Source organism: Lichenostomus cassidix, chromosome 4 (genome assembly GCF_008360975.1).
Source record: "Lichenostomus cassidix isolate B80296 chromosome 4, HeHo_3.0, whole genome shotgun sequence".
NCBI lineage: Eukaryota > Metazoa > Chordata > Aves > Passeriformes > Meliphagidae > Lichenostomus > Lichenostomus cassidix.
The window spans coordinates 47122230-47266408 of NC_139484.1; the positions used below are offsets into that span (position 1 = coordinate 47122230).

General features: G+C 37.3%; 1 protein-coding gene across 1 annotated transcript; it reads left to right on the forward strand.

The window, feature by feature from the left end:
• Positions 1-8093: 8093 nt before the first annotated feature.
• KCTD8 (potassium channel tetramerization domain containing 8) lies at positions 8094-99065 on the forward strand. Its single transcript, XM_085059057.1, has 2 exons — positions 8094-9018; positions 97754-99065. The coding sequence occupies exons 1-2, from the start codon at positions 8175-8177 to the stop codon at positions 98209-98211; spliced, it is 1302 nt and encodes a 433-aa protein (XP_084915183.1). The 5' UTR covers positions 8094-8174; the 3' UTR covers positions 98212-99065.
• Positions 99066-144179: the final 45114 nt, after the last annotated feature.

Sequence of the window (144179 nt, forward strand, 5' to 3'; positions counted from 1 at the left end):
AGGAGACAGACAAGAGCTCATGGGTCAGGATGAAATAAAGGGCAGGGACAGGAGACTTCATAGTGGGAGTCTGCAACAGCCCACCTGGGCCAAGCTGGCTGCACAGGCAGAGGGTGAAAGTAAGGATGGGTAACCTTGGAGGGACACAGAGAGACTCCTACCAGCCAGCGATGAGGTTAGGAAAGATAATGCCCTGAGAGAATTAAATATGACCAGGGACATCAAGGGCAACAAAAAAACTTTCTATAGATATGTCAGTGTTAAAAGGAAGACTAGAGATCTGTCACTACAATGGTCTTAGGCACTGTTCCAGCCCTGACACTTCTTCCTTGTTCTTACATCCAGGACAGCATCACCCCAGGCTGGTCCTTCCAGCACCTGGGTTGTCCCTGACACCCTTCAGAAAACTCCCCAGTGCCCTTCCCTTTGCAGCAGGTGCCAGGAGAACTGGTGCCAGTGACCAGGAACTCAGCTGTGCCAGGAACACTGTGGTTCTGTATCCACATATGGTGCTCTAGTTCAAAGGTAGAAACCAGGAATATGAGACAGGGCTAGCAGATCAAATATATTACTTATTTCCTAGAAACACCTTGAAATTAAGGCTGCTTTGTCCAGGTTGCTGTTTGGTTAAGGATTTTCTTTTTTTTTTTTTGTCCTTTTGACTGTAGCAATAAAGTATGAGGGTCAGAACCCCCCCTCTTCTGGAACTGACCTTCCTCTCACCAGCATAAATGCATCTGGGATCAGTTTCAACTTATTTGGCCTTGGGCCAGCTTGGCCATTCAGGATTTCAGAACTCATGCTGTCGTCATGTACAGTAATTGTACTCCTCTCAGCTTTCATTTTGTGAGACCAAGTATGCCAAGCTTCTGTAGTTCTGATTTCTTTCCTTTTAGGATACATTTCTACCTTTAAAAGTACCCCAATTACAACAGAGAATAGTTACAAATGATCAACATGACAGTAAGGGGAAATAATGTGGTACAGCATTTGAATCAAAATGTCTTTAACTGTGTTATGTGTCTGGTTTTTTGTCTATTTTCCTGACTTTTTTTCATTGTCTCCTAATGTGTGGGAGGCAGACACCTCTAAATCCTTTTAGGCAGCCATCACTATGAATTTTACTTTATTATTTTTTCCTTATGGCTTAATACTATTTTGATAGTGATAACAATTTGGTTGGTTGCAAAATCAAATGCACATTGTTATTAGAACTACTGACTTTTTCATTCTCATGTGTTAATTTATTGTGCTATTCTTTGGAGCTTTGTAATTTCCATACTTTTTTCTTTTAAAACTATCATTAATTTATCATTATAACACCTTCTGCAGCTTTCTTTTGTGAATGCAGCCCCCTGCATGACAAAGAAATTGTATCTTTGTATTCTGATTTGGTTTTGCAGTGAAACATCAGGAAGAAAATATCAAGTGCACAAAGAAAGAAGAAAAATATATGGAAATTACAAACAAATAATCATATTTCATTATGCTATTTTATCTCTTGTGAATTACATTAATAGACTGTAAGCTCTAAAGCACGATGAATTATTGTTTTATGCTTTATAGAAATATTATTTTATACTAAAGAAACAGTAGTATAACTGACACAGGAGGAAAGACTTAGTATAATCTCCCATCCTGCACTGCATGTGAATACCCTTACATTAATCAGTACTCATCATAAACAATAGGGCTCTTCAGATATTGCAAAAATGTTTATATGTCCAGTGCCAAAATAGTACCATGTGTTTAGCACTTCAGTCATATTAAATGCTGTGAATCGGGATATGCTTTCAAATATTCTATTATAAATCTGGCCTTAAGTTTTGCAGAATCAGAGCCATGCCCAACACGTCTCCTTCCTTTTTCACTTAGACAACAGAAACATTGACCTACAATATGGCAAATTAGGATATTACCAGAATAATGACATTTTTTGGTTTCGTGCATTTAGAAACTCAAGCGTAGTCTTCAGCTGGAAAAGCATTGTGTATTATATTTCCTTTGAAATTTTCCTCCTTAATGAAGAAGGAAAAGATTGTTATGATCAGCTGTTCCAAAATTAGATAACCTAGAGCAAACAGGAAAAATCTATACTGAGTTTAAAGAGGCCATAATTTGCACTACTGTAGGGAGTTCCTGAAATAAACACGCTGCATTCATTTCTCTGCGCTAGACTGTAGATTCATACCCACTCAGACACTAAGTGCCTACTTGTCAGAACTCCTGAACACTGCAAACACAAGCTGAAACCAAAAGGAGCTGTGATTGTGCAGACTCTATCAAAACACAGGAAAATTAAAATCTTTACTCACAGAACAGTTAGAGTCAGACTGTAGCTGCTCCAGCACAAGTGTGTACCACTACACCTATGTCCTATCAGTGCCTGAGGTATCTACATTTCATTCAACTTGGTTTGATAAAGAAGTGGCAGTGAGAGAATATGATATTCTTTGTTCTGATGACAGCAAAAAGGTGTGTAAAACCTGTGTTACATAAAAATTGTTGCTATAGCAAGTGACCATATTATATGTCCTAATATTGAGGAGCTGAGTATTAATGAAATATAGCCTGACTTCACTGCAAGGAAACCATATGATGCCAGATATATATGTTTGTTCTGTCAAGCTGTTCATTTTAGCAGGCTCTGGGAAATTGCTGCTTGAGAATAAGAAAGAAATGAGCAGCTGAGCAGAACATCAATAAGCAGTACTTCTATGGAGATGACTTCACATTGATCAACATTTAAAAGATGTTTTTTTAAAAAGATAAATGAATGAAGAAGGAAAAAAATAGTACATTCAAATGCTAAATACAGCCTACACTGAGAAAAGTGAGAAAAATGTCATTGTCATACTTGGAATACACTTGCATAACTGTTCAGGATATTAGGCCTAATTAACAGCATGTGAACAGATTCTTGCTACGGGGGTGTTTATAGGCAGAATATGTTAAATGTAGCATTTGATACATTGAAGTTAGAATTCAGTTAGATTTAGGCTAGTGTAAATTTACATAGAAGATATATTTCTGCTCTGAGAAGGAACTATGAACTAAGTACTTTTTGAATGGTAATTCTGAGTGCTAATCTTAATAATGAAAAACAAATGGTGTACTTTTCATGGAATAAATCCAAAAATATAAAATATCAAATTATTCTCAAGTGTGTTTGGGTAAAAAAATACTATTGAAATATTCTAACAATGCCAGACTGGTTTATAATTCTTTCTTTTTGTTTTGCTTAAACATAGTACAGGGAATACTCCAAACTGCTACAGTATGAAAGCACAGGCATCATCTTAACTTTCATAAGTGAAAAGTGACTCTGGACCCAAAGGGCTTGTCAGGTAAAGCTAATGCAGCTGTTGACATGAATAATTCAAACAAATCACCCCAGCCACAGTATGACTGAGCTGACTTCACAGTGGTAATCTCCATAAATGCTGCCAGAAAACAGATATGTTAACTGCTAGTGACTGAAACTTCCAGTCCTTGGGAAGCAAAAGTTGCTGAATTCTTTCTTGATTAACCTGACTAACAAAACTTCTCACCAGGGCTTTTTTTCCTGAGAATGCATCCTTTTTGAAACCTTAATAACTACTTTCTATGTTTCAAATGCTATTTAAATTAGACCCATGAGTTACTATGGACTTTAAAGAAAGTTCCCAAATTCCCAAAATCAAGTGTGCAGGCTAATTTCCTCTGATTAAAGTCCCTGTAATGCAACTAAATAATCCTTAGTCCTAATCTACATGTATACAATACTGTTTAGGACCTGAATGTACAAATTCCCACAGCACTTTTCCATATATGAGTGCTTCTCTTTAACTGTGAGAATTAATTATACAAACACAAACATTTCTAAATTCTTGTAGGATAGAATTCCAATAATTTTGGAATAATGAAATGTTACATATAAATACATAAGGTTTAAGAAAGATGAATTTTAGGACTGAAAGGAAAATGTGCCAAATGAGCTAATAAGGAACAAACGTAACATGTATATTGAAGTGTTCACTGGTAGGTGGAGGGAAAATAGACAAGTTCAAAGTCTTTAGAAAAATCATTACTTTGGAATGATGCTTTGCTGCCGACAGAGAAAAAGATGTAAAGGAACAAGTAAGATCTAAGAATCTTTAACAGGAAGATATTAGTAACTATGAAAATGACAGAAATGACAACCAAAAGCAAAGAAGGAATTGTGAAAGTGGCCAGGACTTCTAGGGTTACTGAACCACAGTACAGCCACGTTAGAAACATGATTCTTCTGGCATTTTGTTACACTCTTGTCTACAATTTTAATATAATTTTTTGGGTTGATGACTGTTTGAAAGACAACATAATGATCTTAAATGCTTATTAGATGATTCCGGTAATTATTGTGGACCTGCTCATAGTAATCATCTGGAACTTCTTCTTCATGATGAACTACTCTTCCTGCCTGATCCTGCAACTCACAACAAAGGACAAAGTCCCTTTGACCTCACTGGGAGTCTACCAGAATAATTTTCTCCTTACTAAAAAATTTCACCTGATTTATTCCCTTGCTAGGACTACAGAACTTTTTTATAATTCTCTCTCTAGGAAAGTATTTGTTCTTTTATTACACACTATCCTCCACTTGATTGTTCATTTTCATAGAGAAATAAGATTTTTTTTTGCAATTTAATTTTAGAAGTGCTTATGTCTCCTTAATTTCATGTTATCCACAGAATCCCAGAATCCCAGAATCAGAGAATTAACTAGGTTGGAAAAGACCTTTGACATCATCGAGTCCAACTTATGACCAAACACCACCCAATCACATTGTATTGAATAATTTTTTCCTTTTATTTATTTTTTAAATAATACTCAAGTGTGTCTTTAAAATTAGTCTATGGTGAAGAAAACTCTCACTTTCATCGCTCTCCTTCTCAGAAACGCTAAATATTTTATTTAAAAATTTTACGAAACACAGTTTCACAACAGATTTCTGTAACATTTTTATATGTAAAACAGTTACCTTTACTTGGGTAAATAATTTCAAAACCTGATTGAGCAATAAGCCAAGTAAATGTATTAATTCCTGATATCTTAATTTCCATTTCAGGACTGTCTGAACAGCAGTAAATGCATACTTTTCTCTACATGAATGTTTAATTAGGATGACCTCTTTGATCTACATGATGTGGTCCAGATGATTTTCCTGACCCTCTTTTCCCTCTCTCTCAGCATGATCCTCTCAGGTAAGTGGAGATTTATCATGTAGACTGGTCAAACCAGCACACCAACTGACTGCAGGGCAGGAAAGACTACAGTGAAAAGAAGTTTTTTATCTGAGGAACTTGTCCTGCCTGTGTCCCTCCAGGCTACTTCCAAAAGGGTGTCTGTTTTTGCTGCCTGATACTTGCACCAGTGTGCCTACCTAAGGGAATTTCCAAAAGAAATTCTCAGTAGCATGAATTCTTCAGCCTTATCTCAAAACACTCCTAACAGATAAGGAAACAGATCATGACATATTTTCACCTGCATTTTTTTTTCTTTGCTTAAAGCATCAGAAACCCTCACATATTTGAAGCTTAAGAATATTTACTTATGTATGTTAAGATTTACTTCTTTTCCATTCTACTGCCCTTAGATTTCACTCAAGTAGCATTGCAGGATGCTGCTGCAATACACAATGTAAACCTGTAAGAAGATGGCTCTTACTCCACAAAGCACAAATATGTTCTCCCTGTCCATTTTCATAAAAAATTACCTTTGGAGTTTACATGGGCTATTTTCATCAACTCAAGCAAAGACTTTGTTAGGCCTAGCATATACTTATTCACAGAGGAAACCATGAGCTGACCAAATAATAGGCAGCATACAGGAGCTTAGTACAGAAGTGACTGTAAGCATTTGGTATGAGGATTTTTCAAGTGTCACAGTGCTTGTCAGTCGGGCACTGCAGTGTCACAGCCATGCAATGCTCTGGCATAAGTTGTCTTATACATGGGCAAGCTATTACTCTGTATTACACAAAAGACAATGGACATGAGATCTGTCCTCTTTGAAATCAGCAGAAACATTTAATCTGAGTCCTAAGGAGGAACAATTTCCCTACAGAAATGAACAAGAAAATGAAAACTGTCTCCTCTCATATCCTAAGGAATTGAACCTAAAGAAACATATGACAAAATCATCAATAAACAATGATGCCCTGCTTTCTTGCCCAGCAGTTTGAATGTTTATTCTGGCCTTTAAGACCATTTCAAACAAAATAAACATGGAAAGAGACAGAATTTTATTAGTTTCTTACAGTTATTTTTTTTGAAACTATTAATTGGTTTCAGTAAGTGGTTAAGTGGTCAAGGAGGGGCACTGCAGAAATCTTTCCTGAAATCTGTCCTCCACATTTGTTTGCATGCCCCGTAACTTCCACAAAATTCTTAGGTTTGAAGCACAACACGTCTAGTTTTCCAGAAGACTTTTCTCAGTCTGGCCAAAACTCTCCATCTAACAGGTGGGTGGTGGATGTGCCTCCCCTAGCACTAGCCATGTAAAAACTAAATGATTTCCATCTAAATACAGACTTAGGGTTAGCCTATAGGAAATGGAGTGATGAAAGTAGCACCATGGACAGACCCATTCCCCCTTCAAAGGCGTCTAAAACAGGTCAGATGAAGTGCTGTGTATGTTACTGCTTTAAAGCAGAGAAGTCTTCACTGGTGGTTTTAAGAGCCTGACCAAGCTTTGGATGACTGGTCATCTTGATCACAGCACACTAGCGAGGAAGTGACAGACTGCAGCTATCTACCTACAAACTGATGATTTTTACCCCCAGGCCTGAAGTCACTCTTTTTCAAATGAAGAATGAGTTGGGCTCCTGCCTACACGGCACAATTAATGGTTGAACCCTTAACATTTAAGGGGTTATAAAAAACCAAAGCTAAAATGTTCCTATGTATGAACCACACAGCTTAACAGTCACACATAGACTTGGCACTGGTAGTCAGAGAAATGCAGCCAGGTTTAGGCCTCGGTTTTTGCTGGCAAATGCAATTGTACGTGTCTCATCCAACACATGAGCACAAATCTGGGCTCTAATATACTCCAGCAGCACAGCCTGGAAATACATGCACCAGAAATCTGGATGCAGGTGAGCTGCAGCTCTGGCTAGAAACAAATAAATAAAAATTAAAAACTCTACTGCTTAAATACAGGACAAATTGGGGTGCTTCACAGCCAAGAATCCAGATTCTAAAGTGCTCCAAATCGGTGTCTGTCACCTGGGTCCTAAAGGCAGCTGACTTTTTTTCTGCTCTGAATCACCCCAATTCCATCGTCAAGCCAGAGAGCATGTTTAGCATCTCTGAAAATCAAGATCCCAGTATGCCTTGCCAGTGAAGCCTCACAACATCAAATACAGCATTTGTGTCCCACCAGGACCTGTTAGATTTGTGCCGCCAGCACAGCCGAGCGCTGGTTTCTTTTGTGCCCTCAATTAAATGCCCTCTTCACTCATAGTAAAGGCATGCCGATAGAGGGAAGATGAGGGAAAATGCTGTCATATGCATCCTGCTGGATGCTACTCTTGGAAGGACGACCATCATTCTATCACTGCAAGTGTAGACCGAAGTGACAGTGTAAGAGAGGCAGAGGCATTTGGCGGAGGCTGGGAGATTTTCAAGGGGGGGAAAAATAATTTCAAAGCGAAGCCAGCCAGCCGAAGCGAGGGGAGGAGCCGGGCAGGGGCTTGGCTCTTCCCTGGGCCGAGCCTGGCAGCGCGGCAGCGCTTTGCCAAGTGGCAGCCGGCTCCGGCAGCAGCTCAGCTCGAGGCCAGCGCGGCTGCGGCTCCGCGCCCCGCCGGGCGGAGCACCCAGCGCCGGGGGCGCTCGGGTCGGGTCGGGGGGCGCCGGGCCAGCCCAGCCCAGCCCAGCCCAGCCCAGCCCAGCCCAACCCACCCGTCCCGCGGCCGGGGCAGCAGGGAACTCCCGGGCCGGGGTCCTGCCGCGCCGGAGGGTAGCGGAGCAGCGGCTCCGTCCAGGCGCTTCCGGGCGCGCCGGGCGGCGGGGGAAGGAGGAGAAAGAGGAGGAGGAGGAGGAGGAGGAGGAAGGGAGGTGTGGGTGGAGGGGAGGAGAGGGAAGGAGGGGTGGAGGGAGGCCGGCTTTTTTAGGAGGGAGACCCTCCTTCGCGGCCGCCCGCTCGCAGCCATGGCTTTGAAGGAGGCGGGCGGCAGCATCCTGCCCATCAGCGACATGGTATCGGGGCCGTCGGGCTCGCCGTTCCCCGAGGTGGTGGAGCTGAACGTGGGGGGCCAGGTGTACGTGACGAGGCACTCCACGCTGCTCAGCGTCCCGGACAGCACGCTGGCCACCATGTTCTCCCCGTGCCGGGGCGGCCCGGCGGCTGCCCGCCAGCTGCCCAGGGACAGCCGGGCGCGCTTCTTCATCGACCGCGACGGCTTCCTCTTCAGGTACGTGCTGGATTACCTGCGGGACAAGCAGCTGGCGCTGCCCGAGCACTTCCCCGAGAAGGAGCGGCTCCTGCGGGAGGCCGAGTACTTCCAGCTGGGCGACCTGGTGAAGCTGCTGTCGCCCAAGGTCACCAAGCAGAGCTCGCTCAACGACGAGGGCTGCCAGAGCGACCTGGAGGATAGCAACTCGCAGGGCAGCAGCGACCGGCTTCAGCGGGCGGCGCTGGACAAGCGCTCGGGCTTCCTCACCGTGGGCTACCGCGGCTCCTACACCACGGTGCGGGACAACCAGGCGGACGCCAAGTTCCGCCGCGTCGCCCGCATCATGGTGTGCGGTAGGATCGCCCTGGCCAAGGAGGTGTTCGGAGAGACCCTCAACGAGAGCCGTGACCCCGACCGCCCCCCCGAGAAGTACACCTCCCGCTTCTACCTCAAATTCACCTACCTGGAACAAGCTTTCGACCGGCTCTCCGAGGCGGGCTTCCACATGGTGGCTTGCAACTCCACCGGCACCGCCGCCTTCATCAACCAGTACAGAGACGACAAGATCTGGAGCAGCTACACCGAGTACATCTTCTTCAGTAAGTGCTGCCCGCGCCCCGTGCTGTCCCCCTCGCCCCGTGCCCGGCGGGTGCGTGGCGCTGTGCGCTGAAAAGTGTAGCTGCACCCCGCAGCCCTCGCTGTCCCAAAGCAACGTGAAGCTGGAGAGAGATGGGGGCTGCCCCCTCTCCCCTGGCACTCTGCTCTGTCACCGCCTTAGTTCCAATTCCGTTTTGTGCGGTGTGGGGGCGGCACAGGACTGCCTAAAATGCCCCGTCCGGAGCGCGGCATGGGAGCGCTTTGCCCCACACACTCCGTGGGGCAGCCTGGGCTGCTCCCACCTTTCAGTACCGCGGGCAGAGCCAGCCCTCATGTGTCGGGGTCTCCCGGGGGAAGTGTCGCTGGTTACGGATCGGGGGGCTACGGCCTCGGGGGGTGTCGCTGCCCCGCTGGGCGGGCGCGGTGCGCGGTGCGCGGTGCGGGGCGGGCGCGGCTCCGGCTCCGGCTCCGGCTCCGGCTCGGAGGGTTGCGGTGCTCCCCGCCAGCGAGGCGGCGCAGAGATCCCCGAGCAAGGAAGGGTTTTAATATTTTATCGCTGCGTTTCCTTCAAGTGAACGCACTGCGCCTGGGCACGGTCCCCGTGAGGGAAGGGGCAGAGAGGGCACAGCCAACTTCCCAAGGAGAAAGAAAGAGTCTGGCCCCAAGGTGCACGAAAAGAGAAAAGAGAAAATAAATCCCTCCATAGCCAGTACACAGCTCGTAAGCAACTTTGCTGGTTGGCTGTGGGTAGCCTTAAAGGTTTTGGGTCACTCGCAGATAGGAAAACCGAGCGATGACGAATGAGTTTCAATCTGGCAAAGTATGTAGTGCTATGTAGGGCACTGGCTGAGCAGCGGGTTCGGGTCATGAAACCGCAGCTGGATGGAGAACACCAACCCCCTGGCAGAGATTTGTCTTTGAAAGGCAGAGGCAGCCTTAAACATTACAGATGTGTTTGAGAGCCGAGCGAGCCGAACCGAAGAGAGAAGTGTTCTGCATTCAGTTCTTTCTCCTCCTGCCTCTGTGTGGTCTCACGCTCCCTGAGCAAGGAAGGGAGGATGAATTGGCAGAGCATCTGCCTGCCTCTGTGGTGAGGTGGGGGGAGATGCAGCCTGTAACTAACTTCACTAGTATGGCAGCTGAACAGAAGCAACCTGTTTGCCCTGTAAAACTGGGCTTAGGCACAGTATTTGATAGAGGTGGGAAATGTGAATGGTTTTCTACTGGGAGCAGAAATTAGTTTACATTGCTGTATGTTGTATATGTGATGATTACCCTTTGCTGAGCAGACTTGAGAACTCAGATCAATCTTCGAAACGGGATTAAAACAGTTTTTGAAGATTCATTGCATCATTTATCACTGGTCATATTTCAATAGGATATGTGAAAACTGAGCTGTAGAGGAGCTTCACATTCTCCTGGGTGGAGTTCTATTGAATTATAATTATTAAATCTCCTTTCTCAGAAAATTTTACATAATTATTTTCTAAATAGTAAATATTCCTTATTGAAATAGTCTGTGCTGTTTGCTTAGAAATAGATTTGTAGGTGAATATTTTTTGTGTGCATTTGTGATGCTCATTATATTTTTGTTATTCTTTTGTGTGTATGTTATGATGAGGTTGCTGTATAGAACAGTCCTCTAATTCACATCAGTGTTCCAAATTAATCCCCAGTGTATTACCACTGATTTATGTGGAATAATGCCAGGGATGAACTGGAGGTTGTACATCATGATTTTTATTTTGGTTTTTAGTCTTCCAGCTTCTGATGTTGTGAAAAGTAAAACAGTTACCTACTTAAATTGATACAGTCAACTGAAAATTGATAACAAAGGAGAAGAGCAGTCACTTTTCAGTGTATTCCTTATCAAACGTCCCCATGACCCCCAAAAAGGAAGCAGTTTTGGTTGGGAAGTTGCTGCTTTCAAGAACTATCATGTCCAACAGTGGACTGTGTCTTACAGGCAAAAAAATATAATGACAAAAGACTTTAGCAAGCCTATTCCAGTTTTGGACAGCGCCTGAGACTTAATTTGGAGCTAATGAAGAAGAAACCTAATTTTATATCCCACTGGAAAAAGCTGTACCTGTGTTTGCATTTGTTATTCACAGTGTGAGCATCTGCAACCAACAGCAACTGTATTGTTGGTCTGTAAGTCCATAGCAGACATAAACTTCTTTTTCACCATTTATCCTGCGGACTGTGGACAAATCTGTTTCCTAGTAATGGTGGATAGCAAAGTGATTGGAAACATACATGGGGATATATACATTCTGTCCATTTCCTTAGGTCATAGGTAGCTGAATGAATTTCTCCCCAAGAGCTGCTAAGGAATATTTGAAGGCCAAAGGTTTAATCTGTGGTTTGTGGAATGTATTTCAGGTCTGTTTCTAGTATCCTTCAAACTTTGGTAGGGTTTTTGAATTAAAATGATCATCTATCACTTTTCTAAAAAAAAATGGAAATTGTATTCTTAAACATTCTGGAAGATCAAATTCACCTGGGATACTGCATATATATTTAACTAATTTATGATCTGCTTAAAATCTAGGGATGGATGAGTTGTTGCAGACTAATTCTGATTGAAGAACCAGAGGTTGTTTGAAACTGCTTACCAGGAAATAACACTTCAGCCTTTGGCAACATGTAATGAAAAATACAAAAACAGACTTTCCTTCTTAGTATGTATAAATCCTATAAAAAAAATTAAGTTCTTTGCCCCTAGTGGTGTTCAAGCTGTCATGTATGCAATGACAACTTCATTTGTCTACGCAGTTAGTACATGGCCAGAATTTAGCCTGTACCTTGCATTGGTGGCTTAGTTCTGAAAAGTGCTCATAGATCTGATCCATGTGTCCATGACTAATCCTGTCTTATAATGGTCAATTAAAGGAGTAAACTTATACGTGGTAGTTCCAAGGCTCTTTCAGAGAGTACCACCTTTTTTTTGCTTATTTGTTTGGGTTTTGTGGTTTGGCTTTTCTGTTTGGGTTTTTTTTTGTTGTTGTTTTTTGTTTGTTTGTTTTGTTTTCTTTTCCCCCCCAATAGCTTGGCTCTGTGCTATTAACACTTGCATCTTAGTACACATGAGGATGACTTGGATCAAATTAGTCTAACATGAAATGCATATGCAGTTCGGGAAGGAGGATCAAGCTCTTCTGCTGCTTAGCTCCACACTGTCATGGAGGATGACAGATTAATTAATTGCTTGTTGATATGCAATAGGTTATGGCCTTAACAAAAGTTGCTTCTAACTGGAGACAGAGGACCTTGCTTCTTCCTGTGACTGCAGGCACTGTAACATATCTTCTGTTAGGTGACCTTTTGTGAGAAAAGGCTGCAATTTACATGTTTCATGGTTTTTGGGGAATTTTTTTTTGTTGTTTTGTTTTGTTTTGTAGTTCGCTGTATCTCTCAGCACTTCTTGTGCAATGCAACATTGCCTGTGCATGCTATTACTATTTTTTTCTTCTGTAGAATCTAATTGGTCCTAATGGATTTTACATTTAACATCTGCTATGCAATCTGACTTAGGGGTGTTGAGAGTATTGTGCTCAGCTGAAAGCTTTCTGTGCAGAACTGACATCTTTATTATAAGAAGAATACAATTATATCTTCTGAAAACTTTGACATGCTTTCTATGTTGACACCTCTGTTTCACATATGACAGTTTCTGTTTTCTGTGCCTCTTGGTTTTGTTTTGTAACAGGTGACGTTAGCATGGATTTATGGTTCCTATTTTCCACTTGAAGTCACAGCACTCTGAGATTATATTGGTTGCTGTGGAAATTGTCATAAACAAGTGATAATAATTTTGTAATCAGTGGGGAATAAGCAGTTACAAGCGATGAAATTTTAGGAAGCAATATGGTATTTTGAAAAAACAAAACGCCAAACTCAAACAAAATGATACTAGAAACCCCCCAAAAAGCCCCACACAAGAACAGCAGCAAAACCTAACCAACACTGTTTGTGTCATTGCATGTAAAATACTTTGAGGTATTTGCTTTGTAAGTGCCAAATCCAGTTCAGCATCCCACTGGGATAGTGAGGGGTTGGTGGGTCAGCAGATAACCCTAAACTGCTCTCTTGAGGACAGAGTGGTGTGAGACCCATCCTGCAAGTAATTACTGTGACCATGTCATGTTGTTCTCCATCCATCACTGCTTCTTTGGGGGAGTTTTTAATATGTGGAGTTTATCTGTGCTTTTTTTTTAATCTGGAATAAATGTATGTAAGACATTGAGGAGAAGAAGGAGACCAAGACACAAAAGAGAAGAGTATCATTTCTCCTTGACACATGGAGATAAATTTGGACAATTTGCTTGGAACTTGGATGATTTACTCAAAGATTAGAGTACAAATTTTTGGTGGGGCAGGGTAATGTGAAGGATTAAATCAGTATCACAAACACAGTGCAGAAAAGCTTCAGATTTCTAACAGTATCAAGATCTAGAAATGTTGTTTCTGACAGGACTATTGAATGAAGCCCTTTAAAGAGAGATTGTGTAGGCAGTCCTATGACTTTGGAAAACAGACACAGAACTTCAGGATATTCTGTTTTATGATTCTAGCTCATCTCTTAATACAGCTTAAAAATAAATAAATAATAGGCTACTCCTTATCTTTTCATTCTTGCAAAATATACGTTCCTGAGTGCAAAGAGATTAATCAAAGTGCACAGTCATAATTACTAATGTAAGAACTAATATCACTCTTATGCTGCCACTTGATATAATGTGTCATAATGTAGTCTAATGAAACTGGTATTCTGGTGTTAGTCATAATTTCAACCAATAGACTTTATTTCAGAATTATTTTAAAATGTGAGATTAAAAAGAACTTTGAAATAATTTGACTTTGCATTAAATAATGATAATAACCTGTGTTCCTCTACAGCTAGTGTAAAGACACTGTTGCAATGTAAAACTATGCCACGAACCTCTTGGTTTTTCTTACACTTCAATCAAAATATGCATAACTCAACACAATTTGTGATTGCATTTTATCAATTATCTACAGTTTCTGGTCTTACTACAGTGAAGTCATACTTTTAAGTACTGTGGAGCCTTTTTAATATTTAGAGCTTAGTATCAAAACTGTTGTGTGGTATTTTGAAAATAAAATTAGGGATTAACGAAGCAAATCAACTATCCTGGATATTATGTACCAGGATCAATGCCAGATAAGGAATAATCAAGAATTGATGCAAGCAGATGTTATTTCTGATGTCGGGAAATGGAAACACACTGGTTTTGATATTAACTCAGGCTGGTACTTCTTGTGGATTACTTGGAGAAAAAAGTGACAATGTTAGAAAGGCTGGATCTGTAATATTTTGCAGGAAAACCACTTCTTCGTGTCAGATAATTTCATAGATTTTCAAGGATTTATGACAGTAGTTGCAGGGAAATGTTTATTTTTCCACAGTAAGATGAGCAAATCATATTTTATTTTTTCTTTAGTGTCAACATGAAATTCTAGTTATCTACTGTTCAAGCACAGAAGTTGTGCATTCAAAAGCTTTCCTTTTAATAGTGTTCCAGGCAGATGATTTAAAATAAAACATTACTGCTAATAAAACACATGTTGCAATATGTTTGCTTTCTCAGTATGACATGACCAGTATTTCACTATGGCTAGTCTTCTCCTTTGCTGCAGATACCACATTCATTATACTGTGCTGAGAATTTGTGTGGCAAACAAATACTTGCTAAGATTTGCACCAAGAGGGAGTTCATTGATTGTCACATTATCCCCTTTCCTGCCATAGTTCCACATTTAAACACAAGTATCCAGATATGAAAACTGCACAGGCAGCTCTCTTGGAGGTCAAAAGGAAGATTCTGTGGGTGCAACAAGTGTGGAAGAGGAAATGCCCTCTTGGTCCAACTGAACACCAGCATGGCCTGGACAAAGTGACCAGAAGTAATGGGGGATTTTCTGGTGTGTTACCAGTTTCAGGATGAGCTCAGAATACCCAGATGGGTAAAGAAATAAAGTGCACAGGGTGCTGTGCATCCATCTGACCCCTCTGGGATGCTGAGCAGCTCAGGACTGCTGTGGTGCTCAGTGGAGCTTGCAGCCAGCTCAGCACTGCCCTGCACTGTCTCAGCAACTCAGCAGATCCTGGGTGTCACACACTGCAGGAGAGGTGAATGGTGCAGCCAAGCTCTGCATTTGCTCTCAGATTTTCTGTCTCCAGTTTTGGAGTACTTTACAGCTCGAGTCATGGAAGAAGCCTGTTACAGAGTTCAGTTGGCCAGGGTCATGTTTGCAGGGCTTTTTCACACTACAGACTGGTTATTTGGTTGGTGGTTGTTTGACTATGATTGAAAAAAGCTGGAGGCACTATACCAGCTAAGATTCTAACCTAACAAACTGATGCTATTTTTATATCCAAGGATGATTTTATTTCATTTCTCCTTACAATACCTTTATTTCTTAAAGGATGTGGAGTACTAATGCAACTCAAATCATGGCTCTTTTATAAACCAAGGCACTGGAAGTCCAGTGGAAAATCCTTAAAAAAATTACTAGGCAAATTTCTTTTTGGTTTAGCAAATCAAATGCTTCATGATGGATTTCCTGGGGAGGTTGTTCACTCCAGCTTGATCAAACTGCATGCTCTTTTTCAGAAGAAGTAATTTATATTCTACTTAAAATTCATATATTGAATAAATGTTAGGAGAAAAAGTACTATGTCTAAAATATCATTCTCAGCAGAGATGAAGTACTTTCATTTAAATGCTTCTTATTATTTTTTTTTTATTTTTAAGCCAGTAATGGCCATTGCACATTTAGCTTCCATTTCATATAAATTCAGGCATATTCAGTGAATTAATTTTTTTTTTCTTTGACCTAAATGGGATTAATCATAAATATAAGGACTAACAGTGTGTGAAACTCAGAATCAAGTTCCATTGAAAACTGCAACTTCACTGGGACTGAAGCAACAAGTAGTCTTGTGCTATTCCCTCACATAAAAGTGAAATTCAAACTACACAAGTGGTTTCGTAACTTTTGGTTTCGTAACTGTTTTCAATACAAAAAATCCTGTAAGGAGTTAAGCAATGATGACTTTTCATTTTTATGGCAACTTTAGAAACTAATGCCATTTCATTTTGGTAGCATTTTATCAGATAGTTGTAGCTAAAATGGTTGTGTTTGTTACATTTTGACAGTGTAGCTTGTCAAGACATTTAAATTAAAGAGTGTACCTTGCTGCAAGGTACAGCTCTGTTCATATCATCACATCTCTAAATAATTTGGGGACTTCACCAGTAAAGATCACAGTGGTGCTAATGAGCTTCATGTTTCTAGCACCAGGTTGAATACAAGGTTTTAAAAACTTTTTTGCAAATATTATTCCTTTATGAAATTACTTGTACCTTGTCTTTTCCAGAGTTGCTCCAAAGAGGATCCAATGATACAGATCAGTGTGTTTGCCCATTCTTTGCACTGTGGGCTCTGGCTGGCTGTAAGCAAGGTCAGGATGGCTTTCAGTTACAGCTGCTGCAGTGATTCCTTCATCAACATCTTGCAGCTGAGTTTAGTTGGCTCAATATATAGGTGTGCTCTTGCTCGTTGTTGCCAATGTGCCTGAGCCCTGTGGCAGAGGCTCTGAGCAAAGGAGGTGCAGATAGGAGAGCTCCTGCTTCTGGGGACTGCCACTGCCTCTGGGTTGGCTTTGTACTGCTCCACTCATGTACCCTGAACCTGACCTGTTTTCTGTCCCAATGACATGCACTTAGCAGACAGAGAAAACCAGAGTAGCTTATAGAATAAAATATAACAGTGCTTCCTTTAGAAGGGAACGGTACAACACTTTTAAAAAAAAAGTACTGTGAATAACTCAATCCAGAGACAACAATTCAATCACAAGTGCAACTACACATGACAACCAGTGCACTGAAATAGGTATTCTGCACATCTCTTCAGGGGCAGAAGATGTGGGCTGGGAAACTAAGGGGAAAAATCCACATAATCATTGACCTTTATAAATGAAAGTAAATATTCCAAGTCTTCACTAAGCATACATTCAGTTGTATTCTATTTAATACTTATGGAGATGTTGTCTTTGCATTAGCAGAAAGATAGGATTCAGAGATTAAATCTATCAGTGTATTATAATTTTTTTTATATAAGCAAACAACAATAACCTTCAGATGCATTTGTATCTTTTCTCTTTCATCCTTATTGGGTTTTACCCTTTAGTATTAACAAATATTCCCAAAGAGAGAAGTGTTAGTGCGCAGGGACCTCTTGTCACATTTTGTTGTAAACATTCTCCTGCAACTTAAGGTAATAGTGAAATTGTTCTATATTTTATTGAATGTAGATATTTAGAGGTTCTTTCAAGGATTATAACTATGTCGGTGTATTCCGCAGAAGTTATTAAAAGTGTACTATCATTCCAAAAGCTTTGTATCAGTGAATATTTTATATATTTCACAGGGATCTGTGAGGTTCTTTATTTAGTGATAGGATCAAAAAAGCCCAGAATTGCATATATTCATGATTATATAAATAAATTTTTTGCAAAAAGGTTAATTTCATAACCTCTTACTAACAGTTCAATTAAATTATATCCCCCCTCTTTTGTTATTCAAATCACTGTTAAAACCACCATACCTGCAAAACTTTGAGAGTAATGATAAATGTCCATTTTGTGTGTACAGAAGTATTCTCTAACACTCTGGTTCTTAATCCAAGTGTTTTCATTCTCATTGAAACTCATGAATATAAAATAATATGAAAATCAGCTACAGAAGGGCTGGAAGGCAGATAAAATAAATCAGTAAAATTGAGTGCCAACAATTTAATCAGTGTAATGTGTAGATAATACAGTGGAGGAAGATTAAAACTAAACAACACTTTTTGCTAGTTTTTCTTAGTAAACACATTTTCTTTCCCTTTCTTCTCACAGTCACCCTTTTGTAGGCAGTCACTTCTCAGTATTGTTCTCTTCAGACAGCTGTTACTATTTCTGTTGTTAATGCCTATTGTGGCTTTTGAGCAGATCTGAAACAAAGCAGAGGCATGGCTACTCCTGCCTTTCTATCTATTTTTGTCCCTTTCCAGTGCTTGGTAATATAAATATCACTCATTCTGTCCTTCTAAAGATATCATTATACAGCTTTATAAAACTGTAATCAATATTGCTGAAGCTACATGGACGTCAGGGGGAAAAAAGAAAGAACAAAATAATTTGGCTATTTATGATGCAAGATAGAATGGGACTGTTGTTCAAGCAACATTGTTTTTGTCCTCTTTTAATTTCAAAATTTTGGCATCAAATCCCACACCTGCCTTTCCGCATGACTTACCCATTTGAAGTACCCCTTCTTTGGAGCAGGAATTGTCAGCATCTGTATGTGTAATTAAGCCTTACCATATTTAAAGAATAAAAAAAAACTCTTTAAGGAATGTAGCTAAGACCACTGTAATTAGCAATCCTGCTTGGAATTTTTACTTTCCCAGGACCCATAGACTTTAATTTTCAATGCTAGCAATCCCTCAGAAAGCTGTGCTTGTTTACCTATGCTAATGTTGTCATAGCTTGCAAATACAAATTTCTCATCTTCACACTGTCAGTTTGTTTCTGGGGATGCAGGAAATGAATGTAACTTCTCTTAATCTTACAGACAGAGATAGACACAGTCTGTGTGGTTTTGCTCCCCCAGAAACATATGGAGTAGCAGATAATGATATCCTTTGGCTTCAAAATAACCCTGTAATTCTTTAGAATAGAAGAGACAAACTTTTCAGAAATGTTTATTTAGATACTTGAAGATTATTGGAATTTTTGAAGTTTTTCCTCATAACCTGCTAAGTTTATATCTTCATATGACTTTTAGCTGTCTAGTAGTTCAGCCTCCAGCCATAACAACACTCACATTTTCATTCCTCTCCAGTGAGTATTTATTTTTTCCACCTGTAGCTGAAGTTATTTGGTGTCTAAATTGGTGGAATTATGCCCCTAAATAATTGCATCTGTGATCACATTTGATTACAGGAAGCAGAATGTGCTCATGGCAGAGGAGATTAGGTTAAATGCTTCTGTCTAATCAGATCCCCAGCGACTGTCTCCTGGCAGTGCTTCCTTCCTAAATCTCATTTCTAGGGATGCCATGAATAAAAGCTGCATGGCCTGTGCAAGTCCATGTCTTCAGAAGATGTTTTTGCTTTTCTGATTTGAGAGTTCTGACATGGACATAGGAGCAGGGCTGAACATTGGTCACCCTTGCCAAAAGTGCATGTGGGACTCATGGTGCTTTTGGGTAGGCTTGGCAAGGTGGGTGTTGAGGCTGTGGGGAACTGGAGAGGGGAGCTGGAGAGTGTCTGTGCTGCTGCCTTGGGCTCTGCCATCCTGCGGGGGGACAGGTGGGATGGATTCTGAGCGGGTCTGCCAGGGCTAGTGCAGCCCTGGGGTGTCCCCTGGGGGTCTGGCACTGCGGGGGCCATGTCTGCCCTCTGGGAATACCAGCAAATAAGCCAAGAGCTGCATCCTCCAGGGACCCTAATCACTGGTCTGCTTCAGTGCTTCAGAATGCCAGAGCAATGAAGCAGGGTGGGATGTTCCACAGTTTCAAAAAGTTATAGCGCAAAATACGCAAGAAATAACTCATTGAGTAATTTTTATGCAAGAAAACCAAAAGGTTCTTGGTCAAAGACACCAGTAAGACAAGAGTTGCATCTAACTAATATTTATGCAGTGGTATGGGGTACTGTTTGTGTTTCTGCAAACATGCTGCTGAAACAGCTTAAATTCAATAGTAACCTCAAATTTGATACAGTTAATCTAAATATTCTACACATTTGGCAAAGTATGGAGGGACAAAAGCAGCTGTTAGAAGCAATTGGTAACTTGGAATAAAAAAACATTGGGGAAAAAAATTTGCTTTTTACACTCTGGCAAAATGTTTCATTTATAATTAATATTAATGATGTATGCAAGACTTTTTATGTTGTCACACATGATGCATAAAGGAATGAAGGAAATTGGGGCAGTCAGATGCATTTTTTGAACACAGTAAAAACATTCTGAGCTTTGAGAAGATAAACTTTGTTTTTTAAAATGTTTTAATATATGGTTTTTGGAATCAGGATTATTTTCTGTCATCATAGTGAAGCTACTAGTAAAAATAGTTATCCTTTTCAATGAACCATATAATGAATCACATTTGTGAATAATACGAGTCTTAAATTGACCTCCATATCAATGCTTTCAATCTTGAATGTATTTTCAGAAAATCCAGTCAAGTTCAGTGAAAATTTCCATCTGCACTTTGGGCACCAGGCAAGCAGCAGGGATAGACAAATTTGAATTTAGACTGCTGGTTTGGAAAATTTAGTTTTTCTCATCACCTCTGTGGCTGGCAATAAACTACACTTATTTCGTTCCTTCCTTATCCTGTGGTTATAGCGTAGGTTTAGCAATCCAGAAATTGACATTTTACTGAAGTTCACCTGGATTTCTAGCTGTGGTTAGCTCTAATTCATTAATTTGCTCAATGAATTCAGTTTATAACAGTGAAAACAATACCAGTAAAAACTATTTCTTATCAAGCAGTCATATAGGTAGAATATTGCAAGTTACTAGGTAATTACTGCTGGTCCAGAGCATGTTGCCATAATTTCTGTTTGAAAAGCTGTATGGTGCTAGACTGTGGATCAGGAAATTAAGAGTGTTAAATGTTACATGTGGTAAGCACATAACACTCAGCTTTCAAACTTCTTAATAGACTTAAAAGTTCCTTGATAAAAGGCAAAACGTTTCCTCCATTAAGGCAGTTGGGTGCTGGAGCAGGCTGTGCAGTGATGCTGTGCATGTTGTGCATCCTTTGAGGCTTTCAGGGCTCATTGGGATCAAGCCCTGATAACCTGGCCCAACCTCTTCACTGACCGTGCTTTGAGCAGGAGGTTGCGCTGCTCCTGTTATCCTGTGGTTCTCTTCTCTGATGTGATTTACATTGACATTGCCTGTTTGAAAAGACTTCTCAGGAAAGGAGAAGTGAACTGCTGTGGGTAAATTAAGCAGATGCTAGAAAGCTATGAATTCTGATCATTCTGAAAGTCAAAAACTTCAAAGCTTTAGCTTTATGTTGTGTTTTCATTTACATCTGTGTGTCCTATCAGAGTTGAAACAACTGCTTCACGATGAAGTTTTTTATAGGACTTTCTGGTCCAAATTCCACAGAAGGTTAAATAGGCCACAGTTAAGAAAGTATCTGAAAAAAAGAATCAAATGGCATATTGGATAGCACTGTGCTTGTTGGTCAAATGTTGCGTGACAAAAAGAACTCTCACAAATTTAGCAAATCACCCCTGTTTAAACCTTTAATATTTTTATTGTCATGCTTTAGAGAGATTCTGGTGCTCTCTCTGACAAAGGTGACAGACTGCCTTGGATTTCTTTGGATTTCTCTCCATTTTGACGGTTTTAATCAGTGTTGAGATCCTTTATTGTGACATATTTTTTTCCTGCTGTTTTTCAGCCTCTGTATTTTTACCCTAGCATAGCTTGAATCAATTTGTATAGCAGCTGCAAAAGTGCTGAAGAGGATTATTTTGGTAGCCTGGAAAACTTAAAAAAATAAAGCAAATATGAACAGAATGGAGTTACTTTTTAGTAATACATTGCTAAATGGATGCATAGTATAAATACAAGGTAGTTAATTATTAGGATATTCCTACAATTTGAATTTTTTCCTTCTTGAAATTTTAATGTAAGAATAGAACATGAGGCACTAGTAAGTACAATTATACAGAAAAAAATGTTGGATATTCCTCTTGCTTTTCCCACATTACTGAAAAGATTGCTGAAGTGCTGTATCTGGAAGTTCTTTGTGCTGTTAAAAATTCCCTTATGACAACAAACTAAAAGAGAGGTATTGCTTGCTTTGATTGACACCTAACAGATAAATGTAGATACATGGTCATAGAGAAGCAACATAGTAAAAAGATCTTAAGAAAGTTCTTGTGTCAGTTGTAGATTGTCAAAACACTTTCAATATTAATGATATTGTGTCAGTTATGCCTAGGAATATGTGTTCTTCTCAAAAGTTATTCTCCTAGGCAGGGTGTATGATGTTAAGGTATAGTGTATTTCCACCACTCTTTATTGTGATGTGGGGACTGGTACAGATACCCTTGTGACAAGCTCACCTTCATCCACTTAAAGAACATTTTGATGTCTTGGTGGTGTCAGCCAGTCTGTCCCTCTATGTCCACATTAAATATAAATCAAAACTTAAGTGACGCAGTATTTAAAACCCTTTGGCTTGGCTGTATTTTGCTTGGTGGAGTTGGCTTCCCTCGAGAGGGGAAGAAGGGATCCTGAGGATGAGCAGCCACAGGGTTTCAGTATGTCCCTTCTCTTCCTGATTGGTGTGGTGGCCTGTAGGCAGTGGATTGTGCAGCTTCGTCCCTCAGTGATTTTCATGGGCAGCCTCATTATTTCAGGACTTTTCAGGTTCCTCTTTAGACTTTAATTGGTCTCTTTACTTTGCTTATGTCTCTGTCACAAGCTACAAGCTTTTCATCACAACCTTGAGGGCTAGATAATTGCTTTATATTTTTAAAGTCTGAAACTCATATATGCTCATATGAATCAGTAGCTTAATATCTATTTTGTTACATTTCACTATCTTTTCAGTGCCCTCTTTCCACCCTCATTTGTAGACTAATACTGGAACTATGATAGTAATGTAGCAATACAGTATTCCCAGATATTTCTTAAATCTAATATATCAATCTTAAATCTATGCATCCCATATAATATATAAATTCATCCATCTGTATTTAACAGTCTAAATATTTAAAGAAAAGACAGCTTGATTGTGACATCCTGGCTCTATTGTAACTGAGTCATATGATGGAGGCTTGGGAGACATATAACTAAGATCTTTGTGGAAAGTATTTTTTCTTATTATGTTATTGACAGGCTTTGAATAACTGGCAGGATACCTTATTTCTTTTTACAACCTGTATGAAATAGAAGGTTTTACCAGTATAGTTCAGAATCACACTGGCATATCATATGAAATTGTTGTTAGTTTGTACATTTTACAAAGGTTAAACAAATACCTCCTTGATCCTTGGTAATTATTAGAATAATTACAGTGTTGCAATGTTTGTTTTACAGTATGGCTTTGTATATGAAAGATTTCCTAAATTATTGTGCATAAACTTGTGTGAATTTTCAGTCATTGATAGAGCTTGTGTTCTAAAGAGGGTTTTGTTGAGGATCCTACAGAGTATCTGCACCAGCCAAATAGTATATTACATTCTCTTGCTACAGTGCTGGAAAGAAGTACACACACAACAGTGTTAATCAGAGTTTAAAATTCTTAATCATCACAGTGTAATATAGAGATTACAACAAGTTGTAGAAATACTAAATAATAGAAAGGTGTTTATAATGACTGATCTTTATGAAGGCTCTGCAACTTTTGTAAATTTATCCTATCTATGCTCCATTGGCTCGTGTCATATGTACTTAACTTCATCTGTACAAAGCTGGTCCAAGCGAAACAGGTCAATGCTTTGTATGTTCATTGAACAATTGTAGGTAATTCCACAGGACACAAAACAAAGGAAACTAGGGCCACATGGACAGGAATGTATGGAAGGTGAGAGAAGATCTTCAGCTAGTACACAAAGTGGCAGAATCCAAAAATTTCTGATTTTCTGATCTTGCAGATTGCTATGTTGCAATGCTTTACATATAACATGATCTAGAGAATCAAATTTTGAAACTGTAAATTTGCAATAAAATATGTGGCAATTAAGAAAAAGCTCTTTTCTACCCAGAGATTCCTACCGTTGAATACTGTAGAATTTTAGTTTCACAGAGTTACACCAAATGAAGCTACTGGGACTAAGGGCTCTGCTGAGCTTGTCTGACGTGATGCAGTACAAGCTAATGGAATCCATCTCAGCCTATCAAGTCAGGGATTTTCCATAAAAGGGGAGGCTTATGTGCTTTTCTATAAAGTGGAATGGCCAGTGTTACAAATATCATGTGGGGGTATTCAAAACTGATGGAAGCCTATAGACTTTCACCTGCCTTTTTGTAAATGCTCTTTACTTTTTTTTTTCTTTATATTTTTCCTCTTTCTTTGTTGTATTGATTTTCCACACTAGATGGCAGTGCCTTAGCACTAGTGCATGACAGGGGAATTGATTTAATTTGTCCAGGGGAGAAGAAATCCTTCTGTTTCATGTTTCCTTCCACATAGCTTAAAGAATTGCAGGTAGGAGACTGGATTTTGATGAGCCACATGTGGATGGGCAAAGAAAAATGCAAAGTTTTTTCCCTTTTTTCTTTGTACAAATGGAAGTCTATTCAAGCTGATTGAATCAGGCTTGCATTGGCTGGATGTGAGATGAACTGGGGCTGTCTTTCAGTGCTGTCCCCAAGGAATTGCATTCATAGAAACTCCAAGTGAAAAGCTGTATTGAGTTAGAGCTGACAGTGCAGCCAGACTCCGAGCAGATTGCCTCACAGTTTTGAGCCATATGTTGTCTATACTGAGAAGTCAGTGAGAGAAAACACAGCTTCCTTCTCTTTCCAAGAAAACCAAGTGCTGGAGAGGTGGTGGTAGAGAGCTGAGAGGTGCTGGGGTGCACCTAGATATTGCTATTTTAGTGCTGGAATACAGCCGGGGCTCACACATCCACCTATGTGCTGGGATGCAATCCTGGATTGCATGTTAGTTGAAAGACTGGAAGTTTGCCAACTTGAAGTATTTTAACTGAAAGGTCTGTGGAATGAGGACTGAGGGGAGACCATGATTAGGAAAAAAATGGGCTCTGGAAATGTAAATGTGGCAGTAAAATGTGAAAACTAAAAGCTGGAAGTTTGTAATTGGAATTCAACTTGAAATTAGGAAACAGTGTTTAAAATTTATGGATGAGGTCCTTGAAAACAGAGGGTTATTAAAGCAAGCAGGTGTCTCTATTGTTCATAATTTTAACCTTCTTGAAAGAAAACCTCCAGCTAATCCTCTGAAAGGAGGAGACAAGAGTCAGAAAAGCAATAAATACCAATAGATTCTGTAGTGAAGACAAAAGAAATAGAGATATCATTATGGGGAGAAATTAAATACCTTAAAATACAGGTAATACTAGGTGGAAAAAAATAGAGACCAGACATAGGAATGACTGACTGCATGAGAAATGAAAGAAAGAAAGAAAGAAGGTATAAAATGAATGAAAGAAAGAAGGTATAAAAAGAATGAAAGAAAGAAGGTATAAAAGCACCAAAAAAAAAAACCCCAAAACCAACAAAAAATCAAGAGTTGACAAAGACATTTTCTCTTTGTGGAATTCCTCAAGAGTCTTCTCATTTTTATGGTTTGTTCAAAAATACGATAGTTTCAAGTTTCCGTCCAACTTATACTTCACAAAGGTAAATTTGATGCAATACCTTCACCTTTTTCATTGGAGTTAAATATTTAAGAATGTTGAAGGCTCTTGCCCGAGGCTGGGAAGCATACTGCCACAAATACATTTTCTTAAAGAAAATTTAACTTATCTCTGTGTCTTCTGGGACCTCACTGCATGCAGCTTCTGCCTTATTTATTCAGTTTTATTTTTTACTACATCCCTACTGAATGAGCTGGACAAAACTAAATTGAAATACAGGAGAACAAATTTTCTCTCACTTTTTGACTGGATCTGCCATAGTAGCTGAAATTTCATTAATACTGCTGGAAGGAAGGCAGCACAAATAAAGGTTTATCTCTGTTCTACTGTAGCATTCACAGAAACTGAATATTTTTTCAAAATATGCGGCTGTTATTTGCCGTCATTTTTTGCATGTCACAGAAAATGATAGTCCTGGCTATAATTTATTATATAACTCTGCCAGAGCAGAAGATGCAGATGGCTTACTATAAAAATGCAATTCGAATTATGTTTGATAGTACCGCTTAGTTGATTACTTATTAGTTAGGGGAAGTAACAAATGGTGCTAAGTCTGAATTTGGTGCTGGAAAATGAGCCTCAGTCTTGGGGCAGTTATGTGGGAGGTGGAAATTGCCAGTTCTTTAAATCAGAGAGAGTGAATGATTGAATGTAGACTTCCCACCTTTCAGATGAGTTTTCTAATTTCCAGATTAGATTGTCAAGGGATGTACCTATTCATTTTGCAACACAGATTTTTTTCTTTCTGAATTTGAATATAAATATCTTCCCTCAGAGATTTTCATAAAACAGAAACTTGCCTTCCAATTAGGCTTCTTCACAGCAGTAGAAAGAAGGACACAGAGTTGTTTGAGAACAGATTATTTGTATGGATAATATTATGTAGAAATTTGAACTTGGGGATGTTACTTGTTGATTGTTTTTGTGTTATGTTGTGGTTTGTTCTCTTTCATCTTGTGGTGGACAGAAAAATTGGAATTTTCCCTTTATACAAGGAGTTTCAGTCTTCCAGAGCACTCAGTTTCCCAGACTGGAATGTAGAGAGTGTTCAGAGATACGGGGGCTGATTGGATTGGATACCTGTAGCCATCTTGTAGCCCTTTTCATGTCTTCTTTTTTTTTTTTTTTTGTTTTTTTTTTAAACATCCATGCCCAGCACTTTGCAAAGCAAAAGGAAGGAACCCTCTTCTTTTTTCTTTTTTTGTTCATGCAAGCTGAGAGAAGTTCACTCTAACAGAAGATTTTGATCCTGCTCATGTGACAGTTCGGATTGAATCTGAAGAACAAATGAATGCCAGGATACTTCACACCACCCAAATTATTTGTCTTTACTCATATACATGATTTAATTGGGAGCAGGAGGTTTGTCTTCAAGAACTGGATTTTGTAAGCATAAGGATTACCCTTGTTTGTTAAAGATAAACAGTTCTAATTCAAACTTCTATTTCTTATAAAAATCATTGTCCTCACCCAGATTATTTTCTCGGGTTTACTCTGGCTGTGCTCCTGAAAAACAAGCCCAACAAAGTGCCAAGTCTTTCCACTCTGATAGTCTGGCATTTATGAAGAAAATATTCAGGGTGTTCTCTTTAGCTAGTGTTGCTGCTTCCCCTCCCCACTATTTTGTTGGCCTCCTTCTGGTTCTAAAAATGTAACTTCACCACAGGAGCAAGAGAGGTGCCACTCTTGCCAAATTAATGTTAGCACTCCTCCTTGTAGCTTTTATGCCATCTTCTTGGTCAAGTTTTGTGGATTGCACTGGAATTACTCTAACTGTTGCCTGGAGGATATCCTTCTGACTCCAGTACTGGACTTAAGAAAAGCATCTTAGTCATAAGTTCAATTTTGAATGGCTTTTCTTGTCTGATACTCTTGCAAAATATGAAGTACTCCTGCTCTCTTCCTGATATTCTCAAGCAGTCAAAACAAAAAAAACCCCTTTACTGGCAACTTAGAAAATCAGAGAACTTTGGCAAAAGCTTTTGAGCAGCATTCACTCAATTTAAAATATTCCACAAAGTATTAGATTAGCCCATTCAATTTAACAAACTCCAAGCCCATCCAACTTTATGTTTCTCAAAATATTACTCAAAATTCTGAAAAGAAGGACTTAGAATAAGAAAGAGAGAAAAATGGAAAATATATGGACAGGAACAAACATAACTACCACTCCTTGTTCCAGTGGTGTTCAGCCAACAGAAGTTCCAAGAGGAGGGAGGCTTAAAATGTGCTTCTTGGCCATTTCCTTCTTGTCTGGGGACCCCAGAGCTGGATGCAGTGTTCCAGGTGGCATCTCACAACGGCAGGGTAGAAGGGGAAAATCCCCTCCCTCAGTCTGCTGGCTATGCTGATTTGATGCAGCCCAGGATGTGGTTGGCTTTTTGGGCGGTGAATGCACATTGCTGGGTCATGTTGGTCATATTCCTCTTCAGAGGCTTATTAATTCATTATGCTTTCCACTGTGATACTGTTTTTCTTTTACATTTCTTTTCTCTGTTTGGGTTTTTTAATGCGCATTTTGGTGGTTTTGCTACTGTTAATTAAAAAAATCTGTTTCTTCATACAATTTCTTCTAATGGAAATATATTGTTCTACCAGCAGTTGAAGACTGTGTACCCATGTGGTATTTTTACATTTAGTCCCCTCTATTTCATTTTGTTTCATTTGTAGCAAAGTTAAAACCTTTAGAAGACATCAGCTTTGGTTGTTTCTTAATTGTCTTTGTTTTCTCGTTTCCATCATGCCACACATGTGGAAAACAGCTGGTTCCCTTGTTGGCATTCCTTAACTGTTATTTCCTATGGTCACATGCTGTTCTAAATAAATGCAAGTTCTTTGAGTGGCACAATAGAGACAAGAGATTGGTATTTTCTTTATAAAATGCTATGCTTCCTTCTTTTTCTTTCAATTCTTAGCTTTTTTTAAAATAGTGGCTGAATTACATAATTTCACTGTTTATGCTTTCTTAATTTACTGCATTTATAAGTAAAATTCTTCAGCATACTCAAAAGCATTTACTACTTTTGTTTGCTGCTGTAGATACACATCCTCAGTCCAGCTAAAAAAACTGAGTTTTTTTCTGGAGGGAAGGTTCAGATGGAAATGGAGAAGTGAGAAACTCCAGCTCTAGTCTGCAGAGCTCTGTGAACACGTTCTGCTGGGTGATCTATAACAATAGCCAGATTAGCAGTTTTCACACTGTCATTTCAGCTGCCCTGGGTTATTCACAGCCAGTGCACTTGGTAGGCAACTTTTGCACATCCCTCACTGATGCATAAGGACAGTTCCTCATTGGATGCAGCCACGTCTCTAAAAAATTTAAAAGGGAGCTCATGAGCAGCAAGATGAAGTCCAAGTTCCCACCAGGTCCAGGTCAGCTCTCCAATTAATGTTTTCTACTAATAAGATGTTGGAGTCTATATTTTTGTCCTTTTTTTGTTGTTGTTGTTGGTTATTGAACTTCCTGCCTCATTTCAGAAATGCACCAGAATTTATGTAAGTGTATTGTCTCATGATAGGAGCAAAGGTAGTTATGTAGATGTCCTGCCCACTGTTAGAAGCAACAACCTGTAAAACTGAAATGTAGTAATATCTGTGCTAATCTTGCTACATCATTATGTAGTGAATTTTCTTATATATATAAAAAAGTTACTAATAAATTAAAGGGAAAATGGCCAATTTTACTCAACTTGAAAGTTATTTTATTAAAAGAAATTTTAAAAGCTGTCCTAAAAATTAAATGTCCATCGGCTATTTCTGTTGCTCATACTGTATCCTGTAGATTTGATTTTCCAGTTTTAGGTGTGTAATTTTAGCATTGCCTCATTGTCATTTTAGCTTTGTGAAATTTTATATTGAAGTGAGTGTTTATGGAAAATACTGTTCTCTACAAAGATGACAAGAGAATCATGAAGCATTAAAATTCAAGAGGAGTTGTCTGAGGGGGAAGGGAACATCATATTCAATCATGCTATTTCTTAAGAAGTCAACAACAAAAGGCCCAGGATATTTATCTGAAATGATCACAGCAGTGTATACAGACAGGAGGCAAAAACAGATCTTACATTTTAATTTAAATATCCAAAATGGCTAGTCCTGTGGAACATGGTTACCATTATTAAAATGATTCCTTTTCTTCCTTTGGAAGCTTGTTATAGTTTGGGATGCTGCATGTTGGCATCAGCTGTACAGTTCCCCACTTCTCCATTTTTGACATTTCAGTTCAATGGGTAGCCAGGGTGGTGCTCTTTCTCCTGGGGCTGGCATGGGCAGAGCAGGCTGGTGTCTGAGCAGGGGATCTGGGAGACTTCTTAGAGACAAAAAGTCAGGGCATACATAGAAGGCTGAAAACAAGAGCAGGGCAAGGTGAGAGAAAGTGTTTTCATTTTCTAAAAGGCTAAGAATGGCTTAATTCATCAACTGCTAATAGAAAACCCAGAACACAGTGGAGTCACAAGTACGTTCCTGTTGGACTTTGATGGACATGCCTAATATTTATAATTTTGGGTCTTAGTGTACTCAGTTTCCTCTTTGACATTTAAAGAATCAGTGGAATTAAATCTTGTAAAATGGAACATCCACCCTAAAACATTCTCTTCCATTAGCTTTAATCTATACCTTTTAGGATTTAATTACTTTATCAGAGATGCCAGTTAAAAATCTTTGAAACAGATAGAGAATTTTTGTTTGACACAATGAAGAGACAAAACCCCAGTTTCTCCATGTTCTTCCCAAATCACATTATAGTTTTTCCTCCATTCTTAAACCATGTATCATGTATTTTTCCTCCTTTTAATTTACATTCTTTAAACTGTTTAAGTTGGGAGTGATGTTAATTTTTATTTGAAGCATTTGCCAAAAATCCTTAGGCAAAGGTTGCTGAATTTGTACTCTGAAAATGTAATTTTCCTTTCCCTGGCTGGAGGGTGGAACTTGTTTCTGAGTATAATGGTTTTTAAGAAAAAAAAATAATGAATGTTACCTCACACCTCCTTCTAGCTTACAAAAGATTTTGAACCTTCCTGAAGGACTTGGCTCAGTGGTGGATTTGGAAGTATCAGGTTAACTTCATGATCCTTCAAGACTTCATGGTCTCTTTCAACTGAAATGATAAAGTGATTTTATGACATTGTTTGATTTTCCTGGAAATATATATGAATCTATGAAAAGAAAAAGGAAAAAAAAATAATTGCCTATTAAGTTTCCATAGTAACATGTATATAATATTTGCTAAAGTTTGATTTTATTGCATGCTTCTGTTGTCTGGTATGAATAGATCAGTTTGACATAAGGAATTTTGCTTTACATTTTACTGGGTTCTGACTCCTGATGGCAATACAGGGAGCAATCAGTGTGACATGCAGATTAAAGCAGTTTAACTTCTCATTGTCACAGAAGTTTTATTCGTCTACTGTGTTTATTTCATGGAAGAGCTTAGTGAAAAAAGCAGCAACCTTTAGCTTCATGTTGTTACAGTTCTCTTATGAAAAAGCATAATATGTAAGGTTTGAAATCCTATTTATTTTCCTTAAGTGTTGGTGTTGTATATCTTTGTGTTTCAGAATTGCTAACATTTGTTGCCCATTTGGGGACGTAAGGATGCTCCTTATTCTGTTCTCTGGAAGTGCAGTCTCTGTAAAGTAATACCTCTGGGGTTGGTACAGTTCCTGCAAATACAGCAGTGAGCCACAAACCCACATGTGCATGGTTGCTTAACTAGTTCTGCTGAGGAGGACTATGAAGGATTGGCTCCAGCTTAGATCTGCCAGGGAATCAGTCTTAGTCTGAGAGAGTCTCTCTCTCTTTAAAGCACATGTAAATTAATGGGATACAATAATAATTTTATTTCTCTGAGCTAAAATAAAATTGATCATATCATTATAATGCTGTCTGCAAAGATTAGATATTTTCAGGTCTTTCTAGTGTGGCTGTATGGAAGTGGAGTGAAAGATATTCCTCTTATCCCAGGACAGGTCTTCCTATCTGCAGGTTAGTAGTGAATCTTAATTTTATATATAATTGTGCATCTCCTTTTATAGGAAAGCAATCAGTTATCATACAGAATTGGGTGAGGTGGATTATTTCCTCTCTCAGTCCTCATTTAGGAATACATTCTGTATCTTAAGACCCTGGGTAAAGATAAACCAACAGATTTCCTCTAGTAACACACTGAGAGATCTTTAGCTTTCTGTTTTACTGTTCTCTCTGTGTGACTTCCAGCTTTACTAGTTGGCTTGTAGGAAAGTAGAATGCAAGTGTGGGAGTGATGTTCCAGATGCTAAAGAGCTAGCCTTTTGCATTAGTAAGTAAATGTACATCATCCTATATCAATTTAAATGTACATCTGCATCAATTTAGGAGCTCTCACTTTGTTCACTACCACTACTTTTGTTGGCTAGAAAACACTTTAAAATGTCCAGCCTTCGCTTTAGTCAGAGTCAATATATTCTTTTTATGTGCTGCTAATGCTTCATTTTACATTGGTCATCCATTGAGAGAACAATCAGATATCTTATCTGATTTGGTTTGCTAGGATGCAAAAGATATGATTTTGTCATTTGCCACTATTTGATTCCTCTGATCTCTAGTAGATTTCTTTTTTGCATCTGATTCTGTTTAACTGTTCATTTTCTGAAGAAAGAGAGACCTGTATAGATTACATTTAATGAGTTTTTATTTTTGCTGTGTCTTTTACACATTTTAAGATAACATTTATTATATTCACAAAACCAAATTGTGCACAAATTACTTTACCTGATTAAGACAGTCATGACTTTCACATGCCTTGTTTTCTTCAGATGAGAAATTTCTTGTCATTAGCACAGTAATGAGCTCACTTGGTTGTAGTATTACATTTCCCTCCGTTACATTTCACACTCCTTTGATTCTTTCATGATATTCTGGTCCTAGCTTATTGATTTGTCTGAACCTTCTATTGTTGGGAAGGTTTTTCTTGATCCCTTATTTTTCTGGGTGTTTTTTCTTGTCTATAAGCTATTGAGTCTTTTCACCACTATGTTGCAACCATGCTGCAACAGATACAGGACAGTGTGGTCAGAGTAAATGCAAAGCTGCTCTCTCTCTCTCTCTTTTTATAATAATATAAATTTCACAGAATCACAGAATCTTTTACACATTTAAGTTGTAGAAGACCTCCAAGATCATTGAATCCAACCTTTGACTGACCACCCTTTGTCAGCTAGACCATGGCACCAAGCATCACATAGAGTCATTTCTTGAACACTTCCAGTGGGGGTGACTCGGTCACGTTCCTGGGCAGTCTGTTCCAATCCTTAACAACCCTTCTTGTAAAGAAATTTCTCCTGATGTCCAACCTGAACCTCTCCTGGCTCAGCTTGAGGTCATGTCTTCTCATCCTGTTCCTGGCTGCCTGGGAGAAGAGACCAATCCCCATCTGGCATCAACCTCCTTTCAGCTAGTTGTAGAGAGAGATATAAATGAACTCCATTTCTCCAGGCCAAATAACCAAACACTCCCAGCTCCCTCAGCTGCTCCTCATCAGACTCATGCTCCAGATCCTTCCCCAACTCCATTGCCTTTCTCTGGACACACTCCAGAACCTCAATGTCTTTCTTGCAGCGAGGGGCCCAGAACTGGACACAGGATTTGAGATGCAGCCTCACCAGTGCTGAGTACAGGGGGGCAATCTCTGCCCTGATCCTGCTGGCCACACTGTTGCTGATCCAGGCCAGGATGCCATTGGCCTTTTTTGTCATCTGGGCACAACTGGCTCATATTCAGGAACTGTTCAGCAGCATCCCCAGGTCCTTTCCTGACAAGCAGTTTTCCATCCACTCTTCCGTCAGCCTGTAGCACTTCAGGGCCCTTGTGACCCATGTGCAGGACCCAGCATTTCCCTTTCTATAAACTTATTTTTTAACATGTGTTTTTTAGTGGCTCCTTGAGTGGGGTAGTCCAGATACTTTTTCATATTGCTTTAGATCCGCTTGTTCGTCATACTGTACAAATGTTTTGACAATCAGTGTTCATCTGGGATTTTTTGCATTATTTTTATAATATAAACCTACATTTGTCAAAAAATACAGGTTTAGTGTTGGGGAATACATATAAGAATAACTCCTGGACATTATGTATATATATATGTGTGTGTTTATATGTGTGTGTGTGTGTGTATACATATATATCTAATCTCAACACTTCCTAAGATAACAAAAAAAAAATTTAGGAGGAAGAATTCTGTGAAAGGCAGTAGAAAATCACTGACTGGGATTTTTTGGGTGTGCAACAAAACATCAGTATGTTATAACACAGGCTTTACTTTCAGTGTTGTATTTATTCCATCAGCATATAGCACTGACAGGTGGGACAGCTGACATTCTCATTAATCTCACTTTATCTTATGTAGAATTAAAAGGAAATGTAGATAAGAGCTGCTGACTGTGGAATTTCAGAAGTTTCTCTTTGACTGTTCGGGTGCATAAACTGCTGAGTACTCTAGCTATAAAATCTTACTCTTTGAAATTGCCAAAGCTACTATAGGAGCAATGTAAAAGACACTTAACAAGAAACAAACCAAACAACTAAATACTGTAAAAAAGATTCCTTAGAATGTGATTGTGATAAACATCAAACACAAAATCAATATTTTTCAAATTTTGAGTGCAGTTTTATTTTTTCTTGGGAAACATAGTTTTCTATTTTTGATTTTTTTTTCATTAGACTAAACCCCTAATCTTGTATCACAAGTGTTAGCAGAAGGTAAGAGAAGCCATGATAAATGACAAAATGAACTGTGGGTAAAATTCAGCTAAAGATAAGGAACACTTACTGTCATTTATCACAATTTGCTTTTTTTTTTTTTTCCAGAGAATTCCTTGGTTATACAATTTAGAATAATCTTATAACAGAGGAGAGTGGCCTGGTATGCATCTGTGTTACATTTGATTTTTAGTCTGTTACCAAATAATGTGTTTTTTATCGAAAAGAAAGCCTCTCATCTTGGTGCATACTTAAAGTGTGGAGTGGTTATGTTGGGATCAGTGGTGTTCACAGTGGAAGGAATAGCTGTGTCAGGCGTTTGCCCTTTTCTAATCAAAACAGTTTCTTATGTTCTAAGAATATGGAAAGTGCTTAATATTGTCACTGATACTTTTTTAAAACAGAAGTCTCTTTCCTTAAAAAAAAAAAAAAAAGGTAGGTTATAGAATCATAGAATAGTTAGGGTTGGAAAGGATATTTTGAAGGTCATGTTCTCCTGCAATGACAGGGACATCTTCAACCAAATCACACTGCTCAGATCCAGCCTGACCTTGAGTGTTTACAGGGGACTTGGCATCCACCACCTCTCTGGGCAACCTGTTCCAGTATTTTACTGTCCTCATTGTAAAAATCCTCTTTCTTACATTTAATCTAATTGGACCCTTCTTCAGTGTAAAACAGCTATCCCTTGTCCTATCGCAACAGGCCCTGCTAAAAGTTTATCTATGACACCATAATAAATCATGCAGATTGGCTTGGAATCTCAGCACAACCTGAACACATACACAAGAGTTTCCTCAGGTATATGGGGGTTTTTTTATTATTTTTATATGCTTATTTTTCTATTGCTGGTAACCAAGAATGCTTTAATCATACCATTAAAGTGTGTCTTGAATAATTTGTTACATTCATGCTTTTGATGATTTAATATCTGCTGCTCTGTGGATTATTTTGTCCCTTAGTTTAATGTGAAATTACTTTAATTATATCTTGAACTCTACATGTTCCTCCTACTTGATGCTAAAGATACCCATTAGAAAGGAATGCTACAATTCCGACAAAAATTAAGCAACAAATTTGATACCTGCTGTGAGTGTTCAGAGAACTGCTCCCAGCTGTGATATTAATATTGCATTGTTTATCAGGAAGGTAACTTGCAGAGTTATTTCAAGTTAAAGGCCAGGGTTATCTCCCACTGAGGTAATAGCAGCATATTTCTGTGTACAAAATTACTGGTCCAGTTATGTTTTTAATTGTGCTTTTAACTATGGTGTTTATAAATTTTTACATAGTAGCTTGTTGCCTTGGTTTTGGATATTGTTGTTACTCAGCTTTAATGTAGTGATTCAAGAAAATTAGCTGCATAGAATTCTTGAACATTTGAATGTTTTAAAAGCAAAGTATGCTTTTTTGGTGAGTTAAAGAATGGTACTAATTATATTATTTTTTAAACAGTAATTTGGAAGAGGAGTTACGAATTGAGAGAGTGAAATGAGCACTCTAGGTTGTTGAAGTCTGTCAGAATTCTACATTTCACAGGAGTCAATAAAAACAATTCTAAAAGAATATATAGTCAAATTGCCAGAAACTTCCCTAGCAGTCTTAGGGCATATTGTGAGATTCATAGAGTTTCCCAAAGTTTATAGTAAAAATGTTTCTAGGTCCTTTAACTGAAACTAAACAAGTTAGGTTGTCAGCATTGTTTGTCACCAGAGATAATGGCAGTGTCATAGTGTGAGAAGGTGAAAACCAGCAATTAGTCTTATTTCTCATGGTGTGTATTAGTAACATTATTTTTAGGCTTGTTTAGTCTCTCACAGTTAAATATTTTTAATGCACTTTAAATATGTGATTTGATGCTCATATCATCTCCAGGATGTGTGGGATCACTATTTCCTTTAAATAAAGTGTAATGCAATCAGAGAATAAAATACAAATATGCCAGGCATTTTAAGGGCTACACTAAGCATGTGAGAAAGTGGAAATTGTACTGCTTTGCAGAATCAAAACACAGATGAAGAATTACATGCATAAATTTAGGTGTTTGAAATAGAAAGAAGAGGAAGGAGGAAAAATATTTTTACTCTTTTCAGTGCAAGCTAGCTCTCCATGCCAAGCTTATGTAAAAAATTGAAAACTAACAGCAGCAAAATGACAAGCTAAAGCAACATCTGTAATACTTGGTAAAGTCATTGTGAAAAGTGCTGTCCTAGCTGAATAAGCAGCTAATGCACTGAAGATTTTGAGCATTTGAACCTCATTCAGTAAAGAGCATAAGGCAAGGAAAAGCTTCCCTTTTTGTAGCCACCGTTACAGGCGACGTGTTTAATAAATGGGCTCAGCTCATCCAGAGACAGCCAGCTTGATTATCCAAGGATAACTCATTCAGACTCAGGGTTCAGTGTGCTGTTGATACAGAGACACTGGAGCTGGCTCGGCAGGAGCTGGTTTCATTTCAGGAAGAGTGCAGGCATGCCCAGGCTGAGTGCACAATATGCTCCTGCCTGCTTGCCGGGTGCCAGCTGGGGGATTTCCCCACTCCACACTCATCAGCAACACTGCCTTTTCCCACTGCACCCTTGCAGTGTGTTCTCATTCCAAGTTTTACATGTATCTTGTATTATATTTGAGATATACCCAGGTTATCCAACCCCTTCAGAGTCTGAGTGTATAATGAAGACCTGATGGCTGCCTGTTGTTTTCACTTTACATTTTTTATATACCAATTTGCTAGGAAATTATATTAAAATTAGGAATGAAATATAAAATGCTAATTTCAGAGTTACAACTTACATGTGACTTCAAAATTAGGTTTACTGCTGTGTTTTAGTAATAGGATTCATTATCTCTTCTAGAGTCTAAAAGACATTCCTACTACTATTTACTTAGACTTTTTTTTTGCCTTGAGGTGTTGGTACACAGTGAATTTAAAGGATTCCTGCAATGTAGTTCTTCTGCACCAATTCATGGCTGTCCACTTTAGAGCTTTATGTGGCCTAGATGCACTTTGCCATAAATAGGAAGTAGTGTGAGATTTAAATTTCACATGATTTTATTTCATATCCTTTTCACAACAAATATTAAGTCCCACTTTATGATATTTCCACATCTACATTCAGAATTTTAAAATTCTCATCAGTTGCTACCATAGCATGTTGTGCATTTTGGAGTGCCAATTTTACACATATGTTCACATATGTAATTTTTGGCTATGAACTATATTTTGTTCTAACAGAAGGCATCATTGGCACTGTCAGACCAATTGATTCTCAACCACAAAGTCCAGTCTGTGTCTTATGAGTTGGCTTTCTATTTATAGACTATGGTAGACACAGTAATTTGGGAGTAGTCTAATGGAAATCGACTTATGAGAAGTACTCATGTTGCTATTAAATTAAATTGTATATTTTGCTAATAATATATAGGTTTTCAACTATTTTTTTTCTAAGGCAAACATTTCAAATGCTTAATATGGCCATTTATATTTGAGTTATAGTCCAGCATGTAAGAGCTAACCAACTTCATGTAAAAGCTTTACATCGTTTTATTACTTTCATGATGGAAATAAAGTGTATCAAAACACTCTGCAGGATGACTTTACCTACTAGCTTAAAGCTTTGGAATCTTTCATACTCTTTCTGTGAAATGCCTGTAATTGAATTCTTGGTCAATCAAAGGTATGATGTCTGTAATCATAAGATACCATTTGTTTCATCAATATCATCGACTACCTCACAGAGAAATATGAAAGTGTAATATTAACAGTAAGTGAAATCATGTGAAGTACATATCTGAAAGGTTAAAATCTACATTTTCACTATTTCTGCCAAAGAGTAGCTGAGCGAGGGAAAAAAAAAAAGGAAGAGTGAGCATTTTGAAAAGTAATCTTTTCCTCTGGCCTTTAGTTCCACACAATATGCTAAAATGATAGCTGATTTTGAAATACCAAGCACATTTTTCTTTGAAAGATTTCCAACTTTTTCATCTAATATGTAATATCAAGCTCCTGTTGAAATGGAAATGAGCTGGTATCAGTATTTTTGCTTATTAGTCCACCTGTACTTCAGCCCACCTGCATATGTCTCTCTGGACTTGGCTATAATGTGCAAGCTGGTCTTTTTGTTACAAGGCCAGGACATTTTCTTATTAATATATGTAACTGTGCTTGTGATATATTCCCAAAGGCTTTGAACAGCCTTCCTCTCTGTCTTTGAGCCAAATGGAAAATGTAATACTTCCAGAAAAATTTCAGAAGCTTTGATGTTGCTAATAACACCATAGGTAGGATTTGTTTTTGAAACATATGGCAATAAAGATAAGTAGGTGTTTCATATTTAAATCTTCAGTTTTTGGGATTCTTCATTAACAGCACACAACCACCAGTAAAGTCAGTTAAGTCTGCCCTTATAATGAACTATTTGTCTTCAATTTCCTAGACACTTCCATCACAATCTTTAGCAAATTACTATACATAAAAAGGAGAATTGAGTGAAGATAGATACTTCTGTTCTGAGAGCACTTCCCTGGTAATTCTCTCTCATACAACTGCTCAGATTTTAGACTTCTGACTCTTTGCTTCACAGCAGATCATGCTCGGTTCATTTTTCCCATGCTGCTTTAGGCTGTTGCAGTTGTGACCTATTTTCACACTTGTTTTGAGCAGCTTTAGTGTAAATAATAAGTTCACTTTAGCTGTGTGTTTAAAAAGATTGTCTCTTGCTGAGTAGCGCTCAGTTCTTGAATCATCATCCTTTCAAGCCATAACTAGCTGCCTTTCATCTATGCCCATTTGTTTAATCTGCCTTGTCTCTTCCACCTCTATTTACAGCCTGTCAGCATTAGTGACTACTGTACTGGCTTTTACTGGTTTTACTATGTTTTGCACCTTCCTGTGCTCTTCTCTCCCATTAATGTCCCTCCCTCAATTTCCGAGCAGTGTCCTCAACAGTATCCATCCAGAATGAGTATTTGCAATTTCTTGTTGCCTGTGTGTGTCTCTGTGTTGTAAGATGGGAAATTAGATGTGTAAGATGCAATTAAACTCCACGCAAGCTAAGTGCTGCATTTGATCATTATACAGCTGCTGCAGACCAGACCAGACAGGCTAATTTCACTGTACACAAGATGTACTTGAGAGACCCAGGCATCTATCTCGAGTAATACCTCCTCCCTTAGGATCACCAAAATGCAGAAGCAGCTACAAGCCTGTAAAGTGTTCATGAAACACAGAGAATGCAAGGTTGCAGGTCTCTGTTTCAGCAGTTACATAGTGAAGGTTGGACTGCATTCTCACTGATCAGCTTCACCTTAGGGACGCTGCCCTAGCAGACTGGTGAGCTCCACATGGTGAACGTGTCACCAGGAGTGTACAAAACATGGTCAAGCTGATAGGAACAGGAGAATCAGGACAGAGAAAGAGGAGGGACAAGGCAGGGTTGGAATAAGACCTCTAAGGACCCTGAACCATATTCCCAGTCTTTAGATGCAGCCCAAATGAAATTAATGGAATATAAATTTTATCAAAAGCTACCAGTAATAGCAAGGCTTGCAAACAATGACTTCTGTTCCTTATTTCTTGCACTTGCTCTCTGTAATTCCAATCTTCACTTTTAACTGCAACTCATCAAGGCTGCTACAGGGTTCTGAACAGATGACTTGATTTGCAATTGTCTGTTGTTTCAGTCTACTTAGGCATGCAATAATCCTCCGACTGCCAACAGCTGGTGAAGAGGGATGCATTCAGCTGGGATCATCCCTCCTGGCTCCGAAACTATATGGGGCTGAGAACTGTATCTCTCACCAGTGCACATTTGGCAGAGGCCCCTTACTGAAAGAAAAGTGTGTGGGACTAGGAAGAAACAACATTCCCTCCATCCTTGCCCCAAGTATTCCCACACTCAGCACGAGTACAGAAGAAGGATACAAATCATCTGGACAGTCTTTCATTCCTCTAAACCAAATCATTTGAAGAACTTATATTTCCTGAAATTGTTGCCCTTTACTCCCAGATTCTTTGAAACTTGCAGTGTACATGCTGACAGGTTTCCTGCAGTAGTGAGGATAAAACCTCCCCATCTCTAGCCTGTTTGTTTTTAGCCAGGATGTTTTCCACTGATCAGAGTGTCTCTGCAGCAGATCCACAGAGCTGTTTTACTAGAGCAACTTGATGAGTAACCCACATGCTTTGAGGCTTAAACATCTACACAGGGTAATTCCATGTTCTACACCACCACTGAGTTGGGCAGCAATTGTACAATTACTCACAACATGAAAAAAATATACATACCAGGGATGTATAACATCCGATTTCCTGCCTCTACTGCCTAGTTTATATATGAGGTTTCTGGGACAATCTTTAAATCCAGATTTTACTCTTTCATCTGTATTTGTATTATCTCCCTACATGCTGTGTAAATTTTCATTCTATTCACCAAAATTGTAGTTTCCCTTGTATATTTCTTCTCCTTATAGGAAATACTTGTCTCTACAACATGCACCTGCAGCACATATCTACATTACATCTACCTCCCTCAACTGGGCAAGTTTTTTGGAAGACTGAGTCCCCCTGTACTGCAAGCACAGCAGCACTATGTCTTTCTTGCCTAACAGGAGTGAGGAGGGTTGGGCTGCGAATCGGGAATGCTTGGTGGTGGAATAAAATCCCACACACTCAACAGAGACATAGGTGCAATCTGTGTTGTGTTGTAGCACTGCTGCTCAGAGATTGTTTTTGCCCAGCTGTGGATGTGACCTGCTGCAAGTAAGGGATCTGACAAGTTTGTTGGCTGGTCTCCCTTGACAGTTCTTTATAAGGCGCTTTTAACTGTCTTCATCATTTATTCAGCCTGATCGTTTGATGGTGTTAGCTTAAATGAGTGAGAGTTCTGGAAAAATCCTCAAATTCATTAGAAATGACAGTCTGTTGCTGGATATGACAGGACCTGGTAACTCATTAATCACACCAGACAAAGAGCAGAAACTGCTGCAGTAGTTGTTTGTGATCTTGACTCATTTCAAGTAAGAGTCTGCCACAGTCTGGGTGTTCTTTTTTGAAAAACACAGAGGCATCAATACAGATTCAGACAACAGCTTCTTGGATAGCATCTCACATGTCACGCAGAATAATCAGTCTACTGATACACTCATTTAACACTTTCTCCTGGATATGCTTTCAAACACAGAATTTTTGGGGTGTGCTGTAACATGGCCAATGTTGCTCAACAACCATCTTCAAGAATATAGTGTCATAACTTTTTCTTCTGAATAATTTTTCAAACAGTTTTTCTCTTAATGTTCAGGGAGAACGTGTTCTGGTGGTGGGTATATGGTGGTCATTTCTAGGACTTGACTGGCCAAGGAGGGAAATGAACATCCAGACTTGCTACAGGTGGGATGGCACAGTCAGGTAACATGTTGCAGTGGCACATCACGAGGATGGTGATTGAAGTGCTGCACAGATGAAGCCCAGACCCATGGCATGTGGTTGAAGAAATGGCCAATGTTGCAACTTCCAGAGATTCTTTGGAACTCAGCTGTGGAGGCAGCAGTACCCTTATCAGTTTGCTGATTTTGTGGAACTGAAATATCCTGTCATTGACAGAAATGTAACTAGCTATGCTTTTGTCTTGTATCTTGTTCTTCCATACATCAGGCGCTGTAAATGCTTGTAATGGCAAACATGGACAGTTGAAGATCAGTATGTTTTGGTTTGGGAAACAATAATTGTTTCAAAATTATTCTTGAATTCAGAGAATTCTGGAACCAAATTCCATGAGGCAGGAGCATGTTGAGTTGCTCAGTGCATCTCAGCTGTGCTGATCCAATTTCCAAGCACTCTATTTCAGTGACTGGAGCAGCTCTTCATGCTGTGGGTGCTTGCTGCATGTTCTCAGGACTGCTGCTTCCTTCTCCAGGGAGCAGTGTCACACTCCAGCTGGTTCTGCCCATTCTTCTGCAGGATTACACCCTTTCTGTCAGAGCCCCAGAGCTGTATTTGTGGAGTGGGTCATGTCTTGGCAAAGAAGTCAACAGAAAGCAAGCGTGACTTCTGCTGGTTAATAGTATGAACAAAATCACCTACACAGGGAGGAGCTGTGTGTGACAGGATTTTTTCATAGGCTAGAAACATTATTTTGCATATGCAGTAATGGCATCTCATCTATTTTATAGATATTTACATTTATACCCCATATAATTTAAGTGGACTTTTATGCATACGAAAAAATCTTCTGCCTTCTGCTTTCATTTCCATGACTGTGTAGAAGTCTGGTGTCTTTTTCAGAGAGAAAACCAACAAATCCAACATGACCACTGTTGCTATTGCCTCTTTCTTTGCATTTGTCAATATCAAGATTTTTTTAAGCTTTCCTTCTTTATTCATTGCATCTCTTTAGAAATCAGATCGACAGCCTGGCATGGCAAGTGCTGACTTAGGTTGTTATAACTCTGTCCTTTTTAACTGTTCACTTACCCAGTTGCCAGCTATTAGTCTGTCTGGTTTTGACCATATGCCTTTTCTTTGCACTTGTGGCATTTCTGTCACTGAAGAGAGAGATGGTTTGCATAGATAAATTTGCTGCTTATTAATTGCCTTCTGTAATTCTTGAAACTTTTCTGTATTTTTATATATTAATGAAAAAAAATTTAGTGTTGTTAATATTAATGACGCTTCTTTTTAAAATGCTTAGCTAACACCACCAGCAGGTCATTGCTGTAGCTGGACACATACTCTGCATGAAAAGGAACACTAAAAAATTAAACAATATACAAAATACACCTACGATAGTACACAATGTCACCTTAAGTATATCCCAAACAGTGATCCTTATCATAAGTTATGTGGATTATATAGACCTGCAATTGGTGTTTCAAAACTACACCCTGTTCCTAAATAACTATATTTTGGGAAGACATTGCACGTGCTTTGTTAAATTGTTCCTACAGAAAGCTGATAATTTCACCTGGGAATCACATATTTATGACTGTTTGGAAATGCTCTGAAATAAACTCAGTGGCTTCTTCCTTTTAGAAATCTAAAACTCAAGGTACTTCACTGATTTTACTTGTTTATATATGAAATTACAGTCCTAGTTGGAATACCTAAAGGTTTCTGTGTCCAAGAGGTCTAGAATAAATAAAAAATGTTCTTGTATGGAACATATGAGATACGCATGGATATTTGAAAAACATCAGGGCTTAGATGACTCAAAAATTAATTTAACTCATGATGTAGAAAACTGGAATACCAAGGCTGCTGTTCAATTTTATAGAAACTTCAGATTTGAGATGTAAGTTCTAGTGATAACAGTGTTCCTAGAAACCAATTTACTAAATTGTTTCAACAAGAGTTTCTGTTGCCTTCATAAACTATGTTTATAAAGATTTACATTTGTTCTATTTACTCCAATACTGTATTGTTTAGTGCTGCTGCAGCTCTCTTTTTCACTTGTGACTTTTTTTGCTATATTTTTCAAAATGTAAGAGTGTACCAGCAGAATAGGGAGAGAAATGGAAAGTACAAAGGAAATCTAAAGTTCAAAGCTTTAACGAATGCCTTAAGGTTCTTGAAGTCTTTCAAGTAGAAAAGTATGGGGAAAATTAATTACTTGCTGGTGACAAAACATAATTAAGAAATAATAAGGCATAGCACAATATACAAAATCTAAACAAAAGTCATAATATATTATTAATATCTAAAATATTTATCTAGAAGCAATTTTTCAACCACATCCCAATAATTTGTTCTTTTAGGTACACAGATACAATTTTAATGAATTGAAATAAAGGTTTCCAAGTGAAAATTTATGTCTTTGGAGGTATGATATTGTTGAATTTAGATGAAATTTCACATAATACTTTCTTCACTAGTGTTTTCAAGCCATCTCCAGTAGAGAAGGGCTTCCTCATGCATAATGGTGACTTGGGAAGAGAAAGACCATCACTCCAAACATTCCTCCTTCCTCCTTCTTTCCCCCACTTTATATACTGAGATGATGCCATATGGTCTGGAATATCCCTTTGGTCAGTTGGTGTCACCTGTCCTGGCTGTGTCTCCTCCCAGCCTCCCACACACCCCCAGCTTCCTCACCAGTGTGGCAATATGAAAAACAGAAAAGGCTTAGCCTCTGTGTAAGCCCTGCTCAGCAAAAACAAAAATGTTATCAACCCTGTGTTCAGTACAAATCCCAAACACAGCCCCATACCAGCCACTGTTAAGAAAATTAACTCTACCCAAGCCAAAACCAGCACAATCTATTTTAAGATAATGACGTGGCCTCCTTTATTGTTAACTTGATTTCATCTGGGGCTAAGTTCATGCTGTCAAAACGAAAACTTCATCTGAATAAAACTGCAGTTTTTTAATAGCTCTGAAATGTTTTTAAGAGGTGATATGAAGCTAATTATAATGTTGTAATACAAAGTGAGCTGTTTAACCTTTTATTAGAAACAGAGTTTGAAAATACCCAAATTAAGATTTGCTGGCAGAAAATGTCACATAGTAAACTGAAGTATGTGTGGTCTTAAAGATCATGCTACAGAAGAGAGAGTAATGAAGAATAGGTAAGATGACTGCCAAATAGCAAATGCTCAGGAAAGTGTATGAATACTGATGATCCTATAGAGGTACTTCCTCTACTTGTATATAAAGGTGCAAAAATATTTGGCTGTCAATATCTGAAATGTAGATGCTGCTGCACCAGAGCATGGGGCCTAAAAATAGATGTTGGGATACATTTGGGGAAATAATTTTTCAAAATATGTATTTTTCTTAGAATTTAATACACCTTGCCCAAAAGAAACTGACCAGGAATAGGTAGACAATTTTGTTGGCAAATGATAAAACTATTCATTTTAAAGTCAACATTAAAATTTACCTACCAAAAGTACTTTTGAAGTAACTATTATTCACAGATCCTTTGTAATGTCTTTATGACTTGATCATTAAATTTTAAAATATGATAATGTTTTATGTTTAAAGCGGAGGAAACTTGGAGACACCAAAGGACGTCACTTGGTGTCCTGAAAAAGAGCTGAGAAAATAATTCATAATTTATCTGCAAGATTTTATTTTTTTTTCTCTCCTTCATGAATACTTCACATAGAACATTTTCCCAGTATCAAAATTCAGGTGTTGACAATTGGGTTAGTTTTAAGTTCCTAATTTTGAGCTACTATGCTTTTTTTTGGTTAACCATTATTGAATTTACAAATACTTGACGTGTTTGTATTGATAGGATGTTTATAATCTTAGAATAAGTTTGTTTATTGGTCAATGAGAACATGAAAACTAGAAGAGAAAAAATAATACTCAAAGGATGTAGATAGAAGAGCTTTTATAGAATGCAGGAGAGATGGAATTTCCCAACCTCAAGTTTTCTTCATTTTATGAAAGATGGCCTGAGATATTTATTCTTAAAGAGCAATGGTGCTGCTTAAAGTCTTGTGGTTGTAGATAAGCATCTGACCTTGAGAATGACAAATAGTCTCAAAGTTCTAAATGACATTGTTATGTACTTCAAGTTTTAAATGGCACTAAGATGGTGAAGGACATTAACATCATCTGCATAGGAAAAAAATTGATAACCCTTTCTGCATTTGATTGTAAAAATATTTGTGAACTCTAGTCTTATATATGTCATTATGTAAACTTTATGTTTCTTTTTTTCAGACACCTATTTTACTTAGAGAACTAGGCATGTAATGTTTGCTGCTGTCATGTGTTTCCAGTAGCACCAAGTATTTCTTTCTTTACTACCAATCAAAGATTGATTTTTATTTGTTTTATTCTAAATGTTCAGGGGCAAAGTGGAAAATAATTTTATCTTGTTTCAGCTATCTGAATATCCCTGCCTTTGGGGGCAGCCCATCTGTGCTGGAAGGCTTGCCCAGACCAGTAGTTTGCCCTTTATGCTTTAAGGATGATCGCAGCAGCAGCTCTTGCAAGGTCCATTGCAACATAATCTAACCATAGAATTCTTCAATGTGTTGATCTTATAATATCAAATATGCTGTACTACTGGTGATCTGAAATAATAATGACATGAAGGGCATTTGCTCCTTTGTTGAAATGCCCTTCATTAAAAACTAAACCTATTTTGAAAAAGCCAGCTCTGGAAATAGAAGATGCATAATGGACAAAGTGACTTTTGATGAATTAGCTATATGAGGCAAATTAATAAGGTTTCCCCTCTCACAGTTTAAAAGACATTTGCCTATGAAATGTGCATACCTTGGCAACTGAATTCAAGTGAGAAGATACTAAAAGTCAGAATCATAAAATCATGGAATATTGAGGGGTTGGAATGAACCATAACGATCACTCACTTCCCACCTCCCTTGGCAGATACAGGTAAAGAAGTCAACAAGTTACTTTTGGGTAGATAGCTGAAAAAGCGGAAGCAGCTCTTTCTGCTGTTAATTCTTGTCATGGTCATGCTTATGAGAGTGTGGTGAAGATAGTACCAGTGTTTTATCCCAGCTCTGGTTATCAGCAGTTCCTTTGGGATCTTGGAGTTCTCTGTTGAGCTACAGCCTGCTGTGAAGTGGCATCATGCAAACATCAGTATGAAGGGCTGCAATTGACAGTCAGAAACATCTCTGAACTCTCATTCAGTACTGAGAGCAGTTAGTTTCACAGCTGGTTTAAATGAATAAAAGAAATAAAAACTCGTGATTGAAGTTTACAGGTTTGGTGTCTGATACTACTATAGCAGAGTATTAACCAAGTTTCTGTGTGTGTATTTGCCCTGCTATGGAAAACTTGTCTCTGAATGCTTACCTCATGAGATTTTATGCAAAAACCCCATTTATGGCTCTGATTCTTTTGTTCTTTGTACCACTGCAACTTTACATTTGGGTTGGTTGTTTCTTTGTTTGCACGTGCTGCTTAATATTTTCAGAACAATGCATTTTTTTACCCAAACCTTTTTTTTGATGTATGGGAGCAGATGTGACAGATTATTCCATCACTAAAGTAATACTCAGGATGTGAAGAAACTCAATACTTTACATGCCTTATGTTTTCAGCTGCCTGTTTCTGTTATGGCTTTGCCTGCTGTAACTAATACCATAATGTTGTCAACCTAATTATTCCATATACCTCTTTCCATTTTCTCTAATTTTTAAATTAAGGCACACAAAAACTTTGCTTTTCTAGGATTTCGTGACACCTCATTTCTTGTCCTGAGAGCCAAAGTCACACTGTGAATAAGCTTATCTGCCAATAGTAAATTGTCTGCCTGTCTATCTATCTTGACTATGTTTTCTAGCTTAATTGGTGTGAGTCAGCTGTAGGAAATTAGAAACATGCTCCATAATGAACGGAAGCTGTTTGTGAATATAGCCTTTTTCCAGTTCAGAGCCTTTGCATTATGCTTTATTTTATAGGGCCAATTTTTTTTTTCATTTTCAGAACTTAATGGATTGTCATGTGTGAGGGGTCAAAACTAGGCAGGTGTTTTAACCTGTAAATAATCAGACAAATGACCTTATATTTTGAAGTCACTGAGAATTGTAAACATGAGCTGTAATTCTGAAAGTTCTGGTTGTCTTCATGTCCAGCTTTTCCCATGTGAAGTGTTCCTTTGCAGTTTTGGAAATACTGCCTTGTTAGCCCCTGTAGTCAGAGTGAGCTTCCCAGATAAAGTTCCTATTCCAAAAATAATGAGAGCAATACATTACTTTATATGGTGACACACTGTTTTATATCACAAGGATTAAACGGATGACTCAGATGTGATCCTGAAGATTTATGCACATAATAAAGTTTAAGTATTGGAGTAAATTTAAGTTTGCACATAAGTCTTCCCAGGATTAAATCATAAAATTTAGGTGCTGATTGCCAAATATTTACACTAAATAGCGACAAAAGTGTTCTACTTGGTAAACTATGTTTAATGATATGCTACCCCTTGATTTTTTTTTCATGCTTGGGGCAAAAACAGTGATATTACCTTGAAATCATCCTTTCTTCTTTTCTCTTTTTATAATTTGCCCTTACTAAATTTTTTGGGTCTCAACAGTCAAAGCAATTAGAATTTATTTGGTGTGTTTTCACTCTGATTTAAGACCTGAAAGCTTTACATATTCAGAAGGACAATATGAATAGGAATTTATATTTAGATCAGATCTGAAGCTCACAGGAAGTGGTTTTATCAGGTGCTTATGCTAAGCATAGAAACAAGATTTTTAGGAAAAAATGGATGAGAAAATTGCATGATATTACACATAATAAGCAGCTGCATTGTGTTCAGCTTGGACATTTTATTGTCTACGAGGAAATGTAGAAATACCTCTTTTGGGATATTTTTGGGTAAGGAATATGTTTGTTGGATTTTTTAGATACAAGGTCAATACGAGGGTTTTGCTGGCTGCTCCCTTTGTCTGGTGGTTCCAGTCCTTTGTGTCCCAGTTTTTCCTCCTGTCCCAGTTTTTCCATCTGAAAAGTATCAGTACTGATTCTGATTGCTTTAATCTGTTTATGAGACGACGTCTTTGAAAGCCACATATCTTCAATACGCTATAACATACATTAATATATCTCCTTATTAAAAAAATCAAGTAATGTAACATTTTAGCTACCTTAAATTCTATGACAGTTTCCTTGATTTACCAAGACACCTGCCCTGCCCCCACTCCATTTCAGTATTCTTTCTCCAGAAATTACAACAAAACGCCTTGGTTCACCTGGTAATTAAGAATTTAGGCTTTATTCATTGGTGCTGTTGTTGTTGTTGTTGTTGTTGTTCTTCTTCTTCTTCTTCTTATTATTATTATTATTTCTATTATTGCTATTATTATATTTTAAAACGGTTACTGGCTTTTGTAAGTTAGAAAGAAATGAATTAACAAGTGGAACTTGATAGGATGAAACAAAGACAATAAATCCTTTTCCCTTCTTCCTGTCAAGACTAAAGCCAATGTTATGCTTGTAGGCTTATCTTTTGAATTTGAATGCTTGGAATTAGTATTATTTGTTTAAAAATTCTTTGTCTACCCAGAGTAGCCATTAAGCACAGTTCACCTTTGTGGACTTATGTCCCCTTATGTTTCATAAATGAGGCAGAACTTAAAAATTCAGCTATTGACTTAGTCCATCTGTTAAAATAAACTAGAATAGCTAAATCCTGTATGGACACTGCATGGAGAATTGAAATATTCCATAATGTTTTCATAATCCAAAATGGTTGAACCACCATGGAAGAACAGTAGTTATTAGGGAGTAGATACACCTTTAGGGAGAAACTCTTCAGTTTCCTAGAGCAGATGAGGGGGTGTGTGTCCAGTGATGTGTCTCATTCTGTAGAATTGGCAAACTCTGTCTTAACTTGCAACAAAGGTAGGAAAAATTTGTAGCTGTTTTCTTGTTTCTGAAAAATTGTCAGGTAATTAACCTTTATTGGTGCTACAGTTTTGTGACTTTCAGCCTCCCCCTGCTTTTTCGGCAATATAGTGAGCTGTGAGTGATACCAGCTACCTGTCACCCACTGAAAACTTTGCTGAGTTGCTTGGAAGCAACAAGAGGTAAAATTTAGCTGCAGGCGTCTTTTTCTTCTTTATGTCTCTTCCCTCTTTGCTTCTGGCTTTCCCCACTAAGGGGGTGGAGAACCTACTTGTAGCTTAGTATTTATCCAAGAGGCGTGTGTTGGAAAGTTCAAGCACTACTGCCCCAAGCTGAAACAGTAAACCCTGCTGTGAAATTTTGTAATTCCTCCTGAACTGAAAGTTACTTGAAAAACAACAATATTCATGTGACTTCTGAAACTCAGGGGTTTCAGGAAGGAATGTATGCGCATGCAAACACAACTGGATATATGTAGGGAAGAGAATGGTATTAAGAAGAGTTCTTGAAGAAGAAACCTAAAACTTAAAAAATGGCATTCCAGAAACCCTACTCAAAATCAAGGCTGCTACGCACAATCCTATAAAAGAGAACAGAGGAACTCTGTTGTTGCAGACTCCTGTGATGACTGAAAAATGCAGAAAACCCAGCAGGTTCTGAAGTCCAAATAGGACTTTTCCAAATTTATTAACATTTATTTCAGTGTTCTGTCAATGTCACAGGATCAGCTGATTTCATTCTAGAGACAGATGTGAAAATAAACCAAAATCTCAAACTGACACAGTGCAGATCCTCCCACTTTTAGCAAGGTGAATGGAACCCAGTCTCTTCTCTTTTTAATGTCAGATTCACTGCTTTGTAATCAGGTGTTATAATATGTACCCTCTTACTCCAGCTGAGGTTCAAATCAAAGCATTTACTCTTTCACTCTTTGCCATTGCCTGTGTCAAAATGTGTCCATTTGGTTCTATTGCTCTTAATTGGTTCCTTTGACCTTCAGTTGCTTGCAAGTACCACAAATTCGGCTTTTTATGGTGAATATGTGAAAGACTGAGGCATTAAAAGAAAAAGCTGTTTTCATTTGCTGGCAATTAATATAAGGTTATTCATGCATGTAATAGATTCCTCTTTTTTTCTTATTCTGACTAATTATTAAGGTCCGTTTTAGCTTCAAAGTGTGGAGCATCTTCATAGTCACAGAGTTCACATCCTCACAGGCACTGTTCAGCAGTGCTGAAGGAATGGTCTCATTCTCTCATAAGAATAAATTTTTACTAGAAAGGGAATGTATATTCAGTTACATTTCTGTGTAGGTATGTTTATAACTTGAGAACTAGTCAGCATACATCACAGCTGAGTGATGAATACATGAACAAGACATATATTACTCTGGAAAGTTTTGCAGCCTTCCAGCCTTTCTAGAAATAAAGTTCCATCTGCTGTCCACTGATAGCAGACCTTTGGGAGTTATTTCAGAATGTTATACTAACATAATATTATGTTACAAAAATACAGTGCATGTATCTAATGTATCGTAAAGAAGCATCATTCACTTCTTTAGAAAAAATATAGCAAAAGGAAATGGTTTTATTGTAAAACAATGTTAATAATAACAGTAAGTGTAGTAAGATAAAATGGGATATGAGATTTGTAATTTTTAAGTATTAATGAAATGTTTGGCTTGTGTTGAGGAACTCTGCAGTAAGTTTGCTGTCATTGGCATATTATTTTAATAGGCATGACTGGCTGGTACTATTACATATGTTTTTTTCAATTTTTTCTCAATGTGTAAGTTTTCAGCCTGCTGGTTGCTGCTAAACTTTGCACCTTACAAAGAGAACAGAAATCCTGTTCAATGGAATGATTCATGTATAGGCAAATATACATTCTTTTTTACAATCATTCTCTATTGCATACAATCATTCTCTATTGCATTGTATTTTCATGATCTGTGGAAATACTGCAAAGAACTTGTAACAACCCTAATTGAAAAAGGGCCATTTTTGTGGCCATTATAGATAGTCAAGGTATCCTATATGGCAAGCTAAGGATTTTCCTTAACAGAAATTCCCAATCGTACTACAGGTTGCAGTACAGGTAAAAACTAAATTAAATAACCTCAATTACTATTTAAAAAAGTTACCTGTAAAACCATGTATGTCATTCCTTGGCCATCACTTTTTTAGAATGCACTGCAAATACGTTTTTTGCAAGAAGCTGCAAACAATCCTGTGTGCACATACTTTTATGTCTATTCATTTCAGCAGCTGTTTCTGCATGAATGTGGAGACAATGACAATGAACCAAGAAAACATTGATTTTGCAGTTTCCATTTTGATATGGCCCACAATCATTTTATCTTTCTTCACATAGTGAGTTCACTTGTCTTTTTTAGGTTGTAGTGAATTTGTAGTGTCTTGTATTCAGAATACTTTTCCTTTACTGCACTCATGAGTACCTGCATACTCATGTCTAGCAATGAGCACTTTCTCTTCTGTTATGGATTTCTAGATATCTTGTTAGCATCCTTATATCCAAAAGATTGAAATGATTGATTTAAAAGTGGATGGGTAACTCAAAATATATGAATGGTTATGCTTTCTAAACCAATTTTGGTAGGAAACCAAATAGTTGTATTTGAAGTTAATGTCAACAATGATATTTACCTCTTATATAACATACTATAGAATATGTATTTCATACCTCCTCTACAACCTTGTAGAAGAAAACCACTGATAAATAAATTACAGGGAAGTTACAGGTGCTCAGTAGCAGTATAACTGAGGCCAGAAAGTGGTCATTTTTTGAAAGATTGCATATAATAATCTGTTCTTTTATTAGAGTACTAGAGTGTTGTAGCAGAAACTGTATCCACTTCACTGTTAACAGGATTCTCAGAACAGTAAGGCCTAAACTGGGGTTTGGAGCCATTACTCTTCAGTGCTGTAGTGGCATATTATCAGTTTAAGGCTGTTTTAGTGGCCATACAGGCATCATGCCTTCACAGCTGACAGAATACCAGTCTAACACCACATCTGTCCTTCTAACATCAGCAGTGCTGAGGGCTTTCCTATACCTCATTAGCTGTGAATAATTTAAAGTTGCTGACAGCTATCATAATTTAGAGGGATGAACCCTGTTCACACCAAAGCAAACACTGGAAGAGTAAATGAAAACCTTTCCAGATGCTCTGTCAAAGCTTAACTGAGTTTCATATATAGAATGAATGACAAAATTTTATATTTAGGATTAGCTTCATGTCATTCTGCTGTAATTATGCAAAAGCTCTTTTGTATCAAAACATCGTTCAACTTTTAATCATATATAACAAGGTGTTCAAAACAAATCATGCTAGGAATGGAAGATATTTCATCTGTATGGAAAAAAAAGATCTGTGGAGAAAGCTTGATTGGATGGGAGAACATTGTACATAGTTACAAGTTGCTTGCATGAGTAATTTTTAAGTCTGATTTCTCTATATTTTGTTGCACATCTCAGTGAATTCTGTATGAGAGCTCACGGGAGGCTTTTTGATGATAGAGTCTTCCTGTGGCAGAAGCAGCTCAGAAGTGTTTTGTACCGAGCAGTGTTGGCCTGTTGGGCAAACACTCTGATGATGTGTTTGGGCACAGCCTCTCCTGAGACTCAGCGGTTTGCTTGTAGCTGCTTCCCAGCATCTGTGGGCCCAGGGAGGATGATGAACTTATTAGGATTTTGTGAGATGGGAAAGAGGAAACATGGAAAGGATGTAATATGAAGAAATATAAATACATATGAGAACCTCCTTATCTTTTACTTTTTTGCCTCCATAGCTTCAAGTCACAGTATTTGATAACCTGCTGTGACTTTCAGCATAGATTGGAGAAATGTTGAGCTGCTGCAGGAAAGGAGACATATGCCAAGGGACATGTAAACACCTGGGCAGAGAGGAAAGTATTCAGCTGGAACCTGTCTGCTACAGTGATTGCATTTAATGGAATGTAAAACTAGCATTTCTTTATTCTGGAAAATAAAAAAATAAACCTGACTTTTAGGGACAAAGTGCACACAAAATATTTCATTTAAATGTCAGTCATAAAGTATGTTAATAGCAAAATTGCACATTAGCAGCACAGTTATAATTCCTCAGGTGCAATTAAGGGAAATTTGTCTGCTTTGTAAGTATTTGAGGCCAAGACAAATAAAACAATTTCAGTTTTAATAACTGATTTGATATTGTTAAGGAAATGTTTTTCCCCATGTTTTGATCTCCAGTGTGTTAGAGGATAAAGAGAATAGAAATAAAAAAATTAAATAGCTGTTGTTAACAGGCAGAATGGAAAAGATAAGTCAGTTGGGCTGTCTCATTCACCATTGCATTATCATGGATTTACTCCATGGGAGTAGGGGTTTTCCTGATCATAGCCACGTAGCAGTTATTCAAGTTTAGAGGTCCTTTACTAGAGCTCTTTTTTAAGAATGCATTGCAGCTTTTCAGTTCATTATCTTCTTGAGTTGACAATGGTGCTATATATTTTTGATGGTATAGAATCAACCCGTGATATAACTGACAGTGGAAATCTGTCTGGCACTGCACTGTGAATACAAACACACCAAAGCACTATGCCAGGGACTCAGCTGAAGGAAATCACTAAAATCACTAGCTGTTCTTGAGACAGAAATGCACAGAATATAAAACGGCAGCATTAACCTTTTTTGTAGTTCTTAGTAAATGAGAAGGGATTAAAAGGTGCTACATAAGGACATCTAGGATGCACAGGGAATAGTTACGTGGTTAGAGATATAAATAAAGTTTAAAACAGCTCCATAAATTGAAGCTATAGTGCTGTGATTTCTGTGTCAAAATATTCATTATCTATAATTACACAGAAAATTTCCAGTCGCATGTGAAAATTTTTGTGACCTAAAAATATTTTTAAAAATATTTGTTGTTTAAAATTCATATCAAAATCACATTACTTGTATCTGCTCGTCACTATACAAGCTCTATACAGGGGAATATGCACATCTTAAACCTTCATTTCAGGATGCATTTTGGTAGGTACTTCTTGAAAACAATTCTCTATTTTCTGCTCCTTTATTTCATTGATAAATAATTCCAAGAATTATAAAAGAAGGAGTGAAAAAGTCCAGGCAGGCTATTCTTGATTTTTTCCAGCAAAAGTAAATCCAGCTAAATTGTCTGAATCATGAAAATAAGGAACATGTTTGGAAAATATACATTTGCAAATGGTTTATTGTTTCACAAGGGACTTACCTGCATCTGTTATGCATGTCTTTGCTAAGGAATATTTAGCTCTGTGGTTTCAGCCACCCCACGTGTCAATCTGCACTGCTCATGAGAATAAAAGCACAAGGTAGCATTTTTCCCTTGTCTCAGCCAGATGTGCCTGTGTTCATTCCCAACACAGGGTGTATGAACACTTTTCATTTATTCCTCATATGATTCAACCTACTATTCTTCTGAGGGTCTACAGGAGAGAATTTTCTAATCAGCTCATTATGCATTATTTTTGTCTCTATAGTGCAATCTTCATTCATTCTTCCTTAACATTTTTCCATAGCTGACAGATGCTATGTGATTGTGAGATTAATTAATAAAAGCATTGCCCTAAAATAGCATCCCAAAGTGCCTTGTTCTCACTTTGCAGGCTGTATTACACTTTGCTGTATTTTCTCCTTGTCTTTAAAGTCTTTCTATTCATTGTAAAAATTCATATAATAAAATTATTTTTGACATATGAAGATGATACAGATGCAAGAGTCCATTCAGAAATAAATGAGCATACATCATTGCTTTTCTTAGAAAGGTTTGAATATCTGTGGGTTTGCACTCTAGTCCCATATGAAGAAAAAAGCTGCCCTATTATCAGCTTCAGTAAATTTTTGATGAATCTTTTGTGTAGGCAGTCCCAGAACCTCTGTCCTAAAAATGCCAAACCTGTTTTTACTGGTTGCCGTGGGAGGGTTTTTTTGTCGATCTGAGCTGTCTCATTTGCCTTGAGGGTAAATGCTATGTTAATATTTAGAAGTGATGAGCTCCCGTTTATTTCAGTTAGTCAAAAACAAAAAAAAATTGCCTCTTTCCTCATCTTCGAAATTTCTTTTCTCTATTTTAGTGTACCTGGAAATTTACTTTTCTCTCTGATTCCTTTACAGAAGAGCAAGCTAAAGGGGAAGGTCAGGCATATTTACGCTTGACTGTTACAAGAAACAGTATTTTAACAAACCAAGCGTACCAGTTCACTTCCTTTTTTTCTTTACATTCCTTCGGAAAAATCCATGTCCTTTCAATGACCTCACAAAGGCATGGTGAGCAGATAACATGCACCTTAAGGAACATCTGTTAAAAGAGACCAGAAAATTCACTTCCTTCTGCCTTCTCCAGTATTTTCCAAGCAGTCCAGAAACTTCTCTCAGGGCTAAAATGCAGGAAGACCAGCTGTGCTATTCAGTGTTAGAGCTGCTGTTCTTCCCCGATGGGTGCACAAGAGAAGCTAGGAGGATTTATTCCCTTTTGCAGCTTTGCAGGAGCCAGGCACTATCTGACCTATAACTGCTTTTTGAAACATATATGTGATGCACATTTTTAAACTGCCACATTTTTATTTTAAATGTTCATCTGTGTCTCCTGAAACATCTAAAAGCAACAGGCACTGTTGTCTGACCTAAAAGAAAAGTCTGCATTAATGGAAAAGAAAAATCTGGAAGCATTAAGATGGTGTCATCATCACTACATTTTTCCCCAAAATTTTCTGATTACTTGTAATGACTAGCAAGTCAGTCAGGCAGCCTTGGCCTCAGATTGTTCACAGTTCTTAAGAAAGAAGGAACCTCTCTTACCTGTCTGTAAAGTTATTCGCATAATAAATAATTCCTTGATGGGACTTTGCATTTTATCTTACCATAGATAATAGTCATATTTTCTGCTTCAGAAGCAGGGAGAAGGTTTTAGAACTGAACAGAGAAGACCTTGCCAGATTAAAATGTAGAATACACCCAACAGGTGGCTAATGTTTTAAAAATTATTGGAGTTTCAGATATTTATTATTTAAATAAGGGCTATAAACAGCATGACAAAGCTGTTTCTTAAATTGACATCAGTATGCCAACATGAATTTAGCAGCAAATAATTTTATCCTGTCATCTTAACTTCCTTGCGTTTCACATGTTCACAAACCTCTCCAAATACCTATTTGTTAATCCATTCAAGAACAGGGAAACTTTGTTACTTTACAGCATTTTAGAAGGACTGATAAAACATAAATTCATAAAAATTATAAAGATTGCTCTGAGGTGAGCTTTCCTACATGTTTGTAACAAGTATTGTCAAGGACAGAATGTGACTGTGGATAACTCTATAATTCACTGTTCCAAAAATAGCTTTATGTGAAGAATTAGTATAGACTACAGTTATTTTTTATTTTCTCTACTTTCTGAATACTTCTACCCTATTAGGAGAATAATGTTTTGCATAAACAGAGTAATCGTAGCTACTTTTTTCTATTATATTGCTGACAGACTAAAAGTCCATGAACGCCCAATTAATCTCAGACATTGTGACATTGAAATCTGACTTTCCAAAATTTGGGATTACACATCAGTTTCTAGCAGGTATGATATATTTATTGGCAGTTTTATTTATGGAAAGAGAATCATTTCAGAGATTCTTTTGAAAGTATTTGTCTTGTAAAGAATTTTCTAAGTAGATAACAGTAAAGGAAATTAGTAGATCTAAATAAAATGAATTGTAAGCAAAATCATCTCTTGCAGAGGTGATATGTGATCATGTTTCTGGAGATTTCCTTCCTGACTAAAGCTGTGCTGTCCATTTTTGACTCTTCTCTAGACTAAGATTTTGCAAGAGCTACAGAAGAGATAATCCTTTGTTATTTAAAGTAGTTGTTCCTTGAATGGATTCTGAATTTTCTACATGTTCAGGTCTCTGAAGTGGCATAAAATAATAATTTTTGTAGCTCTGCGTCAGGTTGCTTCCTATCCCATAAGACTATGATATGACTTGAATGTTTTTCTGTTTTTATTTTTTAAATCAACAGGACAGTCAGAACAGTGGTTTATAATTGATGCTTATGTCCTGAAGACTTCACTCTATTCAAACCCACGACTGGTATTTTAATATTCTAAAACAGCCTCCAACAAACTGATTGATCAAAATTGTAGAACTGAGGTTTAAATATAACTGCACCAAAAATACCAGTACTGTAAACAAATACTTTTAAATGCCTACCATGGCAATTTCAACACAGAGTTCAAACTTAAAATGTAACTGAAGTTACATTTTTTGGTTATATATTAGTTTTTAAATTAACTTTATATGGCTTTTCCTATTGTTACAATGTTATTTCCTAAGCATTATTTTCATGAAAAAAATGTTTAAACCTATATATTACGGTTTAAAACTTTTAATACTTGTCCTATATATATGAGATAAAATAATGTTCTTTTTAATTCCCATTTATGTTGCTAGATCTGTAATATAGTTCAGGCATGACATTTTGCTCATCTGATAGAGCATAAGATTTACTTTCATTGAAGTGATATTCATAAGAAAATTGACTAAATCCTTTATTGACCTTCCTTTTAAATTTATTTTTGAGATTTCAGAAGCTTTAAAGAGTTGAAGCTCATCCTTATCTTTCAAGGTCATTTATATCTGACCTTTATTCTGTTTCACTTTACTTGTAATTCTTTGATTCAAAGAATGCCTTATAGTGAAATACTGCTTTAAATTTTACATCCCATCAGTCAAAGGTAATATTTGCAAACTATATTGATAAGAAAGCGGAAGTCATTCCACAAAATTAATTTGTTCATGTTCATATTGTTATTATGTTAAGATGCTCCAGTGCAGTGTTTCTATATTCTACTTATGCACAATGAAGTGGAGTTTGAAATAACTGTGTCCTGAAATAACCTGAGATTCAAGAGTTGCTTAATCTTACCTTACACCAGTAAGACAGTCCAACATTAGATTACTGATGTTAATTTTTCAAATTACTACCCACACCTAAATTACTTGATTGTTTTCTAGAGGCTGATGAATTCTGACAGACAGTGTTTTGATGAATCTTCATGTGAAAACTATGGTTTACTTCATTACAGCAAAGCCTATTCCAAAGTATTCCATTTCCTCTGTAGCTTTTGAGGAGAATCAAGTCATACAATTTTGTGTATTTGCTCTTCTACCTTTCCTTGTTAGCAGTAAAAAAGTGGATAATAGAGAGTGAATAAAAGAAATTGGGATCAACAAATCAGGCATTAATTTCACTGCAGTTACCACTTCTGCTGTTGTCTGTTGCAATAACTTTGAGTGAATCTGCACATATTAGTAGCTCTGATGAGCCTTTATTTTTAGCCAGCTGTTTGCATTAGTTTGCATTAGTTCAGTTCTCATTTTGCATTACAGTTTTGTTACACACACAGAGCAAAACTTTGGTTCCAGGTTAGAAATAAAGCAACTTTTCAAACTCCTCTCCTCTGCCTGTATATCCATAACCATTCTTTCAAAATATTCTAACAGGACAATCACATCATTATTGTTATTGTCTTTTGATGAAATACAAAACCAGTACTCATTTCCCCATGGCTGCTTGCTCTTCCTCAGGCATCCTCAAGCTGTCACAGCTATGTGTTACTGAGAATGAGAAGCAGAAAGCCAGTCTGCTCTGGGATGTTGAGCCTAAAACCCAGCAAAGACTTCTAGGGTGCTAAAATGAAAAAAATCCAGTTCAGTATTTAGTTATTGTTCCTGGTATTTAGTTCAGCCTAGATCAGTTTTGTGCATGACAAGAAGCAGTCTTGCTTGGATCTTGGGTCTGAACTCAGAATAGTGACCTTAGGAATATTCAGTCACCAGAGATAATTTTTGGGATGAGTGAAGCTTTGGGTAGAAATGCTTCCACTGTGCTCAAGTCCCATTCTAGATGTCCATTTTCATGGGATAGAAAAGCTCCTGAAGCCGGTCCAGCTCGATCATTATGCATGTATAAGCACACGCTAGAGCATTCTATTTCCAAGTGAGAAACCAGTATGAGCAATTGACAGCCCACTGCAAATAGGGAAGTGGCAAACAGCAGACCCAGGCATATTAGGAATTCCTCAGAATGGTTATTGTTCTTGTCCTCCAAGCTCTCCACATCTGAGGCTTTCTAGATTACAGAGCATCAGTGTCCTCAGGTTTGTTCCTGAGCACCCTGCAGGTGTACCTTGGTATTGCTATTTCTGCAGGTGAGATTGGGTCCTCCTAACTTCTTGCAGAAGCTAACTTGCTGTGGCAGAAGGAGTTTGTCTAGATAATGGCCATTTGTGAGGGTAGCCCAAATGAATCTCATTACAGGCTGCCTTCTCAGCATGCCCTCACCATACCTGTCTGCTGCTAGAGGTTGTTGACTCTAGGAACCATTTAGCTACACATCAAATCAGGAGTGAACTGAAGGAAAGGATTAACTCCAGAAAGCCATTTCAGTTTACAGGTAACCTTAGCGCAACAGAGGTGCTTTTGGAACCTAATCCTTGCAGACACAGCTCTAAAAATTACTCAAGGGAAAGCCTTGGAATTGTTTATAAAACAGATATCTGCAAATCATCTGCTTTGTTTTTAAAAGCAGAGTTGCTGATTTTTTTTTTTTTTTTTAATTCTTTGAAATTCAGCCTGATGGTTCCTGGAATTACTTGCAAATGAATTCCACTGTGGTTTAGTATCATCAGTGGGAAGAGGAGTGTGAAGCTGAGCAAATCTCTTGCCATCTGGAATGTAACCCAAGCACCTGATAGTTCCATTCTGAGTCCCCTCAGGAAGCTTACAATTATATAAAATGTTTAATCAAAGCTGTTATGCCAAGTATAACTGCAAAGCTGACATCAACATAGGAAAAGAAAAGTTAAATGGCTCCATATGAGCTGTTCTTTTCACTAGAATTTTTAAAAGACGGGAAGAAAAGATAATGCCAACTTTGCTTCCTTTATCTGTGAGTTATCAAAATCACCCTTTTAGTAAATAGTATCCTTTGGCTATACAATGTTATTGTTATTTTTGTTATTTACAGAATTAATGCCCATAGATATATGGCTTTGTGTCATAAAAACTGAATGTTTATTCAGTTGCTTAAGACATGCTAATTTCTCTATTCTAACAGCTAATCAGGCAAACTTGTCTTAAATGCCATTGGCTTAATGTGCATTTTTTTTTATTTCAGTTCTTTAACAGAAAAGACTGACACATTAGAAGCAGTGATTCAAAATGAACACATCTGATGAGCAATCTTTGTGTAATCTGTATTTAAATAGAAAAATTATACTTGAGTATTAGAAATATTGTATCAGACTTGGGAGATTAGAAAAAAATCCCACTTGTTAAAAAAGTTCTATGTAAAACATACTTTAAAACTATTTCTTAAGTTTTTTGGGAAGTTTTGTCTATGTAAGATGAACTTGAATTTATAAAACTGTTGGAATGTAGGCCTGTCATATATGGGAACAATATTTTTTTCATAACAAAAAGTGATCTTTTCAATAAACTTAATTGAAAAATTGTTTTCACAAACAGCCTTTCACTAAAGCTGAGTTTAAAAATTATTTACTCAAAAGAATAAACTAAAAAATATTTTTGACCATCACTTTTTAAAAACCATACATTTGTGAAGAAAAATATTAGCATAAGAGAAGTGGTTTTATGGATTATTGTTCTTTATGAAATAGAATTCAATGAAGCTTTTAACTTCACAACATATTAGGTACTTCAGGATATTTAAAAATTACTACCACTTAACTGAAAATTCTCCAAGAAAAATCTGAATCTTTTAAATACTTGCTAAAATGATTTTAAAATATAGGATATATTTTCTGTATTTTCCTTAGTTTTATATTTACAATGTATGTCACAAAATCTTATGATGTTGAAGACTTGATCCTCCAGAGCAAGACAGAAAATACTGAAAAACTTTTATGTTCAGTTATATAGATAAATTTCAGCTAGGCTATTCAAAGAACTTATTATTTATATAGCTGTTTAAATAATTTCCATTATGCAAATTTTGAATAGTGATAAATTTTCCATCAAACGGTGGTGTTGTGTTATCAGCTGAAGCTTTGGCTGCTGTATTATATCAAGTAACTGTAAAAATATGGATATGAGAAATTCCAATTCAGGAAAATGAAGCTTCTCTGGTAACTTTTTGCAAATGTTGTAACATGCTCTGTCATTGGCAATGGTTTTAAAAATGTGAGAAAGGAATATAGATCTCATGTTCTCAAAGTCACTAAGGAAGCTGTAGATTCCTTAAAGCTAAGGTTTTATTATGCTAACAAAGTTAATAGACCATTTTGACTGTTTGAAGAATATCAGGGCATGCTTAAAGGACCTAGTTAGAGATAAATTGATAATCCCAAAGGTCCCACAGATAAGGAGCAGGTTCAAATACCTCTGTACCATCTGTCCATCTGTCACTTCTACAGATACTGTTCCTCTTGTTGCCTTAAGGCATCCAACTTGGCCTTTTGTAAGGGTATAGTTCTCACAGAATGTTTTCAGTATTGGTTGGCAGGAACCTCCCAAGGTCATCGAGTTCAACCTGCTGCCTGAAGCAGGACAGTCACTGACCTCACAGGGGATCAGCCAGCTTTGTATAGCTGAGTCTGGAAAACTGCAAAGGAAAGGGTTTCACAGCTTCTCTGAGCAGCATGTGCAGCATGAAAGTTTCTCCCAATGTCCAGCCTGACTCTCCCAGCGTTTTGCTGTAAGATTACATCATGTTACTGCATTATCTGTCTCTGTCAGGAAGAGTTTTGTTCCATCACATGGATACCTAACCATCAGCTAGCTGTGGGGTTAATCAATCTCTTCTGACTTCCAGGTGTTAGAGGAGAAGGCAGGTATTGCTAAAATCCTCTCTACTAACCAGCAGTAAGGCAAAGCACCATGACTGACTTCTATAATTCCATGTAGGAAGGCAGGGAAAGAATCCATACTGAATGAGGAGGAGATGCATGAGGGACTCTGGTTTTGTGGAATGTCCCTTTTTTTGTATCAGGAAAGCTTTGCTTGTCCCAGGCAGCAAGGAAATCTTCACCTTAATCAAGAGGCAATTTGGTTCAAGGGGGAAGGAGCTTGACTAGATCCCCACCATGTGGCGGATGAAGTGTACCATCTCAGCAAATTTTGATCCAGAAATTGACTTGAAATTTTGAACAGGAGATTGACTTGAAATTTTGTAAGGCTTTACAGCTCCTTGGGAAATGACATTGGCCTAATTAGAGGTATAGCAGATCTTCAGTTACCACCATGTCCTTGTACCTACCCCATTTCTTTAATAAGGAGGCTGACATTTCTGTTAAACTAGTCTAATAGCAGGCTTATCCTGCTGCTTCAAGGGTTACTTGTAGTTCAGTCAGTGTGAACTCTGAAGACAAGCTAACAGCTTTCTGAGCAGTTGGAGAAGGTACATTAGATACATCTGTACCTAAAAGGAAGAGGGCTCCATTAACAGGCTTTTAAAGAAACCTATACACACTGCAGGTATGTTAGCACTTATCAGTCATGAAGCTATATTTGAGAGGAACCAATATTAATAGAAGCTTTTAACTGCCAAGAATTTGAAACATTAAGCTAGTTAATTAGAAGAAACAGAATAAAGCAAAAAATCTGTGTGAAGTCTTGTGCAGGAAAAGTGAAAAATCTCGAAAAACTTGAGTGGTTCTCTCTGTCATTTTTTTAAATGTAAAGCACCTGATTGCTATGCCAATAAATATCTATTAAATGATGCAGGAAGTAAAAGCTCTTATTTCTCCCTTTCATGTCTCTCTGCCCTTTCAGAAAGTCTCTAAAGACTTGATGAAGTGACCCATTCATCTTAATGAGGTACTGCCAGGCAATGAGAACATTTCAGGGATGTGGATACAGATAGAAACCATCCCTGGGATGTGTCATGGCTTCATTTCAATGGGTCTTCTCATTTTCCCTACTCTAGTTTCATCTCTTGGGAAACTTGCTGGTAATAAGAGCATAAAGCTTTATATTTAAATAAACAATTTTGCAACATTAAAATATTTCTTCTGCTGTTTTAATGTTTTATAAGACTGCTATGTGTGTGTGCATGCATTGGGACAGGAATAACAATTTGATTTATTTAAACAAAAAAGATAAGAAATCAAATAAAACACCTGAGACAATGTTCCTCAGTATTGCACAAAAAAATCCTGAATAAATTAGTGGGGAAATCAGAATTTAAGCTACTCCATTTTCACTTGGATGATATCTTTATACAGCATCTTTTTGCTGACATTTACACAAGACCATGTGAGCTGCGTAAGACCCTCTAAATGTTTTCATTAGTAAGAAAACTTCAATCACTAAAAGCACCTTAACTTAGAACTGAAGTATGTTTGCAGGCTGCCCCATCTTCTTTACTGAGTGTTTTGGTTCTTCAAGTTTCTCTTCCCATTCTCTTATTTATTATGCTGTTAATAACTGTTTTCTCCTAATTGGCAATTATTTTTTATTTGTAAAATACTAGAAATATGCTAGGCAATCACTAAAGGGATTTTACATCTGTCTCTATTTTCATTTCTAGTGCCCTTTATTTTAACTATGATTTTAATCCTTCTCATTTAGCTCTACCACCTGCAATTGATTCCTTGAATTCTATTCAATTTACTTCATAGCCTTGTCATACTCCTTGACAGTCCTTTGTATAAAACATGCTGTCATTTAAATTATGAATGCTTCTATTGCTTCTTTGTAGCACTTTTCTGAGTTTTACAGGGTACACCTTCAGGTAAAATAAGTTTGACCTTGTTTCATGTGATCAAAGAGAAAGCAAGACTTTAACTGGAATTAAGATCAGCTTCATCTCTAATGCTGCCAACAGCAAGGTTACACTGTCTGGGTTGTTTCTTACAAAATAAGGTCAAAGAAGTCAACTTCTGAGCCCAATGTTGAAACCTTCTATTTTCTAAAGACCTGAGATGATCGTAGCAAATGTAAGGAATTGTTTCTTTTTGTATATATGTTTAGGAAATAATATCAAACAAACTAAACATCTCTTCCAGGGAATCATTTTCACCTAATCCTACTAATTGATGGTGGTAGGAGTTGAATCAGCTTTTCTAGACGTGCTGGATTCAGTCCTGCAGAGACACAAACTGAGGTCATAGGATCAGTTCAACTTTTTAAGCACTTAAACCCTCTCATCATCTGAATTGGTAATGTACCTATTTGAATTATAATTAGCACACCACAGCCATTTGTTTTAAGAGGTGCAGGGACTTGGTAGAGCAGTTGCTACCTAAAGAAGTAATTGTTAATTGCTATTCACTTTATTTGGTTAGTATAGCATGACTTGTAAATTGGGGTTTATTTACAATGATTTTGCTGTCAAACTTTAGACCCTGATAAAAATTTGAATTCATCTAAAACTTCCATGGGAGTTTTTTGGGAATCCAGAGCCATATGGTATGGATTGAAAAGCTTGAAAATCTTTAGGCCATGATTTTCAAGCTATATATAGCTTTTTAAAAAGAATATTACCCAGTTCCATTCCATTACATTAAGGATCAATTACCTCTCCCTAGTTTACAGCTGGACACAGAAAACAGTGGTCCTGTTTAATCTTTTGCCTGCATCCATTGTGTAAATTTCTCAGGGAAAGTCCCAAATTTTCAAGAATGTATCTTGCCTTGTCTTCATTAAATATTTTGCAGTTTTGATATGACATCACCAAGTGGAAGAGGTTGAAAAGAAATTACATAGGAAATCTTACCAGAAAGGAAATGCAGTTTTAACAAAGGCTATCAGAGGTGGGGCTTTTTTAATACCATGAAGTCTTGTTAAATCTCATATTGCAGAGAAAATGTTTTAAGTAAAGTATTCTTCCCCTTTAGCCATAAAAATATTTGAAAATGCATTACAGCCTACACTGAGCACTGTGTAAAGAAAAACATCAGAAGTAGTTAACACCTTAAAAATATAACTCTTTAGGCCAAAAACTTTTAGAAGCTGGGGTTTTTCCCATTTTAAGGATTAAGAGATTTTGCATTGGGTGAAAGGATTCTTCTTTCAGCCCATCTGCCCCGATTGCTTTTTTGAGTTTGATTTGGTATCTAGACTAGTATCTCTACTCTTGTAATTGGGATTTAAAAATTTATTTGTCTTCTGGTTCCAGTAGATAAAGATAGAATCTATCTGAAAATTACACTATTTTTTCAAGGGTACTCATAAGTCTTATAAAATTAAGAGAATAAATATTCAGGCTTTAGTGAAATAAAGCATATGATGACTTTAGGGTTTGCTTCTTGGGCTCCATCTATAGCTTTTGCTGCTGTTCAGTTGGGCTTTATCTTCTATGAAGAAATACTCACAAACTTCTCTGACAGAAAAATCTTTATCACTGTGCGTTTTGGCATTGAAAATTGCACAGGTAGAGGTTCTGATTTTCAGAAGCTGTTCAAGGGCTGGTGGTGGTGACTCTGGGCTGGTTGAGATGAGCAGAAGCTTGAGGCCCTTGTAAGATGCATTAAAGAGCCTCTAGTCTGCACATCCTATTGCAGGCGCTCTCTTACCAGGGTAATTCTCCCTCTGAGGCCAGAGGTGGTAGATTTCAGACTGATGCAGGTGAAACCAGCCCAAGTTTTGAGCAAGCTCTGATCCAAGCATTGCTCAGAGTTTGGCAGTGCAACGTGTGCTGAGCATGGTTTAACAGGAGTGGACACTGTCAGCAAAGTTCATTATCTGGGACATGTGTTCCTCTCATGCCACAGATTCCCTCCTGGTTTTGTCTCAGAGCCCAGGTGACAAGGGCTCTGTATGTGTGTGCACACCTGTGTATCAGTAGGACATTTGCCAGTCTGTCTTTAGTGGTTCTTGATCTCTTACAGGGAGGCTTCACATGAGAAAATTGGCAAAGTCATACAGTGCATTGGAAATCAACATCTCATAGTGTATTTCTGTATTTAGCAAATTTATAGTGCTTTGGCTTTGCTGGAGGCTTACTATATGTTGTTCAAGTTTAGCCAACAATTTATTAAGTTAACCAATAGATTTTTTTTTTTATTTCTTTACAGGGAATGAGCTCCAGAATTGTCCATTCAAGAGTTGTGAATATAATCCTATCTAAGTTTCACTTAATGCCTGTTTTATTTTAATGGTTTGAGGCTTTTGTTTGAGTTTCTATTCTTTCTCTTCAGGAAATTCTTTCCTTGTGTGTATATATTGTTCCTTTAAAATGTTTTTGCATTGCATGCTACAGCAGAGGATGTGAAATATTTCTCATTCCACTTACAGTAAAAATCATTTTCAGGCAGAATTCACAGACCCACCACTTGTAACAAAATCATACACTCTGTTAATCTTTCTTCTTAGAATGAAGTTGCTGAAAAATTAACGCAACATTATTTGGTGAGAGATAAAAAGGTCTATTATTAATTGAGGTCTATGATTACAATACCTGTAACCAGCAGGGCTTTTAACTGTATAAATTAAAAAATTATAAGCCTTTTTAAGTTTGCCACTTAATTAATTTTTCTATACTTTCTTAAAAGAAACATAAAATAATAATAATAATTAATAATAATTAATAATAACAATTACAATAATAACAATTATAATAATATATAGAAGAAAATAAAATACATTTTTTTAGCTGGTAAAATTATATAACTGTTTGATTATTTGAATATTGGCTTAGAATTCAGATTTTTTAAAATATAATTTGAATATGTATTGACTGTATTCTTAAAGTGGAAGCAACAGCATTCGGCATTCATGAAGACTCTGGTTTAGGAGAGAAAATGTTCTGGTGACCTGAAAGACTGTCATGTGTTTGGGGTTGAGGTACAGCGGGGATCAGGAAAATGAAGTTGAGAGATACCCTGGAAACACTGTTTCCGAGCTGTCGACCAAGTACTTGACCATTTGGGCTATAAATTATATGTCATAGTTTCCTTATTTTGACTGTTATGTAGAAAAAAAATCAATTTGTCATCTGCTCTTCAAAACCTGCCCATCCAAACTGGAATTAATGATTTTTTTTTTTTTCAAAAGACAATTGATTGTACTGCCAGATCTGAGAAGATGCTTCCTTACTGCTTGTAAAGCAAGAGCCAATTTCAGTAGTACTGGGTTGGAGTGGACAAATAACTAATCTTCCTGAATGAATTCTCGAGAGAAAGACAGCCTGAAGCATTAATGAAAGTGAATTATTCATCTTTTATAGTTTTTATTTACTTATGATAATTTAAGCATTCTTTATCTATCAGTTTTCATCCCTAAAGTGTAAATCTGTTTTGAATTAGTGTGTTTTGATAAGAACATAAAATTTAACGTACCGTCCTACCAAACTCTGCTTCTTGAGAGTTAAATCTCTCTGACAGCTCTTTTGCTTCTGACTGCAATACAAGTTGGAATTTACTTCAGAAAGTGTCATTTCAGAGACTTCAACCAAACAACCTCTTCGTTTATCAGCACTCTTAAGTCAATAGTTGTCTCTTACACACCAGAAAAAAGAATAGGAGGAAATTCAGAGTGAATTAAATTTTTTTCCTGCCCCTCAAATCAATCATTAAGATGATGGGAGATTTATATCCCTCTTCATTGCTCTAGTAAACTTAACACCTTCAGTGCCTTCTTCCAGGAACAGGATTTATTTCTTTTGCAACCTTTGCTGTTGCTTGTCCTGGTTGCAAGACAGTGTTTGTAGCTGTGAGGTTCACAGCATTGTTCAAGAAACACTTTGGTGTGAGTCTGGTTGATTTAATGTAATTAAATGTCTAGTGGAATAGGATCTTGGCAGCTTAAGGTTAACGAAGCTAAACTGTGCTTCTACACCACAGTGCAGTCACCACTGACTTCAGCTGATCTCTAATGGTGGCTTTCCCATAACTTTGCAGTGTTTAGCATCAGCTGTATGTTAGGCAAAGTTGCTTGGGTCAGCCTGACAGCTCTCTCTGTAGGTCACATTTTCTATTAGGTTATATCAGGTAGAAAGGTGGAGGTTTTTTGTTCACATGGATGTGTATGTGCAAATATAGCTAAAGAAGCACATGTTCTCCTGTTCTGGAGACATTGTTCCATGACTAGAGTTCATGGGATTCAAAGAACAGGGGATTTAGAATTTGAAGCTATGTACAGAAAATTCAATCTCTCTGTTGGGTATGGCATTAATAACCTGATTTTGAAGAAGGCGAAAAACCTTTTGCTCTCACTTGTAGCAACTGTTCAGGAAGATATTCAGTACTTGTTTTTTCATTTGTGTTCTTATTTCCTGATGGCTTACTTGCTGTGAGTGGGCTCTGTCAACTGGTAGAATAGTGGGGAGAAATGGAATTGAAATGGAATTTTGGTGACTCCAAAAACATAAGATTATTAAGCTTAATTTTCCCATCACTGCTGTGGTCCAGAAGGTGACTGTTCTCTGACTCTTCGTTAATAAATCCTATTGTGTCCATATGCTATCAAGGACAAACATATGGACAAGAATATTTCTTTTTTTTTTTTTTTTGAGAGGGCGATAAAGCTTCACCTCTGTTGGGATGACATGATTGTCAGGTGAGAAAAGGGTTTTATTTCGCACAATCTCATCATGCAGGCTGAAAATACTTCTGCATCTAAATAGAAACAAAAAAAATATGGTTGCTCCTGCTGGCTACTGGCACGATCTAGTGGCAGGAATAAAATAGATAAGTGTGTAGAAGTGAGATCATTTGAAAAGAATTTTTAATTGCTTTAAGTAAAAGTGAAATAATTATTTCCAAAATATGTCCTTAGGATATACTGGTGCTTTTCATGCTACTGAGTTCAGCTGTTATAATAAAGGACTTAGCATTTTTGCCTTTCAGTCCAATTGAGTTTTATTATTTTGCTGTTTTCAGCATCCAGAATATGAGCATAGTTACTGCAAAATTCCTGAGGAGGAGACCAAATTATTATTGCTTGACCCTAGATTTTCTTTTTCATAGATAGTATTCACTGTAAAATTCAGTAATTTAAGCTCACTAGGATTCATTCTATAAATTTCTATTATCAGACAGTTTATCAGCCCCTTAGAGGAGATTAGTTTTTGGTATTATTAAGTATTGTTTTTTCTTGGTCTGTGCTGTGAGGAATAGAGATTTCTTATTTCTTCCACTTAGCAGTTTTTTAAGCAAAGACTGTAGGAGAAATCTAAGGACTACCTCTGCGGTATGGCCCTATCCATCACAATTGGGAAGGATGTCATCTGGCTCAATAAACAACTAAAATTAATTTTCTGGAAATACCTATAAGCATTCTTTGTGTATTACATTTTCACTTTTCAAAGGTTAGGATATTTAGGTAGAACACAGCCTATACAACTTTATTATATAGAGTAAATCTTGTAGCTGTTTGACTTTGGATAGTCAAAAGAGGTTTATCCATAGCAGAAAAATTCCAGCTCACATTTCTTCCCCACAATTTGGTTAATAATGAATCAGCCTGTTTAAGGATAATTAGTAAAGCAGAAATAGATACCCATTTCACCAAGAAATACTCATTTTATGGTGTTTATTCTTCACTTCTTGTTGATGAAACTTGGATTGAGGTTCTAAAAATCAAAAGTCTTGATACCCTAGTCCTGTGACTCCTTCAGTCTGTAGTCACTGGAGTAATTTTTGTAAACTGGAAGGTTTTTGGTAAATAGGCTTCTTCCTTCAAGAAGAGGCATTCTAAATATTTAGAAATATAAATATCTCCATGCCCAGAGAGAGGCAAAGAAAGTGCTGAAGGGTCTGGAGCTCATGTCTTATGAGGAGCTGGGGTTGTTTCGCCGGGACAAAAAGAAGCTCGGAGAGACCTCTCTCTCTAGAACTGCCTGAAAGGAAGTTGTAGCCAGGTGTGGGTTTGTCTCTTCTCCCAGGAACAAGTGATGAGACAAGATAAAATGGTCTCCACTTGTGCCAGGGGAGGCTTAGATTGGATATTGGGAAAAATCTCTTTACCAAAAGGGTTGTCAAGCACTGAAATGAGCTACTCAGATGTGTATAAAAGATGTGTAGATTTGGCATTAGGGATATGGTTTTGTGGTGGACTTGGCATTACTGGGTTGATGGTTGGACTTCCTGTTTTTAAAAGGTCTTTTGCTAAATGATTCTATAAAATTATTGTCTCATTAACCTTGTTGCTCTATTTTCTTGTAACTTCCTCTATATAGTTCAGACTACCTCCATCTAGGAAAATATATCTTGAGTTTGTGGACTTGATTGCATGTTTGTTCCTAATGTTTTCTCATTTATTTAAAAGACGTGACAAATCAAGACTTTTGTATTTGATGGACAGATTAAATGAAAATAGCTCCATATTATAATGATTTATCATCAAAGAATATAGCCATCAATGTTTTTTGCTCATTTCTGTTTGTGTGACTCAAAGCAGTTAAAAGATTGAAAGCAGAAAGCAAATCTCAAAGATTTCAAGATATTACTCTACATCTTTTTTATGACCCCATTAGTGAGAGTTGCCTCTGCCCAAATTAAGGTGCAAGTGCAACCATAAGCTGAAGTCAGTTATACAAGTTTTATTTAATAGTAAATGTGAGGTAGAGAGATAGAAAGAAATGTGGGTGGCGAGGGAGAGAGGGCAGAAGGTAGTCACCACCAGTGGACCCACTGGTCCTTCTTCACCCTGGGCTCCTCGATGGCGGGGGTCCCAAAGTCATTCTTCTGGGGGCACCACATTTATACAGTCCAGGTTCTGGGTGTCCATGCATGGGGTGGTTGCCAATGTTTCCACAGCTTGGGGTGGCACATGTATAAACAGTTGCTTTCTTTCCCAAAGTTCACCACAGTGGGAATTTTTTGTCTGGATGCATTTACCAGGATGTGCTAACCAGACCTCACCTCCGCTAGGCCTGGAATTAGCACCTTCCTGTCGAAAATTTCTCCCATCTGTGTTTATCTCAAGTTCCTGCTGTCATGGCTTATCTTACAGCAAGCTCCTTTTGTGATCTTGACAGTGTTTTGAGACAAGCAGCTGTGATCTTTAAGTCCTTACAACCTTGTACAAATAATTTTGAAGTCATAGTCTGCAGCCTGGTTCACGTCATCCAGCCTAATGAACCTTCTTAAGGTTTCCTGTAACCTACAATTAAAAAAAAAAATCTTTATGCTTTAAAATCTTCCAAATTCCAGAAAGTACTAACCTTCAGAATTCTTTAGCTTGTTATAGAAGGATCACTGCTGGGAAATTGATGTCTCATATCTACAAAACTCGAATCGGTATTCAGTCACAAATCACAAACTCTATACCACACATAGTTTGTATCAATTTCTCATAATGGAATTTGTCTGGATGCTGATACTAGTTAGGTAGAACAAATGAATGAATATGTGCCCCAAAGGAAAAGCATTTTGCTTCTGAACACTTACAGGTGTTAAATTTAGTTTCATTAGAACATATTCGTATTATCTGGATGAACAGTCATTGAATAAATAAAAATGAACTGTTGCGTGTAACATTCAGAATATTTCTAATAGGTACTGAATTCAGAGTCACTTATTTTCCATTTTCTGTTTATTGCCCATGTTCCTTTGTTAATAAATAAACCACTTGTCTTCACAATATAGTAGTAATGCGACATAGGCAGTGATACAGTGACATATGGTATGAGAGATAGCAAAAAAAGATACCTAAATCAGGGATACTTTGAATTCTTTTCTAAAGGAACAAATTTCTGATGAAACACAGAAATGTAGGGGTAGAAAAATACATATTCTTCTCCATCTTTGTATTTATCAGGCATAGCTATTACAAATGCTCTATTTGATTTGAACAATTTGAGAGAAGTTTTCCTTCCTTAAAAGTATTAGTTATTAGAAGTATCAATGCATTTTACTTCTTTATCTGAATGAAAGTTTAAGGAAAATACAAGTGATGAGGAGTATACTAACAGAAGTACAGAAAACTTTAAAATACACACAGTAATTCTGACACTATACATGATGTTGTGAAGTTCTTGAGGTAAATAATGTAATAATCTATTAGAACATTCCTATATCTTGTACCCTTTCCCATGTTCTGTACTGGAAAACGAGACTAAAATAACCTGCTTCTCCGTGATCTCCCCAAAAGCAACATACATGATTTGTAAATTTTGATTAACTTCCAGCAGCCCAACAAATGGTAAGAAGCAGCTGCTTTCGTGACCAGCTTTCGTAACCAACTATGTTATGATTTTCTGTGAAAAAATTAGTCCGTAAAGCTCTTACTTCTTTCCCTCATCCAAGCTCTTACACTAACGCCAGCTTTGGGCACATCTTCTGCACTGGAGATGCAAAGGCTCTGTGTCTGTGCCCCTGCTGTCTGCAAGGGTGGCCCTGATGCTGACTGGCAGCCAGTGTGTGCCACTGGGATTCCCTGCAAGCCTGGAGCAAGAGGTTGTGGAGTCTCCATCCTGGGAGATATTCAGACCCTGACTGGGTACAGTCCAGGGCAACGTGCTGCAGTTGATCTTGGTTTGAGTGGGAATTTGGATTGGGTGACCCCCAGAGATCCATTCTAACCTCAGCAATCCTGTACATTCACTTTACTCTTGCCAGGGATTATGAAGGTAAACTCTAAGGGTTCACCAGACAGCTCTGGATCATACAGACACTCTTTTCACTCAGTGTCGAGTTTTTGTAGCAGAAACAGCTTTTCTTCCATAACCTGCAAATGCTTCAGAGGTACCAGCACAGGTTATTTGGGAGGTATATGTATATGCGGTTCATTTTCCAAATATGGACTTAGTGTCAGAAAACACCAAATAAAATTTATTTTGGGTTATTTATATGACTATTAAAGACTCCATGTGTGCATCAACAGAAGTGTATAGCAGTTTTCAGTAGACATCACCAAAGTGCTTCCTCAGCTGGGTTACTTTATTCTGTATGGATCAGGTCTAATATGGCTCTTTGTTTTCATTTTTTTCCTCTACAGAAACAGCTTGAAACAAAATTTAAATGCCAAAAAATTCTCCCTTAAATAATTAATTTCCACTAGACATATAATTTGTAATGATTATTTTTTTTAATTAATGTACAGGGTGCTTTGAAAGGATCAAATTATACTTAATTCTTGTTCTGTAGCTTTGTCAAGAAAATTTCAGTGAAATGTTTTTGCAGGAAACAAAGACTGATTTCAGTGAGAGTTTAATGTCCTTTTCACAAAAGTTATGAACCAAATTATTTATTTTACAAAATGTGACAGCATTAGTAGGCTCTAATAAAGCACAAAAACATATCAGCAAACCTAGGCTATTGTACATAATTTTAAATTGAGCAAATATCAAACACTGTCACAGCAGGGTCAACTCTTCTGAACTGGAATTAGCTAATCAAATCTTCAAAATATTCTATCTCTATTTATATTCTACATGAGTCAAAGGATGTGGCTGCATGTGTGGGTTGCAGATCCTAACTAAATGATTTTGAGAGTTCTTTCACTAAGTAATTTGAATAGTAAGTGCTTTAGTACTGCCAGAAGGCTATGCTCTAACATCTAAATTACATTCTAAAAGGTAATAATAAAAAAAAATCCAACAAAGAAACTTACATGGAGATTTTATTAGGAAATTTATTGAAAAATAGAAGTGTAGGAGACTTTATTTATCAGAAAATGCCAGGTAAAAAGATCCAGTCTTCCAAAACCTGCACAATACCAAAGAAACCATTGAGCATGTTCCCCCTTTGCTGTGTAGACTCATTGGATGGTGTCATAGTAGTAGTGCATTTAAACACAGTGACCATGCAGAGGTTGCATGGATATGCTACCATTTCTGAAAATTGAAAATAAAAAGGACTCCTCCAAATTAATAAAAACAAAATTAAGAAGAATGAGCTGCTGAAGGCATGGTGGAGCTTGGACACTCTTTATGTCCCACAGGACAGGTCTACACAGGGCAGTGAGCACATCTCCAGCAGGTGCTGATGAAGCTTGTCTGATGCCAGTAGTGATCCATTGGATGTGTGCTTGTACTGTGCTGGTGCTCAGGTGTAGCACCGAAAATATGCCATGGATAATTCCTGATGTAATGTGTTAGCTGTCAGTAACTTGGACAGTCTCAAACTGAAGAGTAGCATGGACCCACCGAGTATTTTGTACCTAAGTTAAGAGAATAAATTGCTGCTCCTGACTGCCTACCTCCCTACCACTGGGCAGATTTCTTAGAATATTAATATACAGTTAAAAATCGCAAACACAAGGTAATGCTTAAATCTACAAACACTTGGAGAAATTTTCCTCTCTATTCCTTTCTGCTCTGAAAGTTCACAGAGAGCAGATTAGGACCAAAAGTTTAAAAGAATATAGATTTTTTTCCTGAAAGACAAAAATCCCAGAAACTTGGTCTTCAACCTTCCCCTGTCATGAGTCTCATTCTGTTTGTAAGATGCAGACTAAATGCCTCTCTCAGGGCTTACTGCGAACTGTCATAGCATCGCTGTTGAATAAATGAAGACTATTTATTGCTTTTTACACATGACTGGAGAAAGTCTATCCTGTGAGAAGTGGCACTTTGTGTCAGTTCTATCCGAGTTTCATCAGATCCATTTTAAATAAGTAGAATTGGCAACACTTGTGATTAGGTTGCAAAAACAAAACAAAACAAAAAAGTTAAAGCAGTTGTTACTTTCTGAGCAAATCTGAAAATATGTTTTCTTGTATACTTTTATTCCTATCATGCCTTGGCCTCCACCACAAGGTAACCCGAAACTTCTTTTGCTTCATGTGCTCTGTATTTCATGTGCTTTTAAAGTTTTTCTAAATGTCACATGCTCCTTTCAGATGTCCTTTTAATGAAGAACTGAGAAGAGCCATGGAAAAAATAAAATCCTATCACTGATTTCAGCAAAAAGCATAGCTTTTATTCCCACAGATGCATTAAATTCTGTTGTATTTTCACTCTTCAGTGCTGCAACTACTGTTTTTATTTTCTCCATGTCATCTCCCCATTTTCTATTTGCTTTTCTGTGCTCAGCTAGTGTGTGTTGCACTTGCTGCTCTTCTGCTCTGATTCTGCAAATGTGACCACCAATTAATTTGCATTTCATTTTCCATGCACACCCTGTGAGCTGTAGGTTTTAATTCAGTTGATAGAGTGTGGAGGGGCAGGCACATGAGCCCTGCTGAGCACAGGGTGAAGCTGCCCTGTCCACGTGCTGCACAATAATTGTTAGCAGTTTTCAGAATGGGACTGTGCGTAAGCAGCCCAGTTTTCCAGTCTAGTGCTTCCCTTCATTTGAGTCTTTCTTAATACATTTTTGATATCATTAAGTGAGATCATAATTAAAACCTGAGTAGATCAACAGTGCCTTTGTGTAATCTCTTAATCCTGTGCTAATATTAGACATTGCTCTTTTTTTTCAAATCCTCTGTTTAACATGTCTATACTAGTTCTTAATTTACTAGAAAGATTAGCCTTGGTACACCAACCCATGAGTGTTTCCCAGCAGTCAGTTGATTTCTTTCTCAGTTCGTCTTTTACATGATTTATTGCTTGCTGAGAGAGCCTAATTAAATCTAATGGACTGCTGGTATACATCTATTGGAATATCGACATTTTATCACCAATTAGGCTGTATTCCTTATCTGTTGTGCTCTTAGCTGGCCTTACATCACTTTACTTTACAGGATTAGGAAATGCTTCTTCCTCTGTTTTTCAACATATTTGTTTTCAATTAAGGTGTTGAGGTGTTTTATTTGTAAAATAGAAGCTGTACGTGTCAGAAGATAAGTACAGGGCGTAAAGATATATGTAATTGGAAGGCATAATCATCTTAAATATGCTTCTCCTTTTCTTCATTTGTATTCTCTCTTTTTCCAAAATACGTCCCACAGTTTGATAAATTAAGCTCCTGTATGCAAATCTGCTTTCAAGCTAGAATTGCTTTCTTTGTTCCAAACCATTTTGCAACAAGAAACTCCTAGTGATCTCAACTGTAATATCTTGCAAAACTGTAATGCACATGTGTTTCATTTGGAGATACCACTGGAGAAATTGCTGTCCCCCCTCTTCTAGTCCCAAGTGTCTTGTACCAGTGGGTGTCTTTAGAGTTCAGCAGAGTGACTCTGTCGCACACTGCAGCACTGAAGGCATGGAGGATGTTGTGCAAAGCTTAGCCCTGTGTCAGAACTACTGGAGGGTTACTTAATGCTTGTTAATTCACTGTCTCTGCAGCTGGTGTTAGAGAAAAACAGCAGCAAAGCAGAAATGGGCAGGTGTGCTTGTAGTTAGATTGTATGGGTTTGATCCTTCATTAACTATTTCTAAGACTTCTCAGAAAAGGAATAGACGAATGCTAAGCAGAAGTCGGTGCTAAGTAAATTTTGGCCATCTGTACTGTGTTCTTTGTACCAACTTAAAAAAACTCAAACTCTTTCTGAGACAAAAGGTCCCCATTTATATACTAAGCATCTCTTCACCCAAAACCACTGTGGCCATGCACCACTGACCTTGTGAGAACTGACCTTGTGAGAACAGACCCTGACCCACACTCTCTTTAAAGCTGTGCCCAAACACTGAAAAAGAGCTTGTTGGCATTGGATATCACAGTTCAGAGAAGACTGCCAAAAGGTACTGGCCAATCCTTGACCAGTAGATGAGTTTTCTTATTAATGTGTATTAATCTGTAGAGGTTTTGTTTGCACAGTTCAGCCTTCTGCCACAATTAAAAGATTTCATTGTATTCCATTCATTTAGGTTGTAGGGTAGAGAAAAGCAACACTGAAATCTCTGTGCAGAGTAGTGAAATTGGAACTGGGCCACATAAAATTTTGACTAAGAAAAGTCCAGATGGACATCTGCAACAAACAGTTTATCAGTAAAATCAATAAAAACTATTTTGCATAGGCACCATCTTATATACTATATCTAGTGTCCCAATACAAGTCATAATAGATAATCTTCACAATAGCATTCCATACTATACAATATGTTGAATTTATGTGGTGTTTTTTGCACATGCTGGGATGCTAATTAATTAGGTGCTATACCTGTCTACATATTCTCTTAATTTTCAGAAAGTGTTAGTGGTGAAATTGTAGAGAATATAAAGTCATCATATTAAATATACTCTGTTATGGGTAGAGTATTTGCTACATACTAGGAGACCCACTCACCAAGAATGTTATCCTTGGGCTGCAGGATTATTGAGCAAAACAGGTTCTAAAATATAAATTAAAAGGTTGCTGTGTTATTTATATTAGAAATACATAGTATCTCAGTGCTAAAAGGAAGGAACATCTCTGATCTACAACGTCAGAACCAAACAAAAGGGATATTTATTTATGCAACTCTGAAATGTTTTTTTATTAATAGATTTGGTTATCAGGCTAATTAATGTGAATTGTGGAACCAGAGGTGCCAACACATTATTTTCTTTACCATTTCTGGGGGCAATAACCTCTTCTAGAGGTGCAAAGAGAACAAGAGAGAGTTTAAACTTCAGATCTTTTGTCCCCCTTCAGCGAAATCTATCAGAGGATGTGTCCCCTTGCTACTTATATATGTCCCTTCAATTCTGCTCCTGTTGACGATGACTTATGTTGGTGCATGCCAGGTATCTGCCTTAAAAATATATTACAAAAATATCTTTGGGGGATCCAGAGGGATTTTAAGTCTTAAGTTTCCCCCCTAGAATCATAGCACAGGTATACAAATATAAATGTAGGTTTTTCAAGATGAATATGGAAGAAAATTTAAAGGATCCTCTTCCATGGACACATATTTAGGATGCAGGGGCAGCAAATATTCTGTTCAGTTGCTGAGACCTTCAAAAGAGAAAATGTTGTTCCAAAAGAAAACACAGTATACCCATTTTTTCTAAACAGAGTTATTGATCCTTCATGCAGATAAACTAAGGAAGTAGGTTATTAACGTAACCCCAAAAGCCTTATCTTTCTGAAACAAGAAAGGTATTCTTATATGTATGAATTTACTTCATAACCTGTAGCACTAATGACTCTGAATTACAATTATTTGTTTTTGTTCGAGACTTACAGGAAGCTCTATGCAAATTGTAGTGATGATGGAAATTAAATATACATTAAAAATATCATTACTGAATAATTCTAGCATAATAAGTGGCCTGCTTCATAATACATTATTATTCTCATAATGGTTGAGCAACTTGTATCACAGATGCATTCAACGAAGAAGCAACAGCAGTGGAGATAGCAGCATAAACATCATGCTCCACTGCCTGCCCTGTGCTAAAGAAATTACAGTGTGGGAGGAAGGAACACCACATTGCAATTGCTGAGACTGACAGCCAAGGAAGTGATGAAGTCTTATGAAATCAACAGCATGTTGGGTACATACTCTCCAATTACGATGACAGGGTTTCACTAAAAGGTGGACCTGCTATCATTACACATAAACAGAGTTGTTAAGACAGTTTCCAAAAGATCAAGAGCAGCATATATAGTTTTAAATAGATAATGAAAGTTGTTCGAATCCAGCAGATCTTCTAACACAGTCTCACCCTGTCTCCTATCCGTATAAAGTTTGTGAAATATTTTTTTTAGTTTGGATTATTATTCTCATCTGCCTTCAAAATATTTTGTAGCCCTTTCTTGTCAGGATGGTGCAGTCTTGATTCCACATGCTCTACTGAGAGCTTGACTGTTAACCACCACGTTTGTAGCACTGTGTATACAGTACATGTGCTGCTGCCAACTGCAGAGCACATTCCTGGGAAGACCTGTTGGGTAGGGGGGTTTTGTTTGTTTTTCTGAGCAGAACGCAAGATTTATAAAAACTATTTTCTTGCATACCTGACTAGCTTCATTGTGAGGCATGAGAGAAAGCAGGTTGCATTTATTTTGTTGTGAGCTGTTGCCCTATGCTGTTATGTAGGCTGGGAAAAGGGAGGAAAGAGTGCTTCTGCCTGGTTCCCTCACTGGGTATACTGAGGGTGGAAATGATCTGCAAAGCTGCTAAGTGTGCAACTCCCAGAAAAAGAATTGTTGGCCCACAGCAGATGTAATTCAAAAAAACCTGGTTTTGACTTTTTTCTTTTTCGCCTTAATTTATCAAAAGCCTTTGAGAAGTACCTAATAAGGAAATTATCTATGCAGATCCAACTGAAAGCTGTAGCTAATTTGGGGATTTCATCATAGATGTGGCTGGAAGGCAATTCCCAGTTTGCTGAACTTGTACTATCACAAGCAACCACATGTATATAAACTTATCAAACTGCAAAACCTTGTTGTTCTGGCTTGTTAGAAAGCTTCTGAACTCATAGTTGGTTAAAATCAACTTATTTTTGTACCAACACTGTCATTTCTGTTTTCATTGCTTTTTCTTCTTCTGGGTTTTCAAATTAAAAAACATGGAAAAATGAAGAAAAAAGCTAGAAGCACTTTCTTTAATTTGAATTGTCTTTCATAAGTGTGGAAAGCCATAATTAAACACAGTATTCTGGGTCAGGTCTTACCTGTACCTTGCAGAGCAGTACAGTATTTCCTTCTGGGTATTCCTCACTTCTTATGTTCTGGAATTGCATACAACTTCTTCTTTAATGACTTTATTACTTTGTTCAGAGGAACTATGATCAATTAGCATGACCAATTCTTTGCTCTCCTTTTGTTTCCACTCATGCTTAAAGAAGAAATTCTCGTTGATAATGTCCAAGATGCATTTCTGTACCATTACCTTTCATCCTGTTTCTATCATTTAGGTCTCCAGCATTGCCTTGTTTCTCCAGAATGGTTTTTCCTCTGTAATATCTCACAGCTTTGTGTTGCCATATTTTAGCAGCATGCTTCTTTGCAAAGGTCATTACTACATATATTAAATGAGACTCATCTCGAGTATGATTCTGAACAGTAGACCCCACTTTTCTCCAGCTCAACAATTCAATTTTCAGTGCATCTACACTTCCCATGTATTTAAGTCTGTGGGCACCTTTGTATTCCCATATCAGTCCTCTTCTTGTCTGGCTTTTTGCAAATCATTACTGCACAAGTTTCACAGTACTTTTCAAATGAGTGAGAAATTGTACTGACATCCTAGCAAAATATTTATTGCTCAAAATTCATCTTTTCATGCAGCTGCAGATTCTATTCCAATCAAAGTATTTATAGCACATCCATCACCAAAGTCCAAGAAACTGGTGGCAAGCAGAAAAATATACATGTTCACATATAAACCCCCTCAGAGGACTACTGCATTTAAAGACTAAAAGTTTTTCCTTCGTGTATGTAGTTTTGCAAAGCACTTACAGATTATTTATATGTAAAATTCCCAGAAAATTAAGGGATTATTCATATTAAGTCTTGTGTAAAACAGAAAGAAAATGCAATTAAATAATGGGGTATCTCGAGTAGTTTTATTTAATGCTTGCTTATACCATGCCACACATGGAGTAGTATTCATTTTACAATCAGAGTTAAAGTAAGTTCTTTTGAAGAACATTTCAATAATAACATAAAAGCAAAATGAAGAGACTTCAAATTTTTTGGTTTATCTAGTATTTTTAAGCTCTATGACAAAATTAATTTGTACTGTTTTACAGCACAGAGAATAACTTTGCCACTGTTTTCTGTACAGTCCCAACTGAGAAACAGCTTTTTTCTCCTTTACTTGTGACATTTTCTTTTTGTTTATTAAAAATAGAAAAGGACAGCTGCATACTTAGATGTGCATTAACTTCATAAATTATTAATCTTGAAAAGACATGCTGCTCACAGAGGGGGTTGGTTTAATGCTTCAGACTGCCATTCAGTGACTATCCCTGTTTCTTACATTTGAAGTCATGCACATCAGACAATACTCGCTCCTCTATAAATTGAGCCAATTCTCAGGGTGTCCCTTGGTACAAGAAAAAGTTTCATTTATTTCTGAAAAAACGCTCAAGTCAAAACAATAGGCTTAACTAACATGGTTATCTAGCTTGTGTCCCTGAGCAGAAGCGAGTTGGATGCAGGTTTGCAGCATGTCTTGAAGGTCAGCATGGACGCTTCTCCTTAGAGACTGTTAGCTCCCATCTCTTGCCTGAGGGTTCTTGTCTTGGGTGACGCTGTCCAGACACATCCAGCCATGGGTCAAACACAAGCAGGATGTCTGGCCCTACCACCCTTGTGGTCAGCACTGCAGTGGAGCTCTTTGCAGGAAGCAGGTGCCCATTTTCCTGCATGGATGTTCATCAAAACAGGGTTGGACAGGCACCCCTCTGTGACATTAGGAACCTGCAGTGCCAGGGAGGGCGGAAAAGGAGCATGGCACATACTTATGTCCCAGTTAAAGAAGGATTTTTGTGTGGATTTCATAGAGTGTTATTTTTTGTTAACTTTGTCTCTGATCAGCAGCTGCACATACCATTTCCAAACCTCTTTCCCTGATTCACTTCCCAGCCGTAAGCTTTTGCTTGTACTTTATCATTAAACTGAAATGCTTGATGTGCTTAGTAAAGTCTTTATCAAAGACACATGCGGAGGATAAACCTTGAAATTTTTCATTTGTTACATGACAGGAGAGTGGCAAATATCTCTAAGCTGTATTCCAGCTAAGGTAAAACTGAAATCCACATCAAAAAGAGAAGATTTAGGCATATGTGGTTGAACTTAGATAGCTAAGTGCAGCATGTCATCCTAAGAAACTCAACTCAGCTATCACTTCACTCTGGATATACTTGCAATCTTTTAGCTGTCCATATGTGTGTGCCTGGACCGCCTACTGAGGTTGTTTCACAAGGCAGAAAATAATTCATCATTTAAATTTGATGAATCCTTTTCTAACAGCTATGTTTTAAAAAACACATATAAAGAAAGAAACTATTAAAAAAACGAACTGCAAGGGTAACACAGTAGTTCCAATACAGAATATAAAATATAAATCCTAATAGGGTTTTTTGATGATGACCGTGAAAACATCTCCAAGTTTTTGGAAACCAAGAGGTTTTAGCAAATGCTGAAAAGGAGCTGAGAACCTCCAGATCCAACTGCTGAATATAGGAGCATGTCTGTCTTGCACATACTTGGGTTAATGTACAGGAACAAAAGAGACAACTGAACCTGCCTTGTGTTCTGTTGGGAGCATGATGAAGGACCAGAGCACCTTCCTCAGCACTGCTGGTGTGAAGCTGGATTCACAGCAGTGTAAGTGTGTTCAGACTCTGAGCCATGCTAGAAAACATGTAACCATATGAATGCCAGCATTGAAATTCTCATTACTGAGTGTGGTGCTTTTTAAGGGCACACATGGACTCCACCATGGTATGCTGAAGACCCTTTATTGCAAAAATCCAGGGTTTTTAAATTGTAAGTTTGTTATGAGTTTACATACTTGTGAGGCACAACAAACGTGCTGAACCAACCACCATAGACCATGATAGGAACAGGCATCAGATGTAACCAACCACGAGCCCCACTGTGCGAGCACTTATCAGTTCTAATAACTGTTTTACAATTACGTAACTTGTTTTTCACCTCTAGTGTAGCTAAGTCATTCCCAGAATGCTTTTCCAGTTAGCCAAAGTAAGAGAAGTGAGCAAGGATTTTACAAGGGTAACAAGACCCTCACTTTGCAAGGCCTTTCTGCTCTACAACAATTGAGTGCAACAATAACAGTAGGAAACAAAGGAGGTGATGATCATGAAATAATTGCCTGCCTTCACCTGCTGAGGAAGTAAGTGCCTTTTTTTGTTATATGGGTGTATTATATAATATCTTTTATATAATGCCATATAGTAGAAATGTATTTCTGTATCTATACTTGTAGTACTGCATCTGTATTGACCATAGATGCTTCCTAATCCAGAGATACCTTTACTCTAACTACCTTATCATACACATTCAAGTTACTCCAATTTTTTGTCTCTTTATCCCTTTTATTCTTTCATATAAAGACATTAAATTAGCTTCAGACAAATATCATAAATGATCTGTGTAATTATTGGTTCCGTTGTGTCGCAGACTACTGTAAAATGATGTAAGATGTGGAAAATATATTTAAGGTGCTAGTTTTGTTCACAAAAAACTGATTTTCAATGAAAAATATGTGTTTTATCGAAAGCTAAAGTATTTTAAGCACATAGATTTGAATTAATTTTTTCCCTAAAAAAAAGGTAGTTTTAAGAAGAAAAACAGGTGGTTTCCAAAAGTGTTGAAAGTTATTAAATAATTCTGATTTTTTTTCTTTTAACTTACATGGATTTCCCCAGTTACTTTACATTAATTTATAAAAATTTTACAAGCATTTCTCTTGCTAAAATGAAAAAACATACATCCTAAAAAAAAAGACAAAAGTCAACACCCACGCTGGGAAAGAGAAGAAACAATTGTGCTCTAGACTCTGATATGTTTTTAAAAATGCAGTATCTCAACTATGATTAGATAATACAAAAACCTGTGTTTTCTGTTTTCTTGTTATGAAAATTTTCTGAGGAGTGTAAATTTTAAACAATATCTTTGATAATAGGTTGAAAAGTACAGTCAAAGAAGCTATTAAGTTTTCTGTGAAGAGTGGTCTTTTTGTTTTAATACAAGGAACAGTTGGGGGTATTTGTGTCAGAAAGTACTTCATGACTAATTTAAAGAAATCCAGTTTAAAGTCTTTCCCTAAAAAAGCAGAACTTATAGCCAAGACTGTGCCTCTTAATTCATGTTAGTGTAATTAGGAAGAACACACCCAGTTAGAGCAATGGAATAGCACCATAGTGCAGGCACTGTTCCCACTTTGTGGATCCCTTAGGCTTGGCTGTGGGGAAATAAAAGGATATATCAGTTTTTCTTCTGTCACTAAAAGTCCCTGCCAGTGTGAATCTCCTGTCTGTGACCTTGCCTGGAATACAGGCAGCTTTAAAGCTCTGCTGTTTGTGCATACTAAGCACAACACAAATGCTAGATCTGAAATGTGCAAGTTACAGTGTCTTGTAAGAAGAATGTAGGACTCTGTATCAGCATATTTTTCTGCCTTTTTTCAACATTTGTTTACACTTTTTAAGACTAATTAAAGAAAAAACAACCAAACAAAAAAACCCAAACAAATAGGAAGGGACAATTTAATGAACTCAGACAAAGTCAATCAGAAGCATCCAGAAGAACCAAAATTCGAATCCCTGTTTTCATTCATCTTTTCCTCTAAGAACTTTGACTTCCTTTGCTCTCCTAAATTTGTCAGCCCACAGTAATACTGTGATATACCACACATTAGTGACCAGAAATAGTAGTAAGAATATAAAAGAGGGACCTCTTCTACAGTCACAGGAGATAAAACTGTTACTTAGTTTATTATTTGATTTCTCTTGATTTTGATTTCTCTTGGCGCAGCTGTACTTTAATCTGTAACCCCAAAATAAATTTGGAATTTATTTTGCAAGAAATCAATGCAATTTAGTCCAATAAATTATTAGTATCCAGTTGTCATATAATATTTTTAGCAGCAGGCCTTGAAGCTTTTTACAAAAGGGATTACTTACGTTTTACAGATGGAGAAACTTGGGCACTGAGACAGAAGAACCCTGACTTTAATATTGACATTGAAAAGCAAAAGAAAATTATATTTTCAGACACAAAACCAATTTGTTCAGGCTAACTGTCTTGAGTTTGAAGACAGCTGATTAGGAAAGATACACTATTGTTGGTAAAGCTTGATTAAATTAATTTATCTTATAAGGGAATAAAAATAGGGAAAAAACAAGTATGTAGGAAGCAAAATATTACACTACAAGAAGCCTGAGGCCAGTGAATACAGCAAGAGAGGAGTATTCTGATCTTGGATTCCTTTCTGGGGAATGCTAAAAATAAGAGGGTCTTTTTTGTCACCTCTAGGTGGTGACAGAAAAGCACCACCTCAGCTGTCATCACAAACAGATTTCAGTTTGATTAGCTGGTTTGTTTCACTCTTTCCCAAGGAAAATTTATTTAATGAATTCAGCCTCTAGGATTTTTTCTCCATTTGTGGGGTTTATGTCATATAGTCATAACACTTTGTTCATATGCATATATAATACTTTAACATATAAATGATTTACAAACTATTTTGCTTTTTGCAAAGGAAAAATGAGATGTTCTGTGCAGAGTGAATTCATTTTCCCTTACATATTGAGTAATTTACTTCTTTTTACTTAAATATATACTGTGTAAATTTTGGTTTCTGCATGTATGTTCATATTTCCTGTAGCTATTTACTTTGAGTGAATACTTTGAATTAGTCCATTAGGGTGATCTAGGAATTTGGATCTAAAAAAAGTGAGTTATTATTGGCATGTGTTCACGTGGCTTAGGATGGAATGCCCTGTATGTTTCATTTTGTTTTACTTTATTTTTCATGTACTGGACCTTAATGATAGAACAGGTGAATGGCACTGATATAGTTGAAATATAAGTCTGAAACATGCTTTATGCTGCATACACCTAAGTGAGAAAGACCTCACTGATGACCAGCACTGTTACTTATGGAAGGCTTTCAGCAAACATATCTGGTCTTTTCACAGGATTCTTGCAGATTGAGAACTTTCTGTTATCCCAGGAACCAGCAAGGAAAGGCATAAAATATACAAATATGATCATGAGTATATTCTGAATTGCTTCACTTGTTTAGTGCTTGAACCTTTAGGGTAATTCACTGAGGACTATTACCCAGTTCATGTAGTCACTGTGAGCTCTCGGTAACGAAAAGTAAAACTCAGCCTTGATTCAAGCGTGCATTTCCCATTGTTTTGCACATCCTTATTGCCCAAAGTGCTATCATTAAGTGTCATGTCAGCCTCCCAAGATGGCTGATGTCAGAAATATTTCTTTAACATAAGACTTTTTGTAAGGTCAAAGCCAGTGCATGCAATTTTGACAGCTTTCTACTAGCATATCTTATACACATTTTGTAAAGTCACATTAACATTAATTTATTTTGTATGCCAGTAGAAAAGAAAAAGGAAATTGAAAGAGCTGGGAGGAAGAAACTAAGATTTCCTCTTTTGTTTAAAGCAAATGACAGTGTAATTGACAAAGTTATGTGAGATGATACTCGACAAACAGAAATAAAAATTATCAAGGAAAAATTTTAGTTTAGTGCTGAAATTGAATGGGGGAGCAAGCCACAAAGGTGATGGTTGATCCTGTCTTTTTTAATAGGTTTTTTCCTGCTGCTCATACTGTTAGAACAAAGTAGCTGAGGCCATTGAGGATGCCCAAAGAGGAGATTTTTTACCAATAAATTATGAATAAACTTTTCTTCAAGGAAACTATCCAAAAATTCCTGAAACTCTGTGTTAATCACCCTCCCTCTGCTTTAACTCACGCTGGGGCTTCTAAGTGAGAAGCAGTGATTTTGGAAGTGACCGAATCCTTGAAGTTGCACTGAAAATATGTTTCTTACTGGTAGACCTTATTTTGAGATGGCATTTTTTGCATTCCATGTATTTTATTGGAAGTAAACGGTATTTGATGAGGGCATTATTAAGTCAATATATTTAATGTATGTGTGTGTCAGAAGAAGGCAAGTAATTGCTTCACGCGTGTTTCAAATTGCTGTAAGCCATCCCTGAGAAGTGCAGTCCTTTCCCTTGAATATGCTTCCCCGTCCCTCCCTCTGGCTCCTGTTGTTCTCCACAAACATTTATATGGCCACATAGGGAGCCACATCTGACAGCTGAGAATTTAAAATGAATTTAGGAGAAAAGAAATGAGTGGCTCAAAGAGTGTTGCTTATCTGAGTGGAAAGAGATTCAGCTTCACGTTGCCTAGAAGTCTGATAAGGGCTTTGCCAAACACAGACCTGGTGGCTAAAAGACTATTTCACACTTGAGCAGATGCCCAACCAGCATTAATATTTACAAAGCAGAATGCAGCAGCCAGTAATGTGGTTGACTACAGATTGAAATTCCTGATTGACTTACAGATAAATACGTTCTTAGAAGAAAGGGGAAGGTGAGAAAGTGGAATGATAATAACAGGCAAGCTCAGAGGGTCCCCCTGGGAATGGGGGGCTATATCAGGGATAAATAGGGATATAGAAGTCAGAATCCTTCCCCAGCCCAACAGCTGCTTTCTCTGAATGTTATCTGAGGATACCAAAATAGAATAGGAAATAGAACTGAGACTCTAAACCCACAGGTTAAGCAGTTATTTATAGTTTGTTCTGGGAATCATGGGAGGGAGTTGCATTTGGGATGTGTTTCTGTAATGCGAAGATGGAGTGATTGTATTTCTTTTTGGTCACTTCTGCCCTTATAGAGGTTTTGCAAGTATGCTGTTAGCTTTTAATCTTCTTTTTTTCCTTTTTGTAACTTAAGCCTGCATTTGAGGTGATTTCAAGAAAATTGTTAAGAAAGAACAGCTGAAAGACACTGAACATTCTTGACACTGAGATTCTCTGGTACTGTCCAGTATCCTGGGTGTTGAAAGAGTAAGAAGATACCTCTTCTTTTAACTACAAGGGCTAGAGTAGGAGCTGGAACATGGGTCTGTGTCAAGGAGCTGTCTTCCAGTGAGCAGCATTAACAAAGCAAACTTTCTGCCAGCACTAGTTAAGGGAAAGAAGTGCCAAAGTCTTAAGGGAGTTTAGAAGAGCAACATGGTCAAATATCCTGCCTTTGATCATTCCCCTAACTCCTTTTTGTGATACATTGAGAGTATCACTAGATAAATCTTACTGACTTTCAAAAGCCAAATTTATAATTTGGTGGGGTTTAATATCAATTAAGTATTTCTTTTAGGGAAAATACTGCATCTAATAGATAACTAATAAGCATTTTTCATGGACATAACAAAATACTTTAGCTTTTAACTGATAACCACTCAAAAATAATGCATTAAAAAAAATCAGAGCTGAGAACCTACTCTGCAGTTTGTAAATGAATGACAAGTACATCTGCCAGATGTTGCCAAGATGTTACTGAAATAAAGCAATTTGGGCTATTTATCATAACAAGTTATGAAAGAAGCATGCTTTTTATAAAAGCTGTACTCATTTGTCATGTGTACCAATGCATTAATTTTGAAATTCCCTTCAAGCATCAAAATTATTTTAAGTACCTACATTGTCAGATTTTGGGCAAGGGAAAAATATTTCTATAGGTGGAGAGAGAAAAAAAAAATCAACCATTCTACGTGTAAAATACTTTTACATCAAATTACTTTCATTCCAAAATAACCAAATCACCCAGTCATAGTGATACTAGTGTAATATTTGTATTTTGTTGTTATTACTCTGCTGTTAGTGGAGAGTGATACAGCACATGACCACCACTGAAGAATGTGATGACTTACTCAGAACTTAACATGGAAAATGTGAAGCATCTCTTGACTGGAAGATTGTGTTGCCTACTAGGAATTTGTCAGATGATTTTACAATATTCCTTTAGCTGGGATAGACTTTTTAATTTTGCTTCTAGGATGTTGCAGAAGATTATGCAATCTGTTTGCTAAACAGTGCTCTCTTCAAGGGAAATAAGAAGGTTTGACACCTTTGGCTGCAAAATATTGACCTAGTGATATAATCCAGAATTGGATAAAATCTGTCATGCATAATACATGGTGGGTGGATTTTGGCAGTATTGGTGGCTTCCTGACTTTGAGTCTTTTGCTACTGATTCAGCTTGTATCTTATCTCTTCCAAACTTTCCTATTCCATACTTTTCATTTTCTTCTTGTATGTCCAGCAGTGCACTAATGCCATAGCCATTTCTAATGTCACAAATAAAAATACCATCTTCAATATTGGACTATGTTTGCAGTTGGCTGTGAAAACCAGTGGTCTTTCCTGTCTTTAGCTTATCTGCCTAGAAAAGACTCTTCACACAATGACTTCAGAATTTCCAGATTAATACACTTACTAAAAAGCTGTGGACTCTTCATTGGTTTGACTGAAATCCAACAAATTGCCTATGTCAGAATTTCACTCTCTCTCTCCCCTACTTAAGTACTGTTTGGCCTCACACAAAACCCAGCTGGAAAAGTAACAAATGAAAGGAATGTTGTTTAGTTATTTGCTCAAAACAAGATTCAGGTGAAATATCTAATGAAGTCAAGCTGGGCACAGACAATTTATTATTTATTATTCTGTCATTCTGTATAACAAAAATAGTTCCCTGTCTATATATTAATTAGTCTTTTTATGTCATGAATAATGTTAATATTTAAAATACAGCTTGACTGGAAAGGAGCAAAGAAACCTTCCTCTTTGATTTATTTCACTCATCCTACTGCACCCTTTCTAGAAGTTAGTTTAACATCAGGTGGTAGTAAATGTGACAGTAAAATATTTTTATGTCGTTGTGTTCTTTTTTTTTTTTTTTTTGACACAAAGCACTTATCACTTACAGGCATGTGGTCCTAATCTGAAAGATGAATTGGTTCATTCACTTCAAGTACCACATAACCATTCACACACCATCAAGCTTAACACTATTAAAGGGTAATTTCCCCTGTGGGAGCTATGCCCAATACAGATGCCTTCGCTACACAGTGTCTTTTTATCTTTCCATGGCAGGTAAGGAGATTTAAATAAGGGGCTTCATCAAGAGTGCAATCACAGACATATTCTTGCTATTGAAATATCCATGAAACAGCAAATAAACACTCCAAAAAATCTTAGTACTCCGAAACATTACCAAGAAGACTTCAGTGTACAGTTCACACTTTGAAATTTTGTGTTGAAATGAAAGCATGTGAGATGCCTCATGGGCTTGGCAATAGAGGACAGGAAACATTGTGGGATAATTTGCATGTCCTATTAAATTCTGAATGTAGTACAACAGTTCCAAGTAATCAAGGAGTATATTTTGCCTTCATCTCTCATAATCGTCATGGAGTTTTTATTATCTTATAATTTCTTTATTATTATAGGTCCTATATTCTATCAAACTTGATAATTAAGTCTGTGGTGAGGTTTTCTTTAGAACATAATCATATGTTTTTGCTCAAATATTTGGGGATTAAAGTATTATCTGCAGTAGTTTTGCCTGGTTTTGTCTAAAGATGAATTATCTAGGGATCCCAATGAAAATATGCTTTCTGAGTAAAGTACTGAAAAGTCATAAAATCGTTCTTTTTTTTTTCCCTTTAAGAAGAGACAGTATTTTTTTACCTTATTTTCACCCTTAAATTGCCTTTCTTCTAAGGTCTTTTTTTTATTCATACTAGAATAAACAGACTTTATTTTTTAATTAATTTCATGTAACTTAAGGCCACAGAGTGTGTTGTCTTTGACTTAAATAGGGTCAACATTTATGTCTAAAACTCAAAAAATAATTATTGCAGTTTTGGACTCACAGCTCAGAATCATCTTATTAGTAAGCCAAACCAATTTACATGCCCTTTAGGTAGGGATTTGAAGTTTTTCCAGTGCATAGGGCATGTTCACAGAACTGTTTTGTTAAAATATGAGTAACCTAAGTGCTATTCTTCATGTGAGGGAAGCCCTGCTGAGATTCACAAGCCTCTCTGTGGCAGTCTCGTTTGCAGACCAACATGCTTGGCTTTCTTAAATCGCATAAAATTCAGGTTCTGCCCAAAGTACTGAAGTTGATATGTCAACAGTGCTGGCCTTTTACCCAAGAGTTCAGGGTTAAGCAAAGTAATAAATCAAAGCCTCACAGATAATAATTCTCCCTTATGCCTGAGGGAAGTTAACTTACTTCTTCTAAATGAATATTTTACCCTGAAGTAATTGAAAGTGAAAGGGACATCATTTTTTTTGTTTTTTGAAGCTATTCTACTTTGCATTGACTGCTGCCAAGCATCAGTTGGGTTGAAAAACATGAAAGTGTGAGCATTTGGCTATCCATAGCAATACATCACTCATCTCAAGGGGGGAAGAAAACGGGAAAGGCTGAATTTCAATCCTCCGTTCTCAAAAATATTTCGCTATTATATACTAAGCATTCTTTGGATCAAGCCCGTAATTCAAGAAGTGGTTTGAAATTTTGTACCAGATGAAACCCAAATTGGAAACAGACTGATTTTTATTTTTTTTTTCAACTTGAAGCAATTTGAACACAACATAAGGACTCCTACTCAAAATTTTATTCCACAGAAATTTCCGTGTTGAACTCCTTAATTTTTCCCATAAGTGCAAGCTGTCTAGAGCAGAGCTTGTCAAGAGCACTTACATATTTTTCATTTTATATACTCAGTTATTACTATTGTTTGTTTGGTTTGGTCATAATGGCTGAAATTCATTCATGGCCACAGGGGCAGTTAAGGACTGCAACTACTTAATTCATGTGCAGGCCTGCATATTAGCCTTAAAATACACATTTAATGGACATGGCCTTTCATCTCCCCTCTACCTCATCCCCCAGAATTAAGTTTGATGTAAATTGCGATAACAAAAATTAGTCGTAAAGTTTCTTTGACAAACTATATGGAGTTAAACCCACATAAACTCTTACTGTTAGGTCCAAGCCATGGATTTAGCTTGATTTTGTAGTGCATTAAATAGGACAATGTGCAGTAATCAGGAAGAGCCTTGTAAATTTTCCAGCCATAAAGGTGCAGTTTTAACCTACAGTTCCAGGGGTAAGAGTCAGGCTGAATCCTGTGCAGGTCTCGAAGTGAATTCATGTGTTGAGCTGAGATCTAAAGAACAGGATTTTCATCTAAAACTGGAAATACCATTAATATGCCACTGAAAATGTCAGGGGTTTAGAGCAATCCTTTCAGAGCTCTTAAAAGTAATCTTTTTTATAAATAAAGTGAAATTAGACATAAAAGGTAATCATTTACCATTGAAGTGTGATATTAAGTACTCAAACTGATGATAATGAAAGTGTTCCCACAGCAGCCATAATCTGTTATCAGATTTCACAGGTGACTTCTCTCTAAGCATTCAGTTTAGTGTAATACTTCCAGTGGTGGTGAAAGGTAATAAAAAACCTAGATCTATTAGATGAGTAAGTCCATCAATGTGAGATTTGATGAGGGTTTTTTTCTGTGATTGTATGCTAATTATAGTTAATTTTACTTAGATTTTAATGATTAAATCATAAAACACAATAGGTTTCATCTTACATTCACTCTGTCTACAAGGTAATTTTGAGTCAGCAGGTGGAGGAGAAGTTCATTCAGAAGCTTAACATATCTGTGTTCCAGACTAAAGATCCTGTGTAGCCTCTAAAAATAAGGACTTTTCACTATGTGAAACAATGTGGAAAAAAATTGCATTTTAAGCAAAGTCATGTACAAATCACATGCTGCAAAAATTATGAATCAAACTGCAAATAATATTGTTGGATTAGATGTAGTTTCTTCTGCAGTTACAAATAAAAATAACATCTGTTTTCATTGCTGTTGTGTTCCTGAGCCATTCAATATAATGTCAGTTTAAAACCCTGTTGCCCTCCTGTTTTCACTTTTTATTAAATCAACTAGAAACATGAAATTTATTTACTGTTTTGGTATTTTATATCGTAATTATGTTAACAACTTTGCTGAAATTTTTTGAAGATGTTCTTGAAAGAAGAAATGTTCTTGGAGATGTTTGTTGAAGTTCTCAATAAATATAAAGTATTTAGAAAAAGTTTGTTTTGCTTATGCAAGAGTTAATTTTGTTTATGGCTATATAATTTCAAAGGAACTGATTTAATTAAGTTGATTATTTCATTAATTCAATAGACTATGAAGCAGTGCTAAGTTTAGGGTTTTAAGTACATTTGAAGAAACATGAAATTATGAAAACGAAGTACCCCCAAGAACTTTGTTTTCAGTAAAATTACATCAGAGAAAGACTCAAGATTTTGGGTTTGTTGGTTTGATTTTTTTAATTGGTTTAGGTTTTTACTTAAATCAACAAACAGGCTTTATTTTATAGTGCTAGCAAGGGAATTGGTAAATCAGTTCACTTCTTTCATGCATATTTTTTTAAACAACAGTAAAACCATATTTTTAGCTGATTTCATCCTTCTTGATTGAGGTGGTGCATATTGAACACATTTAACATGTTGGTTTTCTTTTTTTCCCAAATGACTGTTTTTATATCAGCTTCAACTCTTATCTACATGTCTTGCATCCAGCCATAACCATTGTACTCCAGAGCTAAGATTTGCCGTTACTTACTAAAATAGCTAACTGCAGCAATCTGTGCATATGTTCCCAAAATCTTTTACATTCTGCAGTAAAAATAAACTCAATTATAAACAAAAAAAAAATCTTTGAGACACTGTAGGAATAAAGTAGCTGAGTGAGGAGGTTAATTCATGCGTCTGACACTGTGCATGCAGGAAACCAGGCATCTGAGCAAAGAAAGAAGACAATCATAAAGAATGATTTGGGTTGAAAGGGACCTTTAAAAGCCATCTAGTCAAACCCCACCCTGCAATGAGCAGTGACAACTTCAATTACCTCTAGTTGCTCAGGGTCCCATCCAGCCTGACCCTGAATGTTTCCAGGAATTGGGCATCCACCATCTCTGTGGCAACCTGTTCCAGTTCCTCATCACTCTCATTGGAAAAACGTCTGTGCTGAACACAGGGTTGATAACACAGAGATGTTTTTGTTATTGCTGAGCAGGGCTTACACAGAGCCAAGGTCTTCTCTGCTTCTCATATGGCCATGCTGGTGAGGGGACTGGAGGCACATGGGCGGTTGGGAGGAGACACAGCAAGGACAGGTGACCCCAACTGACCAAAGGGATATTCCAGGCTATATGACATCATATAAAGTGTGGGGGAAAAGGAGGAAGTGGGGGGCATATTGGGACTGATGGCCTTTGTCTTCCCAAGTCACTGTTACACTTGATGGGGTTCTGCCCTCTCGGAGGTGGCTGAACACCTTCTTGCCCTTGGGAAGCAGTGAATTAATTCTGTGTTTAGCTTTGCTTGTGTGCATGGCTTTTGCTTTCCCTATTAAACTGTCTCTATCTCAACCCCTGAGCTCTCTGGCTTTTACCTTTCTGATTCTCTCCTGGATCCTATTCTTGGGTGAGTGAGCAAGTGGCTGCATGAGACTTGGTTGCTAGCTAGGGTTAAACCCTGACACCACCATAACTAGAGGTGATGAGTAAGCCCAGGTGAAGGGCTAGCTCACTTTCTAGCTTTCTATAAGAGATGCACCCATATAAGAGCATTAAGGGAAAAAGAAGTGGGAAGTTCAATGTCTACTGGAATGGCCTGGAGGAGAAGTGCTACCTGGGTGCTATTTGGAGAACTGGGCACTGGAGAGGACAGCTGGACATATCTTTGCGGAGGAGAATGAGTTGGAGAAGAAAAAGATACAGTGACTCACATCAGCGTCTCCAAGCTGAGGAACCAGCAGCTGGTGGAGGTCCTGGAACAAGCAGGAGCAGGAGAGAGAGGTTGTTAAGTCAGTGATTTTTGTTTTAGTGTTACACGTGGATTTGGCAGTGTCAGGTTAACAGTTAGACTTGATGATCTTAAAAGTCTTTTCCAACCTAAATGATCCTATGATTCTATGTGCATAGTGGAGCAAATACACTTTCTCTGAGTTTTTAAGAACAATTCTGCACTCCTAGAAAATAAGTAGTTTCAGGTAGACTGAACTACTTGAACGTGTTTGGTGTTGTTCTGGAATGGCTGGGGAGGTACAGTGGAGAGTGTGGCAGCACAAAGGGCAATAAGGAGATGTTTTCTGAATTAGAAGTGTAGCTAAATTTATCTGATAATCCCTGATGTTGAAAATAAAACAAATCTTTTGTAGATTCTTTAGTATATATTTAAAAATTCTTTTGGATTTCAGCAGGCAGAAAATACTGTGAGAAAACCTCCCCTCTAGCAGAAGTGTTGCTTCTGTTAATAACACACTACTGAGAAAGCAGTGCAGAGGCATATAAAGAATTCTTTGTGAGGGAGGATTTGTTAATTTTTAAAAGGAGAGGTGTGGGAGAAACTTGTGTTTCGATTAAAGTCATTGTGAATTTAGGTGATTCAGTGTAGCATACAGAGCTCAGTGCTGTAAAGTACTGAACCTCAGGGCTGTAATCCAAAAAAGCATATAAACACCTGCCTATTGTCATGCTCCTGAATAATCTTACAGCAGGAAATGGATTTTTTTATATTATTGAAGGTGTATTTCAGTGTGCATTTTTGAAACAGATCCTTACTACATTACAGGTTTGAGCCCATGAGAAGCAAGGAATACCAACAAAGAACTAAGTACAAAGCGACCAACAAGAAATACCATCTTGATATATGAAGTTACAGCAAAAAAAAAATGGGCAGGAAAGAGATTTGAAGACTATTGAGTACGGCTAACAAAAAGCTTTAGTTTCTTAGTCATTGAATGTGTTGTTATATTTGAAGAAGCCAAGATTGTAAACTAGATTAGATATTGATGTTAATCATGTTATTGAAAATCAGAGCAACAATACTGAAATCACTGTCTGATTAACTACTCAGTTTTATAATTGCATGCTGCAAAGCCAGAGTAGTTCCATAATGCCAGCTGACTCTCAATTTAGCATATTCATATAATCGTTTGAGGTATGAAATGAAATGCCAGATACAACAATAGAAGGAAGGCATGTAAATCTATTTAAGAAGGTGAACATATTTCTGAAAGAGGAAAAGGAGGGAAATCGCTGCAGCGATGTGTTAAATATTTGGGTTGAATATAATGAAGTAGAAAATTGCTTGTGTTTATCATTCTGTATCATGTAAGTACAAGCCCTGTAGGATTGTTGTGTCTCTTTGACTCTTGATTATTCATAGTTTCTTTAGCTGGACTACAGAAATGGGACACAGCATCCTGGGATGCTGGCTAAAACAAAAGAGAAGCAGGTTGTTGAATGCTGCTATTGTTAGACTAATCTTTATTTTCCTTTGTGTATTGCTTTGTTTTGTTTTCCCCCACCTCATATAAAATATTGCAATCTTCTTAAATTCCTTGGAGTCATAGAACTGCACTATCAAAAAGAACACTGGAGTGTTTGTATTGCCTCTGCATTCTTTATAATTGTAACTGTATTTCTAATTTACAATTCTGAACAACAAAATGCTAAGTGAATCAAAAATCCTGCAACTTTGTCGCAGTGACACAAGGTAGAGCTGTCATAACCTGAGTTTTGGTACTGGCAAAGGCACTTAACTGATGGTGGTGGTGTCTGGAAAACCGATAAGTATAATCTAGTTTTCGTAAGATATTTAGATACCTAACCTGTTTGGATATTTTCAGGATTTGTAACAAGCACACAGCTGCCTCTGAATCCCCACTTTAGGATTTTCATTTCAATCCTAAAAAGCTTTGAAATTTTTTCCTTTGGTCCAATCCAACACCGCTTGAACTCCATAGATATTTCTGTCATTTTTAGATAGGTGTCCTAAATTAAGATTGTTACATTTATATGATGTCAGCATAGCATCATTTCACTTCACAGCTGGAGTTCTGAAATAAGGCTTTAAAACTGAAAATGCTTGTACAGATTTAGCGGCTACCACTTAATTTTCACATTTATATTCTGCTTAAGACTTCAAAGCAAAAATGATATATGGAGGGAATAAGAGCCTAGATCTGATTTTCAGGCCTGTGATTTGCTGAGCAGTGCTTGCCAAGAGGCTGGTGGGCTGCTCCCTCTGCCATGGCAGAGTGCCTCTTTACCCATAACTTCATGAACTCCTTTTCCCTGCCAGCCTGTGCGCTAGGAGGTGTACAGCTGAATTCTGAGCTTGCACCGAGGCAAGTCTGGGGTTACAACTGACAGTAAGAAGTGCAGTGAAATCATTACAGGATGAAAAAAACAAACCCCTGAAGACTCTGTCAGTAGTGAGCGATCTCTGTTTTATCCAAGGTTTAATATGCCTTTTTCTGTCCAGGGCTTCTGCAGAGTTGACAACTGCAGAGCATAGTAGCAGTAGATTGTTCAGGGAAGGTGAGTCAAGAGCTTCCAAAAAACCAAAAAAATCTAAGCCCGTGGAATATTTTTATTCAAGTGAAGAGCTTGCAAATTGCACAGTAGTATTTGCCTTCTACAACAAAATCTAATTTATCATAATAAACATCTTGCAGTGTAATAGCAAACTAGCTCATTTAAACTTGTGTGCAAGGATTTCCAGTGCAGCTAATCAGCGAGCATTATGCACGCTTCGTTACCTGGATTCTTAGGCAGGCAGTGGAGTTATTCTTGTAAACAGTTTTAGGAGTGAGAATTTTGAGGGCCAGACCTTCAATTTGTGTACAAGTTGGGCATAGGTTTCTTGCCTACAAGGAAATGACACCAACTTTTGCTAGCTGAGACTCTGAATCGTGTTTTTCTAAATAATATCTGATCAGTTGTCTGTGTAAAGCAGTGCTTGCTTAATACTTTTTCTCTCCTGCCTTATATTAGGGCCCCCCCAGCGAAGCGTTTCCCCCAAACAAGACCATGAAGAAAGGAAGGACAAAGTCTTGGACAAGGGCAGCGAAAGTGGGACTTCCTGTAACGAGTTGTCCACCTCAAGCTGTGACAGCCACTCAGAAGCAAGCACCCCTCAAGAAAATGCCACCAGCACTCAGCCATCCACAGCCCACCAGCCAAATACTCTGACTTTGGATCGTCCATCTAAGAAGGCCCCAGTGCAGTGGATACCACCACCAGACAAACGCAGGAACAGTGAACTCTTTCAAACTCTCATTAGCAAGTCCAGAGAAACAACTCTTTCCAAAAAGAAGGTGTGTGAGAAGCTGAGTGTTGAGGAAGAAATGAGAAAATGTATTCAAGATTTTAAAAAAATCCACATTCCAGATTACTTTCCAGAGCGCAAACGTCCCTGGCAATCTGAACTCTTACAGAAATATGGGTTATAGTAATCACCTTTTTCCTGACGTATCTCTGGAGCATTTGATGTTTATTACATTGCCGCTAACTTACTGATGTCCTCCTCCTGGCCAACTCTGTCACCAGAGCTATTCCTGCTGCTTATTTCTTTATGTGAACAGTGGATGTTGGATAGTACATGTTTTTCTTTAAAAATATATATAAAAAGATAGAAACTTAAAAAATGCAAAAGGTGTCTCATCTAAACCACTTCATAATAGCAAAGAAAAAAGTGCATGGTCAAGAAAGATGGTTTTCGAGCCGTAGTCAGTTGAGCTTCATTATTGTTTTGGAACTTACCCAATAAAAATCTCAATCATCAGTTAACACCTCATTTTATGTCACCATTGAAAATGACTCAGACTTGCTAAGGACAAAGAGAAACAGGGTTTAAAATTCAGCTGAACTGGTTCCGGAACTAATTCCCAACGTTCTCTCAATGTTAATGCAATAAAGCAAATACCTATTTTGCATGAGCACAATGTTGCAAATAAATCACACAAGAACAAGAGGTTGTCTGTTGCTTGGAGAATTATTTGTTTGATACCAAGCCTATAAATGTAAAATGTCTAAGGGATTGAATTTACTTTGTTCTGGATCTGTGATTTTTTTTGTGTGTACAGTGTTCTGTATGTAAGGATGGTGTAAATATGCCTTATATTGTTTTATTATTGCACCAACAACGTTCATCTATTAGTGCTTGTCAGGATTATTTCTGTGAAATGCAAATTTATGGAAGATTGTGAAAACTGGTTTGATGGTCTGAAAGTTTTTGTTATGTTAGTCACTAAAAATGGAGAAAAATAAAAGAGACTTTAATGTATTTATTAAAAGAACCATCTGGTAGATTTTCTTCACTGTTGTTATCTTCTCTCCTTTTTAAATAGAATCAAGCAAATTTTTACTTTTTTTTTAATATTTTCATAACTACTCTGCTGGAAAAAAACAAAACATAAAACATATTGCAAGAGTGGGGAAAAATATTTAGGGTAGTGCCATTTAATTGGAACTGGCATACAGACTCCAAGAGAGTTACACTAAGAAGCAGCAGGGGATGAACTAAAAAATTGAGTGGTTTTACTAACAGAGCAGAAAGCAGTTCCAATTTGACAAGTTCACAAAAATCAGCTTAGAAATAGAAGATTTAAAATACCACAGCAGTGTGTGCTACATTTACAAATGAAAAGTTTCTGTGAATAGTCAGCTCTGTATGGCAAACCTGTTATCTCAGCCCAGATATGGGAAAATAAATTCCTTTCTCATTACAAGTACACCAAGAAGACAAGTGTGGTTCAGACAGCCATAGCTGAAATGGGTAAGGACTGCTGGAGTTCACAAGAGAGCTGCTGAGTTTTTTCAGGCTTGAGTTATTGCTGTGAGCACACAAATGTGCACGATTGCATTTAGAAGGGTTTATCTCCATACATGTTCTATAGCACTAACTGCACAGTTGTGTCAGAAGAGATGCTTTACATCTTACAGTAATTTTGGCTTGTTTAGCTAAAATAAAGAGGACTTCCTGTATCATCATTTCCAGCGTTATTCCTGATACCTGTATTGCTTTTTTAGTCCTCCAAAAGGCCACTTCAAAAAACTTCTAACAGTAGCTCAGCAGCTTCATTCACCAATTCCTTTGTTAATCTATTTAGAAATAGTTGTTCTCCTATTCAGTTAATCAGTTGGCTTCAACATCTTCTGACAACATTTTAATAACTTGAAAGACTGTACCCAGGGTAAGTCTAGTCTGAACTGATGCAGTCCAGTATGAAATCATTTGGCTTCTCAGGTTTACCTTTATGTTCCTTGTTGCTTGCTTCTTCCTGGTGCAAAAGACCATTCTTTTGAAAGTTTAATGCTTCTTAGACAAGTTTAGCAGTTACTTTCTGTCTTTTCTAATCTTTGGCTTCCTGACTGTTATCTGATGAAATTGCCAACTGTTTAACCATGACAATCTACAGTAGATATAATTCTAGTTTTACATAGTCTAAAGTTACACTTGTATTGGGAGCTTTGTTTCCATCTAGGAGTACATATTTTAGATGCAGAAAGCATCTTGAGCATTCCCAGTAAACCTTGCTGTTGAGTTTGGAGGTTTGTTTTGCCTTCCTAGTTATTCTCAGTGCTCCATGAAGTAACTGCCTGAGGTATGCTTAGGTGGCTGTTTGACCAGGGTATTTATATTAATTTGTCAGTATGTAAATTTTTTATGAGCTTTTTTTTTATTATTATTATACTGCCTAAAATTTCTCAGAACATACTGATTCATTCTTGAGGAGAAGAGACTATTGTGTTAATACATATCTTAATACATGATTACTGTAAGATTTTTGATAAACTTAACCACTTTCCATGTGTCCATGAGGCATGTGAGTGATGTGGCAGATGAATGACATTACTGTTACTTAGTAGCCACACCAGCATCTTAAGACAAAGTGTTTTGGTTTTGAAATTAGACAGTGTACACTGTCATTCTTTCAGAGTGAAACATTCCAGTGTGTTGTAGTCAGAGAGAGAGGGGAGACACAAGAGGTCATGTGAATCCTTCAGTCAAATTCTCTAATTCCTGTCACACTTTTCATCCAGGTCATGCAGTTAGAGCTCCAACCCTATCCATATAGTCACTATTTTACAGTTTTTAGATAATTAGGGAGAACACAAGCTGAGACAGTCGGTGCAACTGTGGGTGTTTAGATGGCTACAGTTGGTTGGAAGCTCCCAGGTGTTAGAAGAGAATTGTATATTAGAAGCGCTTGGAGGGTTGATTGTTTCCCATTGTCTTACATTCTTCTTATTTTCTATGGTAGCTGCCTTTTCTTCTTTCATTTCAGTCTTTTTCTCTTCTTTCCAGCTATTCACTTTGTTATGCACTGGAACAGTCTACCATGGGAATCTGTGCCTTTCATCAGGCTTCAGCAGAGGTGGTCAGTACACTAAATTTCAACTCCTTTTGAAGCTTGTGAAGATAATGTTTTTTCTGGAAAAAAAAAATGTCCAAATACTGATATTGGTCAGTCTTCAGTTAGAATCACAGAATGGTTTGGGTTGGAAGGGACCTGTTAAAGGTCATCTAGTCCAACCCTCCTGCAACGATCACAGACACCTTTGACTAAATCAGGTTGCTTGGAGACCTGTTCCAGAGTCTCACTACCCTCATCATAAAAAATAGTTTCCTCATATCTAGTCTGAATCTACCCTCTTAGCTTAAAACCATTAACCCTTTTTCTTTCACAACAGGCTCTACTAAATGTTTGTCCGCATCTTTCTTGTAATCTTATATTTTCTTATTATCCTATCTGTGTATCTCCAGTTCATAGAGGAGGATGTTGTGGGGACTGTGCCAAAGGCTTTATATAAGTACAGAGAAATGTGCATCTCTTTCCTTTTCCACTGATGCAGTCACTCCATCATAGAAGGCCACTGGACTGTTCAGGCAGGACTTTCCCTTGGTGAGGCCATGCTGGCTGTCTGCCATAGCACAGCTTCTAAGAGGATCTTATGTGAATTTTATGTGAACAATTACCTGAATTACCTTATGTGAAATTTATGTGAACAATTACCTGAATTACCATGATCTTCCCAGGCACAGAGGTGAGGCTGACTGGTCAGTAGCTCCCAGGGTCCTCCTGTCCATCCTTTTCAAAGATGGGTGCAAATTTGGTTTTGTGAATTCAAAGACTAGGTAGGCATTAGTCATCATTATGAATAAAAAAATCCTAAATTGCATAAAATGCATAATTTTATGGCCTCCTGTAAAACAAATAGTGCTTATGCAAAATTGTTTGACTTGCTAATGCTGTCTTTGTTCAAGTAATGATATTTAAAAATATACTTCCTACTGGAGGTGGAAAACCCAAATTAGTAATGAGAGGGCAATGTTGGGTTCCTTTTACCAGTGACTCATGTCCTGAACCAGGCTCTTTGGGATGCTCAGAAATTATCAAGAAATCTTCAGGTTTTTGCAGGATTGCACCACTTGTGTGGCTCATCATAAAAATAGCATTCACACATTACTTCATCTTATATATTACAGGCCAGCAAGCAGTTTCTTCTTTTCCAGGATCTGTTATCTAGAAGAGGTTTTCAGCCTGCTTCATATTTTCCACTCTACCCCTTTCTTTCTCATTGTTGCTGTGGACATCCATACGGTCACTTTTATTTAAGAGTTTATCTTTTCCTTGCCTGAAGACACATATTCAAATTCAGGAGAGACTAGACTACACTGGAAAGTGATGAAGGAAGCTGGACACACTGGCAGTGTTACTGGTTTGAATAACTTGCCACACTGCTGGCAAGAAGATGCCTTAAAGCACAAGCTCGAAGGCAAAGTCACATTGCCCTACACCTTGTGCTCTGTTTCAGGCTGTCAGGTGTCACATCCCTTTAGCAAAGACCAGTCCTCCAGAGAAACAAGCCACAAAGACATTATTCCCCAAAAAAGAACCGCTGATGCTGTCAGCATCCCGTTGGCCACCTACACCTGCTGTGTGTTGGACCTGCAGCTCAGTGGGACACCCTAGTTCAGAGGTGGTGGCACTGGGCTGCACGAGGCTGGCGCAGGTAAGAGCTGGGAGAGCTCCTCTTCACACCATGCACCCGTTCCTGGGGGTATACAGCTTGTTGCATGCTTGGTACTGGCCTTCACACCAGAGCTCCTGGCATCACTATCTGAACTGGGATTCTTGTTTTATTCTGCTGGATCATTACTGTTTGCACAGAAAACAGTCATTCAGTGGGACCAAATCCCAGGATTCTTATGTGTAGAACCGTAGCAGAAGATGGCAATCTCTCCTGCTTTATCACACTCTTCCTTCTTTGAAATTGGGCTTGTGACAGCATAAAATGGGGTGCTGAGAAAACAGAGTACAAATAGTGCCCAGAAGAGAAACTCAGCACCGACTGTGTTCCCATCTGTTTGGAGCCTGGCACCCTGGCAATGCTCATCTGCAGGCATTAGATTGTGTAAGGCACATTGGGGAAAAGCACAAATGGACTCACTGCAGTTAGTGAGGAATATAACAGAAAAAGTATTTGAGAATCTTCTCCTCCCCTCAGGACTCTTCTTACTGGGCCGTCTCTTCTCCTCAGATAATAAGGAAAAAGAACTGTGAGAAACAATAATAGACCAGATGGATATAGTGGGAATATCCATGTTTCTGTGTTGCATTGCCTTTTAAAATTTCTGTTTCTTCACAGTGCTAATGTTACTTTAGGTTCTTTTATATTTATAAAAAGGAAATGTAGGAATAGCTTGATGGAATCAGTTCTAAGACCTTAGTTCATGTAATCCTTCATACACATATTAGATGAAGTTTTGACATTGAGCATGTTAAGTGTTTCAATTACAGTGCAGTGTAATTTTTAGCAAGCAGTCACCCCAGAACAGATGAGTGCCTGTAACAAGAAGTAAATTAAATTTACATAAAAGGAATGGAAATCATAAATAGTCAATAAATAATCTTTCCAGATTCCAAAGCAGCATTTAATTCTGAAATACTATCACTTTACCTATTACCTGCATAACATGCCTGCAATTCATTAATTTAATACTGATCAGTTGATAATGTGCTCCAAACTTAGATTCCTCCTGATATATTGCTGATAGATACTGCACATAGTAAAAGTAAAGTTTTGACAGCAGGCAACACCTGACAGAATACTTTTCATCCCTACTGGATTGCTAGTTTGGCCTAGAGGGAATTGTGAAAACTATCAATCAATGGCCCTAGAAAGCTTTTTTCGCAGTTTCTCTTCCTTTTTAGGTGAATTGTGTGTTTCATGCAGTGTCATTTTTCTGTTGAAGGTAGCATTTGATTCAATGCAGCACAAAATAGTCACAGGCACTTTGGCCCTGAATTGTTCTGATATATACCTACCCTGCTCTAAATTACATTAGTAAGCTTCTGACATGAGCAGTTTAGGTGGCTGCTGAGTGATTGAACACCTGCCATAGAGTTGAGAAATGATCTTAAAGAAGATAGGGTTAAAAGTAGTCCTCCATGCCACTGTGGATTTGGAGGCATCCCAAAGGATTAAAAGCCTAAGCCCCTCCAGGATGTGTCAAGTGATGCTTCCATCTCTGGACAGGGAAGGATGAGGAGCCCTTGTGCATACTTTGCCACAGGCTAGCTTGGTTTCACCATCTTGCAGAGCTAAGACCAGTCTTTGGAAAAAAAAAGTTACTCTTTCACGGGTTTTATGATGCCAGTCCTGAATGTCCTCATGGAAAAAATTAAAGATCACCTTCTTGGTCTCTGGTGAAAAAGCAGGCTTGGCTTCTATTTTTGTCCTACAGTCACTAAATTTATGTGAACAATTACCTGAAGCTTCCCAGGCATTTTAAGGACTGTTGTTTCAAATATATCTCATGACTCTCCTTGAACGTCTTACAACTGTTCAATAGTGTTTTGGGAAAGAAAATGCACATATTCTAGTTTTGGCCAGTAATGGAAGGAGAGAGGTAGGAAAAAAAGATTATTCCCTTCATGTACTCTAATGGGATGTTTTCATATATAGAATTCATTATTACTTGTTTTTATATTGCAAATTTATGACACTTTTTTCTTTTTTTTCACCATCACTTTTTCCTGGAAATATACGCCCGAGATTTTCAATTATTTCTAACCAGGCCACTTTCTTCAAATGTTCAGTCATATTTTATTTTTCTCTATGTTTCTAATTACTTAAGAGTCTGTTTGTTTTTTGGGTTTTTTGTTGGGTTTTTTTTTTTGTATGAATTTCATGAACATTCCTTTTACTTAGAGAAGATGGCAAACAAAACATATAAAAGAGATCTTCAAAGGCACACAGAGATCCCAAATTCCCTGTGGCATTTACTGAGACCTGGGCAGGTAACTGTTTTTTTCTTTACTGTCACTGAAAAACTCATGTTACCTCTGCAGTGATCCCTATGCCCTTCCCCTCATCTCAATAAGACCTATCTATCATCTTTAACCACAGCTTCCTACTTCCACTCCAAGTCAATTTGAATTAATTTTACAAGTAAGGTTTCTTGACATTGAAATCAGGAATTATTATGCTGTCCCGTTCCTTTCATCCACTAATTCTGTAGTGCATTTGAAATGAATAATCAGTCAAGTTTGTCTGACAAGAGCTATGTTTTAATACTCCTTGTGAGTCTGTTTTATTCCCACACAGTGGTGAATAGCATTTGCCTGAGCCAATCTTTGATAGGCAGCTCAGCAGGAGGCAGGTAATGGTGCTGGTTTGTCAGACACAGGAATGAGAAGGCCCCTTACACATACAACCTTCCAATAAATTAGCTGTACATCAGTGTTTCTGAAAGTTTTCCAGTCTTCTGTGTCCTTCTGTAAGTCTTTACACACAGCAAAACTGCTGTGGGCGAAGAGAGTTAAATTAAGTCAAGAACAGGACAAAAAAATCCTTCTCCATGGCTTTGAAAACGATTTGAGTAGTTTCCTCCCATCTTAAAATACCTGGGGATTTTTATGTGCTTTAAATTCATCATCCCCACATGATTACCTTGATGATCTGCTGATGGACATCCTGTGCACTGAGGCTCACAGTTTACCAAATAGTTCCCAGCTGGTGCTCAGGAGCTGAGATCCTGCTTGAATTCCCAGCAGCTATCAAGGGCCTCATCCTCAGAACCACATCAATGCCTCACCTTTGGAAGCAAAGATGTAAGTTCATTGATCATGCCTTAAGAGTGGTGCAAGTAGAATATATTACTCCCATGGATTATGTTTTTTGGATGTGTGCTGCATCCTATCATGATCTTGACCATACAAAATTTCAGCAAAACTGCAATATTATGCAGGACCCATGTCCAGGATTATCATATCTTTTATTTACTATAACTATTAAATGTTCAAAGGATTCTTTCCAGCTGGTAAGATACCAGGGTCTTAAGCTGTCGCATGCTTACACAATTATCTCATTGATGCTTTCTCATAGGTCTGAAGGTGTGTAATTTTCTTCAGGCTCCTCAGTCATCCATGGATATTCAATAAGAATGACTATTTATACAGTAGGTGTGTGCTGATTTACTTAATATCCCAGAATGCCTGTCATTATTCACTTTTATATTTATTTTGCATAAGCTGCATGTTTAATGCTGTACAGTTAAGCATAAAGGCTTGTCTCCTGCCCCAGGACAATTGAAAATGGCAAAACAAGAACTGGGACCATTGAAATGAATGTAACATAAATGCAAAGAGATTGTAATTCCTGTTAGTATTCCTTAGAATGGTTCTATTTAAATTTTATTGCAGTGTGTGGTACAATCACAATCTCTTCATATACTTTTGTTTTTACATCAATGAAACCCCCTGTGAATTAAATCAAGTCATGTCTAGAGCTTGCTTTTTCTGCACCAAATCTTCCTAATTACCCATCTTCCTTTTTGGCACCTTCATATTTGTAAGGCTTATCAAATTACTTTGCTCTATTTTTTGCTCATCAGCTGTGCGATCAACTAACTTAGAAATCATATAATGAGAATGCAAAATAGAAAAAAAAAGTTTTCATGTACAACCTATTCCCCTACTGAAGATTCTGGTTGGTGTGTGATAGCTGAGAGTTTTATCGTGTGCCACTGAGGAAAGCTCCTGGATGGCTGAGGGTGTTTTCTCACAGGCCTTGGCCCTCCAGCCTGATTTTTGAGAGCCTATGCTGTCCATATGAATGGGATTCTTATCAATGGATATCCAATTGCAGGATTAATGCCTTAAAATCGAGTCCTTGTCTTTACCATCTGTTCAAGTGCTAGCAGTGCAGAGCAATATTCTGATGCAGCTGGTAGCCAGGGAATCTTACCTCTTGGAAGAGGGGTAGGTGGAAGATCACCATGTTCCTCAGAAAGACTGCTTAAACAATTTAAAAAAGGAACATAAAATCTCAGCTACCTGTAAGAATAGGGACCCAGACCTTTCCAGAGGTTGAAGGCAGAGTCTCTCCATCTCCGTGCCACACAGCAGAATTCTCCAACTCCATCCACTAGGCAGAGGTACTGCGATAGGTGGCTGAAAGTGCACTTTTCTTCTCTTTGCAGCAGATGTTTCCCTCAAATTTTCTAAAAGGAAAACCTGAGAAGGGGCTACCCAGACTCTGTGGAAGGCAATTGTCTGAAACAATTTGCTGACCCATCACTGCCATTAATTTTTCTAACACTTAACATTGCAAGTCCACTTTTGTAACCCAAGGGCAATTCTGCATGCTGGAAAAGGTGCATTCTCCCTTTGGAGAATAACCCTATCTGTACCTGCTGTGCTGTGCTGTTCTGTATGCAATTCAGGTGGGAAAACAAGCTACTTTTTTTGAACTCTTTTTGAAAGAGAGAACTATTTCTGGAAGTGGCAGAGCGTAGTCTCTCTAAGCCATCACAGCAAATTCGTATTTTCTTTCTCCTTTGTCAGGCTCTAACTCCTGCACTGCACAGCATTGCTAAAAGCATTGCTCCCACCTGGGATTCTCAGTTTATTGGACACCACTGGAGGAGAGAGAGCAACCACTGCTGCTCTCCCCATCACAGGAGAAAGTACTTATAGCCTCTACCTCCTCTCAGTCTCCAATGTCTTATAAGGCTGAATGAAGCCAACTGCATAGTCTGCAGATTCAGCACAGAATTTGGGTTATTTGTTTACTGGTTTGTGGGGTTTTTTTTCCCTCTGTAAGCTTTCTTCTAGAGACACCAGCTGCAAATCTGGGCAGGAAGCCAACTTTGTCTCTCCTTGAATAAAAATAAGACAGAGCTAGTGGGAAGTGTGGAGAGGGCAGCGGAAGATCACGCAGCAACTTATGGCAACCACGCAATGCACCCCCAAGGTGCAGTGAGTTCTGAGGTGCTGCCTCGGAAGAGGAGGCTTAAACAAAATCCATGCAGACACAGTCACCTGCAGCTCTTGCTCAGCAGAGTCCAGGTGGTGATGGCAATAAACTAATCTCTGCTTTTCCTGAACTTGCAGGGAACAGAGTTGCAGGATGAGAGGTCTTACAGCCCCTGCACCAGCTGGGTCTGGGCTCCCCCTGCCCTCCGCCATGCCTGTGTGAGACAGTGGCTGTGGAGGACCCTGGAGGGAGCAGAAGCAGGCGCGGTGTGCTCAGGGACCGTGATTCTCCTAGGCTCAGGTGGGGATCATCAGTGTATTCGCTGTGGGCAAACCAGGAACATCTCTGTGCCATTTGCAAGAGGTTGTGAAAGGGAGCTTGAGACTGGAGTCAAGGCCATGAAAATAAGCACTGACTGCTCAGTAAGGGCATGATGAGGGTGGAATGGGACACAGTGATTCCTTCCCTTGCAAGCTGTGGAGGATAGAAATATGCCTTCCAAAGAAAGTTCACTTGAATAGTAGGGAAACGAAGAGAGACACTTCTGAGTTCTGCCGGCCTTGCCTGGTCCAGAAAACTTTCTTTCTTACTAATCCACCCTTTCACAGAACTGATAACTTCTTTCCAGCACAGACCTTGCCTTTCCCCTCCTTTCCCATAGGCTCACAGTGCTTTCTTCACCAGCTGCCTTTCAACCAATTGCATTGCAATTGGACATGGATTCATGGTAGGGAGTGGCTGCTGAGCTATAGCATCACTAGCTGAGCCATTCCCAGCAGCACAATAGCTGTGTCACTCACCTCATGACAAAGAAAAATAAAAAAGTTAGGCTTTCAGGGAAATCCAGAGCAGCAAAGCAGCTCGAGGAAGTGACAGCTGTGACTGTCCAGATGTTCTGCTGGACAAGCTGTGGACTGTTCCTGTCTACAAGACCTGGGGTGTAACAATTTGGTGTGTACTGAGGTTGCAGAATTTGGGTAGGTAAGTGATGATGGATGGACAGATACCTGAAGGTTTAGGCAGCAGGTGAGTTATGGTTTAACAGAAGTTTAGGATGCCTGGATTGTAAGCAAAGCTGCCAGTCTTCCTCTTTACAAATCCCCTTCATGGGCTGATGTCCTGGCCTCTGTCCATCTCCATCCTCAAGGAGGTGCACACTGCCCAGGGTTGGGGCTGTCCCTGTGCCCTGGTTGCTCTGCTTCCTGGCCCAGGTGCTGGGACAACTCCTGGCTGTCCATTCCTGCACTGCTGTTCCCCAGGGAGCCACCATGGACAATGGATACGCATACAGCAGCTGTTCAACTAGATATATTCTTAGGAATAAAAATAAGATTGCAATACTAAAGTAGTATAAAAAAAATAAAGGAATATTCAGGAAAAAATGCAAGAACAGCAAAGATGTCTCTGTCTTTACAGTTGTGGTTGATTAAAAGTAATTCTTTTCCTGTAAGTTTTCTGTATTTTTCAGGTCAAGGAACAGAAGCTGTGCAAATACCTGCCGTGGACAGTTCTGCTTACTGCTCATTTCTACTTCCTTGCATTTGAAACAGCTCATAGTAATTTCATTTGGGACAAAAATGTTATGTGCTTAAACTAATACAGGACAGCAATGAAACTCTAACTCAATGTATTGAAAGCAATCGCCCACAAATATGGCCCTTCTACCAGAATACAATAGTCCAGAGGATGATGAAATTTCAGCATGCTTCTCAAAGTACCTGTTTGTCAGAGAAACAAAATAAATAACCACTTCTCTGCCCCCCTCCCCTTCAATTTATGAAGACTGACTGACTTTTAAAACTGCTAAGACTGACTTTTAAAAGCAATGGAGCTGGTAGAAATAAAAATACAGGCCTTAAAAAGTCTTATCAACAGGGACAGCATTAGGCATGTTCCTAGGTTTATGGAGAAAAAAAATATCTTCCTATTGTAATAAACGAACAGTTTAGCAAACAAAAAATAATGTATATACATGTAATGAGTTCTAAATCCTAGGACTAGCATTTGTCATTCACTGCCCATTTGCCTTTCTATGCAAAAAATCTTAGATCTTTGCTCATTTAGACACTGCAAGAACAGCTGCCCATTCTACCAGTAGAGAGAGGTTTTTAAAACTGGGGACAAAGCATCTCACACCCTATTAGGCCTCTTTAATTGTCATTCCTTGTGAAGAGCCCTAGTGCAAATGAGAATCTGTCACCTTTCTCTTCATAAACACTGACATTTATTAGCAGGTTAAGATAGGAGAAGAGGAGTCCTTTTGATGAGTAGCATAGAAGATAATTAATTAGAGTTGTAATTCAGCAGAAAAGTGTTAAATTTAAACTTCAGAAGAATTATAAAACTTAATGAATTGACCTGGAATGTGCTGAAATTTCTACCAGCTTCCTAATTGCCCTGAATGAAATGACCTAAAATCATGATGGGACATTAAAACAATTGAATTTGTTGACCTGACCTGTGAGCAGGCAGTAAATAATAAACTGTGGAAGGATTGACAATAGATGTGTATTCTGAGGGAAAGAATATGCCTGTCTATAGAAAATACAAATAATTTTTTTAATGATTCTTAGCCAATGGAGAGTACCGTTTTTAATCTGTTTCCATTCATTTCTAGGAAGACCCAGAGGCTTCAGCAGGACAGCTTCAAATAACATTTTGAATGAAGGAGTTCCCAATATAAGCATATAAATCAGGAGATGCCAAATGGGCAGCTTTCTTTCTGCTGCTCTGCTTTCCTGCCTCACTTAACTCGTGTCTCTTTTGTGCTCTGCATGCTGGCCTGGCAAGCAGTCAGTCAGCTGTCACAGGTGTTTGAAGACATGGACTGATGAACATGCTCCATGTAGAGTGTTTCTGACCTTCAGATTTTGATATGTCTTCTAGATATTTAGGAGAGTTCCCTGACCTTACACAACATCTATAAAAGCAGGGACATTCAACTTAATGAATTATGAAGCTGGTATAGCTGAACCTGAGAGTACACACAGAAGTCTAATTTAATGTTCCTAAAGCCAAAAAAATTTCTAAATTAAAAAAAAGCTTATTAAAACAGAACCACAAATAGAAGTTAAAAAAAAAAAAAAAGAGTTTCTGCAGCTCAGCTTTGAGGAGCCCATTTTCACCCCCCATTTACAGCTATAAACTCTGACTGATGCCGCTGGGTAGAAAAAGGGAATTTGGGCCAGTGTGTAAGTACTGTGGCAGGCTTAATCATTCCATATGTTTGTTTATTTTATCAATTCCTCACTCACATATGGCTAAAGCACAATATTCAGGCTTGCCAGGAGGCAAAAAGAGCTGCATCCACAGCATCCCTCTGGCTGTCATTCACACTGGATATAATGAAAGAGGTTGATTTAAACACTGTTCCCCCAACCCACCCACACAAGGTGTCCTGTAGCCAGTCATGAACTATTCTGGGAAGGTTCTCCACCTTTTCTACCTGACACTTTAGAGGATATCTGAAAGTTTAGAGGATATGCTAAAATAATATTCATCAGTGTCTGAAACATCATAAGCGTCTGTTTCCTCACACTGATAGAAAGTAAGCTGACTGCTCCCAAAATGCCAGCATTTTTCTTTTTCATTGCCATTCTCACTCTGCTGAAATCATGGCATGTGTTCACTCACATCAGTGAGTGCTGCCAAATGGCATAAGATCACTGGCACTACAAGGAGTAAAACTGTATGCAAATCTAAGGGATTGGAAAAGCTGCTCAGAGGCTCAGGTGGCTTCATACAGTAAAAGCTAAAGCAAACAGATCCTGCAATACTGCTTGGTAGGGACTTGGGCATCCTAGGGCAGAAATGCTGCAAACACTCTGAGTCAGTGCTGAAGCTCTGGGCAAGTTTCAGTTTGTCAGAATCAGAAAGTCATCTGCCTAATTAAGGATTGATTCTAAACTTTTACTTCTCCTTCATTATTATGCACTGCAAGAGCATACTACAAACATTAGCATCCAGTTATTGGTACATAATGTGGTGCCATTACTGTGTCCCAGCTCAAATTACCACTGTAATGGCTGTTGGCTTCCAATAACCTATCCCAATGTGAGATTTCACAAGGGAGACACAGTTTATGTGAGGTACCACTAAAAATGTCCCGTAATATGCATAAAAGACCAAATTGCGCATAAAAGATTGAACACCATCTGAATGCAGAGCCTTTGCGCTCTCTGCAACAGATGTTTTCTTTCATGCTGCCCAGAAAGGATATATCTTGGGGATCATTTTAACACAAATATATATCATTTTCTCTATAAACGTTTGTTGGTGCCACTTGTGGTCTCTGCTTTCACATTGACTTCTCCCTAGTTTAGACTGGGATATGAATACATGGAAAATATAGGACTCACCTTTTAGAGTGTAAAGGCATGTAGGTATCATCCTGTATGGAGCTGCTTCCCACTCTCCTTTCACATGCTGTTGATCAGTGTGATCTCAGTTGTGTGTGCAACTAAATTCAATTCCTGATGCCTGCAGTGTCTGCTCTGTCTGACACCAACATATTGGAGTTCCCTCCTGTCCAGTGCTCACATCAGTCCTTACAACAGATATGCTCTGCTAAATAAACACCACACACAACCCATTTCCCATCCAGCCCTTCTAAGGCTATCATTATTTATTTCAAACTTTACCTTTTTTCAAAGTATTTTAATTATAATTCTCTGTTCCTATTTTTTCTCTATTTCAAGTTGCCATCATGCTTTAACTAAACTTTGATTGAATAATCCTAAAAATATATCCTGAGGAGTAAGCCATATTTTAAAGCAAAAGATAACATATCACTCTAACAGGAATGTGCAATTCAGACTAACACTTCTTTTCACACATTATTTATTTATTCATATATAGAATGTAGGCAACTAGCCAATCTATCAGGGAAAATTCTCCATTTATTTTTTCTTTCATCCCTCTCCCTCTGTGATCTGCATCTCACAGTCGATAACTCTTTTAGTCCTACATCATATGTCCTGTCAGCTTTCTTTCCTATGATTTTAAATGAAAAGGCAGACTTCTTTTTTAAATCCATGCATAATTTTTCATAGTTGGTTAATGCAAAACCCTACAGCATTTTTTATTTTACTTTTCAGAAAACTACATCTCTCTTTGCTACCCATCATATTAAAAAACTTGCATACTTTGTAGCATTAAGTAATACCTTTCCCATTAACAGCAATACCCTGCAGTCAGAAGTTCCCTACTTTTTCCTGCTTATTCCTAGATGAGGAAAGGTTGGAAAGCATGAGATAAAAACGCTCTGATAAGGATTGGGGGCCATTCCCACTAACACCCTGATGATGAAGTTCTAATCTTTGGCTAAAAGTTAGACTGCAGACACGTGAATGAAGAAATATAAAGAACCTACTAATGCAAACTGTGTTCTCTGTTTGTTAAAGGAGGATTAAGAGTTTCCTATGAGTGTATCCTGACACACTGAAGTCAGCAAGTACTTTAACAGTGAGTCTTCTTGAGCTTTAATTACCATGGGGACTCTAGCAGATAGACAAATATCTAAGACATTTGTGTGGAAGTTATTGTTTTCCCCTTCTTTAGCAATAATATCTGAATTTGGTGATGCCCTTACTTGCCAATTTTAACATTATCAAAATTACATGTCCTTATTTCTTTGGCAGATTTCTAATAATGTGATATGAAACATTGTTATGAAGTAAAGATTTTTTGTTATTGCAATAAGGAAGTGCTGGAGAAAGGAAGATGCTTATTTCCACAAAGTATTTTAAAGGTTTTCATTTTTTTGATACGTAGGGCAAATGTGCTCTCTGACTGGAATAGCGATTTTTGTTTCAATGAAAAATGAATTATCATATGCCATATTAAAATCAGAATAAAATAAATGGAATATGGATGTAGCAGAAACACATGCCATTTACTGTAGCAAAATCATGTTTTTGTCTTATAGGAACTTTGAGTTCAAATCATATTAAATTACAATTAAATATATTTCTTATGAGATTTAACATATTTATGTTAGAAATTACTTAGCTTTCAGATCTCTGAAAGGAAGTAAAATGGTTGAAGTAATAAATTTCTTTTTTCTTGCTTAACAGTCATTAATAACATAGAATCAATCTGATTAATGGGGCATTGTCTTTGAGAATTTATGTCCGGTAAGGAAAAGACTGAAGAAGTACTATGAGAAAGGTTATTAAGACAGCACAAGCTTCAATAGTGAGACTAAGCAAACTCTATGTCACTTCTGATAGAACAAATGAACAAGAGATGTAAAAACTCTTTGTAAAGACAATTTACCAAAAAAAAAAAAAAAAAAAAGCTGTAGATTAAAATTTCAAAGATCTTTAGGAATGAATTCTGGCCTTAAGCTATCATATGTGACTCAGAGATCCCAAGACTAATGATCTGTCCCTTTCAAATTGCAAATTTAGCCAAATGCTTTCCAAGCTAATTTTTTTTTTTTTGCAACCAATTGAAATTAGTGGGGACAAACACAATAACCTTAGTACATTTTATATCAGGTCTTTGCCTTCTAATGAGACTTTGCTGATTTAGATAACAAGTACTGGTGAAACAACAGCTTTAGGTGGGAACAGCCTATCTTCTACTTTGGAAACAACTTGCAACACAAAGCTAGCTGAGTTTCTCTCTTTATTAATTCTCTTCATACTAAGGCTGATAGAAACTGGCATCCTGATTTGATATGACAATAATTGAGCTCTCATTTTCTCTGCAGGACTCAGTATACTCTGAAATCAAAATAGTACTGTGGATCTGCTTGGTACTGGTAGCTCCAATTAGCTGGAAAATTAGCTGGGTCTTTGCAGCTAAGACTGCGACCAGAGCCTCATTGGCTCTACTGATTTCCATTTACTCACAGGTTGAAAAGTCAGTTGCTGAAACTAGGCATCTTCCAGAATGGAGGTCTCTTTGTTTTCAGCTTTTTGAAATTCTTTATCTTCTGTCCAAGCCTTCCTTTCCTGTTCTAGGACCGATGTTATTTCATAAGAAGCATTTTATTATAATCTGTTATTTCTGAGGGATGCATAAGAACATGTATTTCACCACAGCTGGCTCCACTGACTATTATCTAAAATTATTCACCTGCCATAATATAAGAAAAATTTTATTTCAAATGTCCTACTGCACATGATGAACATCTGCTCTGTTGTCAGCTATTTCCTACATCAGATACTCAGATATATTTGGATTTGAAATAGTAATTTTTTTGATTATAAATACTGGCGAAAGCTATGAAATACTGGTTTTTTAAATATTGGAAAAGAATTATACTGAAAGCAAAAAATACAATCTACTGATTTAAAAACACAGTAAGATAAATTACAGTGACTAAACAATATAGCATAAACAATCAGGGATTCTGCAGACAAAAACAATTACAAACCTGGGTGCTACATATTGTGCCACAAGGGTTTCATCCCCAACCTTCCATAAACAATTTGCCTAAGATGTCAGAAAGTTCCTTAGATTGCATCACTGAACATTTAAAACTCAAGTATTTCTGCAAGGCTTGAGAATCCCACAGGTTCTTTCTATTCTTTTTTTTTTTTTTTTTTCCCTAGGGAGAGAACTTATATAAGATTACAATAAAGTCCTCACTTATCTGGAGCCTAGCGTGTTAAGAAATTCATTTTAAGAAAGCACTGCAAGTAAAAACTTCTCTTTTCTTAACCTGAAGAAGAGTTAAGATGAGCATTACAAAAAAATAAAAGGGGAGAAAACAAATAAATACATTAAATGTGTAATTCTCAATGCTTTGATTTTTTTTCTGATGTAAACTTCTGTGCTTTTGAGCCAAAACTAGAAACTGCCTATGTGTCTGGTTTTACAGGGTCAATCTACAATGATTTCATCATGGATATGTGAGAAAAATGAGCTGATCATGAGCCAAGAGCAAAAAAGTTTCAGTTTCATAATCTGTCAGTGGAAGAAAAACTTCACCTATTCAAGTTCAAAGCCAGAGAAAATAATTCAAGATAACATATTTTAGGTAATTCTGTTAAGGTAAAGAAAAATAGAATGAAGACACTAAAAGTATATACAAAAGAAGATGCAACTTCTTTGCTTAAAGGCACAAGACTGATCTTATTTTAGATTACTTTGTCTAGATAATCTATTGTATTATTTTATATTATTCTTTAATTTTACTGTACAGAGCTCTTGGTTTGAGCAGCTGGTGAACTCTACAATATAAATTTTATTCCATTATAATTTTTCTAATATGGACTGAGCTAATTTTGTCTGAGCATAAAATTTTGATTCTAATTTTGCCTGAGCATAAAAAGATTTATTCGTGAAATACCTTTTTGAAGGTATTAGTTGCATATTTTGCTGGTTTTAATTCTTTGGTCTATCTAATAGGGTACCTAACTCTTATCCAAAAAAAGAGGAAAGAAAGTGAGAAAGGCAATAATATCATTGGAAGAAAACTGAGTTGGTGGTTTGTGTAAAAACTTGTCTTTCTTATTCAATCAATACACTTGAGACCTCTGGGTGTAGTCTCAAGTAAAAACATGTATAAGGTAAATAAATATTATCAAAATAAAAAAAAAAAATTGAAAATAAACCCAAAATAGTATAAGGATGTAAGCCTCAATTCCTGTTCCAGAAGACTATTAAGGACATACCACAGACCTCACCTATTACACTATCTATCAAAGTGCTTATATGGGAAGAATGGTATTGAAAGTTTCAAAGTCAGTCAGTGCAAAGCTAGCCATTTTCAATTACACCTGGCATTTCAAAAATAGGTAAACACCTTTGATAGTCTTACCTGTATGCATACTGTTTTTTGTTAGGATTGGTGTCATATTTTGGTCAATAAAGACATTTTTTAAAAATCTGAATTATTTTAGTAAATATTCATTATGCCTGAAGTTTTGAAATTTTGAAAAGAAAATAAATTTTTAGATTGTTTTCTTGCTCCTGAGCTGAAAATGTGGCTCCCAGAAACATGAGTCTTTATCCCATCTTCCCAGATTCCTCTTCATCACGCACCCATACAAGGACTTGTTCTCTCACAAAATAGCAGCAGAACTACATATGACACTAGATTTTCTTTTTATACCTTCTGAAAAAAACATTTGAAAGGTACTATATGTAAATTTCTGACTGCTTTTCATTGTCTCTTGAATTCACCCTGATAGCTATGTTTTTATTTATTATTATTTATGTCTTCAGAAGTAATAACAGAAGCTAAATCACTTCCATGAGCCTCGAGTTCCCTGGTGCAGAATGTAATGTACTGCTTAAATATTGTTTTAGAGCAAATGCTTTGACCACACAACATTTAGGAAAACAGATTGTAACCATCCAAAACTAAGATTCATTAAGAACTTGAGGACATGAAAAGATGCAGGAGAGGAGGAGAGGAGGGGAGGGAGGAGGGGAGGGGAGGGGAGGAGGGAGGGAGGGAGGAGGGAGGAGGGGAGGGGGGAGGAGGGAGGGGGAGGGAGGAGGGGGAGGAGGGAGGGGAGGGGGGGGGAGGGGAGGGGAGGGGACATGATGACCACAGGTGAAGTCATTCAGATCTGTGCTAACACACCTGAAGCTGCTCTTGGTCCCCAAAAAGCAAGGGATTTTTCATGGGAAATGCTTTTGGAGCCTGTGGAAGGACTGGATAGTGTTAATTTGCAGGCACCCATTTGAGTGCACCCATTGTTACTCATACTGAATGCAGGATTGTTTGAATCAGGAAAGCTTCCTCCTTGAAGGATTGCTCAAGGCTTGGGATGCATGTACAGATGATATAGTGGTGGGATGCAGAACAAGCGGCAAAGTGCCACCAGCCTTGGTGTTCTGCACAAGTGAGCAACACAGAGCAAGCCTAGCTCCCTCAAAAGTGGCCAAACAGAGGAAGGGACAAGAGGATGCACTGTCACCTGTAGCAATTTCTTAATGCTCACCAGCTCTGAACTGAGAGAGTTCTCTTTATACTTGTAGAAGCTGACATGCAGAGATGATATGCTCTGCTATTATTCTGCTCCTCTGCACCTGAGAAATCAATACAGATGCAGATGCTGGCAGAGATGTACAAGGGATAGCAGGTTTTCAGGAGAGGGATGTTCTGGTCCAAATTAAAGCACCTTAATTGCCTCAGTCTTTCCTAGGAAATACAGGAGCAGGTGTAGTGATCTGCTTGAGCCAAGAGCTCTTGGAAGCAGCTGCATCTGTTTTTGAACCTACAAAACCCAAGTTGGGGAGAAGATATTCTTAGGAACAAATAATCATTTTATAATTGTCCAGTCTCTCCCAAGGGTAAGAGTGAGATTTTCTAGAAAGAGTTCTGTTGAGGCCTGCTTTGAAGGACAGTTTTGGGATTTGGCTGCTCATGCCATGCTATCAGTGGATCTCTTCAGGACACTGCCTTGTCATTTGGGGGCACCTTTGCACACCCTCTGCAGACATTAGACAGTCTCTCTATTGAAAATCCTGGTTTAGAGCTAGTCCAAGGTTTAGAGCTAGTCCAAGGGGAATAAATTTGCATTGTATATATATATGTATACATATATATATATGTGTATGTATCTTTGTTTGTTTATTTATTTATATAAAAATATACGTTTCAGTTCTGGTCAGCCATATGCCGCAGTCATTCAAGGTGCTACTCTTTGATATCAGGACCCCCAAATTCTCCCTCTTTTTGTGCCATTCCCCTCTAAGGTGATGACTATGTGCTTACCCATGCATTTGGACCTCCCCCCTGCCATGCCTCACCTGCTTGTTGAAAAGGCAAAGGGAAATATCTATTTGGGACTGGAAGAGTGGTGCTCTCTTCACCTCACTAAGTTGAAGGCTTGCTTAAACATATGTAACCTTCTATGTTAGACAGCCAAAAGGTTACTAGAGGCCTCTTAATTTCTGTGTTTGCCCTGCAAAAGGAGTTTTAGAAATCTTCCTAGGGAGGACTCTCCACTACACGAATTTTTGAAAAATGAAACACGAACTTTTGTAAATCTGGGGATTTTTTTTCCCTGTTTTTGTTACTAGCTTGAACAAATCTAGCAGTCTAGGACTCAAGAGATGAACCAGCAAAAGAACACTCCCTGATCACTATTTCTACAACATATTTATTTAAAAAATAGCAGCCTAACATTTGCAAGCAATGAGATACATGGCTACTGGGAATGCCTTCATTTTTGGAATGGCTCTGACATTATAACAACAGTAATCTGGTGTGAACCAAAACCATTAAAGTGTCAAGAAACTAACTGTCTTTGGAGAGCTGTGAAGGTAGATTTACTTTATCAGTTTTCCACACAACAGATCGGAGGAAAAAAAAGTCCACCAGCTTTGGGAAGATTCATGGGACAAACCAGGCTCAGAGCACTTGCAGAATTACTAATATTGTCAAAAAAACGTAAAGCTGTGCTTTAAAGAGTATTTTTCTTTGTAAATTTTGTAAATCTAAATCCTTAGTATCCACAGTACTTGGCCTAATATTTTTAGCTAAAATGTGCAGAAATACACATGTGCAGAAAGACACGTATGTGGGAAACATGCATATGTTTAACTTTAGTGATCATTATTGTAGATTTATGATGCAACTAATCTAAATTTTTTTAATGTACAGTTCACTGAGACAGAAAACATTATATTAAGTCCAGAAGAAACTTTGTTATCTAAAAAATCTCTGCTATTAATTGTGTCCTTTTGATCCGGGATAGTATTTGTGACAAAAATGCAATATCATCAGTGCTGACTATTCTCCTTTTAGACATTTATTATTGGAACTTCATTTTAATTTATTCTGGAATCTTAAGTATCTTAAATCAAGGTGTATCTTAATCTAAACTTTGTATGAACAGCTCAACAATATCACATCTAAAATACACGGTAGCTTCTAAAAGCACTGGGGAGTATTCTCTGTAATGAGTCTTCCAGTGTCAGTGACAGTTCTGCATGTCAACTAGAGAGTAAAAATAGATCATTTAGTGTTCATCTTTCTTCTCATCAAGTTTCTCATAAACAAACAACAAAACAACAATTGAATCCATTGTAAACCTTCTATAGAATCTGCATCTTTGTTATGCAAGCTGCAAAGGAAAGTAATTAAATTTAAGATATGTTAAAGGAAAGCAATTAAATTGAAGATGAGGCTTCTAATTAAGATGTATAGTATATTATTGACTTAATTTCTCAAGTTATTAATTGCTATAAAATAAATGTCTATATGACTCAACCTTTCAAGCTTCTGGCTTTAATGGCAATTCAAAGCCCTTGACATTTCTATAATGTGCTCAGTGCTACAGAGGATCAAGTTCCTAAAAGAAAAGGAAGCATTTTTTCCATTTTACTTAAGGTCAAAGTAATAAACATCCAACTTCTCAGGGACATGTCAAATGTACATATGGAAGATCATATCATGATCTTCCAGTACAATTAAACCAATGATGCAGAAAAGGACCACTGTAGATTCCTGCAGGTTTGGATTGAGTTTTGCATCCATTAGTTTATGTAAATAATCCTACAGAAATTAGAATGTTTATTTGGATGACAAAGAATTACTGAATCAGGTAATGCACCATGTGACTGTTTTAAATCTTAACCTAATCTTGGTGGCCCCAATGTGGTTTCATACATCCATGTAGTTGGGAGCAGCTCCAGTGATGCTGACAGTCACACCTTTAAAAAGTTGCCATAAAGGATACTGGAATCTAGACTATTTATCTTTATGCTGTGATACTATCCATCTGAATTTCTTATGGCCTAAACTTGCCACTGAAAATTAATGTATGTTTTCAAATGACTTCAGCTGGAGCAGGATTGGACCATTGAAAAAGTGTGTTAGTACACTCCCCAATGATGTTCATACCCCAGTAAACTCCATTAGTAAAACTAATTTTATTCTAAACACTTGTAACACAGCATTTAGGTAGGAAAAAAGTACCATCAATCACTTGGTGTTATCCCACAGACAACACTACACACATCAGTGATGTGCTCAGAAGGCAAGAAGAGCCAGATGAATTGCTAGTTTGTCCTTTTTTCACTTTATAAACTAAAGTGTTGCAGAGTTATAAAACACTATGTAGCTATCATTTCTACTGTTTAACTGAGGCATATAAAATAACCTTTTAGGAAAACAGCAAGACTAAACAACAAAGGAAAAATTTGCACAATTTTACAGGGACATGTATGAGACTAGTCTGAAAAGAATAAAGATTTGTTAGGATAAACCTATGATTAGCAGCCAGGTATTCAACTTTAATTTATGTATTCTGTCTACAGACTGGTGTTTGTAATGAAACTTTGCTTGTATAAAATAGAAAAAGCTCTATTTACCTCATTACATAAGGTGAGGTTTTTTGTAACAGAAACAGAATGACTTAAGGTTTGAAAAGAAACCTGTTAAAGGGAATATAATTGATATTGCCTCTTAACATATAGACTTTCCTGAGAACGGTGAGTAGCCTTGGCTTCATAATTTTCTGATTTCATAAGAGATATCTAACAATCAAGAACCATCTTTAAAATACCTGAAAATCACCAGGAAAGAATTATTTTCTGAGTTATTCTCAGCCTCCAGAATGGCCACTGTCCATTCAGTTACCATCTGTCGAGCAGTACAGATTATGTGAACTTCTGAAGAAATGACTGAAAATGGAAATCATGCAAGATAGTATAAAATAATAAACATAACAAAACTGACTGAATGAAAACAACACTTTAGAAATAAAAAAATCACGGCAAAAGATTCTGTTTAGTATGTTAATTTTCTGCCTGGCTTCTGAAATAATTAAAATTATATCTCTTCTATTGTCACATTATTTATCTTAAGATAGCATGTTGACTATGCTGTTTATGAATGTAATGTCATGAAAGACAATATTGTTAGATATTAAAGCTAGAAGACATGGGTACATGTTCTTTTGTAGCCAATTCCATGGATTTTTATCAAGCAGTTCTTGTATCCAGCTCAAGAGGTTACATATTATCTACAGAAAGCCTTAATACTGATTTAAGACCTCAAAGTAATGATGAAGCCATGTTATTCCTTGGAACAATATTATTAGTGAAGGTAGGAAAAAGCTTTTTTTTTTATGAGAGAGAAAAAAATCTTATTAATATGTATGCAGCTTAGGGCTATTTAAGCCATTCTTATAAGCCGAGACATTTAAAAACTAGAGATGATCATTATTGTTGAACTTGTTCAACAGAATGTAGTAATTTTCATTTTCTCTTATAATAACATCAAGTCTAAATAGGTCTGGTGTCTATATTACGTTGCATTACTTTGGAAATTATTCTCATTTGTACCCATTGAACTTGATGAAGTAATATGGACAGAATTTGATTCTGTTCAGTTGGTACTCATGTCATAAAAGAGAATCAATCCATCAGAATCAATTCACCAACATTTTTCCTTCAGAGCAGTAACACTTCATGCGGCAGGTGTAAGTATAAAAAATTAAGATCTTCTTTCACTTCAGTCTTTTAAAATACTTTTTTGAACATGTTTTTGTTCTTTTCAGCCACAGCCAATGAGAAAGCAGCTCTGAAGAAAACAACAGAAATGACTATGACTCCAGCAAAATTATTCTTTTCATGCAATAAAAATAGCAACCCACTTCCTTTCTTCTCTTCAGGCATTGTTTAGTTACAACTTAAATGTCAGTGACTGCAATAACTTAACCTTTGGTGGGGTTCTAATGGACTTGAAATTAAAGAGCAAGGTATTAATTGCCCTCTGAGTGGAATAGTGCTGGGCACTGCACAGCTGAGCTGCTGTGGAGTGTGTGTAGGAGAAACAATTCCATTCGGATGTTTGCAACAACAAACTGAGCGCTGCGCATCTGCAATACATTATTGATCAAACAGTTGTTATAAATAGGAGCATCGAGTTTTGCTAGCAGCCCCAGCCCTCAGATCTCTGAAAGCTAAGATGCAATTAATGTATTCATATAGAAACCATAAACTAAGAGTGGGAAACTGCCTAGAAACAGCAGTGTAAGAAAAAAATAAAACCAAGATAAAAATCATTAAGAATTGTAGTATTTATTAGATTACATAGCTTTCATGACCTGTGTGCTTCTCCCCAACATGCCCTTCTCTCAACATTCAAAACCTCGTTACAATTTTGCCTAAACAAGTCAGATCTCAGTTTGATCAGAGAAAGAAAATCATATGATTCCACTAAATCTTCTGACAGTTCTGCTGTCAGGGCTGTCAGGCTGGGTTATGTACTTTACACTAAATGAAGCAGAATATAGTAGTATAGAAGGGCCTGTAAGGATCTCTTCACAACAATGATTTATTTATTTTTGCTTTAAGTAGGCATTTGAGCTGTCAGATGATGCAAGGTTATTGCTGTTTCATATTATCTATTGCTGGTATTATTACCATCATGCCTTGGAGTAGCCATGGACTATGATCAAATATGTTCTTGCTGTCACACACACTATACTGCTAAGGAACTTAACTGCGAGTGTGTTTAGAGAGCCATCAAAGGTAGCATAGCTTTACTTGTTCTCATGTGGGCTCCAGGAACAGTGAAATCACTATGGCATGCCTTGTGGCTGCCTCAGTCCATTCCCCATAGGATCATAGGATCTTATTCCTTTTTGGCCTTATGCTGCTCCCACTGTAGTCCATGGTGCAACAGTGATGGGACAGTGACCAAGGCAGGCAATTTGATGATTGCATAGCAACATCACAGAGAAGATACAGAACAAAGTGAAAGTGAGATAGGCAGGCAGACAGGAGGAAGCAGTGAAGCCCAGTGTGACACACACAGTAGCCACAGGACACCAGCTGCCTATCTAGTAATGCTTTCATTTGAGTTTTCATGGGAAAAGAAGGAGATTTTGCAAAGAAGTATTTATTCTTGCAGAGTTCTGTGAGTAGAGAAAACCAAACTGTACTCACTAAATGGAGATATCAAACTGGGTCAGTAAGAGGAAAATGCTCTTGAGAGGAACAGAGGAAGTCAGAGAGGTGAGAAGCTAAGGATGACCTACCCAAAGAAATGGGCCAGGAGTAGGAGTTTTTCAAAAACTGCAGTAACTTTACATAAGAAAGAAGAGAGCAATGACAAAAGTACCATCAGAACCTGGCCTATTTCCAAAAAGTTTTTTTGTACTGAATGGCTTAAGAAGACAATTTGCCTGTTTTGTAGAAAATTTAATCACAGCCCCTGTTGTATGGTTATGAAGGACTACAAAGATAATAGACTAATTTTTATCCATGAAAGAGCTAAACATCTTCACCTCTATTATTCTGTACATTTGCAGAGACATTGACTTTTGGACCAGCCAGAAGTCTATCAGAGCCTTGCTGCAGAACAGTAAGATTCACAGGAAGATCAAATATAGGCAAGTGAAAAGGAAATATTAGGCTTCAAATACTAGAATTTGAAAAATTCCTTCTTCCATAGGAAGTATTTATTCTTAGTATATAAATGCCTACATAAACCTACCATACTTACTGGTAATTTTTCCTTCCAAGTAGTCATTATAGTATCAAAATTAAAGCCTTTTTTTGAGCTGATCTTCATTGATGAGGTCTAAAGCGCTATTAATATTTCAGTAATATAGTCAAAATAAGAGAAGTTTGAATTAAAAAGAAACAGAAGATCTAGTTCTAAAAGGGCTGCTTGAAAGAAACTGAGCATTTTGTCCATGGATACATGGACACCCACTTTGAAAAAAAAAAATTAATGAAATCTGTCAAATACAGAAGGAAAACAAGCAGGAAAGGAAAAATGATCTTTAGATAGAGTAGTAAGATATGGTTTGTTACTGTATTATACTACATATTAGGAAATTTTCCAAATCTGTTTAACAGCTTGAGAAGACTTTTGCTCCAATAGAACAACTGCAGGAGCAGCAGAAAAGAGGTGCACGATGGAGCAATTGGAAAACCTTTTGTGTTCTGCATATTGTAATGATATGTGGAACGTAAAGGAGACGTGGATACCTGGGTGTAAGGATATCTGTCTTGTGAGGATAATTGGTTAAGATAAAAGAAAAAAAAAAACCACTTAAAAATAATACATATTTACATAATACAGAATCCATTATTACATAGAAATTATTTAGATAATAGCTTATAAACACCCAGCTACACTACTGATTCAGAGATAACAGAGATTATAACAAAAGACAGATCCCTGAAGTCAGTGACTTACAGGGCCTTGGAGAAACCACTGAAGCATAGTTTGGAAGATTTTTGGCCAGACTTTGTAAGAGATAAGAAAAAAGAAAACTATTGTTGGTCTTATGGGAAAGAGACACTAAAATCCCTCTAAGGAAGTCTCTTCCATCTTTATTTATTTATTTAATTTTGGACCAGCTTCAAAGTATACTACACTAAGATACATTCTGACTTCAAAGAAACATCATTTGGTTTGTTTCTTTGGTAAGGCACTGGGTCTATATGACACAGCATTTATAACAAGTAAAACCCAATAGGCTGAAACTAGAAACAATTTCATAGATCCAGGAGTACTTATCTTTGCTGAGAACACTATTATTTCATTATAAATCATAATATGCGAGGTTTTTTGCAATTAAAGAACATTTTTATTTTCCTAGATTGGTGACTTGATAGAAAAGTTGTACTCTCTCTTAAGGAAATTATCTGCTTTAGGGAATGCCTTTAAATATATCAAAATGGAGGGATCATTACCTTGTCTGCGGCTCATTTGCAATATAATCTCACTTTGGCTCCAACCATCACTGAATGGTAATGGATATTGATCAGTTGTTTTAGCAGTGGAATAACAGCTTCAATTTAATGACTGTGTAATAACATTATAATGGCTGAGACTGTGAGCAGAAAATGTTCATTATTTCACAAGTCTTACAAGGCAGCCTCAGAGCTTTTAATGTATTTTTGTATGATTTAATTGTGCACCGAGTTGTACTATTATACATGGAACAATAGTACACAGATGATTACAGGGATACTTTTTCGTGTAAAATATGTACAACTTATGCAAATAGAGCTGATCACATTTCCATTTTTATTTCTAGAAACCTGTGTATTTTTAAATAAATTTAAAGCATTTAATTTCCTTTCAACAGTACAAGGTATTATAAAGGTAGTCTCAGTGGAAGCAAATGTAAGTGGCTGTGTCCTTTCAACTGACACATCTATTTCCAGCCAAAGCAGGGCTAACCACTGGATTAGAAAAAATTAAAGAGAGCTATCAGACATGTTAAAAATCAGTCTCCAAATTGACCAGATCAGACAACATGACATAAAGTGGAAGTCTTCTTTTAGTGCATTAATGTACCAAGCTTCATTAATCACAATTTGCAGCTGTGCTACAGAGCACCTTCTCATGCTCCTTTTTTTTTTTTTCTTATATTTTTTTTCCACAAGATTTCTTTAGTTTCATTCTTTCCCAGTTGCACTGCTTGGAACCATATCCCTTATATTTTTTACCTCTGAAAAATGCCAGAATTTTTGAAGAGGTTTAAACTCAGTTATTACCTTGACACCATGTAAATTACTATTTTAATGATATAAGAATTTTTTTCGCACATAACTTCATATTTTTTAAAAAGTTTCCATTCAACATTGGAACAGAAAATATTAAATTGTTGTCTAATCAACTAAAATAGTAACAAATAAACAATTGTGAATTTATACTCAATCTTATAATTTTCTTTTTTTATATATTTGGCGACAAACATTTTGCTTAATTTAGAAAGTGCAAAAGTAAATCTTATCTTCTAAAAGTCAAAATACTACTATGTAGTATTATTTGGGGAAAAAATTGCTGAAATGGAGCTGTGGAAACTATTTAAGTGAGTCTAATATATTATTTAATACTTCGCCCTGAAAAATATGAAAAAGCTAAGAAATTTTTATAGTTGAATAAGCAAATACAGTTTATTCTTAGAGTTACTCAAATATTTGAGGAAATTTGCCTTTTTTTGAGAATGGAAAATGTTTGAATCTCATGATGAGGAGACCTTCCTTAGTCTAACCTGAGAAATCATTGCTTTATTTTTCTGCTAGATGATTTAATCACAAATCTGTCTTATTTTAGTGGAGTAACACAATTGTTCTGGCCTACAAAACTGCAGGGTAATGTTTCTGCTCAGTAGTTCTAAACCTCTGAAATAGTTTTCATCAGTTTCAGAAGGCACAGAGCTTGAGCATGTCTCCCAGCTTCCCGGCAGTTTTTATCGAGTTACAAAGCTCCATCTTCATACAGTTAATCGTAGACTTAAGACTCCAGTTTTAAAGTTATGTGACCATTTAAAAAGTTACTATGGTTTTAAATATATCATAATTTTAAAGCATAACTTTCTAGGAAAATATCTACATCTAATTTTCACTTTTCTCACAACTTTATTCCTTAACATGTTCTGCTTGCCAAATATTCATGGAACAGCTCAGAAGAAAAAGAAAGAACACATTTTAGAGGAATTTTGAAGATAAAAAGACAAAGCTTATCTTTTTTTTTCATCAATATGTACACATAATACTTTCAGTGGTGTAAAATATGCTATCAAAGCCCATCACCACTCTGTTTGAAAATTGAGAGTAGATATACTATCAATCCCATCAGACATTACTATGCTACATATCCCATCCCCTGCAAAATTGGTTTGACATACACAATTATCTGTCTAGATGCATCGAGTGTACCAGAACCTTCCATTTTCAGAAATAAGGCTACTTTCCATTTGCCTTCCTACCAGTTCCCAGTATAAGGATTAAATCTTTCTTGGATGCTTTGAGTTCCCAGAGGATTTCAGGTCTAACAGAGCATTTATCTTTAGTATTCGTCCATGCTACTATTATTCTTCATTTGATTTTACTCCTAACTCTGTGTGTTGTTCACAGTCTCTTCGAGCTCAAACTGCAAGAAATTGATCCAGTTTATTTTGGAGCACAAGACTAATTTAACAGCTTATATCCACTTTCTACATGTTAAAGAATAGATTCTTTTGAAGAGCTAAAGCACTTGCATTCCTAACACACAGGCATCAGAAGTGCACATGGAACTTTTCATTTCAATTGCTTAAGCAGAAAAATACAATTTATTTGTAAACCTATAGCTTGAAACAGTTTTAAATTGTATATGCTTAACAGTAAAAACTGAATTTCTGCAATTCTGCCTTTCATGTTTAAAGATATGATTTTATACTAGTCATCCCAGCAAAACACAATTAACTGTCTGTATTTAGTAACTTGCTGATATTTTCCCCACCTCAGTAAATTCCAGCTAGTCTTTGCTTGCAGCCATTCTGATTTCAGACATCACTGTAGTAGTAACAGCTCATTTTAGCAGGTGGCACAGACTTCCTTAAATGTATTCAGGATCCCTGGCATAATTTATTCATAAATTAACTCTGTGAACCTCTCTTTCACATACTGATCAGTTCATATTTTAATTTCACACATTGATGAACACTGCATGAGTAAGTGTGAAACACTTCTAAAAATAGGTGGGGAGGATATAACAGGACAGGATAGCTTCTTGTTAACTGCGAGTAAAGACCAAACTCACCACAGCTGGCAATCTGGTGTCTGTCTGGTGAAAGCAACATTTTAGATGCAACTAGCAGCATTTCAGTACTTCTTCTGTAACTTCTGGTTTTGATCAGTCTGAGGTACTATGAACAATCACATCGTTATGATAATGAATCAACAAAGATATCTTTGAGCAGATGGAGTATACTTTCTGCCCTCTATTGTTATTATTTAGTATTATGTGTTCTCATTGTTTGAGGTCTTTGCTTTGCTCTCTACTATGGTTGTATTTCTTATATATATAAGAATACATAGCCTTATATATAGCCTATATATAGCCTTATGTATAACTATGTAGTAATTGGTTTTTTTATTAAAATATTTAGGATCCAATGATCAGCACTATGACTAGCCAATAGCATCTAATATATCTATTTGTGTCAAAATACAATAAACACAGGCTATTACTGTAAGTTAAAAACAGGGCTACAGCCTTTTCCTCCCTGGGCAGCTGAGCAGATCACTTTTTCCATGGACAGCTGCATTATCTAAACTCAGAGTAATCAGTCAGTACTGAGTTGCATGAGCAGTCAAGGCCTAACCCTCAAGGAATAGCAGCAATTTGTCTTACAAGCAAACAAAGAAATAGACAAAAAACCCCAAAAACCCAAATGCAACTACACACTGTAATGACTAGAAGAAAAATTTCAGGCAGAAAATAAACTGGTGGTCCCGGTAGGTACCTCTGCAGGTATAACCTTCATCATGATACTATTATTTTGTATTATGTTATACAGTAAATAAATTTTGGATGTACATGAAAACAATAATGAAGACAAGGGGGGGAAATTGTCACTAGGTAAGTGATGACCTTGTATTTACCATTTTAAACTTCCTTTCCTTACAGTAAAGAATTCTTTATTTGGCTTTCTCATGGGAACAAAAAGACAAAATATATTCAGACGGGTGCTTGTTTTTTTTAGGCTTTAAGTCTAACTTGCACTCTCTGTGGATTCCAGTTCCTGGCTTTAATTTCTGGAAAATAAGTATTCACCATTACATCAGGTTCTCATTTTGCTCAAAAACCATGGCTTCAACACAATGGTCCTTAAAATCTGTCTTGAAAATAAAGCTCAGCATTTAAGTAGAGCAGATACATTGGAATCTAGAAAGAATTTAGTTTCATTCTCTGAATTTATTTATCACACTGTATAATAGGACCAGTATTAAATATAAAAGCAAATTCAGGTGGAACTTTCCACTGCAGCATGTTGATGCCAAGCCTGGGTTGTGCTGTGAGCCACAGAGCAGGAGGTTGTCTTTAATTGCTTTTGCTTCGTATACTTCAACTTGATTTCTACTAAAGCTAATGGAAAATCTTTTATATTGTAAGGGACCTTAAGGTCCTTGATCACCATGGCAGTTTTAAAAATGTTAGAAATTATCTCTATGGTTATTTTTGGTATTTTTTTTCCTAATTTTGCTAGCAGTTAAACTTGCTAGTTATCTAATGTTTTGTCTTGAGACTTTGAGTCAGGTTTTACTTTCAAATGTAAACGTGAAAATCTTACTCGCCCTTTATTACAAGGCAGACCTTCATGCTTACTCTTATTTTCTTTTTTCCACGTAAAATTACAGTTATTCTCTTAATTCTTCTTAACTTGGTTCTGAACACGTTTATGTTTTCTCCCTTCTACAAGCATCTGCAATCCAATTTTCCTTTCCCTCTGGAAAAAAAAAATCTTAAAAATCAGAAGGTGATCACCAAATCTGTGATTTTTTTATTTTTTTTAAGATAATTATAATTACTGTAGTAAATCCCCTGGTCTCCTGGAAGCAGTAAAGCTCTGAGTTTATTTTTCCTTTTATAACTATCAAACTAAAATGTTCAAGCTGGACAAAACATTATATAATAAGATTGTATGTATCCGTTGCTCAGGGTGGGGAACATTTTCTCACTTGAATGATTTTATTTAGATGATTCCCATATCCTCTCCTCTCATGTTTTCCTCAAAGCATGTACAAATTTCTGGGACTTTCTGGTAGATTTAGACAGGTATTTTACACCATGAGTGTAAATGCAGAAAAGAACTATGGGTCTTCCATTTCCAATAGGAGAAAAATAATTGAATTGTGAAAGCTGTTTTGTGGTGGTAGTCCTCAAAAGCGAGGGAATGAGCTGAAAGTACATTAAGTTTTCTTAATATAGTCTGCTATGACTGTGCTCATTGCCCTTGGAATAGTTATGTGAGAATCAGCTGTGAGCATTAGGACTTACTATCTGTCTAAAACTTTTCATTGCTGTAAAAGCAGTTGTTAGAGTTGTAAGGCTGTCCAGGAGTCAGCATTTCTTATGTTTCTAATTGCTTATAGTGCTAGTGGAAACAGAAGAATACTGTCACAAACAATAATCAAATTCCTAATAAAACCAAGCCACTTCAGTCTTAAACTCTAGAGCTTCTGGAACAATGCCCCACTGCAAGACCTGCAGCATGCAATGGAGAACCATGTTATAAATATACCTCTATATCCAGTGACATTACACCCTGAGGCCCACAAAACACCAGATTTTTGTTGAAAAGAAAGTCTGATCTCTTTGTTCAAGTTCTTGGTGTTTTCATGTTATCATGCCACTAATGTTATTCTCAGTATTTTCTTGTTTTCATGCCACTATTTTTATTGTCAATAACTAGCCACTAACTGGCTAGTGACTGAGAATAAAATAAGTAAACTTTTCTTTTTGACATGGTGAGGGTATGTTACAAAAGGCCTAGCTATAAAAGGCCTAGAAAACTTGAAAGCTCTTTTAATCAAATTGCTGAGCTTACTCTTCTGCCTGTGAGTAGCCAACTGAGATGTCAATACGGCGGCATATACAATCTCACCTATTTGAAAAATACTTTATATCAATATTACTTAAGGTAACCCAGGTCACACTGTGAACATTCATGACAGTTTTTTGACATATTTACAAATAATTATGAAATATTTACAATTTGTAATTTAAGGACAATTAAGGATGTTCACGGGCATTAAGACTGAATTCTGCACTCAAACATCCAAAGACACTATTATTGAAAGCTCACAAGTATATGACCTATATTTTTTCTCTTCCTCAGAGAAGATTGAAGTCTTGCAATGGGAGAATAGAAAATGATGAAGAGCAAGTATGCATTTCACTTCTTGATTTGTGAAGCTTAGAAATAGATATCTGGGTGAATAGAAATATTGCAATGTATTTAAGTGCCTATTGACTGGGCCCAGTAGGATTGTGTGCATTTGAGGTTATTTGATATTTGCAACCTGACATTTCACTGTGTGTAATATTATTTTTAAAGCTATTGTGAGGAAAAATTGGATGTTATGGAGAGTCTTTAAAACAAAGAAATCACTAGTGGAGGACATAAAAAACATCTCTTTTCAGGAAGTCTCCAAAATATTTTCTTTTTTCCCCAGGAATAGCTGTAATGTGTAAGTACTGAGATTGCATTAAAGTAAGGACACCCTCACAGACTCCTTTTTTTTTTTTTTTTTAAGCAACATATTACAGATCATTGTTTCTCATGGTACTGATTCTGAAAGTTCTTCTGCTTGTTTGGCAGCTATGTTGGGAATCTAATCTGATGCTTAGAACATCAGCAAAGTTAATCTGGGAAGATCCCTAAGCATCTCTAATGAAAGAAAAGAAGGGCTCCAAAGACATTGAAGTTAATAATGCTACTGGTAATAGGTAAATATTAGTCTGAATAAAGTGCAGATTGGCTCCTGTGTGGGGTCATGCACTGTGAACATGCATATTGCAAAAACAGATTCAATGGCAAGAATATGGTAAATATTAAAAATTATTTCCATGTGCCTTGAAACATCTCAATTTTAAATAGAAAAGTTCTCCTTTTGGTAACTAGTCGGAATTGAAACTTGTCAAAGTATTGTGTTTAAAATGGTGCCAGATGTACTATTTAATGTCTTTATCAATGAAAAGCACAAAGGGATTGAGTGAGCTCTCAGCAAGTCTGCAGATGACACCAAGTTAAATTGGTGTGGCTGACACACCTGAGGAGCAGGACCAAAGGGACCAAAGGGACCTGGACAAGACTGAGAAATGAGTACATGGAAATATCATGTGGTTTAACAAGATCAAGTATGAGGTCTTGCATCTGGATCAGGACAGCCTGCAGTATCAGCACAGGCTGGGGATGAACAGATCCAGAGCAGCCCTGCTGAGAGGGACTTGGGGATGCTGGTGGGTGAGAGGCTGGACATGACCCAGCCATGTGCACTCACAGTCCAGAAAGCCAAATGTGTCCTAGGCTGCATCCAAAGCCCCGTGGGCAGCAGGGCCAGGGAGGGGATTCTGCCCCTCTGCTCTGCTCTGCTCTGCTCTGCTCTGGTGAGAGCTCACCTGTAGTGCTGCATCAGCTCTGGGGTCCTCAGCACAGGATGGACATGGACCTGCTGGAGTGAGTCCCATGGAGGCCACCAAAATGATGAGAGGGCTGGAGCACCTCTCCTATGAGGAAAGGCTGAGGGACTTGGGGTTGTTCAGCCTGGAGAAGAGAAGGCTCTGGGCAAACCTCATTGCAGCCTTTCAATGGTAAAAGGGGGTTTACAAGAAAGATGGGTACAAGACATTTTAGCAGGGCCTGTTGCAATACGACAAGGGGCAATGGCTTTAAACTGGGGGAGGGTCAATTTAATTTAGACATAAGAAAGAATTTTTTTGCAATGAGGTTTCACAAACATGAGGTTTGTAGGAACAGGTTGCCTAGAGAGGTGGAAACATGCCATCCCTGTAAGCAGTCAAGGTCATGTTGGAGAGGGTTTTAAGCAACCTGATTTATCTGAACATGTCCCTGCCCATGGCAGGGGGGTTGTACTAGATCACCTTAAAGGTCCCTTCCAATTTCAACTATTCTATAATTCTGTGAAGATTATATTATAATTATAAAATTATTATAAAGTACATGATATTGTAAAGTTATAATTATTGCTTCAGGATTTACAATGCCCTTCTGCCATTTTGATGGTGTTTCCACCCTGACTCCTCATGTTATTCATCTGTTTATCTCCTCTCAATAAAGATGGGGGACATGTGTGATTTACGAGCTGCAGTTGAATTAGAAAGCACAACACACAGCAGAAAATATCCCTATTTGAGTTGAAGATTTTTTGGCTTTCAGATTTCATATTCTCATGCAAAATTTCAAATGCTCCACTTCTCAGTTACTTGATTTTTTTAAACATAATATCAAAATATTTTTTTTCCCCAGAAAATGTAGTTTTGTATTGGAAAAGAAATTCAGCAGTATTGCCTCGGTTATTAAGTATTATAGTTAATGTGACTGAAGGGAAATAATATCCTTTTCTTCTGCTTCAAATAGTCTATCTTTTTGTTTTGCTCTTGTTTTTTAAATGAATCAAAATTCCCAGAGAAATCTGTCAAATTTTACACATAAAACTGGAATAAAAAAACACTCCAAATATCTGCCTAAATACTTCTTCACTTCATACCACAGAGTGAACTTCAATTTATTAATATTTATCAACTGTGCCTCTTTAAAGTACTGGTTAAAACATTCTTATTCATGGATTCCAAAATGTATTTTAAACCAGCTCAGATTTCTTTTCAGAGATGGAGCTCAGCTCCTGGTGCTTGGCTGTCTTTATCTCCTCCCCTTCCACTCTCTTGCTTACACACCCCAGCAGTCCTGTCTCTGACCCAGGGCTGTAAAGCCACCATCACTTATCTTCTGCTTTCTCAGGTGAACAAGGAGAGCAGAAATTTGAATGGTGCCTGTAATTGCAATACTCACTCAATTCCTCTGGTAGCAGTAAAAAAAGCAATTCAATGAAGCCTCCTTTGATACAAAAGAAAATAATGCACTGTGCCTCCTTGGTACTGCCTTAATCCCAAGTGAAGCCACAGTGGATGAATATTTTGTTCAGGAACCAGAGGGACTCTAATAGGCACTTGTTTAGGAAAACAGGTGATCATCTTGAAAAAGAACTGAAAACAAAAGTGCTAAAACTACTCACTTTTTTCCCATGACGTACATGTATCTGTATTGAAAGCAAATACTTATATCAAACAAATTGGATGTGTTTTGATTTAGCAATGTTTATTTTCCTCTAATGCAAAATTTTAGGCAGTGGTCTAATTATTGTGCTTCTCAGTCTTTTAGAAATTTTTTTAGACACTGTATAATTTGCTTGTTTTCCAAAAAGACAAGTGTTACAGCAAAGTAAGAAAAAAATATGGTTGTTGTGTATATATGAGCATGTGAGGAGCTCCCACAGTAGCTGTTACATATAGGCTGTCTTTTATAGCCTTAATTATATCGTCACTGGAAAACCAGTTGTTGTGCATCTAAATTCATTTGCACACATTATGTTTTTCACCCCTGAGGAGTAATACAGCATATAACTACATCTGAAAACTAAACTAGTGAAATTTATGTTATGCCAGTGTTTATTTTGTTGTAAAATTGACTTTCAGCTGGCAATCCAATATCCAGTAAAGGGCTCTGATCAGGCAGGCTTATAATGTCATTAAATGCTGCATTTGTTAATGGCTTCAAATATTTTCTTTCCTGCTACTTAAGGGTGTCAAAAAGCTTCTTCACGGCAGTAGAAATGAGCCACAAATGAGTGCATCCATATGGTGGCAAAGTAATTCAGCCATTGCTCTTCCTCTTTAAGCTGAAAGAAAAATATCCACAAGGACAAAAATGATGGAGAGATCAGTGACCCCTCAGCCTGGTGGATATCAGTCTCTGGAATAATTTTCTGAAGGAACAGGTGGAAGTTGAATTTTTGAACCATTAAAAGCACAATGTGATGAAGTAGTGAAGGACATGGCAGTCGTGATTTCCCACGGACAGTGATTCTGAGTCTTAGGTCTAAGATCCAGAAAGCATTCCTCAGGCACTGTTGACCTTCCCAATACTGATCTGGTGTTACTTAAGTGCTGCTAATTTCCGTTACAGAAACAACCCAGGGTTAAACTGCTGTGTTAAACTGCTGTGCTAAACCCAGAGTTAAACTACTGTGGAACTGTGTCCATTCCCTCTTGACTGACTGCAATTCTCTGTCATGGCAAGAGAAGAGATGGTTTTCAGCTTCTTTAGGTGTATTTCTCTTTGTTTGTTTTCCTATCTGGCACTAGTTCAATATTCTTCTTCAACTGCAGCACAAAGGAGGTGATACCTTATGTAAAGAAATTGTTTCCAGCAATCCCCATTGAGAGAGAAGGTGAAGATGTTTTGTTACAACAATACCTCTTGGGACCAATGGAAATCAACCAAATTAGCTTCAGACTGGGATCCCAATAGCAGCATTTGAATATTCCTAGGGTATAACAAGACCAGCAGCTTGTTTTAATATCTTTATAGTTTAAGCCATAGCAGTGTTCAAGAAAAGTGGAAAAAAGCCACATATCCTTTAGAAGGAAAGAGCTTATATGGGATGTGTGAGTGAGACAAAGGTCAGGGATTTTTTAGCTCTGCAGTTACAAAGGGGATCCAGTTGTTATTTTCCATGCCAGGAGGCCACCCTGACTGACATTAACTGCTGCTGGGAACTTCCATTGCAGGTTTAGATAGTTTTGCACCATTGTAATGCCAATGAAGCCCATAATCTTCCTTCGCACATTTTTCTTTATTATGGGAATATATTCTGATGTAAATAGGAAGTAAAGTATATCTCCACCTTCCGAGATATTACCTGCAAAATCAATGCTAAAAGCCATACTGGAAGGATAAATATTTCATTGTTGAGCGAAAATTTTTTTCCTACTTCTTGATTCTTTGGCCACAATTTACTTATTGTTCCTGAATCTTAACCATGGGATGTAAAATTCTGCTCTTTATAGCATGTTTTTCCTACTTCTATCATGACCTATTGCTAATTTCTCCATAGACAGGTGAGAGATGACTGAGTTGAAAAAAAATATGTGTAGGACTAATGCCAGGGGAATGAATTTCAAATTTGTGAAAATGCAAACTCTGTCAGATACCTAAGTAGTAACAAACAGCTTGCTGTCAAAAGCAAAGGATTCTCTAACATGAAGTGCAGAGCTCCAGTATGGATTAATATTTTGATTAGTTTTATTGTAGAAATAAATTAATCTTACAGAAACCAGAATCTTTCCATTCCAAAAGATATCAAAATTGCTGTAAGAAAAAGTTAATGAAATGATAAAAATTTGGATAGGAGTTAATTTGATGTTTCTTGAATTAAATACTTGGGGCCAGTCTTATCTCAGTCATAGAAAATTATAAGTATTTTTCTTCATTTACTCTGTTTTTGCTGGTTTTGGAAGAGACTTAAGCCCTTCCCACAGCCTAAATCTTTCTGGTTCTGTAGCCAGGTAAGAGATAGTACTGGGTGTAGAGACCCAAAAAGCGATGAACTGGGATGGTCCTGCTCAGCTTCTATACCTACTTGCTGTGGATTTTTACAGTACTTCTCTTTCTTGCAAGGAGCAGTCAGATTGCACAACCATTTTAGGCAAACTGGAGCAGAGGAGGATTTGGAGGAACATCATGGGACAGGTAGAGAAAATACCAAAAGAGTATAAGCACTAATAACAAAGATGTTTTGGAGGGGGGAAAGTGGGTTTCTGGGCATTTAGGTTTGGGGTATTTTGTTTTTATTTTCTTTGTGGCTTGGTTTGGTTTTCTTGTTAGTTTTGTTTGTTTGTTTTTAATTATTGAATTGTTTGCCTTGGACATCAGACACTTATCTATCAGATAAGGTGTAGAAAAGAACATATGAGGCAAAATATTAGTGAGAAAAAATGTGGCATAAACAGATGAAAGAGAAATGTATAAGCAGGTGGAAATAGGGCAGAGGAAGTTTCATTTCTTGACAGTTAGATGTGAAAATCCTAGGTATAGATGTAACAAAAATTAAAATTGTCTCAAAGCCTACACTAGAAGGAATTACACTAGGAAAGGACTAGTTTTTTCTTGTCAAAGTGCAGAAGTCTCTACACAGCACTATTTATCCTCTTATTATAAAGGGAAGCATCCTTAATGGATTTCTGTCTTCTCAGATCATGAACTTGAGCAGTGATTTATTTACGCTTGGATGGTTACCTAAAAATATGAAATGCAAATGCAAATGTTTGCATTTGTAAATGTTAATATGACAAGTTAGAGAAGTCACTGTCTCATCCTGATATGTGCAGTCAAATAGAGAGGACAAAATAAACTGGGCTTTCATGAACAGAGTGAGATGTTGGGGGAGCAAGTTGCAAAAGTGTAAAGAGACTATGAAGAATTTAGAAGTTGAGAAGGTGATTTTAAATTCCTTCCTTGATAAAACAGAAATGAAGCAAGGGAAAATGTGGTGAGATAATTGCAGGTTCCTGCCACTTACTTGGTAAAAAGCTTAGTAGGTCCAAGAATTATTACAAGGTTGGTGACACTGGCTCTATTTACTTTGTAATATGCATAGCAATTATCTTACCATTAGACTGACAATACCGGATATTTACTCTGCAATCAAATGACAAACCCTACCATGAAATGTGCTGAAGAGAAGAAATATGGCAAGAGTGATTTGTAACTTTATTCATTACCAAAATAATAATTACTACTTAGCTTAGGGCATTTCTGACACAAGAATGGTTTTTAGAATGGTGTATATGCAAATCACAGACCAAAATAGAGTCATTTCTTCCAAGGAGATTCAATTTTAGACTCCAAGTATTTACCCTGATGTTATTCTTGGCCACTTTCCAACAAGTTTGGACAAGCTCCCACTTCTATGAGGAGCCTGGGATAATTCCACTGCACTGAGGAGATGGGATTATTGTCTCCTCAGATCCCCTCCATTGCTAGGAAGACAGAGGAAAAAGCATATCTAAAGGAAAACTGTGAAGTCTGATGAGCTAAAATGTAGTCTAGAGGTATTTATTTTTTCCATTAACTATTAAAGGAGCCTAGGGTGGTCATAATCCTAACATAAGCACCTCTGTTAATTGCGTGAAATTAGATAAATAGCACTCAAGCCTGAATTAAAAAGCCAAGCAGATTAAAAATAAATTCACCAGAACCGTGCCTGAAAAGATCAGGCTCTGATTGGAAGATCTCCTGTGTATACAACATGTTTGTAAAATTATTTGCAACCCCACTCCGCCTTAGTATAAATAACATTATCACTTTCATTGCCTTCATGTATTTTACATTTTATCCCACAAACTCTGAATTCATTAGTTAAAAATTATATCTGCTGCTTGAGAATGAGGTAAATGTAATCAGTGTAGCTTATAGTAAAGTAGTTAATAGCAATGTGTCTTCAATAAATTTGAATTTGGACCATTACTTTTGATTATATGATAAGCATATAAAAATAAAGATGATAGATTTTAAGATCATAAGACAGCTTCAAAAAGTGAAGTACATCAGTGTTACTGAAGGTGAAATTATATCTTGGAGATTAGTTGCTAGTGAGCTAAAATCTTTTCTCAAAATATTCAAATAACCATTAAATAAGTCAAAACAAAATCTATTAGTGAAATGGATCCTTAGATCTTCTTTTCAATAAATAGTCAATGAAAAGCTAAAAAGCAAACAAGAGAAAAGGACAAATGTTTATCCTTTTCAAAATTTATAGAAAAATATAGCCACTGAGGATATACAGCTCAGCTTCACAGAGCAATGAATGAATTCACAAATATATTTGCATATGCCTCACATCCAAGATTTCCATTCCCTTTCTCCTGGACCCTATTTTTGGAAAAGCAAAGGAGGGTCCCTTATTTCATTTCTCTCATTGAAAAGGCTTCAAATATGAGAACACAATCTGAAAGAAAGTGAATCTAAATCAGAAGAAGAATGGCAGAATGAAAAACTTGACAGAATGTCTCCCATCCCTTGAAAAAAAAATGTGATGACAATCTGATGGTCTAAATTTATGTATCTTTGTTCTCATCCTAAATGGGTAACATCGATGTATTGAGGTTGGCAAAAAATGACAACATTGACAAAGCATTGACTTCAAGTTTCCTATTTTTTTGTATAATAATAAAATTATGATGGCTACTCAATTACTTTTTTTTCCCATTTCATTTAACAAGTACAAGTTTTTGTAATATCAAATCTTCCTCCTATGGAAAGACCTCATTGTAGACTATTTAATTTTTATTATCCAGCCTTCTTTTTTTTTTTTTTTTCTTGATTCAGGAAATCACAGGTTATTTGCTGCACCTGTAGAGAGTCTCTTCTAGTGACACTGATGTTTTGCAAGCATTTCTAGTTTTTACAGGTAAAAAAGTTAATTTTTAAGTACTGTCTTTGTACAGCTTTACCCATATTTTTAGCATGGTACAGTCACTGTCAGCCTGTCTCCATGCAGTGCAGTGATTTTTGTCCTCACTGCCTTCTCTCCCTGTGGGCTGGGATGCTGTAAATTGTTTCTGGACAAGTTTCAGAGCTCCCAGCTTGTAGCACGCTTTTAATGTACGTTCTCAGAAGACTACTGGGAAACAAAGTTTAGCTTTTTGCATCCTTGTCAGACATACACCTTGTTCCCAGAATGTGTTTAATGTATGCCTTTCCACTTCTTTACACACCTTATGTAAGGGGATCTATTCATAGATGGTTAGGAAGTGAGCAAGCGATCACTGCCAGCTCTGCTCCAAATGTGGTAAGAGAATTCTTTGCTGTTTCTCCCTCCCACAGCAGGATACAGAGTTACATCAGGGGAATTTTGGTTTGGATTACTTGGAGAATGCAGATGTCTGCACAATGGTGATACCTTGTCAGACTGATACAGTCTAAGGCTGTAGTCAGTAAAGCAAGAAGAGATTTCTTCAGTGATTGGGACTACAGCTTCACCTAGAAGAATGAAGCAGGATAGCACCACTTCTGAAACCTGAAATGATATAATCAATCTAATTCAGGACTTCCAGTTTTAAAACTCAAGTCAAGCAGCAGCACCCTTCTGGGTTAGAGGATATGGAAATCTCATTCCAGATATAAAAGGGAACTGAAAAGTCAGAGCCAGTAAATTTTATCTCCTTGTGTTATCTCCTGACAAAATCAGGTGTGCTTCATAGAAAATTGAAAAATAAATTGGGAAACTCTTGCTTCTGGCCTTCTTGATGCAAACAAATATATGTTTTGAATTATTCATGGTATTTTGAGTAATGGTTTCATAACCACCAACAATTAGACCCAGAATTCACATGGGCAAAACAAGAGTTTTAGCTTCAGATTTAGTTTTGCCAGGGAGAATTCTCTGTATAGCATAGGGAGGACTTGATCATTGATTGACATTTTTTCATAATTAAATATTAAACTTTAAAAGTGGTTAATGGTTTCTAGCAAAGTAAACGTCCTGATTTCCCTTTCACTGAAATCCCTCCTCTAGTGTTACCACTGGCAGGATGTTCCATTCCTGTTAACATTCTTTAAAGTTCAGCCTACACAGTGGCTTTCCCAGACACAATTTAACTTCCTACTTTTTGCTGAAAGAGAAAGGGTTATAAAACATTTATAGGGTTTGTTTGTAGTAATAAGAGAAGTTCCAGTAGAACACCATGCCACAGGGCAGCAGTTTGCAGGATTCATCCTTAAATATAGCCACTGTTGAAATTAATATACAACATGCAGGTAATTTAGATACAGGCCAAACCTCTGTCTCATTTTCCAGAAGGAGTTGAAATTATTAATTAGGTAGAAAAGGTAACTCTGCATATTTTCACAATTCAAATTTGTTACCCTGTCCAGAGATACTTAGAAAAATCTGTTGTCTTTCTAAACACTAAAAAATGTGTGTGATACCACTTTGACCTTTCTTATCTGCTCCCTTTTTAGCAGTTCATCTGGTAGAACACCTTTTGCATAATTAGTTACATCCCAGTTGAAACTGATTTTGTTAGGAACAGGGAATTTTAAACCTCTCTGAGTGACTATTTTTTCACCCTAATGACAACAGTGTGAGTTAAGGTGAAAGGAGCCTGCATCTGGAGTAATGTGTCCAGTCAGGGGCTTCTCAGTACAGAAGAAACACGGAGCTCCTGAAGTGAGCCCAGAGGAGGGCAGCAAAGATGATTAAGGGATTGGAGTACCTCTATTATAAGAAAAGGCTGAGTGAGCTGGGCCTATTCAGCCTTGAGGTGAGACAATTGAGCAGGGACCTCATCAATGTCTGTAAGTATCTGAAGGGAGGGTGTCAAGAGGATGGAGCAAGGCTTTTATCAGTGGTGCCAAGAAATAGGACCTGGAGCAACAGGCAGAAACTGATGCACAGGAAATTCCACCCAAACAGGAGGAAGAACTTCTTTATTGTGTGGGTGACCATATACTGGAAGTGGTTGCCCAGAGAGGCTGTGGATTCTGCCTCACTGGAGATATTCACGAACCATCTGGACACAATCCTGTGCCATGTGCTCTGGGATGACCCTGCTTGAGCAGGAAAGCTGAACCAGATGACCCACTGTGGTCCCTTCCAGTCTGACCCATTCTGTGATTCTGCGAAAAAAATCATTGAGGACTGCAAAATTGTTTTCCAAACAAGAAATATTATTTAAGAAAACAATGAAATTTATGTATATTTCTGAATGTATTTGCACACCAATAGAAAGGAAAAGCCTTCAAAAGTATGGAATGGTTCCTTTTCTATTCATGTAGAAAAGAGTCTATAATAAGCAATTCATTGTGACGAAACTTCTGTCTCTTTGATAGTGGACATTTGAATAACTTCTTCACACTTCAGTTGGCTGGAAGGAAAACTTTAAGACACAATTCCGGAAGTTTGGAATTCAGAATCCAGGCAGAATCCTGATGTCACTGGACTCAACAGAAACTTACCATTGACTTAGATGGAAACTTGTCTCTGTGCTAGGTAAAAACAAACTCAGACATTGATTCTTTCTTTGGATATGTCCTTGCCTCCTGGAAGAAGTCCAAGAGGTTCTTTAAGGTTCATGAAACTCATAAGAAACTGTAGCTGTTGCCTATATTAAGGGAAGTTGGGAGAAAAAAAAAATCAAGCTTGTTTGTGATAAGAGGTTCCTCATAAAATGAGTTGGTGTCCTGATGCATTGCTTCAAAGCAATATTGATTCAAGGGCACCAGGAATGCACAGAACTCTTGAGTGCAAATGTACAGGAGATTACTTTCTCCAGTGTATAAAATTGTGAAAGAATAAAATACTATATGTTGGAGAGAAGAAAGATGAGATAAGGAAATTGAGATAATATAGTGATAAGGTGGAATCTACAGAAGAAATTAAAACTCTAGGTGACATCTCTCAAATGGAGATATCTCCACTGGAGCTCAACACAATTGCAAAGGATGTAAGCATTGCTCAGATGAGAAAAGTAAAGCACAGAAGTATTCAACTTTGCATAATCTGGCAGGTCAGCAAAAAGGACAGACAGCTCCTGAATTCCAGCCCACAAGTCAGTGCTTCAGAGGCAGAGAACTCTGCTTTTACTACATTCAGTCATTTCACACAATTGAGCTTAACATAGTACTTTTGTTATTTCAGTGGGTGGCAATCAACATGCAAAAATTTAAATTGAATCTTTAAAGCTGTTCACCCTTGAGAATGACAAGACTAAGTACTGATGTGGGTGGGGAAGAAAAGGAAAAAGTCCACTCTTTGAAGAGTATAATTTTCTCTCCCAAATGTCTAAGAAAGCCAATCTGAAGCACTGCTCACATATCCCGAGGCTGTCCCTTGTAAGGTGCTGCACAACCCTGCTGTCTTTTCTTTGAAACCTCTGTGTGAGCCATGCAGTGAAAATGAAAATACCAATGGCTTGCCACTATGTCACTCTAAGTAGGACAACTAGCTTCCCTTTCTCCTTCCTTGTACTTAGCTATGGATTTTCTTGACCTTTCCCAAGGTCTGGCCAGTCTCAGGGAGGTATCTGTAAATTAAGCCAGATAAGAATGAAATTATGTTGCAAAGGCATGCTTAAACTCTCAAGGAAAAGCAGTAATTCTTTCATTTATGACAGTTTATGGGCTGCATATATCTGGGGAGTGTCACTTCGATGTTAATGAAGTATGGAAGATCTAGCCACAATGAAAAGTGTCAGGATTTGGCCTGCCTTAAAAATGTATTTATGCAAGTGGTCCTGTCTCCTTCAGCACGAAAATTTGCTTGCAGAATTGGGATGCCTCACAGTTCAGAACAATCAAAACAAGTGTAGTTCAATTCAGGATCAATAATTGGAATGGGCTGACCAGGGAGGTAGTGGACTCACCATCCTTGGAGAGGACGACAGGTAGATGTGGAACTCAGGGGTATGGTTTAGTGGTGGGCTTGGCAACCCAGAGTTGGGTTAAGAGTTGGATTTGATGATCTTAAATGATTCTATGATTAAATTACAATTATAATTGCATTCTTTGTTCATACTTGGTTCAGCACTTCAAACTGGACTGAATACAAAAGGAGGTAATTACCTGCAAAATCTCCCTTTTAGTTTTCCCTAAAACAGCTGAAAAAAAATGGCCCATGAATCCATTAACTCATATTATCATGGGATGGTAGTCTGGGATTTCCATTGGAGTCAGTCATACATTAATATTAAAGTGTCCTTGAGCAAAAAGAACAGAGCTATGGTGGTATTTGTAAATACAGATTAATGTTTGACAAAGGAACAAACTCCTTCTTGTGCCACTGGGGTCAAGCATCTTCCATGTGACTGATCACACAGGTAATAGCTTCTAACTCCTGCACTTCCAACCATAGACTG

Coding starts and splice junctions, on each gene's coding strand:
- KCTD8 (XM_085059057.1), top strand. CDS start 8,175: ATGGCTTTGAAGGAGGCGGGCGGCAGCATCCTGCCCATCAGCGACATG. Junction 9,019..97,753: donor CACCGAGTACATCTTCTTCA/GTAAGTGCTGCC, acceptor GCCTTATATTAG/GGCCCCCCCAGCGAAGCGTT.